At 42.7% G+C, this 144,179-nt stretch overlaps 2 protein-coding genes across 3 annotated transcripts; one reads left to right on the top strand and one right to left on the bottom strand.

The window, feature by feature from the left end:
* Positions 1–57,435: 57,435 nt before the first annotated feature.
* On the bottom strand, positions 57,436–94,540 carry snx33 (sorting nexin 33). Its single transcript, XM_029668736.2, has 2 exons — positions 91,853–94,540; positions 57,436–62,064 (listed from the first exon to the last, which is right to left on the bottom strand). The coding sequence occupies exons 1-2, from the start codon at positions 93,273–93,275 to the stop codon at positions 61,811–61,813; spliced, it is 1,677 nt and encodes a 558-aa protein (XP_029524596.1). The 5' UTR covers positions 93,276–94,540; the 3' UTR covers positions 57,436–61,810.
* A 20,579-nt stretch (positions 94,541–115,119) lies between these two features.
* snupn (snurportin 1) lies at positions 115,120–143,321 on the top strand. 2 transcript variants are annotated; one of them, XM_029668735.1, is made up of 9 exons: positions 115,120–115,225; positions 125,414–125,584; positions 134,137–134,320; positions 134,627–134,731; positions 140,645–140,741; positions 141,145–141,242; positions 141,415–141,492; positions 141,806–141,886; positions 142,278–143,321. In XM_029668735.1, the coding sequence occupies exons 2-9, from the start codon at positions 125,427–125,429 to the stop codon at positions 142,620–142,622; spliced, it is 1,146 nt and encodes a 381-aa protein (XP_029524595.1). In that variant the 5' UTR covers positions 115,120–115,225; positions 125,414–125,426; the 3' UTR covers positions 142,623–143,321. The 2 variants fall into 2 exon arrangements, with proteins under 2 accessions (XP_029524595.1, XP_064878795.1); XM_065022723.1 differs by lacking the exon at positions 115,120–115,225 and adding an exon at positions 124,322–124,345.
* Positions 143,322–144,179: the final 858 nt, after the last annotated feature.

Below are 144,179 nucleotides of genomic sequence, written 5' to 3'. Positions count from 1 at the left end.
TGACAGTGATGGCCTATTGAGAAATTAGGAGCCTGTGCCTAACTTTGTGTTTGAGGATATTAAAAATATAAAATGTTCCTGAGATAATATGTGTGGGTATAGGCAGACGTTGCAATTTGGAGGATGTTTTTTTATGCATATTCTATAATGATAGGCTATTCAATTGGCTACACCTGTCGGTCGAAACTGAGGAAATTATGTAATTTAAATATTTGTTTTGGTGCTTCCTCGGCTAAACAAAAAGCACTACACCACTGTGCAGCGCTAATGGGAAGATTTAAGACCCACAAAATCAGGTCTTAACGCTAACAAAGTTGATAAGGACATGGATTATGAGAGTTACCTAGCCATGATGCACAGTGCCCATGGAAGGACAGATGTGCCCTTTGAGCCAGTTAATTTCATATTTAGAAACATTAAAAAATGATTGGTTTCCCCCATTTAGTTTAATTTGATCAAAAACCAAGCATAGCCTTATCTCCCCGGAGATTTAGCTAATTAGCAACTTTCAACAACTTACTACTTTTTAGCTACATTGCAACTACTTAATATGTTAGCTAACCCTTCCCCAACACTAACCCTAAACTTAACCCTTTTAGCTGACCCTTCCCTTAACCCTTTAAACTAACTCCTAACCTTAAACCTAACCCCTAGACCTGCTAACATTAGCCAGCTAGCCAACGTTAGCATTAGCTACCTAGCCACCTAGCTAACGTTAGCCACAGCAAATTGGAATTTGTAACGTATCATACTTTTCATATGAATTGTAACATATCATACATAGCATTCAACAATGTATACATACAATACGAAACATAACATATCATACTAAATGGAGTGTATTTACGTACAAAATAATGAGAAATGCTATGAGACCAGGTTGATCCACCGTATCCACCAATGTCGGACTTCCGCATCTGCCGTGGAAGTTGGCAGAGCAGCAGTGTTTTTCAAACCAGGAAACATCTTGAAAATCTCACAATAATGTATATAGCATGCGAACGGTTTGGGCTACAAACTTATATGACCCTTATATGGAAAGATGAGACTCACAAACTCAATGGTGTTCTTCGTTTGAAGTCAGACGCACGATGTGCCAACTTCTGTCTGTAGTGTCTGAACAGTTTGGTTTAAAAAAACAAATAATGGAATATAAATATAAATATATTATATATATATAATATAAATAACCCACCAGGTGTCTCCCATTACCTCGTGTATTTATACCTTTGTTTTCTGTTTGTCTGTTGCCAGTTCGTCTTGTCCCGTCAAGTCCTACCAGCGTGTTCCCTGTGCGCTAGTTTTTGCTTATTCCAGTCTTCCCAGTTCTGAGCTTTCTGCCTGTCCTGACCCTGATCCTGCCTGCCTTTGATTTGGATTACGATTCTTTGACTACCTTGACCTACATATTGCCTGCCCCTTGTAGTGTAATAAACTGTGAGATTCATACTATCCGCCTCCTGTTTCTGCATCTGGGTCCTAGCCTGAGCTGAGATAGTATGACCTGGCCATGACTGATCCAACAGGCTCGGACCAGCTCCGCAACGATGTCTCCTTCCAAGGAGACACCATTGGAAGACACAAGGAGTTACTGCAAAGCCTTATGGAGGGACTCCATACTCTGGCAGAACGCCATGACCATGCGTTCAGTACATTGCTGGAGCAATTCCACAGATTCACAACTAGGCAGCAAGCCTCAATAGTAATCCCCCAGACTCTCAGCAACCCTGCCACCAACAGCGCTTATTCCCAGAGAACCTTGCTTACCTCCTCCAGAGTGCTACGTAGGAGATTCTGGAAACTGTCGGGCGTTTCTCTCCCTTGTGCTTCCTCATCTTCGAACTGTAACCTTCTTCGTTCCCCTCGAACCGCTCGAAGATAGCGTATTTGATAACGCTGATGTCCGGGAGGGCCCTCGTCTGGGCTATGGTGGTGTTGGAGTAACATCCCACCGTTTTCCTCAGTCTAGAGGAGTTTGTGGCAGAGGTACGTAAGGTGTTCGATTCTCCGTTGTCCGGGAGAGAGCCTTAAACATGGATAGTGCCTGGTCCTGTCAGTTCGTGGTGGAGGTTGATGCCTCAGACATCGGAGTGGTGGCTGTCCTGTCCAAGCGTTCTGCCCAAGACCAGAAGCTGCATCCCTCCGTTTCCTTTCCAATCATCTGAACCCTGCTGAGAGGAACTGTGACATGGGAAATCTAGAATTACTCACAGTTAAGATGTTGTTGGAGGAGTGGAGGCACTGGTTGGAAGAGGGTTGGAACCTCTCCCTGACCGAGTCTGTAATACCTACAGTTTCAAGCAGACCACCATAGTTCCTGTTCCCAAGGAAGCGAAGGTAACCTGCCTAAATGATTACCGCCCCGTCGGTAGCCATGAAGTGCTTTGAGAGTCTGGTCATGGCTCACATCAACAGCATCCTCCCGAACACCCTAGACCCACTCCAATTCGCTTACCGCCCCAAACAGGTGAACAGATGACCCAATCTCAATCGCACTCCACACTGCCCTTTTCCACCTGGACAAAAGGGACACCTATGTGAGAATGCTGTTCATTGACTACAGTTCAGCGTTCAACACCATAGTGCCCACAAGGCTCATCACTAAGCTAAGGACCCTGGGACTAAACACCTCCCTCTGCAACTGGATCCTTGACTTCCTGACGGGCAGCCACCAGGTGGCAAGATTAGGCAACAACACATCTGCCACGCTGATCCTCAACACTGGGGCCCCTCAGAGGGGTGTGTACTTAGTCCCCTCCTGTACTCCGTTCACCCACGACTGCGTGGCCAAACACGACTCCAACACCATCATTAAGTTTGCTGACGACTCATCACTGGTAGGCATGATTATCGACAACGATGAGTCGGCATATACGGAGGTCAGAGACAGGACAACAACCTCTCCGTCAACGTGATCAAGACAAAAGAGTTGATCATGGATTACAAGAAAAAGCAGGCCAAACAGGCCCACATTAACATTGACGGGGCTGTAGTGGAGCTGGTCGACGATGAACCAGACTTGTGGAGGTCTACAATTTGGTCTTGGCTGATTTGGCTGATTTGATTTTCCCATGATGTCAAGTAAAGAGGCACTGAGTTTGAAGGTAGGCCTTGAAATACATCCAAAGGTACACATCCAATTGACTCAAATTATGTCAATTAGCCTTCCAGAAGCTTTTAAAGCCATGACATCACTTTCTGGAATTGTCCAAGCTGTTTAAAGGCACAGTTAACTTAGTGTATGTAAACTTCTGACCCACTGGAATTGTGATACATTGAATTGTAAGTGAAATAATCTGTCTGTAAAGAATTTTTGGAAAAATGACTTGTGTCATGCACAAAGTAGATGTCCTAACCGACTTGCCAAAACTATAGTTTGTTAACAAGAGATTTGTGGAGTGGTTGAAAAACAAGTTTTAATGACTCCAACCTAAGTGTATGTAAACTTCTGACTTCAACTGTATGTTGTTGTTTTGTTTTTATAAAAAATCTTTTTAGTCCTAATCAATAGCATAGTGAATTTAATTTTGCTTTTTGACTACGTTGTGTATGCCCATTTCCAGATAGCAATTTACAGTAAGCCTATACCCTATTTTAGCGTGAGTGCTATAGTCTATGTTTTAACAATGTATTTCCATGTTTAAGCAATGTAATTAGAACACTGGGGACGACAAATATTTTCAACATATTTAGCAAATATGGGGCAGGCTATTTAACAAACTAGGCTATAATGGACTAAGATTCGAATTGGAGTTGAGGACAACACAATACATAAAATGCCATAAATACCGAACTTGAAGCAACCACGTATTTATCCATGGAGGACATTCTGATTGGCCAGTTGTGAAAATATCTCAAATATTTCTGACACACCCCCAAACCTAGAACGCTACCACCAGAGCTAAGATGTATCTTTTTGGTAGGTTTATGTTGGAGAACTGACCATTAAGATATTTTTTCACAGTTGCCAAGATGAAGCATGTGATGTACTGTACATAGGACAAAGAGTTACAAGCCTGCATGGAGAGGTCATTTTTTTGTTTTGTTATTATGAAAGTGCAACTCACAAAACAGAGGTTGCGCCATCTGTCGAGACTTTGAGGCTAATTGTTTTCAATAACAAGATGCAAACAGATTGCATCAGATTTCACCAAACCACGGACCACTGGGCAAAGTTTGCAGACTCTAGTTCCAATTAACAACCCCAGTACTGCATCCGCACTTCAGTCCGCAGGTAGTATAACTTTTCATTACATTTCATTACATTTCATTATAGTACAACGGTTTGATTTGTCTAATCTTAGCAATTTCTTCTTAGCTAGCTACATAGCCGTCATTGTATCAAAGATAATTGCGTAATTATCGTATTTCGTCGTCCTAACGTAGTCTACACTGCTATCTGCCCAGCAGCTAGCCAGCTAGCAAACGTCCACCGTCTACCGAATAGCAGCACTGTAGAAACTATCACACTCAACTGAACGACTTGATTAGTGTAGTGTTAGCTAGCTACATAGTTGTCTTTGCTGTCTTCGTATCCAAGATAATTGTGTAGTTTAGAGTGTGTAGTTTTAGAGTGATTATCTTAATTTACCGAGGTTAGCTAGCCAGCTATTTGTCGTCCTTAACGTAGGAGACACTGCTAGCTAGCCAACAGCTAGCCAACGTCAACCGAATAGAACTTCCACACTCAACAACCCGGTCGCATTCCACTTCGCTCAACAGGTAGTATCAGATTTTCATTTCATTTCATTACAGTACGTCCTAACGTATCTGCCCAGCAGCTAGCCAGCTAGCTAACAGCTAGCTAACGCCCACCGTCTACATAGCTAGCTACATAGCCGTCTTTGTATCAAAGATAATTGTGTAGTCTAGAGCGATTTTCTAGGTTAGCTAGCCAGCTATTGTCGTTCTTTTAACGCAACGTAACGTAATCAACACTGCTAGCTAGCCAGCTAGCCCCCGAATAGCAGCACTGTAGAAACTATCACACTCAACGGAACGACTTGATTAGTGTAGTGTCAACAACGCAGCCACTGCCAGCTAGCCTACAAAGTCAACAACGCAGCCACTGCCAGCTAGCCTACTTCAGCAGTACTGTATCATTTTAATCATTTTAGTCAATAAGATTCTTGCTACGTAAGCTTAACTTTCTGAACATTCGAGACGTGTAGTCCACTTGTCATTCCAATCTCCTTTGCATTAGCGTAGCCTCTTCTGTAGCCTGTCAACTATGTGTCTGTCTATCCCTGTTCTCTCCTCTCTGCACAGACCATACAAACGCTCCACACCGCGTGGCCGCGGCCACTCTAATCTGGTGGTCCCAGCGCGCACGACCCACGTGGAGTTCCAGGTCTCCGGTAGCCTCTGGAACTGCCGATCTGCGGCCAACAAGGCAGAGTTCATCTCAGCCTATGCCTCCCTCCAGTCCCTCGACTTCTTGGCACTGACGGAAACATGGATCACCACAGATAACACTGCTACTCCTACTGCTCTCTCTTCGTCCGCCCACGTGTTCTCGCACACCCCGAGAGCTTCTGGTCAGCGGGGTGGTGGCACCGGGATCCTCATCTCTCCCAAGTGGTCATTCTCTCTTTCTCCCCTTACCCATCTGTCTATCGCCTCCTTTGAATTCCATGCTGTCACAGTTACCAGCCCTTTCAAGCTTAACATCCTTATCATTTATCGCCCTCCAGGTTCCCTCGGAGAGTTCATCAATGAGCTTGATGCCTTGATAAGCTCCTTTCCTGAGGACGGCTCACCTCTCACAGTTCTGGGCGACTTTAACCTCCTCACGTCTACCTTTGACTCATTCCTCTCTGCCTCCTTCTTTCCACTCCTCTCCTCTTTTGACCTCACCCTCTCACCTTCCCCCTACTCACAAGGCAGGCAATACGCTCAACCTCATCTTTACTAGATGCTGTTCTTCCACTAACCTCATTGCAACTCCCCTCCAAGTCTCCGACCACTACCTTGTATCCTTTTCCCTCTCGCTCTCATCCAACACTTCCCACACTGCCCCTACTCGGATGGTATCGCGCCGTCCCAACCTTCGCTCTCTCTCCCCCGCTACTCTCTCCTCTTCCATCCTATCATCTCTTCCCTCTGCTCAAACCTTCTCCAACCTATCTCCTGATTCTGCCTCCTCAACCCTCCTCTCCTCCCTTTCTGCATCCCTTGATTCTCTATGTCCCCTATCCTGCCCGCTTGACCCTATCCCCTCCTCTCTTCTCCAGACCATTTCCGGAGACCTTCTCCCTTACCTCACCTCGCTCATCAACTCATCCCTGACCGCTGGCTACGTCCCTTCCGTCTTCAAGAGAGCGAGATTTGCACCCCTTCTGAAAAAACCTACACTCGATCCCTCCGATGTCAACAACTACAGACCAGTATCCCTTCTTTCTTTTCTCTCCAAAACTCTTGAACGTGCCGTCCTTGGCCAGCTCTCCCGCTATCTCTCTCAGAATGACCTTCTTGATCCAAATCAGTCAGGTTTCAAGACTAGTCATTCAACTGAGACTGCTCTTCTCTGTATCACGGAGGCGCTCCGCACTGCTAAAGCTAACTCTCTCTCCTCTGCTCTCATCCTTCTAGACCTATCGGCTGCCTTCGATACTGTGAACCATCAGATCCTCCTCTCCACCCTCTCCGAGTTGGGCATCTCCGGCGCGGCCCACGCTTGGATTGCGTCCTACCTGACAGGTCGCTCCTACCAGGTGGCGTGGCGAGAATCTGTCTCCTCACCACGTGCTCTCACCACTGGTGTCCCCCAGGGCTCTGTTCTAGGCCCTCTCTTATTCTCGCTATACACCAAGTCACTTGGCTCTGTCATAACCTCACATGGTCTCTCCTATCATTGCTATGCAGACGACACACAATTAATCTTCTCCTTTCCCCCTTCTGACGACCAGGTGGCGAATCGCATCTCTGCATGTCTGGCAGACATATCAGTGTGGATGACGGATCACCACCTCAAGCTGAACCTCGGCAAGACGGAGCTGCTCTTCCTCCCGGGAAGGACTGCCCGTTCCATGATCTCGCCATCACGGTTGACAACTCCATTGTGTCCTCCTCCCAGAGCGCTAAGAACCTTGGCGTGATCCTGGACAACACCCTGTCGTTCTCAAATAACATCAAGGCGGTGGCCCGTTCCTGTAGGTTCATGCTCTACAACATCCGCAGAGTACGACCCTGCCTCACACAGGAAGCGGCGCAGGTCCTAATCCAGGCACTTGTCATCTCACGTCTGGATTACTGCAACTCGCTGTTGGCTGGGCTCCCTGCCTGTGCCATTAAACCCCTACAGCTCATCCAGAACGCCGCAGCCCGTCTGGTGTTCAACCTTCCCAAGTTCTCTCACGTCACCCCGCTCCTCCGCTCTCTCCACTGGCTTCCAGTTGAAGCTCGCATCCGCTACAAGACCATGGTGCTTGCCTACGGAGCTGTGAGGGGAACGGCACCTCAGTACCTCCAGGCTCTGATCAGGCCCTACACCCAAACAAGGGCACTGCGTTCATCCACCTCTGGCCTGCTCGCCTCCCTACCACTGAGGAAGTACAGTTCCCGCTCAGCCCAGTCAAAACTGTTCGCTGCTCTGGCCCCCCAATGGTGGAACAAACTCCCTCACGACGCCAGGACAGCGGAGTCAATCACCACCTTCCGGAGACACCTGAAACCCCACCTCTTTAAGGAATACCTAGGATAGGATAAAGTAATCCTTCTCACCCCCCTTAAAAGATTTAGATGCACTATTGTAAAGTGGCTGTTCCACTGGATGTCATAAGGTGAATGCACCAATTTGTAAGTCGCTCTGGATAAGAGCGTCTGCTAAATGACTTAAATGTAATGTAAATGTGATTTCAAGTTGGTTCAGGACCATTGATTTGAGTCATTAACCTCTCATATCATTGAAAGCCAAATGTTGTTCACCTGGTTTTTTCACAGAGTATGCTTCTCAGACATCTTCTCAGACATTGGACTCTGTAACCACTCCCAAAGCCCAGTCAGTCTTCCTCTCCACCTGCACCTCATAGGATAATCTCCCTGAGGAGAAGTCCCCCAGCTAGCACATAACGCTCTGAGAACCATATGTTTCTTGGAGCTTGGTGAGAGCGTGGATGTCCTTTGGTTATATTGCTTACAACCTTCCCACAACTTTCTGGGAATGGTGCATGATAGTTGCTTGACATTGGAACATTCTCAACACATTTAAAGGGGAACTGCACCTGCTGATTTGGCTTCGTGTTTTGGCTTGCTCCTCAAGAAATGCTGGCGGCCATGACAGAAGCCAAATTTGAGTTGGCTTGGGGGTGTGGTTTGATGTGAGTGTTTCTTGGGTGTGCCCTTGCACCCACCAAGACACTCCCATCTGTCAGAACTTTGCCCGCAGCCATTTCCCCCATCTCAATGACAACAAATAAACCTCCTGCAGGTTGAGCTCAATAACTACAGGTATATGTACGGTGAGATGCTCGAGGGAGCTTTGAATAGGTAAATAGCCCACAGAGTAATATGAGAAGAATGCAATTTCTGAAATTATGTAGATATTCTAAACTAAGTGTTTTGATAACTTTCAAATGTATTACAGGTCCATGCAAATAGTCCCATAGAAGCAGTGCTCTGCTAATATAACAATGTGCACCTTTCATTCCCAGCCGATACAGATAATGTGCCTATTTGCATTTTGTCTGGTGATAATGGCAAACATGTCAGAGTGCTCATCGGTTCCTGTGTGGTGTCCCCGATACAACAGGAGTTCCCAAAATGCACAGGGTTTCTCCCGCTCCATATTGACTGATACCATTTGATTCAATAAAAAAAGATAATACAAGTAAAAGTTGTGTCCAGGAAAATTGTAATGCCGAGTGCCAGGTCTCACTCAATTCAGAGACATCACTATCAAGCCAGTCTGGACATCATCTTGCAAGTCTCTATGTGCTGGCTCCATACATGTTTCTGGGAACACTCATAGTCACTGTTTTATTACCAATGGTAGTTAGTATAGGTAATGTCTGACACACGAACAGGTACTATGTTGACATTTTAATAGGTCAGATACAATCTACCCAATTTTGTTCTCCCCATCAAATGACAGAGGCTGCCGTCTGGTAAAAGTATCTTCAGTCCATCTGTAGAAATAGGCAGATGTTGTGACTTTGACAATGAATATTCAAGGTCATTTACTGATTAATTACTGGAATAATTCATTAATTTAATTTTGTTATCCTATCCAAATGAACCTAAGTGGGGCACCATTAAGGGTTTTTATATGGAGAGACCCCTTGAATTAACTATATCAGTACTTATCATTAACTCAATATCAACAATAGTCTTAATCAACAGTCATTTGACCATATTCTCATTCTGAATGGTTGTTGAGCTCGGAATCTTCAAGAACCCAATCGCTTGGTAATGGATTAAAAGTCACAAATAACTCATGTAAGGTTTTATTTAATAGACTAAGTTGGAACATTAGGTAGATACAATAGTAAGGCAGGGTATAGGCTAACGGAATACAACACTTCCGTACTCAAGGTAGCGCATACAACAGTACATACATTCACCAGACAGAGACCGTATTAATCATATGTAATTAAGACTATCAGTCTTATAATAATCAGTTAGTGCAACCACTTTTACACAGACACAGAGTCACACAAAGGGAAGGTCATCTGGTTCAGCTGGGTTTCCGTTATGACGGAGCGGTAAACAGAGAAAAAGGTCAGTGGTCCTGGTGTTGGAGCTTTCGGTCTACAGTAGCATCTTCCCTCGTCAGGGCACACACACACAGGAGCTCTTCGTTTTCTCTCAGTTCAGTTCTCAGTTTGTTCAGTCCAAAGAGATAAAGTTTGTTACGGTGCTAGGGTTCAATCCAATGTTTGGGCTCCTTTTGGGAGAGAGAACACTCAGCGGTGTGTTGTTCTGCAAAGTTTCTCTGATTCTTCTGTCTGAGCTGGATAAAGCTTCCTTGATCTGTATTTTGGTTCCACAGAGATACGATCATTCAACCCACCTGCTTGGCTGCGCCTTGTGGTATTTGAACTTATTTCTAGTGAGTAAGTCCTTTTATTTATAGGAAGAATCACAGAAGGCGGGCTCTACTGGCCGGTCTGTGTCGTTTGGACCTCCCCATGGTAGCGGGGCAGCAGGGTAGCCTAGTGGTTAGAGTGTTGGACTAGTAGCCGGAAGGTTGCAAGTTCAAACCCCCGAGCTGACAAGGTACAACTCTGTCGTTCTGCCCCTGAACAGGCAGTTAACCCACTGTTCCTAGGGTGTCATTGAAAATAACAATTTGTTCTTAACTGACTTGCCTGGTTAAATTAAAGGTAAAATAAAAAAAATAAGGATGTTCATATGGTATAAACCTGAGACTTACTCATAAGTGTTCACAGCATGTTTTTCTTCTCCGGAAGACAGTTTCACAGTCTTTAACTAGAATACAGAGCCTGTGAACACATACACTGTTCGATTGCCAATAGCAGTTAGGGATAGGAGATATCCCATATACTATGTTGAAGAATGAACAGGTCAGACTAAACCTACCTAATTCTGTTTTATCCCTAACTACCATTGGCAATCGAACAGTGACTGTGTTCACAGATGCATGAAATGATCCCTAGACGACACTGGGCAAATAGTGTGCCACCTCAGGGGTCTCCCAGTCAGCTGTGACCCAGCCTGGGATCGAACCCAGGTTTGTAGAGACACCAGTAGCACTGCGAAGCAATGTATTCGATCGCTGCGCCACTCGGTAGGCCCCAATCTTTTCACATTTCACTTAACACACATTACCTGTCGTTGTTGATGAAACTGTCTGTGTCATCAGGGCAGTAAACAAAGCTTGAGAAATAACATAATCTTGGAAGATACAGTACCAGTCGAAAGTTTGGACACACCTACTCTACACACCTACTCCTGAGTTTTTCTTTATTTTTACTATTTTCTACATTGTAGAATAATAGTGAAGAAATCAAAACTATGAAATAACACATCTGGAATCATGTAGTAACCAAAAAAGTGTGAAACAAATATATTTTATATTTAATATTCTTCAAAGTAGCCACCCTTTGCCTTGATGACAGCTTTATTAACCAATTTCTGTGTTCATGCAAGTGGTTGACTGTACAAATCCTCACAATCAGTAGCTGTAATTTGGCAATACGCCCAGACCTTGTTTTGAGGACGAACGAAAGATATCTCAGATTCAAGTTTTTAGCTTAGAGAGAAGAAGCCTAGTGAGATATTGGTCTGTCATATGTTATGAACCAGTATTGGTCTGTCACATGAATGAAACGGTAATGATTAATGAATTCTACTAAATCATGCAAATATAACTTGTCTCTGTATAGCCGTATATAAGAAAACTTCTGGGACTGTCCAGGCAGAGCTCCTGATTAGCATGTGTACTATGGTGCATTGAGTTAGTTGGAACCTCTCCAGCGACAAATAAATAATGATTTATTTAAGATTGACTTAGAGAGTCCCTGTCAATGACATTTCCAATATTTATTCGTGCCCTAGACATGGGTTGTACCTCAGAGGCTAATGTGACTGTTTCGTCTAAATTACAGTAATTTAGAGTGGCATGGAAATACGATGACTTTGCTAAAGTGGGCAAATAATTAGTAAGAAACAACTTTGCCATATATTGATGTCGTCAAATTTGCTGTAGAGCAAAAGCTAATTTTGCCATTACTTTCCTAGCAAAGTTTGTCGGAAATAACTAGCAATGCTAATGTTAGCTAGCTAAAATACGGTGGTCTCCTCAATTTTAGTTAGCTGACTAAAGTTCTACTGCATCTAAAGTCAATCTGACAACACAATGATGACAAAAGTTTTTCCTACTAATTATTTGTGTCACGCCCTGACCATAGAGAGCCCTCGGGGTTCGGAGAGATATATAATATCAACATAATATTTTTGTCCAAATATTATGCAGAAAAACTAAACCATGCTTTTGTCAGCTAATCCAAGTTTTTGCAGACTTGGTCACAACCTTTAAGTCTTTACTGAATACTAATTTCTTCAGTAGGTCCTATTATTGAGTGTAGTCTGGCCCAGGCGTGCGAAGGTGAATGGCAAGGCACTGGAATGAGGAATCACCCTTGCTGTCTCTGCCTGGCCAGCTCCCCTCTCTCCAATGGGATTTTCTGGCTCTGACCCTATTATGGGGGCTGAGTCACTGGTTTACTGGTGTCTCTCATGCCGTCCCTAGGAGGGGTGCATCACCTTGTGCCAGGCTTTATTTGTTATACTTGACATGAGTGGGTTGAGTCACTGACGTGATCTTCCTGTCCGGTTTTGCGCTTCCTCAGGCTCGTGCGAAGGGGGAGATCTTTGTGGGCCTTATCTCAGGGTAGTACATGGGTGGTCTGTTGATTTCCCTCTAGTGGTGTGGGGGCTGTGCTTTGGCAAAGTTGTTGGGGTTAAATCCTGCCTGCCTGGCCCAGTTCTGGGGTATCGTCGTAAGGAGCCATGGCGTCCTGAGACAGGATTGTGTAGAGGGACAGATCTGGGGATGGGTACCAAAAGCTTTCTGCAGCATTGAAGGTCTCCGATAGCACTGTGGTCTCCATCATTCTTAAATGGAAGAAGTTTGGAACCACCAAGACTCTTCCTAGTGCTGACCCCCCGGCCATACAGAGCAATCGGGAGAGAAGGGCCTTGGTCATTCTGACAGAGCTCCAGAGTTCCTCTGTGGAGATGGGAGAACCTTCCAGAAGGACAACCATCTCTGTAGCACTCCACCAATCAGGCCTTTATGGTAGAGTAGCCAGACTAAATCCACTCCTCAGAAAAAGGCACATGACAGCCCGCTTGGAGTTTGACAAAATGCACCTAAAGACTCTCAGGACATGAGAAACAAGATTCTCTGGTCTGATGAAACAAAGATGGAACACTTTGGCCTGAATGACAAATGTCACGTCTGGAGGAAACCTGGCACCATCTCTACGGTGAAGCATAATGGTGGAACCATCATGCTGTGGAGACTGGGAGACTAGGTAGGATCGACAGAAAGATGAACGGAGCAAAGTACAGAGAGATCCTTGATGAGATCATGCTCCAGAGCGCTAAAGACCTCAGAGTGGGGCGAAGGTTCACCTTCCAACAGGACAACAACCCTAAGCACACAGCCAAGACAACATAGGAGTGACTTTGGGACAAGTCTCTGAATGTCCTTGAGTGGCCCAGCCAGAGCCCGGACTTGAACCCGATCGAACATCTCTGGAGAGACCTGAATGTAGCTGTGCAGCGACGCTCCCCATCCAACCTGACAGATCTTGAGAGGATCTGCAGAGAAGAATGGGAGAAACTCCCCAAATACACTTGTGCCAAACTTGTAGAGTCATAACCAAGAAGAGTCGAGGCTGTAATCGCTGCTAAAGGTGCTTCAACAAAGTACTGAGTAATGGGTCTGAATATTTATATAAATGTAATATTTCAGTTTTTTATTTTTGCCAAATTTCTAAAATCTGTTTTTTTCTTTGTCATTATGGGGTAATGTGTGTAAATTGACGAGGGGAAAAAACTTGAATCCATTTTAGAATAAGGCTGAATAAGAATAACAAAATGTGGCAAAAGTCAAGGGGTCTGAATTCTTTCCAAATGCACTGTAGTCTTATAACCCACCCCCCGGAGCCTGGTTCCTCTCTATGTTTCTTCTTAGGTTCACTGCCTTTCTAGGGTGTTTTTCCTAGCCACATGCTTCTACATCTGCATTGCTTGCTCTTTGGGGTTTTAGGCTGGGTTCTATATAAGCATTTTGTGACAGCTGCAAATGTATAATACATTTGACTTGAGGAATGAACATTTTCACATATCTGTGACCAATGGTTCTCCATAATGTTTTCCTTTAGATCTGTTTCCCATTTCTTCCATGTCGGTCATTTTTCAACCCTTGATATAACTTGGCAATCAACGTCTTTAGCGTAGCAGGTTATTTCACTATGTTTAAATTCATCTAGATTCTGCCACTCACAAAACTGGTTTGACCATCCACATCTGTCGAGACTTTGAGGCAAATTTATCTCAGGAACAAGAAGTAAACAGATTGCATCAGATTTCATTAACCATGGACCACTGGCAAAAGTTTGCAGACTCAGCAGGTTCCAGCGTCCTAGTATCGTTTCCAACCTGTGTGAGATCAAGCTGGTTCAGGACTATTGAGTCCTATCATTAACCTCTAATATCATTGAAAGCCCAGTGTTGTTGACTCTGGGGTTCTTCACTGAAGTCTTTCTCAGACAGCTTAAGTACTAAGGATGTGACTGTTTACTTTTATTAGAAGTGTGCTGACAGCATCTAAAACACAATTGTTTCTTAAGTACATGGCTTATGTATACATAGTACAATAACCTTGATAATTAAGGTTATCCAGGTTTGTGTGTGTGTGAGTGCATGCGTGTTTTACTGACTGAAGGATAACATGCCTCTGTCTACTTTTCATTCATGTAGTCATTTATTTCCCCCTCTTTTTCAGGAAATGTTCACAGACAGATCATTGAATAGCTGGAAACGTGTGTATGAGACACAAAAACATGGTTCAACTACTTCAGATGAGAAAATTACCAAAATAAAACTTGAGAAAGATATTGACCCTTTCAATGTGTCAACAAAAGTTTGAGTCTGTTTTACTGACAGGAGTGATGATCAATGAGGCTGGGTTTATACCGTTCTCATAAGTGTCTGGACAGAAGAATAGAGTTTCTCGGTGAAGGTGTAGCCATTGATAGAGTTGATATGAAACCTGGCCTCCACATCATAGAAAGAGACCTGACTCATCTCATAATCCACAAACACCCTCACCTTCTGGGGCTTCTGATTAATAGAGGACAGAGGTGTAAACAAGACGTCCATACTTACACTGAGTATACAATACATTAAGAACACCAACTCTTTCCATGACATAGACTGACCAGGTGAATCCAGGTGAAAGCTATAATCCTTTGATGTCACTTGTTAAATCAGTGTAGTTGAAGTGGAGGAGTCAGGTTAAAGAAGGATTTTTAAGCCTTGAGGCAATTGAGACATGGATTGTGTATGTGTGCCATTCACAGGGTGAATAGACAAGACAAAAAATGTAAGTGCCTTTGAATGGGGCATGGTAGTAGTTGCCAGGCACACTGGTTTGTGTCAAGAACTGCAACGCCGCTGGGTTTTTGACTCTCAACAGTTTCCTGTATGTAAAAAGAATTGTCCACCACAGAAAGGACATCCAGACAACTACATAAAACTCTGGGAAGCATTAGAGTCAACATGGGCTAGCATCCCTGTGGAATGCTTTTGGGGGGTTGTCATGGAGACTCTGTTTTGTATCTCCAAGTGTCAATTGTTTTCCATCTTCAGACAGGATGAGATAAGGCTGTTCTGTATTAGTGTCTAGAATCACATCCACTGCATACTGCTGCATCCCCCACAGTTCAACACTATATAATGTGAACACATCAGTGAACACATCCAGACAGATACAGCATAGGAACTGCTCTTCAGACAGGAGACTTCTGGGTGCAGTCATAGCTAGGAAGAACAAATACACTATTTTATATAGTTGCAATCCCCTCTAGATTCCAATAGAGTCTTAATCTGGAAGGCAAGACGATTTCGAGATCTACAGTACTTGGGTTTTTAACAAAGTGTTCTTGGCATGCATTGCTTTAATCATTGTACATTTAACAGTATTGACTGCTTGCGTTGATGCATCAATAGATCATTATTTTCAAAAATGTGTAGGGGTTTCAACGAACAAGAATGTTGTCAACAGAAATATAAAATAAAAAAGCTACAACTAAAATGGTTTAATTTGAAGTTCCTTTTTTAAATCTACTGTGTGGATTAGTAACACTCTCCCTCCTCTCTTCCTCTCTACACTCTCTCTCCACCTTCCTTTCTCTCTATTTACCTGTGTGTATAATCTGTTATTTCACATCAGTTGGATGTCCACAGGAACAGAATAGTCAGTGGAGTTATGTGAAGTGAGTTGAGTTGAAGAGCGGGTATGACTTACGCAACTTCCAAAGGTAACAATGGCAAAGATCGTTCTTGCAAACGGCCAAATGCAGCCTTGTACATTGTTTGAAAACAGGATCTGACACATTGTTCTATGTATGAACTTTCTCATACAGTGCCTTCAGAAGGTATATAACCCCCTTGTTTCCACATTAAAATTGTCACTAATCTACACACATTATCCCATAAGGTCAAAGTGAACTTGTGTTTTTCGAAACGTTTACAAATTTATAAAAAATGAAAAGCTGAAATGTCTTGAGTCAATAGCCTACTCATACTATCAACTATTTTACATAAGCTGACCAGTCTATTTACTGTGTTGGCAGGATGTTTTAATCTTTAGCAGTCTGCTATGCTGTTTCTGTAAAATGCCAACTTTTGTGGGAAAATTGGAACATGCACATTTTGGGGTATATTTTGTACTTACATGAGGCCCCAGGATTGCAAAGCACTTAGTGATTTACCCCAAAAGTCTCACAGCTATAGTTGCTACCAAAGGTGTTTCTAACATGTACTGAAAAATGTTAGACTTTATCTTCCACTCTGACATTACAGAGTATTTTGTGTAGATCGTTGACAAAAAAATGACAATTAAATCCATTTTAATTCCACTTTGTAATGCAAGAAAATGTGGAAAAAGTCAAAGGGGGTGAAAACTTTCTGAAAGTTTGGACAAATCACAATTCACTTACACCAGATTTTCAGAAGGGGACGGGGCATTTCGCCCATAGACTGAGAGTTGCCCCTTGCTATTGTTCCGTACACAACTCCAATATGAGCAAGGTCACAATATAAACCCTCTTGAAAACTTGATATAAAGTAAATAAATATAGAGTATATAGAAAAATATAAATATTGATTATTCAGAAGCAAGAGGAGTCACATAAAGTCCATTAATTCATATGTACCCACGGGATAAGCACATTACAGTTCACCACTGTAGATGAAAATACACTCTCATGCCCTTGATATATCTGCACACTATCACAACAGTCCAGAGTCATTACATTTTTCAGGAGTCCACTGTAACTTGACTTACAGTGCCTTCAGAAAGTATTCATTCCTCTCGACTTATTACCACATTTTGTTGTGTTAGTCTGAATTCAAAATGTCATTAAATATATATTTTCTCTCAACCAGCTACACACAAAACCCCATAATGCCATGTTTTTATTATTTTTTTTCCAAATGTACTGAAAGGATAAATAGAAAGGATTAATAGTGTCAGTTGCTCTGTGATCCACTGTACACAAACAGTCTGTGGATGCATGTGTGCGTGTGAACCCCAAACAGCTGTTCCTGACTCACTGTAAGCAAGCCTGTACGGACGTGTGTTTTTGAACCATGCAATTACCTTTTACGCAACCTCAGCTTCCTGACCGGGAGACAGTGTAATTTACTGGTGCTTGGTGGTGACAGAAGAAGTGCAGCATTAGAAGGGTCACAAAACTTTAAAATGGTTTCTTTTCATCCTCTTATTTACTTTCAATATTAGTCCTAATCAGTGCGGGTCCCTATTGCTTAATGAAACTTCTGAGGCATCGGTCTCTGTGTTTCACTGTGAGAAACTGTGTGTTTATGTGGTGACCCCACTTACACCCACCTCAAAACAATCTAAATCAATAAAATAAAATAAAAATGTATTTGTCACAAACAGTGAAATGTTTACCTCTGGGTCCTTTTCCAACAATCCAGAGTTAAAGATATAAAATAAAACATAGAAATCGTGACACAGTGAATAAACAAATATCGTTAACGAGTAAAAAATAACATGGCTACAATTGAAGTCGGAAGTTTACATACACTTAGGTTGGAGTGATTAAAACTCGTTTTTCAACCACTAACAAACTAAAGTTTTGGCAAGTTGGTTAGGACATCTACTTTGTGCATGACACAAGTAATTTTTTCCAACAGTTCTTTACAGACAGATTATTTCACTTATAATTCACTGTATCAAAATTCAAGTCGGTCAGAAGTTTACATACACTAAGTTGACTGTGCCTTTAAACAGCTTGGAAAATTCCAGAAAATGATGTCATGGCTTTAGAAGCTACTGACAGGCTAATTGACATCATTTGAGTCAATTGGAGGTGTGCCTGTGGATGTATTTCAAGGTCTACGTTCAACCTCAGTGCCTCTTTGCTTGACATCATTGGAAAATCAAAAGAAATCAGCCAAGACCTCCACAAGTCTGGTTCATCCAATTTGCAAATGCCTGAAGGTACCACGTTCATCTGTACAAACAATAGTACACAAGTATAAACACCATTGTACCACGCAGCCGTCATACCGCTCAGAAAGGAGACGTGTTCTGTTTCCTAGAGATGAACGTACTTTGATGCAAAAAGTGCAAATCAACCCCAGAACAAATGCAAAAGACTTTGTGAAGATGCTGGAGGAAACAGCTACCAAAGTATCTATATCCATAGTGAAACGAGTCCTATATCGACATACCCTGAAAGGCCGCTCAGCAAGGAAGAAGTCACTGCTCCAAAACCGCCATAAAAAAAGCCAGACTATGGTTTTCAACTGCACATGGCGACAAAGATCGTACTTTTTGGAGAAATGTCCTCTGGTCTGATGAAACAAAAATAGATCTGTTTGGCCATAATGACCATTGTTATGTTTGGAGGAAAATGGGGAGGCTTGCAGGCCGAAGAACACCATCCTAACCGTGAAGCATGGGGGTAGCAGCATCATGTTGTACAACATTGCACCAAATGTACAATGACCCCAAACATACCTCTAAAGTTGTGGCAAAATGGCTTAATAAGGACAACAAAGTCAAGGTATTGGAGTGGCCATCACAAAGCCCTGACCTCAATCCTATAGAAAATGTGTGGGCAGAACTGAAAAAGCGTGTGCGAGCAAGGAGGCCTACAAACCTGACTCAGTTACACTAGCTCTGTCAGAGAGATCTCCACTAAATCAATTCACTGTTGCTATTGAGGGCATTCCAAAGGGTAAGTGTAACAGAGCAAATTAAATGTGACCATACTTAATCACTTATTTATCATCGATGATGCTATTTAGGCTTGTATTGCATTTGCAAAGTCATCAACAGCTATTGTTTCAATTCAACCCAGAATGTAACTAAGAATACACAATAATCGAGATGGAGACGTAAATCCAAAATATAAATGATTCATTTGTAGATAAACTGGAATTAAAGCCAGACAAAGTCAGTGGTACCGATGGAACTATCCAAGCAGTACTCTCCTCTATTCAATCTGTATTGCTGAAGCTTTACAGATTGCGTGATAGAAATGTAAAGATCATTTCCGATTGAGTCGACATGCAGTATGTAGCATTTACTGTGAATGCAGTCTCCACTAACCCGGGAACATTGCCTTTCAATCACGATGTAACGCTGACCTTCTGCAATATGGATTGAATAGAGGCATAAATGTTCGTATTTCGTTCGGTTGTCAACCAAATATAATTTAATGTTACTTTTGTAATACCATATATAGCCTAAATTTAAGGCTATTTTACAAACTAATGTATGAAATGAGTAACACATCCATGGCCACTGGATCGGACCAAGGCGCAGCGTGGTATGCGTACATTCTTATTTATTAAAAGAATGAAACACTGAACAAACTAACAAAATAACTAAATGAAACGTGAAGCTATACAAACGAGTGCTGACAGGCACATAGACAAGATCCCACACCAGAAAGTGGGAAACAGGGCTGCCTAAATATGATCCCCAATCAGAGACAACGATAAACAGCTGTCTCTGATTGGGAACCATATCAGGCCAACATAGAAATACAAAAACCCCTAGACCTACAACAACCCTAGACATACAAAACCCTAGACATACAAAACCCTAGACATACAACACTAGAGTACCCACCCTAATCACACCCTGACCAGACGAAAATATATAGAAAACAGAGATATCTAAGGTCAGGGCGTGACAGTACTCTGGACTGTGGAGGCAAACTGGAGGCCTGGTGCGTGGGACTGGTACAGGTGGCACCGGGCTGATGACACGCACCTCAGGGCGAGTGCGGAGAGGAGGCACAGGACGTACTGGACTGTGGATGCGCACTGGAGACCTGATGCGTGGGACCGGTACAGGTGGCACCGGGCTGATGACACGCACCTCAGGGCGAGTGCGGGAAGGAGGCACAGGACATACTGGACTGGGGAGGCGCACTGGAGGTCTGGAGCGTAGAGCTGGCAAAACCCGTCCTGGCTGGGTGTTTATTTTCGCCCTGCAAAATGCGGGGCGCTGGCACAGGACGCACTGGGCTGTGCAGGCGCACAGGAGACACAGTGCACAGAACCGGCGCAGGATATCCTGGTCCAAGGGTATCGATCCAGCCTGCGTCCAGGGTCCTGCTCCTTCCAGAATCTCCTCCCAGGTCCATTCCTCCTGAACACGCTGCTTGGTCCATTTTTGGTGGGATCTTCTGTCACGTTTCATTTGTTATTTTGTTAGTTCAGTGTTCAGTGTTCATTATTTAAATAAATAAGAATGTACACATACCACGCTGCGCCTTGGTCCGATCCTTATAATGAACGTGATAGCTGCAGGTTACTGTAACTATACATTTCTTCTTATGTAGTCACATAAAGCGTGCATGTTCAACATAGCATGCATAGGTCGTCACAGGTCAGTGCTCTTCACAATTGTTGTAATAGTCGAATGGCATTGATCACTTACAACGTGTACTTTTAACGTAATCTCAACTGCAATCCAAGTAATTTCGTTCTGCTATTCGATGGAGCACAGTAATAAGAGTCATTTGTATAACTGAACAAAATAACTGACATTGTATTCCCATTTTAACTTTACTGTGCTTTTAAATGATTGAAAACACAGTGATAGACACTGAAAAACTAAAATCATTGTTTTTCAATTGGAATTTGGTCAGGCTAAAAGCCTGGTTGAAAGCAAAGTGAAATTCAACTGAGTTTTGGCTTTCTTTTTGAGAAGGTGAATGAATATACGTTGTAATTTCATTGATCATCATCTCAACCAAAAATTACCCAATTATCCACATTGACGGATGTAGTGTGCCCAGTGGTTATGGAGTCAAATACGATTCAAAAGTTGAAAGGGCGCGAGATCAAATCAAACTTTATTTAAATCTCCTGAGGGAGTAAAGGTGTTGTCGTGCCCTCTTTTTTTTGTATTACTTTATTTAACTAGGCAAGTCAGTTAAAAACTAATTCTTATTTTCAATGACGGCCTAGGAACAGTGGGTTAACTGCCTGTTCAGGGGCAGAACGGCAGATTTGTACCTTGTCAGCTCGGGTGTTTGAACTTGCAACCTTCCGGTTACTAGCCCAACGCTCTAACCACTAGGCTACCCCGACGCTCTTCAAGACTGTCTTGGTGTGTTTGTATCATGATAGTTCATTGGTGATGTGGACACCAAGGAACTTGAAACTCTCGACAAGCTCGGCGTAATGGGGAACTGTTCGGCCCGCCTTTTCCTGTAGTCCACGATCAGATCCTTTGTCTTGCTCACATTGAGGGAGAGGTTGTTGTCCTGGCACCACACTGCCAGGTCTCTGACCTCCTCCCTATAGGCTGGCTCATCGTAGTCGTTGATCAGGCCTACCACTGTTGTGTCGTCAGCAAACTTAATGATGGTGTTGGAGTCGTGTTTGGCCATGCAGTCGTGGATGAACAGAGAGTACAAGAGGGGACTAAGTACACACCCCTGAGGGGCCCCAGTGTTGAGGGTCAGTGTGGTAGACGTGTTGTTGCCTAACCTTACCACCTGGGGGCAGCCCATCAGGAAGTCCAGGATTCAGATGCAGAGGGAGGTGTTTAGTCCCCGTGTCCTTAGATTAGTGATGAACTACATGAGCACTATGGTGTTGAACGTTGAGCTGTAGTCAATGTACAGCATTCTCACGTAGGTGTTCCTTTTGTCCAGGAGGGAAAGGATCAGTGTGGAGTGCAATTGAGATTGCGTCATCTGTGGATCTGTTGAGGCGTTATGCAAATTGGTGTGGGTCTAGGGTATCCGGGAGGATGCTGTTGATGTGAGCCATGATCAGCCTTTCAAAGCACTTTGTGGCTACCGACGTGAGTGCTTATGGGGTGGTAATCATTGAGGTATAATGATCAGGCAGGCGGGCTCAGTGTCAAGGCAGGCAAGGTTCAAAACCGGGAGGACTAGCAAAAACAGAGATAAGACAAAGCAGGAGCACGGGAAACCACGCTGGTTGACTTGACAAACAACGAACTGGCAACAGACAAACAGGGAATGCAGGAATAAGTACCCAGGGACCAATGGGGAGAACAGGTGGCACCTGGAGGTGGGTGGAGACAATCACAAAGACAGGTGAAACAGATCATGGCGTCACAGTGTGTGGAGTAAAGGTTGTCTAGAGTTTTTTCCTCTGGTTGCACTTGACATGCTGGTAGAAATTAGGTAAAACGGCTTAATGTTTGCCTGCATTAAAGTCCCCGGCCACTAGGAGCACCAATTCTGGATGAGCATTTTTTTGTTTACTTTTGAGGGCGGTCTTACTGCCAGCATCGGTTTGTGGTGGTAAATAGATGGCTACGAATAATATAGATGAGTTCAACAGCTTATCATAACGTAATCTACCTCAGGTGAGCAATACCTCGAGACTTCTTTAATATTAGACATCGCGCACCAGCTATTTTTGACAAATAGACACACACCACCACCCCTCGTCTTACCCTCCAGCTCTATATTATCCGTGTTGTCGTTCAGCCACGACTCGGTGAAACATAAGATATTACAGTTTTTAATGTCCCATTGGTAGGATAATCTTGATCGTAGGTCGTCGATTTTATTTTTCAATGATTGCACGTTGGCCAATAGAACGGAGGAAAATGGGAGTTTACTTGCTCGCCTACAAATTCTGAGAAGGCAGCCCGACCTCTGCCCCTTTTTTCTCTGTCTTTTCTTCACGCAAATGACAGGGATTTGGGACTGTTGCTGAGAAAGCAGTATATACTTCTCGTCAGACTAAAAAGCTTCTACCAGTTTGAGGTGAGTAATCGCTGTTCTGATGTCCAGAAGATATTTTCGGTCAGAAGAGACGGTAGCAGCAACATTATGTACAAAATAAGTTACAAGCAACGCAAAAAAACGAACAAAATAGTACAGTTGGTTAGGAGCATGTCAAATGTCAGCCATCCTCTCAGGCACCATTTTACACTGGCGTGCTTGCTCACGCACACCTCAGACACTCCCACACATGCATGTACGCATGCACGAGATGGTGTGCATGAGCAAGATGAAACATCATTGCGCGAGCAAATACTGAGTCGAAAGAGAGGAAATATGGTCGAGCAAGCAGAGGACTGGACCCGCCATTGCACAGGCCAGTCAAGAGCGCAAATTAATCTTGCAAGTGTGACTTTGAGAGAGCAGAACATCATTGTTACAGATCAAAAGAAAAATGTCTGTAAGCAAAAACACGCCCAATTTTTTTGTTTTTGATTTGTTAAAAAAGTTTGAAATATCCAATAAATGTCGTTCCACTTCATGATTGTGTCCCACTTGTTGTTGATTCTTCACAAAAAAATACAGTTTTATATCTTTATGTTTGAAGCCTGAAATGTGGCAAAAGGTCGCAAAGTTCAAGGGGGCCGAATACTTTCGCAAGGCACTGTATATAATGTATCTCATTATTAAAGTAGCTAAACCTATTATTAATCAAGGAACTGTAACGGCGTTCTTCGTTTGTCGAAAGAGAGGACCGAAATGCAGCGTGGTGGTTACTCATGTCTTTAATGAAGAAATTACGATACATGAAATAACTATTGAACACAAAACAACAAACGGAACGTGAAGCCTATCTGGTGAACACTACACAGAGACAGGAACAATCACCCACGAAATACAAAGTGAAACTCAGGCTATCTAAATACGGTTCCCAATCCGAGACAACGAGAATCACCTGACTCTGATTGAGAACCGCCTCAGGCAGCCAAGCCTATACTAGACACACCCCTAATCAACCACAATCCCAATGCCTACAAAAACCCCAATAAGACAATACAATAACCCCATGTCACACCCTGGCCTGAACAAATAATTAAAGAAAACACAAAATACTAAGACCAAGGCGTGACAGAACCCCCCTAAGGTGCGGACTCCCGGACGCACCTCAAAACCATAGGGAGGGTCCGGGTGGGCGTCTGTCCTTGGTGGCTGCTCCGGCTCGGGACGTGGACCCCACTTCATTAATGTCCTAGTTCCTCCCCTTCGCGTCCTGGGATAATCCACCCTCGCCGCCGACCATGGCCTAATAGTCCTCACCCAGAACCCCACAGAACTGAGGAGCAGCTCGTGACTGAGGGGCAGCTCGGGACAGAGGGGCAGCTCGGGACAGAGGGGCAGCTCGGGACAGAGGGGCAGCTCGGGACAGAGGGGCAGCTTGGGACAGAGGGGCATCTCGAGACAGAGGGGCAGCTCGGGACTGAGGGGAAGCTCGGGACTGAGGGGTAGCTCGGGACTGAGGGGCAGCTCGGGACTGAGGGGCAGCTCGGGACTGAGGGGCAGCTCGAGACTGAGGGGCAGCTCGAGACTGAGGGGCAGCCCGGAACTGAGGGGAAGCCCAGTACTGAGAGGAAGCCCAGTACTGAGAGGAAGCCCAGTACTGAGAGGAAGCCCAGTACTGAGATGAAGCTCAGGTAGGTAGTAGGCTCCGGTAGATCCTGGCTGGCTGGCGGATCTGGAAGTTTCAGGTTGACTAGCAGATCTGGAAGATTCTGGTTGACTGGCAGATCTAGAAGATCATGGCTGACTGGCGGATCTAGCTACTCTATGCAGACTGACATCTCTGGCTGCTCCATGCAGGCTGACAGCTCCTTGCAGACTGACAGCTCCTTGCAGACTGGCAGCTCTTTGCAGACTGACAGCTCTGGCTGCTTCATGCAGACTGACAGCTCTGACTGCTCCATGCAGGCTGACAGCTCCCTGCAGACTGACAGCTCCTTGCAGACTGGCAGCTCTTTGCAGACTGACAGCTCTGGCTGCTTCATGCAGACAGACAGGTCTGGCTGCTTCATGCAGACTGACAGCACCTTGCAGACTGGCAGCTCCTTGCAGACTAGCAGCTCCTTGCAGACTGGCAGCTCTGGCTGCTTCATGCAGACTGACAGCTCAGGCTGCTCCGAACAGGCAGGAGGCTCCGGCAGCGCTGTAGAGGAGGAAGGCTCTGGAAGCGGTGAACAGGCGGGAGACTCCGGCAGCGCAGGAGAGGAGACAGGCTCTGGCTGCGCTGAACAGGCGGGAGGCTCCGGCAGCGCTGTAGAGGAGGAAGGCTCTGTCTGCGCTGAACAGGCGGGAGACTCCGGTAGCACAGGAGAGGAGAAAGGCTCCGACAGCGCTGGAGAGGCGGGAGAATCCGACAGCGCAGGAGAGGCGAGGCGCACTGTAGGCCTGATGCGTGGTGCTGGCACTGGTGGTACTGGGCCGAGGACACGCACAGGAAGCCTGGTGCGGGAAGCTGCCACCGGAGGACTGGAGTGTGGAGGTGGCACAGGATGGGCTAGACCGTGAAGGCGTACTGGAGATCTTGAGAGCAGTGTTGGCACAGGATGTGCAAGGCTAGGGATGTGCACAGGAGGCCTGGTGCGTGAGGCTGGCACCAACTTCACCAGCCGACTAACACGCACCTCAGGACGAGTATGGAGCGCTAACTCAGGTGCCATCAAATCCCCGACACGATCCGTCGGACGAATATCGTATCTATAGCACCAAGCTAGCAACTCCCTCATTACTCTCCACTCCACTTTCCCCATTAACTCCTTCACAGTCTCTGCTTCGCTCACCTCTAACACCGGCTCTGGTTCTGGTCTCCTCCTTGGCTCCTCACGATAAACAAGGAGAGTTGGCTCAGGTCTATCTCCTGACTCAGCCACTCTCCCTCTGAGCCCCCCCCCCCCAATACATTTTTTGGGGTGACTTTCGGTTTTCGCTCTGCGCCGCCGTGTCTTTCTTTTCGACTCCATTCGTCTATAGCCCTCTTCGCACTGTTCAAGCGAATCCCAGGCGGGCTCAGGCACTCTCTCTGGGTCGGCCGCCCACCTGTCTATTTCTTCCCACGTCTTATACTCCAAGCCTCTGCTATCCATAACGTCCTCCCTTCGCTGCTCCTGCTGCCTGTTACCACGCCACTCGGTCCGTGTGTGGTGGGAGATTCTGTAACGGCGTTCTTCGTTTGTCGAAAGAGAGGACCGAAATGCAGCGTGGTGGTTACTCATGTCTTTAATGAAGAAATGACGATACATGAAATAACTATTGAAGACAAAACAACAAACGGAACGTGAAACCTATTTCAGCCTATCTGGTGAACACTACACAGAGACAGGAACAATCACCCACGAAATACAAAGTGAAACTCAGGCTACCTAAATACGGTTCCCAATCCGAGACAACGAGAATCACCTGACTCTGATTGAGAACCGCCTCAGGCAGCCAAGCCTATACTAGACACACCCCTAATCAACCACAATCCCAATGCCTACAAAAACCCCAATAAGACAATACAATAACCCCATGTCACACCCTGGCCTGAACAAATAATTAAAGAAAACACAAAATACTAAGACCAAGGCGTGACAGGAACAAACATAACAGGTTGGGAAATGGTGTGTGTGTGTGTGTGTGTGTGAGGCCCTGCAGTGGATTGTGTCAGACTACAAAGCCAGATACAGCCAAGGAAAACACAGCTCTCAGTCTAGCACAACCCCGTCCCCAGACCATGGAGGAGGCCAGAGGCTGGGGCGATGATGGGAAATTGCCAGGGTGGACGCCCTGATGGGAAACAGGGCTTGATTTGGCTTTTGATCTGGGCCATGTAGTCACCATATGCCAGCCAATGGGATGGGGGTGGTGGTCTTCCAACAAGTGAAGAGTGGAGGGGTGGAGGGAAAGGGGGGCAAAATAACTGGTATGCAGCCCGGCTGTGCAGTCATTTTAAGAGAGAACCTCTGGAAATACACTTAAGGCTGTCTACACAGCCACTTTAGAGGGACAGCCCAGCTAAGGACAAAGATAAGTCAAACTTTGGGATGTTGTTAGAAACGACAAACACCCCAGTAGTAATTTCTGGAACCACCAAATAAAGTTACAACAGTGTTGGTTGAACAGACATTATTCGTCATAGATATATGTACTTGTGAATAGAGAGATTTACAATGATATTTCCAATAGCACCAAATGGATCATTTCGCAACCTAAACTCAATGGCAAAACTTAAGGATTCTTCTTAGTTCTAAATACAAAGTTGAGATATTTCTAAACTTACAGTGTGAAAACACTGCTCTTTAATATCTGCTTCCAGCTTAGTGTCCTCCTTATCCTGGAATGTTTATAACCACAGATGGAGAGAAAGAACAAAATATCCCTGGAATAGCATACTGGAAGGCGAGACATGTTGGCACACCTCCACAGAGTTAGAACAAAGCCAGGCATTTCTCTTCCTTATCATTTCCACTTTGCTCTGCATTAAAGGGATAGTACAGGCAAATTTGAAATTGACATATTGGTTTCCTTACCCTGTAAGCATTCTATGGACAAGGCATGACACCAATCCATCCTTTGGTTTAGTTTCCCTGGCACCGTTTCCACATTCTACATGATGCAACTATCGGTCCCATGACTTGAATGAGATGGTAAAAATGTTAAAACGTTAGCATGTGGAAACAGTGCTAGGAAAACTAAACCAAAGCATGGATTGCCGTCATACCTTGTGCATAGACTGCTTACAGGGTAAGCAATTTGTCCTGCATTCAATGACCAAAAGCACCCTCTGTGGCCCCATGGGTAGAATGTTATTAATAACTTCATTATAAATTCTGTCAATTCAATTACATTCAGAGACGGAAATCCAGTGTTTCTATGTCAAACAGTTCTGCTAAATTTCAGTCTTCTGTGATGCATATAAAGTGTAATATTGGAATGTAACTCAAAATTGAATACATTTCAACTCTATAGCTGACATATTAGGTAGTCTGACATGATAGGTAGCCTGACTTGGGGCGGCAGGTAGCCTAGTGGTTAGAGCGTTGGACTAGTAACCGGAATGTTGCAAGATTGAATCCCCGAGCTGACAAGGTGAAAATCATTCTGTCCCTGAACAAGGCAGTTAACCCACTGTTCCTAGGCTGTCATTGAAAAAAAGTTTGTTCTTAAGTGACTTGCCTAGTTAAATAAAGGTAAAATATATTTTTTAAATGGTAAAGGTGTATTTTTTTAAGCCCATAACCATGTCTGTGAGCTGTATACTTTTGTTTCAAAGTAGATTTGTTTAAGACTACCAAGAATCACTCTGTGTGACCATGATATAGCCCACTACAGTAAAAGGTTAAGCTCCTAACATTTACACAGTGCTTGATACCATCAAATCATACCACCAGATATGCAGTATTAGCCAATAAGCTGTTTATTCTACAGCAGGCTAATTTATGTTCTGTATGATAGGGATTTAGGGGTTTTCCTCTTTGTAAAATGTTTCACCTTGGAAGTGTTGATATAGTTTGCGTGCATGCTCAGGCTTTTTAATTTAATGTATGTAGAGATTGTGTGCTGAAAAAAACACCTGAGATTTCCTGTCTCCATTGACCAAATTACCATTTGTTATTTATTCAATGCTGACACTAGGTCAACTCTCCACACTGTAAACCTAAGGCATTTTTACCTTAAATACTTCCATAGTAGTAAGTTGAACTCAAAGTCAATAAAAAGTCTGTATTACTTAAAACATTTGTGGTACTGACTTAAAACCAGGCCGTATCACAACCGGCCCTGATTGGATGTCCCATAGGGCGGCATACAATTGGCCCAGCATCGTCCAGGTTTGGCTGGTACAGACCTTCATTGTAAAGAATAATTTATTCTTATTATCTGACTTGCCTAGTTAAATAAAGGTTATATAAAAATACAAAATACATTTTTTTTTAAATAAATAAGAAGTCACATCAACTATGTTTTTTAAAGTTATGATAACAAATGCTAACTTCTTAGTAAGTGTAACTTTATCACAGCAAGTTTAAACAACTTGATTGTAAAATGTTCACTTAAACTATTTATTGAGCATTCACTTTATAAGTAGTTCTAACTCAAAAGCTGTCAGGACAACAAAATCGCCTGTCCCTGTAATCTTAGACGGTTATTTAACATCATCTATGAACTTGATGGATAAAAAATAAAGAGGTTGTAATATCATTAGACGCCGAAAAGGCATTAGATCAAGTAGAGTGGGATTACCTATTTGCAACATTAGGAAAATTTGGACTTGGCTGCAATTCAATTTCCTGGATAAAAGTATTGTATGCTTTACCATGTGCTTCACTAAGAACCAATGGCCACAAATCACAACATTTCTCACTAAAACGTGGAACTAGGCAAGGGTGTCCACTCTCGGGGCTCCTATTTGCCTTTGCGATAGTTGAAGTTTAAACAACTTGATTGTAAAATGTTCACATAACAAACTGTTTATTGAGCATTCACTTTATAAGTAGTTCTAACTCAAAAGCTGTCAGGACAACTAGGTACTAAAATATTTGAAGTTCTCAGCATTTGATCGGTTTTGAGTTCAAGCAACTAATGTTTTTGAGGGTAATTTCACGTAAAAATTATAATTAGTTTAAGCAGAGGTTAGTTAAGTAATTGTTGACATTAATTTAATAAGTACAACTAATACATTTTTATTTTAAATTATTAAACATTCATGATGTTTTTTAAGTAAGTGATGTAAACAATAATTGTTTGTTCAGTCAGAGTTAGTCTTGTTTGGGGGCAGAACTTATTAGAATAATACCCAGCTCATTATAATAATACCCAGCATGCTTTGTAACTGTTCGTATTTACATTTTGGTCTTTTAGCAGACGCTTTTATCCAGAGTGACTTCAGTCAGTGCATTCAACTAAGGTAGATAATCAACCACGTGTAAAAAGTCAAATGTTTCAGTAACCATTACAGCGAATGTTACAGCTTAAATATATTCATTAGGATATGTTTATGTAACAAAATGTCTGTATACTAAGTTCAATCAACTTAACAACAACAGTTTCTTAATACATCTGTTACGTTTAGCATTTAATTAACAATGATCTTAAAGTTTTTTTACTCAATTCTTCTCCACAATGGGTAGTTACGAACTTGTCTCATTGATGCAACTATCCAACAGACTCAGGAGAGGCAAAGGTCGAGACATGGGTCCTCCGAAACATGACCCACCAAGCCGCACTGCTTTTTAATAGACTGCTTGCATAACCCAGAAGCCAGCTGCACCAATGTGTCGGAGGAATGTTGGGAATGTTTCCTCCAAAAAATCAGACATGCCTTTTTTTCTCTTTTTTTATTTACATTTACATTTAAGTAATTTAGCAGACGCTCTTATCCAGAGCGACTTACAAATTGGTGCATTCACCTTATGACATCCAGTGGAGCAGCCACTTTACAACAGTGCATCTAAATCTTTTAAGGGGGGTGAGAAGGATTACTTTATCCTATCCTAGGTATTCCTTAAAGAGGTGGGGTTTCAGGTGTCTCCGGAAGGTGGTGATTGACTCCGCTGTCCTGGCGTCGTGAGGGAGTTTGTTCCACCATTGGGGGGCCAGAGCAGCGAACAGTTTTGACTGGGCTGAGCGGCAACTGTACTTCCTCAGTGGTAGGGAGGCGAGCAGGCCAGAGGTGGATGAACGCAGTGCCCTTGTTTGGGTGTAGGGCCTGATCAGAGCCTGGAGGTACTGAGGTGCCGTTCCCCTCACAGCTCCGTAGGCAAGCACCATGGTCTTGTAGCGGATGCGAGCTTCAACTGGAAGCCAGTGGAGAGAGCGGAGGAGCAGGGTGACGTGAGAGAACTTGGGAAGGTTGAACACCAGACGGGCTGCGGCGTTCTGGATGAGTTGTAGGGGTTTAATGGCACAGGCAGGGAGCCCAGCCAACAGCGAGTTGCAGTAATCCAGACGGGAGATGACAAGTGCCTGGATTAGGACCTGCGCCGCTTCCTGTGTGAGGCAGGGTCGTACTCTGCGGATGTTGTAGAGCATGAACCTACAGGAACGGGCCACCGCCTTGATGTTAGTTGAGAACGACAGGGTGTTGTCCAGGATCACGCCAATGTTCTTAGCGCTCTGGGAGGAGGACACAGTGGAGTTGTCAACCGTGATGGCGAGATCATGGAACGGGCAGTCCTTCCCCGGGAGGAAGAGCAGCTCCGTCTTGCCGAGGTTCAGCTTGAGGTGGTGATCCGTCATCCACACTGATATGTCTGCCAGACATGCAGAGATGCGATTCGCCACCTGGTCATCAGAAGGGGAAAGGAGAAGATTAATTGTGTGTCGTCTGCATAGCAATGATAGGAGAGACCATGTGAGGTTATGACAGAGCCAAGTGACTTGGTGTATAGCGAGAATAGGAGAGGGCCTAGAACAGAGCCCTGGGGACACCAGTGGTGAGAGCACGTGGTGAGGAGACGGATTCTCGCCACGCCACCTGGTAGGAGCGACCTGTCAGGTAGGACGCAATCCAAGCGTGGGCCGCGCGGGAGATGCCCAACTCGGAGAGGGTGGAGAGGAGGATCTGATGGTTCACAGTATCGAAGGCAGCCGATAGGTCTAGAAGGATGAGAGCAGAGGAGAGAGAGTTAGCTTTAGCAGTGCGGAGCGCCTCCGTGATACAGAGAAGAGCAGTCTCAGTTGAATGACTAGTCTTGAAACCTGACTGATTTGGATCAAGAAGGTCATTCTGAGAGAGATAGCGGGAGAGCTGGCCAAGGACGGCACGTTCAAGGGTTTTGGAGAGAAAAAAAGAAGGGATACTGGTCTGTAGTTGTTGACATCGGAGGGATCGAGTGTAGGTTTTTTCAGAAGGGGTGCAACTCTCGTTCTCTTGAAGACGGAAGGGACGTAGCCAGCGGTCAGGGATGAGTTGATGAGCGAGGTGAGGTAAGGGAGAAGGTCTCCGGAAATGGTCTGGAGAAGAGAGGAGGGGATAGGGTCAAGCGGGCAGGTTGTTGGGCGGCCGGCCGTCACAAGACGCGAGATTTCATCTGGAGAGAGAGGGGAGAAAGAGGTCAGAGCACAGGGTAGGGCAGTGTGAGCAGAACCAGCGGTGTCGTTTGACTTAGCAAACGAGGATCGGATGTCGTCGACCTTCTTTTCAAAATGGTTGACGAAGTCATCTGCAGAGAGGGAGGGGGGGGGGGGAGGAGGATTCAGGAGGGAGGAGAAGGTGGCAAAGAGCTTCCTAGGGTTAGAGGCAGATGCTTGGAATTTAGAGTGGTAGAAAGTGGCTTTAGCAGCAGAGACAGAAGAGGAAAATGTAGAGAGGAGGGAGTGAAAGGATGCCAGGTCCGCAGGGAGGCGAGTTTTCCTCCATTTCCGCTCGGCTGCCCGGAGCCCTGTTCTGTGAGCTCGCAATGAGTCGTCGAGCCACGGAGCGGGAGGGGAGGACCGAGCCGGCCTGGAGGATAGGGGACATAGAGAGTCAAAGGATGCAGAAAGGGAGGAGAGGAGGGTTGAGGAGGCAGAATCAGGAGATAGGTTGGAGAAGGTTTGAGCAGAGGGAAGAGATGATAGGATGGAAGAGGAGAGAGTAGCGGGGGAGAGAGAGCGAAGGTTGGGACGGCGCGATACCATCCGAGTAGGGGCAGTGTGGGAAGTGTTGGATGAGAGCGAGAGGGAAAAGGATACAAGGTAGTGGTCGGAGACTTGGAGGGGAGTTGCAATGAGGTTAGTGGAAGAACAGCATCTAGTAAAGATGAGGTTGAGCGTATTGCCTGCCTTGTGAGTAGGGGGGGAAGGTGAGAGGGTGAGGTCAAAAGAGGAGAGGAGTGGAAAGAAGAAGGCAGAGAGGAATGAGTCAAAGGTAGACGTGGGGAGGTTAAAGTCGCCCAGAACTGTGAGAGGTGAGCCGTCCTCGGGAAAGGAGCTTATCAAGGCATCAAGCTCATTGATGAACTCTCCGAGGGAACCTGGAGGGCGATAAATGATAAGGATGTTAAGCTTGAAAGGGCTGGTAACTGTGACAGCATGGAATTCAAAGGAGGCGATAGACAGATGGGTAAGGGGAGAAAGAGAGAATGACCACTTGGGAGAGATGAGGATCCCGGGGGCCACCACCCCGCTGACCAGAAGCTCTCGGGGTGTGCGAAACACGTGGGCGGACGAAGAGAGAGCAGTAGGAGTAGCAGTGTTATCTGTGGTGATCCATGTTTCCGTCAGTGCCAAGAAGTCGAGGGACTGGAGGGAGGCATAGGCTGAGATGAACTCTGCCTTGTTGGCCGCAGATCGGCAGTTCCAGAGGCTACCGGAGACCTGGAACTCCACGTGGGTCGTGCGCTGGGACCACCAGATTAGGGTGGCACGCGGCCACGCGGTGTGGAGCGTTTGTATGGTCTGTGCAGAGAGGAGAGAACAGGGATAGACAGACACATAGTTGACAGGCTACAGAAGAGGCTACGCTAATGCAAAGGAGATTGGAATGACAAGTGGACTACACGTCTCGAATGTTCAGAAAGTTGAGCTTACGTAGCAAGAATCTTATTGACTAAAATGATTAAAAATGATACAGTACTGCTGAAGTAGGCTAGCTGGCAGTGGCTGCGTTGTTGATTCGGGGGCTAGCTGGCTAGCTAGCAGTGTTGATTACGTTACGTTGCGTTAAAAGAACGACAATAGCTGGCTAGGTAACCTAGAAAATCGCTCTAGACTACACAATTATCTTTGATACAAAGACGGCTATGTAGCTAGCTATGTAGCTAGCTACGATCAAACAAATCAAACCGTTGTACTGTAATGAAATGAAATGAAAATGTGATACTACCTGTGGAGCGAGGCGGAATGCGACCGGGTTGTTGAGTTCTAATCGGTAGACGTTGGCTAGCTGTTGGCTAGCTAGCAGTGTCTCCTACGTTAAGGACGACAAATAGCTGGCTAGCTAACCTCGGTAAATTAAGATAATCACTCTAAAAACTACACACTCTAAACTACACAATTATCTTGGATACGAAGACAGCAAAGACAACTATGTAGCTAGCTAACACTACACTAATCAAGTCGTTCAGTTGAGGGTAATAGTTTCTACAGTGCTGCTATTCTTATTGACTAAAATGATTAAAAATTATACAGTACTGCTGAAGTAGGCTAGCTGGCAGTGGCTGCGTTGTTGACTTTGTAGGCTAGCTGGCAGTGGCTGCGTTGTTGATTCAGGGGCTAGCTGGCTAGCTAGCAGTGTTGATTACGTTACGTTGCGTTAAAAGAACGACAATAGCTGGCTAGGTAACCTAGAAAATCGCTCTAGACTACACAATTATCTACACAATTATCTTTGATACAGAGACGGCTATGTAGCTAGCTATGTAGACGGTGGGCGTTAGCTAGCTGTTAGCTAGCTGGCTAGCTGCTGGGCAGATACGTTAGGACGACGAAATACGATAATACGAAATCTCTCTTCCTTCGTCTTTTGGTAACCTTCTTTTTTAATTTATATAAAACAGAATCCATTGGAAACACTCTCCTAACGCACCCTGAATTATTATTTTTAACAACTTCCCATTACCCACTCTTGATTCTAGAGATACATTTTTTTTAATCAATTAAATCAAAGCAAACTAATCACCTGGACCTTCTGAAAACAAATTACTTCCTCAATCAATGAACCAAGCATGCAACTCATTACTGTTTAAACCCAATAATGTGGATGCAAAGATTTTAGCTGAAGTCCTATCCCAATGGTTGGAGACAATTAACAGATAACATCATTGGACCAAACCAGATTTATACAAAATCGCCTGTCCCCTGTAATCTTAGACGGTTATTTAACTTCATCTATGAACTTGACGGATAAAAAATAAAGAGGTTGTAATATCATTAGACGCCGAAAAGGCATTAGATCAAGTAGAGTGGGATTACCTATTTGCAACGTTAGGAAAATTTGGACTTGGCTGCAATTCAAATTCCTGGGTAAAACTATTGTATGCTTTACCATGTGCTTCACTAAGAACCAATGGCCACAAATCACAATATTTCTCACTAAAACGTGGAACTAGGCAAGGGTGTCCACTCCCGGGGCTCCTATTTGCCATTGCGATAGAACCCCTGGGCCAATTCAAATATTCAAATATAACCCAGCAAACTGGATGCAGTCTATAACAGTGCCATCCGTTTTGTCACCAAAGCCCCATATACCACCCACCACTGCGACTTGTATGCTCTCGTCGGCTGGCCCTCGCTACATATTTGTCGCCAGACCCACTGGCTCCAGGTCATCTATAAGTCTATGCTAGGAAAAGCACAACCTTATAACAGCTCACGCACTCCAGCAGGTATATCTCACTGGTCATCCCCAAAGCCAACATCCCCTTTGGCCACCTTTCCTTCCAGTTCTCTGCTGCCAATGGCTGGAACGAATTGCAAAAATCGCTGAAGTTGGAGACTTACAGTAGGGCAAAAAAGTATTTAGTCAGCCACCAATTGTGCAAGTTCTCCCACTTAAAAAGATGAGAGAGGCCTGTAATTTTTATCATAGGTACACTTCATCTATGACAGACAAAATGAGAAGAAAAAATGGTGGAAAATAAGTATTTGGTCAATAACAAAAGTTTATCTCAATACGTTTTCTGTAAGTCTTCACAAGGTCTTCACACACTGTTGCTGGTATTTTGGCCCATTCCTCCACGCAGATCTCCTCTAGAGCACTGATGTTTTGGGGCTGTTGCTGGGCAACACGGACTTTTAACTCCCTCCAAAGATTTTCTATGGGGTTGAGATCTGGAGACTGGCTAGGCCACTCCAGGACCTTGAAATGCTTCTTACGAAGCCACTCCTTCGTTGCCCGGGCATTGTGTTTGGGATCATTGTCATGCTGAAAGACCCAGCCATGTTTCATATTCAATGCCCTTGCTTATGGAAGGAGGTTTTCACTCAAAATCTCATGATACATGGCCCCAGTCGTTTTTTCCTTTACACGGATCAGTCGTCCTGGTCCCTTTGCAGAAAAACAGCCCCAAAGCATGATGTTTCCACCCCCATGCTTCACAGTAGGTATGGTGTTCTTTGGATGCAACTCAGCATTCTTTGTCCTCCAAACACGACGAGTTGAGTTTTTACCAAAAAGTTCTATTTTGGTTTCATTTGACCATATGACATTCTCCCAATCTTCTTCTGGATCATCCAAATGCTCTCTAGCAAACTTCAGACGGGCCTGGACATGTACTGGCTTAAGCAGAGGGACACGTCTGGCACTGCAGGATTTGAGTCCCTGGCGGCGTAGTGTGTTACTGATGGTAGGCTTTGTTACTTTGGTCCCAGCTCTCTGCAGGTCATTCACTAGGTCCCCCCGTGTGGTTCTGGGATTTTTGCTCACCGTACTTGTGATCATTTTGACTCCACGGGGTGAGATCTTGCGTGGAGCCCCAGATCGAGGGAGATTATCAGTGATCTTGTATGTCTTCCATTTCCTAATAATTGCTCCCACAGTTGATTTCTTCAAAGCAAGCTGCTTACCTATTGCAGATTCAGTCTTCCCAGCCTGGTGCAGGTCTACAATTTTTTTCCTGGTGTCCTTTAACATTTAACATTTAAGTCATTTAGCAGACGCTCTTATCCAGAGCGACTTACAAATTGGTGCATTCACCTTATGACATCCAGTGGAACAGTAGTGCATCTACATCTTTTAAGGGGGGGGGAGAGGGATTACTTTATCCTATCCTAGGTATTCCTTAAAGAGGTGGGGTTTCAGGTGTCTCCGGAAGGTGGTGATTGACTCCGCTGTCCTGGCGTCGTGAGGGAGTTTGTTCCACCATTGGGGGCCAGAGCAGCGAACAGTTTTGACTGGGCTGAGCGGGAACTGTACTTCCTCAGTGGTAGGGAGGCGAGCAGGCCAGAGGTGGATGAACGCAGTGCCCTTGTTTGGGTGTAGGGCTTGATCAGAGCCTGGAGGTACTGAGGTGCCGTTCCCCTCACAGCTCCGTAGGCAAGCACCATGGTCTTGTAGCGGATGCGAGCTTCAACTGGAAGCCAGTGGAGAGAGCGGAGGAGCGGGGTGACGTGAGAGAACTTGGGAAGGTTGAACACCAGACGGGCTGCGGCGTTCTGGATGAGTTGTAGGGGTTTAATGGCACAGGCAGGGAGCCCAGCCAACAGCGAGTTGCAGTAATCCAGACGGGAGATGACGAGTGCCTGGATTAGGACCTGCGCCGCTTCCTGTGTGAGGCAGGGTCGTACTCTGCGGATGTTGTAGAGCATGAACCTACAGGAACGGGCCACCGCCTGATGTTAGTTGAGAACGACAGGGTGTTGTCCAGGATCACGCCAAGGTTCTTAGCGCTCTGGGAGGAGGACACAATGGAGTTGTCAACCGTGATGGCGAGATCATGGAACGGGCAGTCCTTCCCCGGGAGGAAGAGCAGCTCCGTCTTGCCGAGGTTCAGCTTGAGGTGGTGATCCGTCATCCACACTGATATGTCTGCCAGACATGCATAGATGCGATTCGCCACCTGATCATCAGAAGGGGAAAGGAGAAGATTAATTGTGTGTCGTCTGCATAGCAATGATAGGAGAGACCATGTGAGGTTATGACAGAGCCAAGTGACTTGGTGTATAGCGAGAATAGGAGAGGGCCTAGAACAGAGCCCTGGGGGACACCAGTGGTGAGAGCACGTGGTGTGGAGACGGATTCTCGCCACGCCACCTGGTAGGAGCGACCTGTCAGGTAGGACGCAATCCAAGCGTGGGCCGCGCCGGAGATGCCCAACTCGGAGAGGGTGGAGAGGAGGATCTGATGGTTCACAGTATCGAAGGCAGCCGATAGGTCTAGAAGGATGAGAGCAGAGGAGAGAGAGTTAGCTTTAGCAGTGCGGAGCGCCTCCGTGATACAGAGAAGAGCAGTCTCAGTTGAATGACTAGTCTTGAAACCTGACTGATTTGGATCAAGGTCATTCTGAGAGAGATAGCGGGAGAGCTGGCCAAGGACGGCACGTTCAAGAGTTTTGGAGAGAAAAGAAAGAAGGGATACTGGTCTGTAGTTGTTGACATCGGAGGGATCGAGTGTAGGTTTTTTCAGAAGGGGTGCAACTCTCGTTCTCTTGAAGACGGAAGGGACGTAGCCAGCGGTCAGGGATGAGTTGATGAGCGAGGTGAGGTAAGGGAGAAGGTCTCCGGAAATGGTCTGGAGAAGAGAGGAGGGGATAGGGTCAAGCGGGCAGGTTGTTGGGCGGCCGGCCGTCACAAGACGCGAGATTTCATCTGGAGAGAGAGGGGAGAAAGAGGTCAGAGCACAGGGTAGGGCAGTGTGAGCAGAACCAGCGGTGTCGTTTGACTTCGCAAACGAGGATCGGATGTCGTCGACCTTCTTTTCAAAATGGTTGACGAAGTCATCTGCAGAGAGGGAGGAGGGGGAGAGGATTCAGGAGGGAGGAGAAGGTTGCAAAGAGCTTCCTAGGGTTAGAGGCAGATGCTTGGAATTTAGAGTGGTAGAAAGTGGCTTTAGCAGCAGAGAGAGAAGAGGAAAATGTAGAGAGGAGGGAGTGAAAGGATGTCAGGTCCGCAGGGAGGCGAGTTTTCCTCCATTTCCGCTCGGCTGCCCGGAGCCCTGTTCTGTGAGCTCGCAATGAGTCGTTGAGCCACGGAGCGGGAGGGGAGGACCGAGCCGGCCTGGAGGATAGGGGACATAGAGAGTCAAAGGATGCAGAAAGGGAGGAGAGGAGGGTTGAGGAGGCAGAATCAGGAGATAGGTTGGAGAAGGTTTGAGCAGAGGGAAGAGATGATGGGATGGAAGAGGAGAGAGTAGCGGGGGAGAGAGAGCGAAGGTTGGGACGGCGCGATACCATCCGAGTAGGGGCAGTGTGGGAAGTGTTGGATGAGAGCGAGAGGGAGAAGGATACAAGGTAGTGGTCGGAGACTTGGAGGGGAGTTGCAATGAGGTTAGTGGAAGAACAGCATCTAGTAAAGATGAGGTCGAGCGTATTTCCTGCCTTGTGAGTAGGGGAGGAAGGTGAGAGGGTGTGGTCAAAAGAGGAGAGGAGTGGAAAGAAGGAGGCAGAGAGGAATGAGTCAAAGGTAGACGTGGGGAGGTTAAAGTCGCCCAGAACTGTGAGAGGTGAGCCGTCCTCAGGAAAGGAGCTTATCAAGGCATCAAGCTCATTGATGAACTCTCCGAGGGAACCTGGAGGGCGATAAATGATAAGGATGTTAAGCTTGAAAGGGCTGGTAACTGTGACAGCATGGAATTCAAAGGAGGCGATAGACAGATGGGTAAGGGGAGAAAGAGAGAATGACCACTTGGGAGAGATGAGGATCCCGGTGCCACCACCCCGCTGACCAGAAGCTCTCGGGGTGTGCGAGAACACGTGGGCAGACGAAGAGAGAGCAGTAGGAGTAGCAGTGTTGTCTGTGGTGATCCATGTTTCCGTCAGTGCCAAGAAGTCGAGGGACTGGAGGGAGGCATAGGCTGAGATGAACTCTGCCTTGTTGGCCGCAGATCGGCAGTTCCAGAGGCTACCGGAGACCTGGAACTCCACGTGGGTCGTGCGCGCTGGGACCACCAGATTAGGGTGGCCGCGGCCACGCGGTGTGGAGCGTTTGTATGGTCTGTGCAGAGAGGAGAGAACAGGGATAGACAGACACATAGTTGACAGGCTACACAAGAGGCTACGCTAATGCAAAGGAGATTGGAATGACAAGTGGACTACACGTCTCGAGTGTTCAGAAAGTTAAGCTTACGTAGCAAGAATCTTATTGACTAAAATGATTAAAATGATACAGTACTGCTGAAGTAGGCTAGCTGGCAGAGGCTGCGTTGTTGACTATGTAGGCTAGCTGGCAGTGTCTGCGTCGTTGACACTACACTAATCAAGTCGTTCTGTTGAGTTTAATGGTTTCTACTGTGCTGCTATTCGGGGCTAGCTGGCTAGCTAGCAGTGTTGATTTACGTTACGTTGCGTTAAAAGAACGACAATAGCTGGCTAGCTAACCTAGGAAATCGCTCAAGACTACACAATTATCTTTGATACAAAGACGGCTATGTAGCTAGCTATGTAGCTAGCTATGATCAAACAAATCAAGCCGTTGTACTGTAATGAAATGAAAAATGTGATACTACCTGTGGAGCGAAGCGAAATGCGACCGGATTGTTGAGTGCGGAAGTTCTGTTACGTTAAGGACGACAAATAGCTGGCTAGCTAACCTCGGTAAATTAAGATAATCACTCTAAAACTACACACTCTAAACTACACAATTATCTTGGATACGAAGACAGCAAAGACAACTATGTAGCTAGCTAACACTACACTAATCAAGTCGTTCAGTTGAGTGTAAGTTGTGCTGCTAATCGGTAGACGGTGGACTAGCTAACGGTAAACGTTAGCTAGCTAGCTAGCTGCAGGGCGGTGTAGACTGCGTTAGGACGACGAAATACGATAATTACGCAATTATCTATGATACAAAGACGGCTATGTAGCTAGCTAAGAAGAAAAATTGCTAAGATTAGACAAATCAAACCGTTGTACTATAATGAAATGTAATGAAATGTAATACTACCTGCGGACCGAGTGCAGATGCGACCGCTCGCTCCAACCCGGAAGTTATTGACAGCTCTTTGGTCTTGGCCATTGTGGAGTTTGGAGTGTCACTGTTTGAGGTTGTGGACAGGTGTCTTTTATACTGATAACAAGTTCAAACAGGTGTCATTAATACAGGTAACGAGTGGAGGACAGAGGAACCTCTTAAAGAAGAAGTTACAGGTCTGTGAGAGACAGAAATCTTGCTTGTTTGTAGGTGACCAAATACTTATTTTCCACCATAATTTGCAAATAAATTCATTAAAAATCCTACAATGTGATTTTCTGGATTTTCTTTTTAATTTTGTCTGTCATAGTTGAAGTGTACCTATGATGAAAATTACAGGCCTCTCTCATCTTTTTAATTGGGAGAACTTGCACAATTGGTGGCTGACTAAATACTTTTTTGCCCCACTGTACTAAATAATATGTGTAAAATTTGTTTTGATTTAGACTGTTCCATTATCATGCACCTGTCTCAAAACAGGAGCGGGGGAAAAAATACATGTCATCTGTGCACTGAAATAGCGAATGGAGGATGCTTTTCCCGTGGTTCAGTTTCATGCCAACCAGGTAGGCTATACTCCTGTTGTAAAGATAAGCAATGTGCTTAATATTAGGAGAGTTTAGAAATAAATATAGTAGGCCTAGCCTGTAGAAAGCTGATGGGAGTGCTGAGTACCAGGCAGTTAGCAAGTTCGGTTCACAGATGGATGTTCTTCTTCAGTATGTATGATGTAAAACTGTAAAAATGATGGCAGCCCTTACCATGTTAGTTTATGGAGAACTTACAGTACATTGACTCTGAGAGACTGAGGATGTGATGACAAAGAGGGAGGGAGACTTGAGTAATGACAGTGAGATAATGGTTTTCTGTGGCCATTGCTGCACTGTGGCTTTTCCCAATGCTGGAATGTTGTTTACAGGGGTCAGGCAGCATCCCAGGAATGCGGACTCAGTGTTCTGAGGAAATGGCTGTTGTCTCAAGAAGGAACTCTTGACTGGCTCCTGACCCACGGCTAAGTGTGAGTGGGACGGACTTGAATCCCGTGGCGAAGAGTCGTGAATGATGACCCATGTCTTGCGTGGTTATTAACAAGAGGTGTGCTATTGAAAGGAGGGGCCATTGTACGGTAACAAATCTCCTCCCTCAGTGATTGATTGGTATAAGGTTTTGGTAACACCTTATAGCTTCAATTGCCCGGGTTAGTGGTCCATAGTGGAGCCGTTCGCCCACCCATTTTACATATTATTAAACTGTAATGTTATATCCGGTAGTGCTTTTGTAAACACTCCACTTGTAGGATTTTAAGTGGAAGCAGAGATGTTTTCACTTAACCAAACTTTATACTACCTACCAGACATTGTGACGAAGACACAGCATCCACAACAGCTCAGGCACACTAAAACAATATGGTTTAAAAACAACCCAATTCGGATCATTTGGTAATCCAGCGCTGGGAACATATTGGAGAGAACACATGCTGGGTTATTTTGACCAAGACAGTTGGGTTGCTTGAGTAACCCAACATGTTGAGTTGTTGGGATTACCCAAACATGGGTTAATTTAACCATCAGTTGGGTTCTTATTAGGGCTGTCCCCGACTAAAAAAAATATTGGTAGACCGAGAGTCATCTTCTCTTTTTTTGAAAATGTACATTTTTCCATATATAGAGACATCCTATGTGTTTTAATCGAATCAACTGTACCCACTGAGCTTGTCTGATGCTTTAAGCTCACTGATTGATGAAATAACACAAATGATTAGAAGGAGTACGACCGCAGTTGATTTGATTGTGCAGGGCCAGGCTCAGATTTGCTGCGATGTGCCATCCCCACGGCCTCCACAATGGATTAGTCCACTCAGACAGGCGTAAATCAGACAGGTGCACCATTTGCTACTGCTCGACTAAAGAAATCTTGGTCGACCAACAGCGTATCGACCAAACAAACGACCAGTCGACGAAATGGGGTCAGCCCTAGTTTTTATTCACCTTCATGCTGGGTTGATATATATACTTTCTTTTCATGAATATTACCAACAACAACAGAATAAATTAATTTTGTCCAAGGGATCCATGGAATAAGTTTAGAGGGTGTAACACAATACAATGTAATATTATTAATCTACAACTTATGTTCTTAGTCATGGGCAATATGGGCCTGAGAGGCTCACAGTGATATTGGTATCCACAGTTCTCCACCAGTTATACATTTTTTAACTCAATAATTATTGTGCTATCCCATTTAATTGTATAGTTTGTTTACATAAATGCACTGTAATTCAAGTTTTAAATATGCAACGTTTTCTTTCTGCTTCACATATATATATTTTTTATATAATTGCAGGATACTAGGTTTAAAGCTGCAACAACAAAAAATCTCTCTGCCTCATAACAAAATCTGTAGAATTGCAGGAAATTTGTTTGCCAAAAGGCGGGCCTTTCAGATGTTCCTTCCTATGGCCTGAAACTTGGTTCGTCTGGCCATGCACTGCCAAAGTCATAGTATCACTCTTTGTATGCTATGTTGAGCTTACTCGATTTGTGATCTGATTATGATGGTGTCCATGATGAATTTGTCACAAAAGGATACTCCGGCCCAAAAAAGTTTGAGAACACCTGTCTTAAGGGACTCATACACGTGTGCAAGCCTCATTAAAGCTACAAAGCTGTCTGTGTCCAACCTTGACATATGATAACAATACAACAGAACAGAACAACCAGATTGACATTTGCTCTCACAGGTGGATAAAAATAACTATATGAAAGCCATGCCCCTCCTAAGCCACACCTCTAGACTTCAGATCTGACCTACTGGGTCATATCCCAATAACCCAGCATCAATAACTCAGCATCAACTCAGCATCAACAACAACCCAACTAAGTGACCCCAATAGGTAGCCCAACGGCTAAGGAGTTGGACCTGTGGCCGAATGGTGGCTGGTTGGAATCCTGAGCCGAGTGCGGGAAAAACGGGAGGAATTGTCCTGGCAACTGGAGGGCTGCTGGGTTCACATCCTCAAGACATTCCCATTGGGCCCTTGAGCATGGTCCTTAACCCCACAACATGCTCTCCATCCATGGGTGCTGCACTGCAGCTTGACCATGTGCTTGTTTCAATTGTATATGTGGTGGAGTTGAGAATGGAGCAGAAGACACATTTCTATTGTTCTATGTAACTAATGGGCAATAAAGTTGTATTGTATACTGTAAGACATTACATTATTACTAATACATGCTTATAACAAGCTAAATAGCGTTATAATGGAAGGCTTTACATAAAGTGTCACTAAGGAATCTTGTGAGGAGCATTTTCATTGTCAGAAATCTCACAGAAATAAGCCTCCAACATTCTTCTCTTCCTCACATCGAGGAGGACTGTGGCGTTATATCACATTCGGTATGACTATATTTGTGAATCAGGAACATTGAAAGAAACGCACCACTTCATCCAAATGAGGCTGTTGCACAAGATTAAAGGGCATGCTCGAGATGTGAACAACAAATTTCATGCTTCAGCAGAAGTATTTGGCCCTCCTTGTAGTTTATAGGCCTTTTGATTTGCTATGTCCCCCAGCTGGGCTGTTTTTTATCAGGCAAGCCTACATTTCCCAGAATGTTAGCTACAGTATCGGGCTACCCTCCAACACCAATATCTTCTCAATCTCAGTTGTGCAGTTGTAAGAGCTACATATCAGAGTCACAGAGTAGACAGTGCATTCAGATTTACATGCCCGAAAACAGAGTTGCTCAATCCATTCCTGGGGGACTCCAAGTGTCAACATTGTGTCAGTACCTCCAAGTGTCAACATTGTGTCAGTACCTAGTGAGTATCTCTAAACAACTTATGTAGTAGACATCGGCTTGTTGCAGCTAACATCGAATCACTGTAGGATTTGTACTGCACATGCTACAGTAGTGCCATATAGCTCAAATCCCACACCTGATGCCTGTCTGTGACTAAAGTCGCTGCAGAGAGGGAGGTCAAAATAGAGGTAGTTGTAATGGAGGTCAGGTCAGGTCAGCTAGACCTAGCTAGCTTGGTGACACAAAAACAGAAATATACAAACACACAAGGAAATGTGAATCAAATTTATTACAGCCCAAAATAATGATTGTTTCAGCTGATTTCTTTTTTTAAGAATCCCCAAGCTTGTCTCGACAAAATACTGCACCTATTACACTTTTTCCTTGTGATATGAATCACTCCAAGTCTGCAATGGCAAGATACCATTGAAATGTACAGTTCAGGATATTCTTGTAAAAGCAGAGAAAAGTTGTCTGCCTACAGTTTTCTAATGAAAAGGAAGGTGCTAACTTTCCTATTCCATCTATGGTTCTTTCTTGGCTTTCCTTGATTCCCCACATCATCTCTCCTTTCCTGCTTACCTGCTTCTCAAAACGCACTGGAGAAGATACAAGGTCCCTCCCCTTTGACCTTCAAGGAAAGAGGATGGACAGAAAGACACATTGGGAAACAGCTTTTCTCTTGAAACAACCAAGAACAACAACTGTGTCAGTACAGATCTGTGTGTGAGCATGTGTGTTTCTTTGCAACAGGACAGCAGAGGGTCTCTGCAGTTTCTTTAAACAACATCCTTTTATTAATGTATTGTCCTGTCCTTACCGGACACCAGTGATGTCATCAGCGAGGGATGAGGATGAGGCCCTCAGGAGATGATTAACATGTCAGGATTTTGTCTTGAGAAACACCATACGAAGCAGACGTAGCCTATAACTGGGACTTTCCATAAGAATGTTGAAGCTCCAAGAGTCAAACCCACTGGAATTTCACTCTGTTGTATCCAGGCAGAGGAAAGCAGCTTGGCGTTGGGCTGGGATTGAGCGATTGGCCTTGATGCCTGGTTATGATGGGTGGAGAAGTGCCACACCTAACTGGGCAAAAGCCCCTCACAACCACCCCCAGAACGTCAATGTGTTCCCCTGGAAGGTCTGGATGCATCTGGAGTAGCAGCCACCCCTCCCCCCAAAATGCAAGACATGGGTCAGTTATAGCCTTTCTGTACTATAGAGAGGGACTGAGTGGCTGCTGGGGGACTGGAGCTATTTCCACAGCTCTAAAAAGCTGCTAACCACAGCAATGCTGAGGAGGCATGCATCACTTTAACACATTGCTGTCCCCATGCAGAGAAATACAGCAGAGCATCACAGTAGAAGTAGAAGCCTTGGGCAATGATTACTATAGAAATACAAAGACATCATGGAGTTTAAAGGACAAGGACAAGTAATTGTTTTTTGTTAACATTGTGTTTTATCTGTTATGAAAACATTGAGAGTAAAAAGTGTACTTGATACCCCCTATGTGCTTTTTCCAATGTCCAGTTTGAGATGCAAAATAATTGGTAACATTCCGTGAACCACCTGTGTGTAATGTGTTGCAAATGGTTGCTATAAGGAGCCAAGATTAGATATTTGCCCAATCCCAAACCAACCCCTAATCCCTACCCCCTATGTTCAGTGAGGGAAAAAAGTATTTGATCCCCTGCTGATTTTGTATGTTTGCCCACTGACAAAGAAATGATCAGTCTATCATTTTAATGGTAAGTTTATTTGAACAGTGAGAGACAGAATAACAACAAAGAAATCCAGAGAAATGCATGTCAAAAATGTTATAAATTGATTAGCATTTTAATGAGGGAAATAAGTATTTGACCCCTCTGCAAAACATGACTTAGTACTTGGTGGCAAAACCCTTGTTGGCAATCACAGAGGTCAGACGTTTCTTGTAGTTTGCCACCAGGTTTGCACACATCTCAGGAGGGATTTTGTCCCACTCCTCTTTGCAGATCTTCTCCAAGTCATTAAGGTTTCAAGGCTGACTTTTGGCAACTCGAACCTTCAGCTCCTTCCACAGATTTTCTATGAGATTAAGGTCTGGAGACTGGCTAGGCAACTCCAGGACCTTAATGTGCTTCTTCTTCAGCCACTCCTTTGTTGCCTTGGCCGTGTGTTTTGGGTCATTGTCATGCTGGAATACCCATCCACGACCCATTTTCAATGCCCTGGCTGAGGGAAGGAGTTTCTCACCCAAGATTTGACTGGACATGGCCCGTCCATCGTACCTTTGATGCGGTGAAGTTGTCCTGTCCCCTTAGCAGAAAAACACCCCCAAAGCATAATGTTTCCACCTCCATGTTTGACGGTGGGGATGGTGTTCTTGGGGTCATAGGCAGCATTCCTCCTCCTCCAAACACGGCGAGTTGAGTTGATGCCAAAGAGCTCCATTTTGGTCTCATCTGACCACAACACTCACCCAGTTGTCCTCTGAATCATTCAGATGTTCATTGGCAAACTTCAGACGGGCATGTATATGTGCTTTCTTGAGCAGGGGGACCTTGCGGGCGCTGCAGGATTTCAGTCCTTCACGGTGTAGTGTGTTACCAATTGTTTTCTTGGTGACTATGGTCCCCGCTGCCTTGAGATCATTGACAAGATCCTCCCATGTAGTTCTGTGCTGATTCCTCAACGTTCTCATGATCATTGCAACTCCACGAGGTGAGATCTTGCATGGAGCCCCAGGCCGAGGGAGATTGATAGTTCTTTTGTGTTTCTTCCATTTGCGAATAATTGCACCAACTGTTTTCACCTTCTCACCAAGCTGCTTGGCGATGGTCTTGTAGCCCATTCCAGCCTTGTGTAGGTCTACAATCTTGTCCCTGACATCCTTGGAGAGCTCTTTGGTCTTGACCATGGTGGAGAGTTTGGAATCTGATTGATTGATTGCTTCTGTGGACAGGTGTCTTATATACAGGTAACAAGCTGAGAGTAGGAGCACTCCCTTTAAGAGTGTGCTCCTAATCTCAGCTCGTTACCTGTATAAAAGACACCTGGGAGCCAGAAATCTTTTTGATTGAGAGGGGGTCAAATACTTATTTCCCTCATTAAAATGCAAATCAATTTATAACATTTGGATTTTTTTGTTGTTATTCTGTCTCTCACTGTTCAAATAAACCTACCATTAGCTTTGTCAGTGGGCAAACGCACAAAATCAGCAGGGGATCAAATAATTTTTTCCCTCACTGTACTTGTGGAAATCTGAGGCTTTGATAAATGTAAGCAATATGGTAAAAATTCCATAGAGTTTGATTTAGGATTGAATGCTTAGTTCGGGTCATGTCAGGAAATTCTCCAGGGCCTTTGGAAAAGCTTTCCATGTATTACAGGATGATAGCTGACAGGTAGTCCATATAAAGTATTACCAAATAGTTTATACAGTTGAAAAATATTTGTTTTACTTCAGTTTATTTATTCTCTAAATTGGTCAAGGCCTTGTGTTTTGCAAAAGCGATGATAAACAAATCTTTTTTTTTAAGAACAAGTGCTTGAGATTCTTTATGCCTCTATTCCATTTTTCAATGAAGTTGCTCTATTTGGAACTGTCTATCCATGCAGATACACTCAGTAAAAAACAAACAAATGCCACACACACTTCTTCCATACCCACGTAATAAGATGAACTTGCTTTCCAGCTATGTTTCAAAGACATGTTTCAAAGACAAATTACTTAAAAGTAACTTAATAAGCTAATTTAAAATGTTTCTTCAGGGAATCATATCCAAAGGAGGAGCACATAATGAAGTGATTTGGGAAATTCAGAAAATAAATGTGCTCCCAGATTCCCAGTCAGTAACTATTTCCTGGAAACATAAATAATTGTGCATTTATTGGTCCAAAACATGCTAGCATCAGACTCGAGTTCCTGATACACTACCGTTCAAAAGTTTGAGGTCACTTAGAAATGTCCTTGTTTTTGAAAGAGAAGCAAGTTTTTTGACCATTAAAATTAACATCAAATTGATCAGAAATACAGAGTAGACATTGTTAATGTTGTAAATGACTATTGTAGCTGGAAATGGCTGATTTTTACATAGGCGTACAGAGGCCATTATCATAAACCATTATTCCTGTGTTCCAATGGCACGTTGTATTAGCTAATCCAAGTGTATCATTTTTAAAAGGCTAATTGATCATTAGAAAACCCTTTTGCAATTATGTTAGCACAGCTGAAAACTGTAGTGCTAATTAAAGAAGCAATAAAACTTGCCTTCTTAAGACTAGTTGAGTATCTGGAGCATCAGCACTTGTGGGATCGATTACAGACTCAAAATTGCCATAAACAAAGAAGTTTCTTCTGAAACTTTTCAGTCTATTCTTGTTCTGAAAAATGGAGGCTATTCCATGCGAGAAATTGCCAAGAAACGGAAGATCTCGTACAGCGCCTTGTACTACTCCCTTCACAGAACAGTGCAAACCGTCTCTAACCAGAATAGAAAGAGGAGTCAGAGGCCCCGGTGTACAACTGAGCAAGTGGACAAGTACATTAGAGTGTCTAGTTTAAGAAACAGATGCCTCACAAGTCCTCAACTGGCAGCTTCATTAAATAGTACTCGTAAAACACCAGTCTCAGCGTCAACAGTGAAGAGGCGACTCCGGGATGCTGGCCTTCTAGGCAGAGTTCCTCTGTCCAGTGTCTTAGGAGATTCCTTAAAGCTAGAATCCTTAGTTGTCTGTATGCTGTTGTTTGTATGTGTATACCCATTGATAATTCAAGAATGTAATTTATAAATGCCTCATGAGCTAAGTTCAACTGTCATACCCCATCAGAACCCCAAATATAATCTTGTTTTACTCCAATATTTGTAAACAATGCAAATTTAAACAAACACAGTATAGCCTCAAAACATGGTTAAAACTTTTATTTGGTATCATGGATGGTCAGTCCTTGCATCCATAGCTCTGTCAAGGTAATAGTCAAACTGCATTTCACAGCATGCCCTGATTTCTCACTGAGTTTGGGACAAATGAGAATACTCAATGGGTTCACAGTGTCCTCGAAGGTATTCTGTAACAGGGCTAAAATAATGCTGTCTCTTCCAGACATGAACTGCTGGTTTCTCTCTCCTCTTCTCAGCATGCTGTTCTTTTAATGGACATCTGCTGGCACTTTGGCCTGTAACGGGTTTGCCATGTGCCCCTCCAGAAGCACACACGCAGGAGGAGCTGGAGGAAATATGCCCCTCTCCTGAGGGGGGACTAGACCTATCATTCTCCAGCACTTTGGAAACAAGATGACGACAGATAGGGTATATACAGTATATATATATATATATATATATATATATATATATATATACATATACTAATATATACAGACAAGCTCATGGTCTGCGTCCCAAATGGTACCCTATTCCCTTTATATAGTAGTGTATTACTTTTGGGCTCTGGTAAAAAGTAGGGCACTATATAGGGAACACAGACTATGAGTTCCTTTGTATAAATTAGTTCAGTGTTTGAGCTTAGGGACCATATTGGACTAGTTTCAAGAACTGTTCCCTTGACTTGTGAAAACAGGTAGTTACCTCATTCAACCCTCAGCTATGTCCTATGGAAAAAGCTCAAAGGAGATGAGGTTGACTTGTTTTCATCTCTCCACTTCCTCACTTTCTTGAATCGAGGCACTTTGGGAGAAGTGCACAGTTAGCATTACTTTGGCAAGTGGTTCAAGGTGTTGGACCTTTTTCCAAAGTGTTGGCCATGGGTGGATTGGCCATCAGGCAGTTCTGGCAAATTAAAATTAAAAAAGGACACCATTGGCAGCCCATGGGCCTGTACATTTAAAAAAAATATTTTTGCACCTTTTCTCTCTTGTCATAATAATATATTTGAGCATTTGCCTCTTAGGTCTGCCGCTGCAGAAAACAGTGCAGTCAAGGTAGGGAGAAAACAGAAAAAGTGAGTGCTATTTATACTTTATAAACACTGTGTACATTTTTTGAGTGACCAGTGTAACCTGGTGAAAACATATGCACACCGCACAGGATGTTTAAGGAAATATATATACCTGTGTGAATAACGTATTAACATTTACAAATGTGGGAGTAATGAGTAATAAATGGTGAGCAAACAGTTTGTAAACACCTTATAAATGGTTTACTATGGACCCTTTAAATAAAGTGTTACCCTAGGAGGTTGTTGGGCCAAGCAGCTACCTCAGCTGCTGCTGCTGCAGTCAAGTGCAGTGGAGGTAGGAAGAAAACAGAGAGAGAGAGAGAGAGAGAGAGAGAGACTGACACAGACACAGATTTACTGCCAGTTTTCATATTTTGGCCCTATATTATATATGTAATAGTAATTAACCCTTAGGATGGGGGAGACATGTATGAAAGACATATTTGCCATATAAGTAGTGTTACGAAGGTATAAAGAACCAAATTCTGTTTTCTCCATTTTGTTTTTCCAGGTTTCCTTTATCCCACTTTTTGTTCATGTTTTTCGCTCTCAACATCACTCTTTTATAATAGAAAAACAACCAAATTGGATGTTCTTAGTCCACAACAACGCTTAAACAACATCAGGAGATGGCTTTTGAGGTCTGGGAAAAATCTACCAAATGTTTGGGTGTAGTTACCCTTTAGTGTGGTGGAGCTAAAATTCCAGAGCTGAATTTTGGTCCCAGACCACCCCTTGTGTGGGCTAATTCAATTTTTAATTCAGATTCTGTTATTGAGGCTTACTTCAAGCTATTCTTTGCCTGTGGGAGAGTTTGACTAAGGATTCTGAGCTTATGCTTTCGAAGAGCCCCTGATGATCTTCAATGCTCAAATGCTTCACATGTAGAGAGATACAGTATTCTATTTTTGAGGTCTTGTGTTTGCATATGGTAGCCCTTAATACTCGGACCCTGATAAATGCCTAAATTGGAACGCAGTGGCTGTACAGTAATATGCTATACATCACATCATTGCCCTGGCTCTGTGCTTCACATCACTGTATAGGTATTGACTGACAAGATATTCTGAACTTGACCACGTCGTGTGTCAAGCAGTTTCCCCCATCCCTCCTGCTAATTGGGCAACTTTTGCAAATGTTTTGTTGCCTGAGTGAGAGAAATGCTGTAAATTAAGAGGACTGTATTTTGAAAGATTAGACGTTGAGTACAAATATGCGCTTCACATTTCCATATCATAAAACTCATGTCATATACAGGGTCAAGATTGCGATTTATAATAGACCGTTTTGGGATTGCGTAAACAGCAACAGTAATTGTGTGATGGCGGGGATGCAGGGTTGTGTTCCAAACAAAACAACAAGTGTTTAGTTCCTCAATGGCACAGCTAGGAGAGCTAAAAAAAATTACTTATAGTTGACTCTTCTTTGAGTCAAGTGTATTGAAATGACTTAGGACCTGTGCACTTTGGAGAAGTGTATGGCCACTTGAAGACACCAGTTAGTCCTCTCACTCAAACCCTTGTAATTTGTTTGTCTTATGTTGCACCTATCCCCCTTTTCCAGGGATATTTTTGTCATGTTACTGAATGTATACAGAGTATTTTCAGATTTCATTATGAACAAAAGCTGTGAAAAGTACAGTAAACTCCACATACAAATCTACAGCGTAAAGTTTAGATTCAGACACGTCAGGTGAACTGTTGTGCCCTAACATTTGGTCTAATAATTTTATCATAATCTCCAAACTTTTCCCTTTCAATTTGTACCATGGTTATGCATATGCTTTTCATATTTCTTATGTAAGAAACATTTCAATTTAGCACTATCCAATTACACCAATTCCCACAAATGTAAAAATAGCTCTTAGAACCCACATATTGATACTTTTGGCTTTACCCTAATTAGCACCTAGAATCATTCTAGATGAACACTGCTTTTCTGTCCATCTCAATGTTGTATAATCAAATTCAATTCCCTTTATTTCTGGCACGTCATGAGACTGACATCACCAGCACACATGAGTTGCATTCCAAAAACTCAAACCTGAGAGGGCCTGGACCATTGCCATCGATTCAAGGCTTTGGTTCAAAATGAGAAAATCTGTTCACGTCACAAAAATGCATCATAATGAAATGATCAAATAAAGGTGGCGAATGACACATACAGTTGAAGTCGGACGTTTACATACACCTCAGCCAAATACATTTCAACTCCGTTTTTCACAATTCCTGACATTTAATCCAAGTAAAAAATTCCCTGTCTTAGGTCAGTTATGATCACCACCTTATTTTAAGAATGTGACATGTCAGAATAATAGTAGAGAGAATTATTTCTTTTAGCTTTTATTTCTTTCATCACATCCCCAGTGGGTCAGAAGTTTACATACCCTCAATTAGTATTTGGTAGCACTGCCTTTAAATTGTTTAACATGGGTCCAACGTTTCAGGTAGACTTCCACAAGCTTCCCACAATAAGTTGGGTGAATTTTGGCCCATTCCTGCCACGTTCGTCATAATGAGTAGACCAAGGCAGAGCGTGAATAGAGTAACACATATTTTTAATAAACTGACACTCACCAAAACAAAACAATTGTTCCGGAACTTTAATACACGTTTAAGGACGAGTACAGGGAGCTGACTCAGGTGGCACCAAACTGACAACATGTTCCTTTATTCCAAATCCGTGTGCCCTCCACCAACTCAACAATTCCCCCATTTCTCTCCTCCGAATTCTCCTTCTCCCAGACTGGCTCTGGTTCACTCCTCGGCTCCGCCGACTGCTCCATGTGCCCCCCCAAAAAACATTATTGGGGTTTCTGTGGCCGACCTCCCCGACTTCGTCGCTGTCCCTCCTTCGCTGCTTCCACCTGCCTCCATGGCAGTCTCTTCTCTCCTACTATAATGTCGTCCCAAGTCCAGGATGTTCTCTCCCCCTAATCTCCTCTATCGACCAGGATGCCATTATCTCCTGTGCACGCTGCTTTGTCCGTTGTTGGTGGGATCTTCTGTCACGTTCGTCGTAATGAGTAGACCAAGGCGCAGCGTGAATTGAGTTCCACATATTTTTAATAAACTGAAACTCACCAAAACAATAAAGCATAAACAAAAAGTGAAGGTACTGGTGTGCACTCAGGCAACTCAATGTAGACAAGATCCCACAAATAACCATGGGGAAATGGCTACCTAAATAATCATATTTATATCAGAGGCAGCTGTATATCGTTGTCTCTGATTGGGGATGACCCCAATCAGAGACAACGATAAACAGCTGCCTCTGATTGGGAACCATGTCAGGCCACCATAGAAATACAAAACACCTAGATGGCCCACCCAAGTCACTATCATGCCCCAACCAACCTGAGTCAGGTTTGTAGGCCTCCTTGCTCGAACACGCTTGTTCAGTTCTGCCCACAAAGTTTCTGTAGGATTGAGGTCAGGGCTTTGTGATGGCCACTCCAATACCTTGACTTTGTTGTCCTTATTAAGATTTTTTCCACAACTTTGGAAGTATGCTTGGGGTCAATGTCCATTTGGAAGACCCATTTGCGACCAAACTTTAACTTCCTGCTGTCTTGAGATGTTGCTTCAATATATCCACATAATTTTCCTGCCTCCTGATGTCATCTATTTTTTGATGTGCACCAGTCCCTCCTGCAGCAAAGCACCCCCACAACATGATGCTGCCACCCCCATGCTTCACGGTTGGAATGGTGATCTTTGGCTTGCAAGCCTCCCCCTTTCTCCTCCAAACATAATGATGGTCATTATGGCCAAACAGTTCTACTTTTGTTTCATTTCTCGAAAAAGTACGATCTTTGTCCCCATGTACAGTTGCAAACCGTAGTCTGGCTTTTTTATGGCGATTTTGGAGCAGTGGCTTCTTCCTTGCTGAGCGGCCTTTCAGGTTATGTCGAAATAGGACTCGTTTTACTGTGGATATAGATACTTTTGTACCTGTTTCCTCCAGCATATTCACAAGGTCCTTTGCTGTTATTCTGGGCCAATAGATCATCCGGTCACGAACAGCAGACGGGACGAACAGACACCCAGCGGGACACTGGACGGGAGCGGGCTCTGCACGTAACGCCTGGTCAATGTCCGCGTCCAGCTCCCACACTACCGGAGCCACCAGGCAGGGGGCGGGGAGTATGGCAGTGGGCTCCATGGGCCGCTCCTCATACAGCCAGGACAATGGGTCTGCCTTCACGTTCTGGGAGCCTGGTCTGTAGGAAAGGGTGAACAAAAAACGGGTGAAAAACATGGCCCACATTGCCTGGCGAGGATTCAGTCTCCTCGCTGCCCGGATGTACTCCAGATTGCGGTGGTCAGTCCAGATGAGAAAAGGGTGTCCAGCCCCCTCAAGCCAATGTCTCCATGCCTTCAAGGCCTTGACAACAGCCAACAGCTCCCGGTCCCCCATGTCATAGTTTCACTCCACCAGGCTGAGCTTATTCGAGAAGAAGGCACAGCTCGAGAGAGAGAGAGAGAGAGAGAGAGAGAGAGCACAGCTCCTATCCCAGCCTCGGACGCCTCCACCTCCACTATGACCACCAAAGAGGGATCCCGATGGGCCAGCACGGGAGCTGAGGTAAACAGAGCCCTCAGGTGGCTAAAAGCCCTGTCCGCCTCAGCTGACCACTGCAAACGTACCGGGCCCCCCTTCAGCAGTGAGGTAATGGGAGCCGCTACCTGACCAAAATCCCGGATAAACCTCCGGTAGTAATTGGCAAAAGTAATTGGTGGGAGTCGGCCAATCAAGCACGGCTGAATTGCGGTCACTCTCCATCTCCACCCCTGAGGTGGAAATGCTATACCCTAGGAAGGAGATGGACTGTTGGAAGAACAGGCATTTCTCAGCCTTGACGTACAGGTCATGCTCCAACAGGCAACCAAGCACACTGCGCACCAGGGACACATGCTCGGCGCATGTAGCGGAGTATATCAGAATGTCATCAATATACACCACTACACCCTGCCTGTGCAGGTCCCTGAAAATCTCATCTACAAAGGCTTGGAAGACTGATGGCACATTCATCAACCCGTACGGCATGACGAGGTACTCATAGTGCCCTGAGGTGGTACTGAAAGCCGTCTTCCACTCGTCTCCCTCCTGGATACGCACCAGGTTGTAAACGCTCCTGAGATCTAGTTTGGTGAAGAAGCACGCCCTGTGCATTGACTCAATCGTTGTGGCTATGAGCAGTAGTGGGTAACTATATATCACCGTGGTCTGATTCAGACCCCGATAGTCAATACACGGGCGCAGACCTCCCTCCTTCTTCTTCACAAAAAATTAACTCGAGGAGCCGGATGAAGTGGAGGACCGAATGTACCTCTGACGCAGGGATTCGGAAACATATGTTTCCATAGCCTCCGTCTCCGCCTGTGAGAGGGGATACACGTGACTCCTGGGAAGAGCAGCGTCTTCCAGGAGATTTATCGCACAATCGCCCCATCGATGGGTTGGTAATTGAGTCGCCTTCTTTTTGGAGAAGGCGAGAGCCAAATCGGCATATTCAGGGGGAATGTGCATGGTGGAGACCTGGTCTGGACATTCCACTGTAGTAGCACCAACGGAAACCCCTATAAACACCTCCCCGAGCACTCTTGCGACCACCCCGTGAGAGCCCTCTGTGGCCAAGAAACAGTGGGGTCATGACAAGCTAACCAGGGTAGGCCTAGCACCACGGGAAACTCAATAATAAGGAAGAGACTAATTCCCTCTTTGTGACCCCCCTGCGTCACCATGACCAGAGGAGCAGTGGCCTCCCTAATCAACCCTGACCCTAATGGTAAACTATCTAAGGCGTGAACGGGGAAGGGCACAGCCACGGGAACAATAGGGATCCCTAAACTATGGGTGAACGATCTATAACATTTCCAGCCGCGCCTGAATCGACGAGCGCCTTATGCTGGGAATGCAGGGAAAACTCAGGAAATGTGACATACACTCCCGGAAGCGCTCCTCCACCCCTATACCTGCTCCTGCTGACTCCATAAGTTAGGTCCGGAATTCTGTAGGGGGTGCGTACTGGCGGCAGAGAAGTCAAAAAACTGATTTACAACGGCACAGTTTAATAAACAGAACCACCGTAAACAGAACAATAAATCAATGGGTAAACAAAACCCGTTACACATCAGCATGACGTGCACAAGCACTACAATAACCAATTCCAGACAAGGACATGGGGGGAACAGAGGGTTAAATACACAACATGTAATGATGGAATTGAAACCAGGTGTGTGGGAAGACAAGACAAAACAAATGGAAAATGAAAGGTGGATCGGCGATGGCTAGAAGACCGGTGACGTCGACCGCCGATTTGCCGCCCGAACAAGGAGAGAGACCGATTTCAGTCGTGACAGACCCAAGTTAAACAATTTAAAGGCAAAGCTACAAAATACTAATTGAGTGTTTGTAAACTTCTGATGCACTGGGAATGTGATGAAAGAAGCTGAAATAAATCAATTCTCTTTACTATTATTCTGACATTTCACACTCTTAAAATAAAGTGGTGATCCTAACTGACCTAAGACAGGAAATTTTTACTTGGATTAAATGACAGGAATTGTGAAAAAAACTGAGTTTAAATGTATTTGGCTGATAACAGTTCTGACATAAATGGACGTTATGGTGGCATCCTGCTTTTTTTCAGGTGTAGGATCTTAATTTGATCACTCTTTTGTTGATGAGAATTTTGGGCCAAGGCAAGGTACATTTGTGACATTTCTGCAGTGACAACCATTCTTACCGAGCAATGCATACGCCATAGGAATTCTGAGAATACTTGCTGACATAAAATGTATTTTTTTTCCAGCTTTGACGGGGAAACTACTGCAACAAATCAAACTTCCTCTATACAAACTCGTAAAAAAAAACATATTTTTCTTTTACAAGTTTGCGTAGAGGGAGTTTGATTCGTTGCAGTAGTTTCCCAGTTAGCTGCAAAAATATCCATATTATGTGATGTCAAATATCATTGTGTTAATAGCATACGTACCTTTTTGTGTCTTTTACCCAGCAATTTATTAATACAATTTGTATAGTGTGTATTCATACCATATATTCTGAAGGCTCCAGAAAGCACCCCCCATCTTTCCCCAAGGCAACATTAACTCACTGCTCCACGTACAAAGATAGATAAACGACATTCAAAATCAGAATCAGCATGATCGCTTTTATTAAGACTTTCAGAGCCTCCCTTAGTGACATCGTTCCTTGTGCCAAAATCCTAAGACAGTGTGTATTTCAATATAGGAAAATATAACAGAACCATAGGTCTCATCATGCCCGTCCCAGTCTCATTCTCACACATACTCGTGAAGCCAGAATCATCCATGTGAGACTCAGTGTCCTTCCACCAGCCATACAGTTCGTCAACATGTCCTTACATTACCGTTCGCACAGCCAGTCAGAGTCGGTGAGTAACAGTTCACATGGAATCATTTCCAGTCCTTTTCCCCTGAATATTCCTTCTCCCTTTGCCCTGTTAGTCTCTTTCCACAGAGGTTGTCTGACCCATCTCCTCAAAATGTGACCGTATGAATAAGAAAACTATTGAAGACAGCCAACACTCCACCACCTCCTATGTGTGGTCAGCTATTTATTGGAGAGACCCTTTCATTTCATACTGAGTGCTAAATAGTGATACTTTGGTCTTTGTGCAATAAAAAAAATTAAAAAACAGGCGAGAAGATGAGGACATTTCAAAAGAAGTGTTGTGAAACACCTGGTTTTAACATCTACCCATACCCTGGAATGTACGTTGGAAGTGGACCAGCCATTGAGACAACACTCAGTACTGAGTCATAGACAGAGTCAGACTTTTGTGGTTTACTTAGAAGGTAATGGCAGGGCAGTCTTTGTTTATTTACTGAAACTATGGTCTCAAGCATTACTGGAAAAAAAGAGCATCATCCAATAACTTATAGTATTGTTTTTTTGGTGATTGGTTTTTGTCCTGTCAAATTGAAGTGAATGGAAATACATGTCAGGAGATCTCTTTGGGGTCTGTGCTAGACATTTATACTTCAATATTCCATAATCAGAATGAAAACCCTGAGTAGAGTACTGTATTATTTAATGGTACTTGGGGAAAGCCAATTAAAGCATGTGAATGGACCGTTAACTCAAGTAACTATTCAAAGCAACGCATTAATTGTGAACAAGTTAGTGCTCTGTATTTAATCATTTACTTGACTGTTCTTGAGGCAATGCGTTCACTGAGAAGCAGTGTCTCCGTCTTAACCTCTTAGATTCATAATAGTTCTACAGATAGCTCAAACAAACCACAGATCTCTATAAAGTCTCACAAGGTGGCTCCTATTAAAATACATGTGTTATATGACTAGAACAACTTCAATTATTTGGTAATCAACACTGAAATATGTGCGGTAATGATTCAGCTCAGAGAAGAACACTATGTTCAAAGTCAACATTGTTTCTCAAATAAGAGGGGTGATTACTCCTTGTTTACACTTACTGTAACATTAAGTACTTCCAACTTCAAGACTGCTGGCCAAACGTTTGTTGCAACAGAAAGAACAAGGAGTCTATCAATAACCCAACAATTTACAATCGCATGCACGCACACACACCATGATCGACGGGTGCAAAGCTCCTGTGCAAACTCAACTGGAGCACAACTGATTCCAAAGGCCTGTTCCTCCTCAAATGGAAGCAGGTGAAGACATTTGTTTAGAAAATCACACTAAAATGCCTCTGCTCCTTCAAGGCACTTACAGGGACCACGGGGGAAAAGTAACATTCATTCCATGATGTTAATTCTCTTAAGCTATGTAGTGCACCTGCTGCCTCTTGGAACTCTAAAAGCCGCCGACGGGCACAGTCATGGCTTGTATGGAGAGCTATCTCAAGAAGATACATTCAGGTACCACGTTTGCAGTGAACACCTGAGCATTCAAGCCCTTACTCTGAGAAAGAACGGGAGGAGATGGCATGGACTCGGTCATGGTTTTCATACAGTACACGAAAGGGGTTCAGCTTCTACCGTCTACTTAAGGCTACACATGCCTATCTTTGACCCTCTGCAGAGAATTCTTAAATGCCACCTATCAATTGACGTATTAAGATTTGTTGCAAACACCTTAAATAGATGGTATTGTATACAACAACAACAAAAATGTTGGTCATAACATAGCAAAATTGGTGGATTTATGAAGAAGACAATGGTGTAAGTCCCTTGAAACAAAGAATTTAGACTTCGAATTTCAGCCTGGAAAGTGACTATTACGTGAAGTGCACAAACTGGCTTCCCCAGCCTCTTCAAGAACATGCCCTCTTTCTGGCCGAGTCTATGAACCACTTGGCCCATATTCAAGTCACAATAAGCAGAAAGTAATCTTTATAAGGCAGCAACCTCAGTAACCCCTCTCTTCTTTCAAGCCAGGGTTTGTGTGACTATCATGGTCCACCATGAAGAAAGAAAATAAACAGATAAACTTTTCCAGCTTACAGCCGGGCACACACTGGTTAAATCAACATTGTTTCAATACCATTTGTCAACGTATTGTGACGTGGAATCAATGTGGAAAATACAAAAAGTAATCAAACAGTACTGATTTCATCTCATTTCAACCAGCGTTGTAAGCATTGAAATGAGGGTAAAACTTCAACTTCAATACAATGACTTGACCTGAATAACAGATTGATATATCAATCTAATTTCAACATAATCATCAGAACTATGTATACGTTGAAAATGCATTGGAAATTCCACATATAAACATAATATATATATAATCCTATGTTCATCCAGGTTAAGTGTGCAAAACATTAGGAATACCTACCTAATATTGAGCTATATCGCCCCCTCCTTTTTACCCTAAATTCTTGACACAAACCAGTGCGCCTGGCACCTACTACCATACCCCTTTCAAAGGCACTTAAATCTTTTGTCTTGCCCATTCACTCTTGGAATGGCACACAAACACAATCCATGTCTCAATTGTCTCAAGGTTTAAAAAATCATTTTTTAACCTGTCTCCTCCCCTTCATTTACACTGATTGAAGTGGAGTGAACAAGTGATCATAGCTTTCACCTGGTCAGTCTGTGTAATGGAAAGACCAGGTGTTCTTAATGTTTTGTACACTAAGTGTATGAAACTGGTTGACATTTTGTGTTGGGGAGTAGCGAACTACATGAAGTTCAACTAGTAATTTAACTACATTTGAAGAAGCTAGGTGGTAGTTGAACTAGTCAAAAAAAAATATATATATATATATATGGGTGAAGTAGGAAATATTTTGGGGGGGTTTCGGCATCAGACCTGCCAAATTCTCACTTGAAACTTACATATTCTATTCAAATGACATATTCCATTAATGTATGACCCCAAAGTGAACTGTTCTTGCAATTTGTAGTCTATGACATTTCAAATTTACATACAATAATTTTTCTGAATTATGTACTTCGGATATATTGAACTACTTTTTCAAAGTAACCTTAGTTAAGTAAACTATATTTTTCTTAAGGGTAGCTTTCTTAAGGGTAGAATTTTATATTTGATTAGACATATTTAGTTTAACCTAGTCAAATTGTATGTTTGAATCAACGTCAGTTTCAACTTCATGTCATCATGAAGAGGTCAATTCAGCATCCTAATTATAAAGCTAATGGTAACTACTTCTATACTTCTAAAGATCCAATCAGCCATAGTTGAATGACAGTATACCTAGCGTTGAAATGATGGTAGTCTTTGGGAAAATTAGATGTCAATGTAGCTTACATAATAAACCCAACCTCACTCCAAACTTACTTTCACATGCAGCTAGTGTAAGAAAAGTTAGAGGAGTTACTTTCAACTATTCAAAAGTGTATGGAAGCTGACCAATGTCTAACTGTGTTGACATGATAGGGCAGCTGAATTGAACACTGCTTGTTTCTCAAGCTAGGCAGGGTACATAGAGGAAGGCATCTATCTGTATGGTAGACTTGTTTCACTGAAGTGCATTACCTCTCCGTAGGTGTCAATTTTCAGGCAGGAATCGTTGGACTGTGGCTTACCATTTTATTTCAACATACATCTATTTAGGTTGATGGCATGACGTTGAAACAATGATGTTGATTCAAACATACAATTTTACTATCAGCATTGACACAAGTTCAAATAACATATGTCTAATCAAATATGAAATTCAACTTCATTTCAACCACCCAAAGTTGAAGATTTTTTACATTTCTACGTGGACTTTTCAACGCAATTTCCACGTATTTAATTGTTATGATGATTATGTTGAAATTAGATTGATGTAACAACCTGTTAATCAGGTTAAGTCTCTGTAGTTAAGTTGAAGTTTTACCCTAATTTCAATGATGAAAACTTTGTTCAAATCCAATGTATTTTCCACGTCACAATAAATTGACAAATTACATTTAAACAACCAGTGTGTGTCCAGTGGGATGTCTCGGTTTCCAATAGGATTTTTGACAACCCCTGAAGAGGCCCCGTTGAACTTGGCGGTCATTTCGGATCAAAAGGATAACGTCAGGGCTGATGACAAGCCCAGCCTCTACAGGTTGTCGTACATGTGCAGGGTACGCTCCAGCTGTTGGCCCACGCGCTGGTAGAAGGCGATCTGCTGTTTGATGTAGGCCTGCATCATCTCCTTGAAGTCCACCTCGCGGCGCTGGTGGAAGTGGTTCATCTCAGCCTGTAGAGCAAATCCCACTGTCCGGCAGCGTTTACGCACTCCGTCTGCCTCTTCCTGGTCCATTTTCCCTTCGTCGCTCATCCGCTGACTCTCTTTGACCTTGGCAAACGCACCTGAGGAAAGAGAGAGCAGTTGGCGGTTAGCTAGCTACTGATAAATGAGTGTTACTACCTGTGGAGGGAGAAGTTTGCGGTTAGCTAGCTACCGATACAATAGAAATACTATGACCTGTGGAGAGAGCAGTTAGCAAGCTACCGATACAATGAATATGCTATGACTTGTGGGCTAGCTAGCTACCGATACAATGAATATGGTATGACTTGTGGGCTAGCTAGCTACCGATACAAGGGAAATGCTACTACTACCAGTGCATGCGTGTGGACCTAGCATGACCTGTATAGGACAATGACATCTTGAAAATCATATTCAGGTTAGACATTTGAATGGCGTTCGAATTTGAGGGCTATGATCAGTAATTGTAAAAACTTGTACGACTTGTTCATATGCTTTTTTTTTATTTTTTAAGTTATATTTCTTGTTTTTCAATCAACCAACAAAACACATTCCACATTCATAGATGTGACAGACTTTAAAAAAATAGAAATAAAGAATAATAATAATAATATATTGCAGCAGCACTATCAAGGTTCTTATTAGCTATTTCCAGCCTTAGCTGAGACGACGCGCAAATAATTAGTTTTTAGATTTTACAGCACCTTACACAACATGTATCTGCTCATTTCCCTAATCACCCCATTCACTCTGTCCAATTTGAAATATAGTTGAGTAGTGGAGACCAGAATCTATCTAACTTGGGCTGTCTCTTGCGGAGGTCATAAGTGAGCTTTTCAAGAGGGAGAAAGTCAACAATCTGGTCAATCCACATTTTAAATGTCGGAGGGGTATTAGAGGTCCACAATAGAAGAATACATTTCTTAGCAAAGTATGTAATAGTCATAAGCAAAGTTCATATGTTTTTGAGACATTTTGGAAAACATGACAGCCTTGTGAGACTTTAGCTTCCTCATAGTCTCGTAAAACCTGTCCTTTGCTGAGCTGGAATATTACAGGCGACAAGAGATTGGCAAGATAAGGCACCCTCCAACCTTTAACTTCTTTGGGATAGGGGGCAGCATTTTCACTTTTGGATGAATAGTGTGCCCAGAGTAAACTGCCTCCTACTTAGTCCCAGATGTGTGACGACCCTCCCAACTCCGCCCACCGGCATCCTAATAAGGAAACAACAAAGAGAGAATACGGCCGTATTCTCTCTTTGTTGTTTCCTTATTAGGATGCCGGTGGGCGGAGTTGGGAGGGTCGTCACAGATGCTAATATATGCATTATTAGTAGTATTGGATAGAAAACAATCTGAAGTTTCTAAAACTGTTTGAATGATGTCTGTGAGTATAACATAACTCATAAGGCAGGCAAAAACCTGAGAAAACATCTAAACAGGAAGTCGGAAATCTGAGGTTTGTAGTTTTTGAACTCCCTATCGAATACACAGTGGTATATGGGTCACCTTGCACTTCCTAAGGCTTCCACTCAATGTCAACCGTCTTTAGAGCGTTGTTTCAGGCTTCTACTGTGAAGGGGGGACGGATGAGAGATGTTTGACCAAAGGGTCTGGCAGCAGCCTCGTTCTTACTCACGCGCATTTCACATGATAGGTAGCTCTCGTTCCATTGCTCAATGGAATTCTCCGATTGGAACATTATTGAACATTTATGATAAAAACATCCTAAAGATTTATTCTATACTTAGTTTGACAAGTTTCTACGACCTCTAATATAACTTTTTGAACTTTTCGTCCGACGTTCGTCTGGACCTGAACGTGCGTTTGGATTTGTTTACCAAACAACCTAACAAAAGAAGCTATTTGGACATAAATTATGGACATTATCGAACAAATCAAACATTTTTTGTGGAACTGGGATTCCTGGGAGTGTATTCTGATGAAGATCATCAAAGGTAAGTGAATATTTATAATGCTATTTCTGACTAATGTTGACTGCGCAACATGGCGGATATTTCTTTTGGATGGTTTGTGCTTTGAGTGCCGTACTCAGATTATGCTTTTTCCGGAAAGTATTTTTGAAATCTGACACAGTGGTTGCATTAAAGAGAAGTATATCTAAAGTTCCATGCATAACACTTTAATTTTCATCAACATTTTAGAATTAGTATTTCTGTGAACAGATGTGGCTCTCTGCAAAATCACAGCATGTTTTTGAACTACTGAACATAACACACCAATGTAAAATTAGATTTTTGGATATAAATATGCACTTTATCGAACAAAACATACATGTATTGTGTAACATGAAGTCCTATGAGTGTCATCTAATGAAGATCATCAACGGTTAGTGATTAATTTTATCTCTATTTGTGGTTTTTGTGACTCCTCTCTTTGGCTGGAAAAATGGCTGGGTTTTTTTGGTGGTGACCTAACATAATCGTTTGTGGAGCTTTCGCTGTAAAGCATTTTTGAAATCAGAATCTGTGGGTGGATTAACGAGAATTGTATCTTTAAAATGGTGCCTAATACTTGTATGTTTGAGAAATTTGATTTATGAGATTTCTGTTGATTTGTATTTGGCGCCCTGCAATTTCATTGGCAGAATCTGCTTTAGACCAAATAGAGCATATTACGCCATAGACTTAACTGCAGCAGTAACAGTACACAAATCATGTTACTGTAAGAAACAACAGCTAACACAACTCACTGAATTCAAAACAGATGTAGCAATTAAATGTTGCTTCCTTCATCAAGCTTTCAAGTGTTCACAATCTTACTACATTACACATGTAGGCTAGGCTTCTCATCGACGGGGCTGTAGTGGAGCAGGTTGAGAGCTTCAAGTTCCTTGGTGTCCACATCAACAACAAACTAGAATGGTCCAAACACACCAAGACTGTTGTGAAGAGGGCACGACAAAGCCTATTCCCCCTCAGGAAACTTTAAAAAATTGGCATGGGTCCTGAGATCCTCAAAAGGTTCTGCAGCTGCAACATCGAGAGCATGGTTGCATCACTGGCTGGTACGGCAATTGCTCGGCCTCTGACCGCAAGGCACTACAGAGGGTAGTGCGTACGGCTCAGTACATCACTGGGGCTAAGCTGCCTGCCATCCAGGACCTCGACACCAGGCGGTGTCAGAGGAAGGCCCTAAAAATTGTCAAAGACCCCAGCCACCCCAGTCATAGACTGTTCTCTCTACTACAGCAAGGCAAACGATACCGAAGTGCCAAGTCTAGGACAAAAAGGCTTCTCAACAGTTTTTACCCCCAAGCCATAAGACTCCTGAACAAGTAATGAAATGGCTACCCGGACTACTTACATATTGTGCCCTCCCACCCCTCTTTTTTACGCTGCTGCTACTCTCTGTTTATCATATATACATAGTCACTTTAACTATACATTCATGCACATACTACCTCAATTGGGTTGACCAACCAGTGCTCCCGCACATTGGCTAACCGGGCTATCTGCATTGTGTCCCGCCACCCACCACCCGTCAATCTCTCTTTTACTCCACTGCTACTCTCTGTCCATCATATATGCATAGTCACTTTAACCATATCTACCTGCACATACTACCTCAATCAGCCTGACTAACCGGTGTCTGTATGTAGCCTCGCTACTTCTATAGCCTCGCTACTGTATATAGTCTTTTTACTGTTGTTTTATTTCTTTACCTACCTATTGTGTCGCTGAGTCATCATAATGCTTTAGCAAATGTACCTAATTTATATCCCTCTAACTGCCCTGAATACCTCTGCTGATCCTATAGCTATTGCATGCAGCAATCATATGCTTTTGAACCAGATTTATGATGTTAGCACTTAGACGGTGTGCCCTATTAGGAAGTACATTATGTGCAGCTCACCCTGCACTAACATAAATAAAATGAGAATATCTACTCTGCTAATCTTTCCAGTAAAGCAATGAAAACAATCAAGCATCCCAGAAAAGTTATCAAAATAGCCCACGTTAACATATGTAGCTTAAGAAACAAGGTTCATTAACATAATAACTTGCTACCGACTGATATTGCCAACTAATTTAATTATTTTTTCATTGGCAAGATTAGCAAATTTAGGCATGACATGCCAGCAACAAATGCTGACACAACACATCCAAGTATATCTGACCAAATTATGAAAGACAAGAATTGTAATTTTGAATTCCGTAAAGAGAATGTGGAAGAGGCACATTTTTTTGACAACAATGACAAGCCACAGGGGTCTGACAAAATGGAACATTTTGGAAGATGACTGCTGATAATAGTGTACGATATTGCCACTCCTATTTGCCATATCTTCAATTTAAGCCTACTAGAAAGTGTGTGCCCTCAGGCCTGAAGGGAAGCAAAAGTCATTCCGCTACCTAAGAATAGTAAAGCCCCCTTTACTGGCTCAAATAGCCGACCAATCAGCCTGTTTACAAACCCTTAGATACGTTTTGGACCAGATACAATGCTATTTTACAGTAAACAAATTGACAACAGACTTTCAGCACGCTTATAGGTAAGGACATTCAACAACCCAGCCAAATAGCATTGCACTTCGGTTGTCATCTGATGAAAATGAAGTTATTTTCTGCAGAATGTGTTGCACAAATGTGTATATATATCTATATATACTGTGAAGGAAACTATAGATGCACATCCCAGATCACTCTATTGAAGCAAAAAAAAAACACTGTTGACTTTCAATATAAAACGTGACCCCTGTCAATACACAGCTAAACTCATATGCTCCAGCTTTCTCCCGTTGTGCTATTTACAAACAAACACATGACTGGTTCAACTGTTCTGGGGAACGATGGTAAGCTTCATAATGTGACAGGTGAAATTAAAGAAACCGATCTGCTTTATCTCCTAATGCATTGCACAAGTTGACTACAGGCATTTACTTAAAAAGTAGCTACAAATATAAAAATATATTGAAAAACTTCTAAGAAATAGTTTCAACGGTATTGAGGGTATTGAAAAACCATGCAATGGCTATTTCCAAATTCCTATGTATAGGGTATATACGGTATACCGCCCAAACCTATTCTATAACAGCATTTCCTTAAATGCAACATCAAAACATTATTTAATTAACTATTTAACTCTATAATTTGTTTACAAGCACGATAGCTGTATTTTTAGTTTATGAGTAGAGCTGAGCAAGTATTGCTTTTTGAAGTTGGTTTGGTTTCGGTAAAAAAAAATCAATTTTGGTTTTGATACATTTTTTTCTAAACATGAAATGCACTATGCATTATGTGGGTTGAATGCTGTAACAACACAGAATAAAACAATTTTTAAAAGTCCCATGATGTTAGTGACTGCCCATTACTGCTTATCACTTATTAACCATAATTTACTCACTTTATTACTTTATTTTAATACAATATTTCAGCTGTTGTGTATTTTACATTTGTTTTTTTGATGACTTTATTATTTCATTCAAGTCATCATCTCATCTCTATAGAGCTGCTGCCTGTGCTGCTTGACAAAATCACTATTTTTGTCACGATGTGCGCAACTGATTGAAGGTAAGTCAGGTGCAGGAGAGCAGAGATGGGTGATAACAGGTGCACTTTATTCATGCCCATGGAAAACAGCGATAACGCCCAAAGTACACAAACGGTACAATAAACAAAACACACGGGTCAAACACATACCCGGCGCAAACCAGCCTGATGTGAACCACACGTAACAAACAAACAATTCCACACACAGACATGGGGGGAACAGAGAGTAATATACATTAGTCGCTCAGCGGTAGCCAATCGTCTTTTTCAATGAGTTCAAATCACATGAATGCATCCAACTGGCATTTATGATTTCACAACTTGTAAATTCCCACCTCCCACATGGTTACAAATGCAGCATCAAAGTAGAAACTTGAGAGGCCCAACATAACAATCCTGTCACAACAAACAATGCCAGGAACATTGTGAATGCTGAACATTGTGAATGGCATCTCATTGTCCTGCTGTACCAAACCCAACCGTGACCCTAAAACCGCAATATGTGCACAATGTGTTTGGTGAATTTTTACAACCCTACCGTCAATACTTTATTTTATTTTATTAAGCTTACCGGTAGTCCCCAGTTACATGTTATTTACAAGCACACAATAAGAGACCAGAGCTTTGTTGTGCAGCACACACCAGGTGATCTAGTTACAGTATGAAATTCACAACTAAATGTTTGCCAGCTAGATATCTTATAACCTAACTATTAAGTTAACGGTCTAAAATGTGCTAAATGTTCTGCAGTTGTGAATTTGGTTGCTAACTTAGTAGCTAGTTATCTTTCTAAGTGGTTAGCTTCTTGCAATCAAGCTCCTCTTGGCAACAGCAGACTCTCCTGGTTTGAGAGCCTTTATGTCTAATATTTGTTTTGTGCATGTAGCAAACTGTGAGTAGCATTGTAGTTACTTGTATAACTTTATGAACTGACATGTCTGTAGTGCAAATAGTTTATGTCAGAGGAGATCGTATAATAACTGCATATTCGCTATGGAACTTTACATGTACACTACCAGTCAAAAGTTTTAGAACACCTGCTCATTCAAGGGTTTTTCTTTATTTTTACTATTTTCTAAATTGTACAATAATAGTGAAGACATCAAAACTATTAAATAACACATATGGAATCATGTAGTAACCAAAAAAGTGTTAAACATATCAAAATGTATTTTATATTTGAGATTCTTCAAATAGCCACCCTTTGCCTTGATGACAGCTTTGCACACTCTTGGCATTCTCCCAACCAACTTCACCTGGAATGCTTTTCCAACAGCTTTAAAGGAGTTCCAACATACGCTTCGCACTTGTTGGCTGCTTTTCCTTCATTCTGCGGTCCGACTCATCCCAAACAATCTCAATTTGATTGATGTTGGGGGATTGTGGAGGCCAGGTCATCTGATGCAACACTCCATCACTCTCCTTCTTGGTAAAATAGCCCTTACACAGCATGGAGGTGTGTTGGGTCATTGTCCTGTTGAAAAACAAATTATAGTCCCACTAAGCCCAAACCAGATGGGATGGCGTGCTGTATCTCTGTAGAATGCTGTGGTAGGTGGAATGAGTAGGTGATCTAAAACTTTTGACCTGATCTCTCTTTTGAAGAACATATCAAGACTGTTTCAAGGACAGCTTTTTTCCATCTACGCAACATTGCAAAAATCAGAAACTTTCTGTCCAAAGATGATGCAGAAAAATGTATCCATGCTTTTGTCACTTCTAGGTTAGACTACTGCAATGCTCTACTTTCCGGCTACCCGGATAAAGCACTAAATAAACTTCAGTTAGTGCTAAATACGGCTGCTAGAATCCTGACTAGAACCCAAAAAATTGCTCATATTACTCCAGTGCTAGCCTCCCTACACTGACTTCCTGTCAAGGCAAGGGCTGATTTCAAGTTTTTACTGCTAAACTACAAAGCATTACATGGGCTTGCTCCTACTTATCCCTCTGATTTGGTCCTGCCGTACATACCTACACGTACGCTACGGTCACAAGACGCCTCCTAATTGTCCCTAGAATTTCTAAGCAAACAGCTGGAGGCAGGGCTTTCTCCTATAGAGCTCCATTTTTATGGAATGGTCTGCCTACCCATGTGAGAGACGCAGACTCGGTCAAGTCTTTACTGAAGACTCAGGGGGTCATATGATTGAGTGTAGTCTGGCCCAGGAGTGTGAAGGTGAACGGAAAGGCTCTGGAGCAACGAACCGCCCTTGCTGTTTCTGCCTGGCCGGTTCCCCTCTTTCCACTGGGATTCTCTGCCTCTAACCCTATTACAGGGGCTGAGTCACTGGCTTACTAGGGCTCTTTCATACCGTCCCTAGGAGGGGTGCATCACTTGAGTGGGTTGAGTCACTGATGTGATCTTCCTGTCTGGGTTGGCGCCCCCCCTTGGGTTGTGCCGTGGCGGAGATCTTTGTGGGCTATACTCGGCCTTGTCTCAGGATGGTAAGTTGGTGGTTGAAGATATCCCTCTAGTGGTGTGGGGGCTGTGCTTTGGCAAAGTGGGTGGGGTTATATCCTTCCTGTTTGGCCCTGTCCGGGGGTGTCATCGGATGGGGCCACAGTGTCTCCTGACCCCTCCTGTCTCAGCCTCCAGTATTTATGCTGCAGTAGTTTATGTGTCGGGGGGCTAGGGTCAGTTTGTTATATCTGGACTACTTCTCCTGTCCTATCCGGTGTCCTGTGTGAATTTAAGTATGCTCTCTCTAATTCTCTCTTTCTTTCTTTCTCTCTCTCGGAGGACCTGAGCCCTAGGACCATGCCTCAGGACTACCTGACATGATGACTTCTTGCTGTCCCCAGTCCACCTGGCCGTGCTGCTGCTCCAGTTTCAACTGTTCTGCCTTGGATTATTATTATTTGACCATGCTGGTCATTTATGAACATTTGAACATCTTGGCCATGTTCTGTTATAATCTCCACCCGGCACAGCCAGAAGAGGACTGGCCACCCCACATAGCCTGGTTCCTCTCTAGGTTTCTTCCTAGGTTTTGGCCTTTCTAGGGAGTTTTTCCTAGCCACCGTGCTTCTACACCTGCATTGCTTGCTGTTTGGGGTTTTAGGCTGGGTTCCTGTACAGCACTTTGAGATATCAGCTGATGTACGAAGGGCTATATAAATACATTTGATTTGATTTCGTGCACTTTTTAGCATTGCTAGCCTTCGTATTGAAAATAGCGCCACTTGTGTTCAGTGTCGGTATGAAGGTATGACAATCTGGATACCGCCCAACCCTAGTTTCTATCGAAATCCAGGCTGCAGTCTGAGTAAGCATGTAGGTTTCCCTGTGTATATGTTATAACGTACATAACATATGAAAATATTGTATCTGTCCATTACGTACATGGGGCATTTCAGAACCTACACTGTGATTGATGTGCTAAATAAATACAATTAGTAATAGTGGTAGTCATCATAGTAGTAATGGTAGTTGTAGAAAATTGGTATCTCTTTACTCATGTCAATCCACTGGAATAAATGCTTACTAATAAATGTCCCAATGGCCTAGAAAGTGACCACTAGATTTGTTTATTTAGTCCAACCAGATGGCTTTCCTTAGCTACTGTACCACCACTTGTGACCATTCTAAGTTGTGGAGAGAATTGAGCTATATTATAAGTCACAGTGAGAGTGAAACTGGTATGCTAACCATGCTATGCAATTGAGGAAGAGTGACAGAAAGAGAGAAGGGGGAATAGAGAGGAAGAGGAGAGAGGGCGAGAGGGGTGGGGGGCAGAAGAGATTAATTGTGAACACAACCACTCTGGTGAATTAAACACAGGAATCTCCAGTACAATTTTGTGCATTCCCCTTTCCCACACAGGCCTCCAGACTGCTACCATTTAGGGACAGTTCAATATTTATTTGGGGGTAGTCCAAATAGGGGAGGATTGTTAAAAATAAATTGCTTTCGGGAGGGTTGTTGGACCCTTTGACTTGGCTGTGCGAGTAAAACATTTTGTTGGTCGCATCGGTGTGAGCTGCACATTCTACATGGTCACCTCACTCAAAGCATCTAATTGTCTAAAAACAAGATTTGGTCATACAGTAAAGTGCATTCTCCTATAATGTCTGCCCTGCTGCTGTGCCTGTTTCGCAGGGGCCTGGATGCTGTGATGAGTGAGCCACTCTCAATGGCTCTCCCACTGTGCTCCGGGAGAAAAAAATGCTTCCTGATTGTATAACGTTTCAAAATCAAGAAGAAAAACCCCAGCTATCCTGTGTAATACTTGTTGTAAGAGTTGAAGAGAGGGGGTTCTCAGCTTTCTGTAGGTATACGTTTTATGTTTCAACTCAATTTTGAGCTCTATTGCAACTCTTTTTGCAACCAACATCTTTTATATGGCTTTGAGATACAGAGCGCACCAAATGCGCATTGGCCATTGCGAGTGCATGGGCCTCATTGGGTAGTAGGCTAAGACTGCTACGTTTTTTTAGGACATTACATTTACAGTTATATTAATACATGGCTACTACCAGTGGGTATTATATTTAGAATAACGATATAGCTAATGTGTTTTGAGTTTCCACTTACTCAGGTTGTGAATTAAATCTGCCTATGATATTCATTCACATAAAGATGTAGGCAAATTCATGTTTATTGAACTAAAACATATCTATTAGGGCTGTCCCCGATTGAAAAAGATCTTGGTCGACCGAGTCGTCCTAGTCTTTCGAATAATTGATTGGTCTAAATGTTTCAACTGATTTTTCCCATATATAGACAGACACACCCTATGTGTTTGAATAATAAAATCAACTACATATGCACTGAGCTTGTCTGATGCTTTATGCACACACAAATGACTCAAGAAAGAGCCTGATGATCACACTGTGTTAAAAAAAAATCCAGCGCATGCCTGTGTGACTGAAGCACGTTGTCTCACTCTCCTCCCTACTGCAGCGAAACGGCACCAAAGCACAGCAAGTGTTTATTGAACTGTCTGTGCTGAAGCTGCAAAATAATTTCAGTCATTTATTATTCTCTTTTTCTGACTGAAAAGTTATGTTACCGAAATCCCTAATTTGTTTACGATTTATTCCCTCAACCCTGCTCTCTTTACGTGGATCAAGTAAGCGTCGCAGGCGACCAATAGGGCCTCGCCTATCATAATCACATCAATAAATTGGTTACAAAAAACTCAGAACACAGTAATGACGAAAGCAAAAAGGATGAGGAGGACATGAAAAAGAAACTCGAAACGGGCAAATGTTTACTGGTTGCTCAGGAGGGAAAGGGGAAGTCAGATCTGTGGAAGACATTTGACGTAGTTGTGGAAACTAGGGATGCACTATATATTGGTGAACATATTGGAATTAGCCAATATTAGCTAAAAATGCCAACATCGGTATCAGCCAGATGTCTAGTTTAAAGGCCATGTTAACTTTTTTAGGATAGAGGGCAGCATTCGGAATTTTGGATGAAAAGCGTGCCCGAAGTAAACTGCCTGCTACTCAGGCCCAGATATGTATATAATTGGTAGATTTGGATAGAAAACACTCTAAAGTTTCCAAAACTGTTAGAATAATGTCTGTGAGTATAACAGAACTGATTTGGCAGGTGAAAACCCGAGGAAAATCCATCCAGGAAGTGCCATTATTTTGAAATGGCTGTTTATCCAATGAAAGCCTATCCACCATTTAACTTAATTGGGATAGGGGGCAGTATTGTCACGTCCGGATGAAAAGCGTGTCCGAAGATATGCATATTATTAGAAGATTTGGATAGAAAACACTCTGAAGTTTCTAAAACAGTTCGAATGATGTCTTTGAGTATAACAGAACTTATTTGGCAGGCGAAACATTTACATTTAAGTCATTTAGCAGACGCTCTTATCCAGAGCGACTTACAAATTGGTGCGTTCACCTTAAGACATCCAGTGGAACAGCCACTTTACAATAGTGCATCTAAATCTTTTAAGGGGGGGGGTGAGAAGGATTACTTTATCCTATCCTAGGTATTCCTGAAAGAGGTGGGGTTTCAGGTGTCTCCGGAAGGTGGTGATTGACTCCGCTTTCCTGGCGAAACCCCGAGGACAAACCATTCAGACATTTTTTTGAGGTCACTCTCTTTTCAATGAGTTTTCATTGGGAATACAGATTTCTAAGGGACTTGCTTGCAGTTCCTATCGCTTCCACTGGATGTGGAGGTTTTTCCTTTGAGAAATGAAGAAGTAGCACTGTTCAGAACGAGGGTAGAGAGAAGTGTACTCTTTGTTAGAGGCATGTGACCTGAAAGCTTGCTACACTTTGTTTTCCTCCGGTATTGAACACAATTCATCCCGTCTTAAATCTGATCGATTATTTATGTAAAAAAATACCTAAAGTTGTATTAGGAAAGTTGTTTGAAATGTTTGGACAAAGATTACAGATAACAGGGCCTCCCGGGTGGCGCAGTGGTTAACGCCGCTGTACTGCAGCGCCAGCTGTGCCAACAGAGACCCTGGGTTCGTCGTCCGTGTTAGGGAGGGTTTGGCCGTGACTAATCTACTTGGCTGCTGACTGTTTGTAATGTTTTGTTTGCTGAGCGCTGTCCTCAGATAATCGCATGGTTAGCTTTCGCCGTAAAGCCTTTTTGAAATCTGACACGACGGCTGGATTAACAACAAGTTAAGCTTTATTTTGATGTGTTGCACTTGTGATTTCATGAAAGTTAAATATTTATAGAAATTTAATTTGAATTTGGCGCACTGCAATTTCACCAGAATTTGTCGAGATGGGACGCTAGCGTCTCACTGACCCATATGAAGTTAAAAACCGATGTCAAAGCTGCCGTGCATACCTATATGATGTTATTATGCCATGTAAAATGTTGCGCTATACGTGCAACACAGCATTACTAACCTAGCCCACACAATGTCTGCTGTGTGGATCGAGCAGTCAACAAGTCGAGCAGTCATTTGAAAGAGTAAGAAAATTTAAGCGAAACAACTCCAAGTCAAAATCCATTAAAGCCAAGATAATGGAATTCATTGCCCTTGACAATCAACTGTTCTCTGTCGTGGGTGATGTTGGCTTTCGCCGATCGGTCAAGTACCGGTACACACTACTAACTGCGCTATTTTTCAGATGTTGCCCTACCGGAGTTACACAGCGTCACAACTATTAGCTTCATGACATACATACTATGGAACGCTTTGCGTGTCAATACAGTAGCACTGTCAAAGCTGTACAAAAAAAGTCTACAAACAATCAAACACTGGCCACGAACGATGTGTTTACAATACCGTGTTGGGAATAAAGCATAATTTGTTCGACCGCAACTTCTGGGGTAGCTAGCTTTCGCTTGGTACCTAGCTAGCACCAATACAACCAGCCTGAAAACAATGACCAGCAGAAACTGCAGTCATTTTCATTATTCTTAGCAATTCATTCCAGTTCTCTGCTGCCAATGACTGGAACGAACTGCAAAAATCACTGAAGCTGGAGACTCATATCTCCCTCACTAGCTTTAAGCACCAGCTGTCAGAGCAGCTCACAGATCAATGCACCTGTACATAGCCCATCTGTAAATAGCCCATTCAACTACCTCATCCCCATACTGTTATTTATTTTGCTCCTTTGCACCCCAGTATCTACTTGCACACTCATATTCTGTACATCTATCACTGCAGTGTTTAATTGCTATATTGTAATTATTTCACCACTATGGCTTATTTATTGCCTTACCTCCCCTTTCCTACCTCATTTGCACACACTTTTTCTATTGTATTATTGACTGTATGTTTGTTTATTCCATGTGTAACTCTGTGTTGTTGTTTGTGTCGCACTGCTTTGCTTTATCTTGGCCAGGTCGCAGTTGTAAATGAAAACTTGTTCACAACTAGCCTACCTGGTTAAATAAAGGTGAAATAAAATAAATGTTAAAATATTATGTATGTATGTATGTATGTATGTAAGTATATATATATATATATATATATATATATATATATATATATAGCCAGCTAACTAACTAAACAAAAAAAGAAACGTCCTCTCACTGTGAACTGCGTTGATTTTCAGCTTAACATGTATAAATTTGTATGAACATAACAAGATTCAACAACTGAGACATAAACTAAACAAGTTCCACAGATATTTGACTAACGGAAATGGAATAATGTGTCCCTGAACAAAAGGGGGGGCGGAATCAAAATCAAAAGTAACAGTCAGTATCTGGTGTGGCCACCAGCTGCATTAAGTACTGCAGTGCATCTCCTCCTCATGGACTGCACCAGATTTGCCAGTATTTGCTGTGAGATGTTACCCCATTCTTCCACCAAAGCACCTGCAAGTTCCTGGACATTTCTGGGGGGAATGGCCCTAGCCCTCAACCTCCGATCCAACAGGTCCCAGACATGCTCAGTGGGATTGAGATCCGGGCTCTTCACTGGCCATGGCAGAACACTGACATTCCTGTATTGCAGGAAATCAAGCACAGAACAAGCAGTATGGTTGGTGGCATTGTCATGCTGGATGAGCCTGCGGGAAGGGTATCACATGAGGGAGGAGGATGTCTTCCCTGTAACGCACAGCGTTGAGATTTCCTGCAATGACAACAAGCTCAGTCCGATGATGCTGTGACACACCGCCCCAGACCATGACGGACCCTCCACCTCCAAATCGATCCTTCTCCAGAGTACAGGCCTCGGTGTAACGCTCATTCCTTCGACGATAAACGCAAATCCGACCCTCGCCCTAGGTGAGACAAAACCGCGACTCGTCAGTGAAGAGCACTTTTTGCCAGTCCTGTCTGGTCCAGCGACAGTGGGGTTGTGCCCATAGGCAACGTTGTTGCCGGTGATGTCTGGTGAGGACCTGCCTTACAACAGGCCTACAAGCCCTCAGTCCTGCCTCACAGTCTATTGCGGATAGTCTGAGCACTGATGGAGGGATTGTGTGTTCCTGGTGTAACTCCGGAAGTTGTTTTTGCCATCCTGTACATGTCCCGCAGGTGTGCTGGTCGGATGTACCGATCCTGTGTAGATGTTGTTACACGTGGTCTGCCACTGCGAGGACAATCAACTGTCTGTCCTGTCTCCCTGTAGCGCTGTCTTAGGCGTCTCACAGTACGTTCATTGCAATTTATTGTCCTGGCTACATCTGCAGTCCTCATGCCTCCTTGCAGCATGCATAAGGCACATTCACACAGATGAGCAGAGACCCTGGGCATCTTTCTTTTGGTGTTTTTCAGAGTCAGTAGAAAAGGCCTCTTTAGTGTCCTACGTTTTCATAACTCACCTTAATTACCTACCGTCTGTAAGATGTTAGTGTCTTAATGACTGTTCCACAGGTGCATGTTCATTAATTGTTTATGGTTCATTGAACAAGCATGGGAAACAGTGTTTAAACGCTTTACAATGAAGATCTGTGAAGTTACTTGGATTTTTACGAATTATCTTTGAAAGACAGGGTCCTGAAAAAGGGACGTTTCTTTTTTGCTGAGTTTATATAGATACTGAAACAGATGTCGTTTTGCTGTTTTTGGGGAAGAACATTGACCAGCACTGTAGGTGCGTGAGACAACTTTACCAGCATCATAGCATACGTATCGATGAATCTTTGTGACATATGAAATAAGAGTGATAGTTTAATCAATGTGTAATAACTACGTAAACATTTTTGAACGTGTTAAATAATTATGTGACGTGCAGTCATATTTTGGTCCTGATTGGTCAACAAGCTTTTTCAACACGTCAAACAGTGTTATTTGACACATCAAACAGTGTTATTTGACGTGTATCTTTTTTGACATGCAAAGACCCAAACGGCGTTCCATAGAAGTCCTGGTTGAGAATGAAAGGACTGAACAAATGAAGAACCAAACAGCACAGCAAATAAGTGAAAGAAGTAGGTTTTGATTATGTTTTACCGGTAATGGGGACAATTGGTCAGTGTGGTGTGTGTGTGTAACCTATTTAACTAGGCAAGTCAGTTAAGAACAAATTCTTATTTACAATGACGGCCTACCCCGACCAAACACGAACGACGCTGTGCCAATTGTGCGCCACCCTATGGGACTCCCAATCACGGCGGATGTGATACCGCCTGGATTCGAACCAGGGACTGTAGTGACACCTCTTGCACAGATGCAGTGCCTTAGAACGCTGTGTCCCTGTGTGTGTTAAATATTTAATCGTACTAGAATACTAAAAAAGCCGCTAAAATTTTAAGTATCGGTATCAGGTTTTTTGGCAAGAAAAATATTGGATATCGGTATCGGCCAAAATGTCATATCGGTGCATCACTAGTGGAAACTACTGGAGATCAAGAAAAATGAGGGTATGGAACAAGAGTTGCGGGAGTATTAGGTTTGCCAAACAGTTACCGTTTGGCAAACATAATATTACATATTTTTTCTGACCATTTGAAACAGTGTAAAAAACACTAAGTGTACCAGAGAGTCTGTCCTAACTGATTAAAAAAAATATATAAAATCTTTATTACAGCAGACCATAAATCATTGCATGCATTCGTGAATTGAGGTTTATTTATTGTTTAGGCTAATTATTCAAAGCTCCCTTTGTTATTTAATTTTAAAACTGAAATGCTTAAATGCATTTCAAAGCATGCATGTGATGGCATGAACAAATTATTGAATGATTGGATTGATACATAGATACAGTAGCGTATATATTGAAATATAGGCCTAGGTACGTTCCGGCATTAAGACTAAACAGGATGCGCTCTTAGGCCGACAGCTTGATGGAAGTTATACAAAGCCTACTCATGATAAGGGCATTACTTGTTATTATAATGATGATCATAATAATAATAATTGTAATAATAACAATAAGAAGGAGATCAAGAAAAAGGAGGGTAGAGGAGTGAGAGCTTTATGCATATGTGTGACAAACAAGTGCTGTTAGATGACAATATTATTTTTGCCTGTTTGGAACAGTGTAAACAACCCTAAATAAATTATAAGTAATACCAGTCTGTTCTAACGCCTTTATTACAGCATAGCAAAGATTAAAAACAGCCGAATCTGTGAAATTGCATTATCCAACATTTTGCCATTGCATGAGAGTTGGTGCTCATGGAATCAGTAGGCTATTAAACAAACACTCTAACAGGCAACAGAAGCAAGATCTGTCCTATTTCTGTAGATATATATGGATGATTTATAAAGCCAGGCACATTTAATAGTTAGGCTATTGATTATACACTTAATTAAATTGGGGTTTCCTCTCTCCTCAATTTTCTTAACACAATTAGGCTAAGGCAAGGGCTGTTTCCTTGTCTTTGCTGCTGCTGCCTCTGCCGCATTGTTCTTAATCCCAAAATGCTACATAACTTTGCTATTATGCACATAGCAACATAGGGAAAGGTGCCAAATCTACGGCGCACTGAAGATTATGTTTTAGAAACGCAGACAGCGGCCGTATCCAATGCAGGAGAAACCTAATTTGTTATAAAATAATATTAGATTTATTAGTGCTATTATTTTTACATAATCTAACCATATACAATTTCAGTATTACATGTCTTAGAGTGATGGACTGTGCCTTCCCCGTGGCATCCGCAAAGGATTCGTCCACTGAGACAGGCGCAATCAGACAGGTAACTAAAGGAACCTCAGTCGACCAACAGCCTATCGACTAAAAATCGAACTGTCGTCCAAATGGGGTCAGCCCTAATATATACACTACAGTTCAAAAGTTTGGGGTCACTTAGAAATGTCCTTGTTTTTGAAAGAAAAGCAAATTTTTTGTCCATTCAAATAACATCAAATTGACCAGAAATACAGTGTAGAGATTGTGATTCCTGCTTACAAACAAAAATGAAAGCAGGAAGAACCAGTGACTCAGTCAATAAAAAAGTGGTCAGATGAAGCAGATGCTGAGCTACAGGACTGTTTTACTAGCACAGACTAGAATAAGTTCCAGGACTCTTCTGATGGCATTGAGGAGTACACCACATCAGTTACTGGCTTAATCAATAAGTGCATCGATGACGTCGTCCCCACTGATTGTACCTACATACCCCAACCAGAAGCCATGAATTACAGGCAACATCCGCACTGAGCTAAAGGCTAGAGCTGCCGCTTTCAAGGAGCGGGACTCTAACCCAGAAGCTTATAAGAAATCCTGCTATGCCCTCCAACAAACCATCAAACAGGCAAAGCGTCAATACAGGACTAAGATCGAATTGTACTACACTGGCTCTGACGCTCGTCGGATGTGGCAGGGCTTGCAAACTATGACAGACTAGAAAGGGAAGCACAGCCGAGAGCTGCCCAGGGACACAAGCCTACCAGACAAGCTAAATTATTTCTTGGCTCGCTTCGAGGCAAGAGAGCATCAGCTGTTCCAGACGACTGTGTGATTGCGCTCACCGTAGCCGATGTGAGTAAGACCTTTAAACAAGTCAAGTGGAAATGTGTCTTCACTGACATTTTCAACGTCTCCCTGTCTGAGTATGTAATACCAACATGTTTCAAGCAGACCACCATAGCCCATGTGCCCAAGAACACTAAGGTAACCTGCCTAAATGACTACCGACCCGTAGCATTCATGTCTGTAGCCATGAAGTGCTCTGAAAGGCTGGTCATGGCTCACATCAACACCATTATCCCATAAACCCTAGACCCACCCCAATTTGCATACCGTCCCAACAGATCCACAGATGATGCAATCGCTATTGCACTCACACTGCCCTTTCACACCTGGACAAAAGGAACACCTATGTGAGAATGCTATTCATTGACTGCAGCTCAGCGTTCAACACCATAGTGCACTCAAAGCTCATCACTAAGTTAAGGACCCTGGGACTAAACACCTCCCTCTGCAACCGAATCCTGGACTTCCTGACGGGCCGCCCCAGGTGGTAAGGGTAGGTAACAACACATCCACCACGCTGATCCTCAACACTGAGGCCCCTCAGGGGTGCGTGCTCAGTCCCCTCCTGTACTCCCTGTTCACGCATGACTGTACGGCCAGGCACGACTCCAACACCATCATTAAGTTTGCCGATGACACAACAGTGGTAGGCAACAACGACGAGAAAGCATATAGGGAGGAGGACAGAGACACCTCTTCCTTCTCTGGAAGCTGAAAAGATTTGGCATGGGTCCTTAGATCCTCAAAAGATTGACTAGCTGCATTACCTCTTGGTATGGCAATTGCCTGGCATGCAACCGCAAGGCACTACAGAGGGTAGTGCGAACGGCCCAGTATATCACTGGGGCCAAGCTTCCTGCCATCCAGGATCTCTATACCAGGCGGTGTCAGAGGAAGGCCCTAAAAATTGTCAAAGACTCCAGCCACCCTAGTCATAGACTGTTCTCTCTGCTACCGCACGGCAAGCGGTACCCAGAGTGCCAAGTCTAGGTCCAAGAGGCTTCTAAACAGCTTCTACTCCCAAGCCAAAAGACTACTGAACATCTAATCAAATGGCTACCCAGACTATTTGAATTGCCCCCCCCCCCTTTTTTTACACCGCTGCTACTCTCTGTTATCTATGCATAGTCACTTTAACAACTCTACCTACATGTACAGTATATATTACCTCAATTACCTCGACTAACTGGTGCCCCCACACATTGACTCTGTACCCACCTGTATATAGGGGGGGGGGGGGGTATTTTATTAACTGTATTGTTGGTTAAGGACTTGTAAGTAGCATTTCACTGTTGTATTCGGCCAATGCGACAAATTGTATTTGATTTAGATATTTGGGGGAGGGGGTTCTTTTTTTATACTTGGGGAAACACTGGGGAAGTGCTTGGGCTCTAGTCTAAGAGAGAAGTTCAGTAATGCCTCAAACACAATTCAACAGTGAAATGGGCTACTTCTTTGTGAATTAATGAGGTGGAACACACCTAAATTCAAACTGTTAGAAAATAAAACTTGTTCCAAAATCATTTGAAATTGACAAGTTGAAACAGCCTATACTGTAGATAATTAGCAGTCAGCATGCCTTGGTTTAAGGGCAGCGTGGGTTAACTGTCCTGTTGCGCAACAATCACATTTTGGAACAGTGAGTGCATTGTGACATGACGCGCTGTGGCGACCATTAGAGATATTTTGAACTCACAAGTGAAAAGGTTCATGATACCTCAGCATGTAAATTGTGTTGGTCATGGTATCACTCCCTGACAAAGGCTAGACAAGACACGCCAAAACGTTTTTGAGTTTTAAAGATTTTGTTCAATTGAACATTCCACTGCAATGAAGGCATTTTAATTGCATGAAGAGTGCCTTGGTCCTCCACATTTTTGATGTGTTTGGTCATGTGTTGTTCCATGATTGCAAACAAATGTGGAACATAGAGGGGCAAGTGTTCAACAGATCCAACTGGTCTAACCATATTCACACTGAGAGTATTGTTCAACAGATGTCTTGTTGGAGGTCTGATGAACTGTGTTATAACACTGTAACACCGTCATGTTCCGATGGATAGCGTGATAAATTGACATTGAGGCAATGTCTCTTACAGTCTCTTACAGTGTTGTTGATTAAGAGTGATTGCCATTGGCAACACGACCCTTCGTTCCCCCCTGATTTTACGTGCCTTTTTTAAGTAGACCCATACTACGAACTAGTGATTCATCAGATCAAAAGCACAGCTCTCATAACACAACAAGCAATTAGGGTTTAGGACTAGCCACTTTACTAGTCACAAGGCCAAGCAGAGGGTACATATTAGAAGATTACAATTTGAAAGAAAAGAGCAGCTGCTTCTCCCTTTTGACCAATTGAACAATAGATTAATATCTCAATGGGACTTAACTGGTCAAAATAAAACTTTAAACAAAATAAAAAGATGAGCGAGCGACATGGCTAACCCCTTTTCATATGCATAATATTTTGTGCTGCCTATTTCTACCTGACCTGACACACACACACACACACACACACACACACACACACACACACACACACACACACACGTGTCTGCACATAGACCGTGCAGCCAGTACAACTCAGCACAGCACCAGATTAATGGCTAACGTCTCCATGCCAACCATTGTCAGCTTTATCAGGCCAGCAGACATAGAGCGCAGATGCCAAGAGTCTTAAAGAGCAGACAGTTATAGCTCCATTTGATGTCCTGCAATCAAGGGTGAGAGGAAGGGGAGTGGAAGTGTGGGGGTTGGAAGAGGTAGGAGGGCCAAGAATTTAAGCCCAAGCAGAAGCCTGTGAATTTTCTCTGCAACAAATAGGTCCTTTTTGGAACACCATAAAAGCCTTTAGAAAATACAAACACTCTGCCAAATGGAACTACTTTACCAACATGGTAACATTAATTCATCATTAAATACATATTACTACATTCATGGCACAAATTGAAAGATGCAACATACAGTATGTTTCTTAAAGCAGTTAATGAATTCTAATCTTCTAAGACATCTGTATTATATAACATCACCATTGTGGAACAGCAGTGTGCTAGCCAGGAATGCAAAGACATTTGGATAGACAGTGTGTGAAAACACAGTCCTACCATTTGTCAATATTTATGTGTGAGCAAGCATTCACATGGAGACCAGACAAAGCAAGGGGACTCCTGTTGAACAAAAAGCACTTTACCAGGTTAACAGAAGGCGCCATTACTGGACAACTTAAAATGTGTTGTAGTCTTTATCTTCCTGTTGATCACACTTGGTCTGAATTGATGTGTACAGTTTGTGCTCATGCTATTGTGTAGTGTGACACATTTTTGCCTAACCAATGTGCTATTTAGGATAGGATGGACACATTGTGCTCTAGGGCATAATCAATGGGGGCCTGTCTGACTTAGACAGGGTCATACTGTAGTATGCTGTAATATCAATTATTCATCTCTGGATCAGAGCACACACACATGCACTCTCTCTCACACACAACCAGACAGCATTTACATCTTCACTCACACCTCGCATTCCTGGTAATGCATCTAGGGCCATGTGCCTCTCCAGGTCCTGCTCTCTGGTCCCCATAGGTACAGGAACAGATGGAAAGGTCATTTGGCCCACATTTCCACGAAATTGGGCACACACATCTTTATTTTTCTTTACTTTATAAGAGAAACCCTGATAGATGGATGTGATGTGTTCTGCCACATACACTGGAGGACAAAGTGGGCCTCTTATTCACGTCAAAGCTTCGATGGCCGTCCAAGGGTAAGTATACTGGGGAAGAGATCCCTAATTCTCAGAGTAGACTATGTCTGAGAGGGCTGATTGGCAGCCTGGGGTGAGAGGGCTGACTGTCATGATGTGACGCCATCTTGCACTAGGAACTGAACTAAACAAATGTGAATGAAAATAATTAGTAGTACAATATTTACATATTGAATGTGTATTCAAACAACTTTAGAGCTGTTTTTCTGCCCATAATCTTTGGGCAGGTGTTACCAGATCTAGGCTACCATGCATGGGAAACTCACATTTCATATTATGCAACGTGTGGACAGCAGCTCTGTTCGATACTGACACCACTGGCGCCAGTCAGTTTCACTCCATTGTGTTCCCTCGCCTCTTTGTTCAAGATTTCAGCAGGTGGTTTTCTCCTTGGAAGTGACAGCTAATCCAGCTACACTGCAGTGCTCATTGAAAAACACGAAAGATAATGATACTCCGCCCACTCAACTGCACACTTGCTCATTGGTAAGCTATAATGTCATGTGGGTGGGACATGTACTGTGTCATATACATCAGTCTTCCATTGCAGTGCGCTAACTGATAATGAAAATGTAGTGCTCCTTCAGACAGTGAGTCACATGGCCGTGGCAGGCAGACGGACATCAAGACATTCGATTGAATGTTGAAATGGGCAAAATGAGTGACTTAAGCGACTTTGAGCGTGGTATGATCGTCAGTGCCAGGCGTGCCGGATTCAATATCTCAGAAACGGCCACCCTCCTGGGCTTTTCGCGCTTGACAGTGTCTAGGGTATACCGAGAATGGAGCGACAAACAAAGAAAAATCCAGTCAGGGGCAGTCCTGTGATTGAAAACAGCTCGTTGATGAGAGGTCTAAGGAGAATGGCAAGAATTGTATAAGCTAACAGACAGGCCACAAACAGACAAATAACGGCACAGTACAACAGTGGTGTGCAGAACAGCCTCTCGGAATGCACAACTCGTTGATCCTTGTCACGGATGGGCTATTGCAGCAGTCGACCACACCGGGAGACACTCCTATCAGCTAAAAACTAGACGAAGCGGCTTCAGTGAGCACGCATGCGATCACCAACACTGGATAGTTGAGGAGTGGAAAAACATTACCTGTCTGACGAATCCCAGTTCCTGTTGCATCATTCTGATGGCAGTCAGGATTTGGCATAAGCAGCATGAGTCCATAAACCCATCTCTCTGGTGTCAATGGTACAGGCTGCTGGTGATGGCATACCACCGTTCAATCTGCAGCAACTGGGCCAACATCCCGGTGGAACGTTTCCGGCTTCTAGAATCCATTCTCCAAAGAATTCAGGCTGTCTTGGAGGCAAAGGGGGGTCCGACCCGGGACTAGATGGGTGTACTTAAACGAACTAGCCGGTGAGTGTATATTCATATTCAAGTCTTTCAATACAGGTCTACCTATTGGATGAGTATTGGATTAATGTTGGCAAATGCTCAAAGCACCTCTGTGGGACCACACTGGATTAACTCCTGTTTAATTGAAACCATCCAGACCGACTGTCTAGAGAGACCTAGATATCTGAGTGAGCTGGTTGGTATTCATCAAAGAGAAAGGGAAAGAGAGAGACAGAGAGAAATAGATAGAAAGGAAGAGAGAGAGAGAGAAGGGGAGGGGAGAGAAGGGGGAGAGAAAGAAAGAGGAGAGAAAGGTAGAGATAGATAGAAAGACAGACTGAGAGGTCAAAGGAATTGTCTGTAGAGAGAGACAGGATTGTGTTGAGGTACAGATCTGGGGTAGGGTACCAAAAAATGTCTGCAGCATTGAAGGTCCCCAAGAACACAGTGACCTCCGTCATTCTTAAATGGAAGAAGTTTGGAACCACCAAGACTCTTCCTAGAGCTGGCCGCCCGGCCAAACTGAGCAATCAGGGGAGAAGGGCCTTGGTCAGGGAGGTGACCAAGAACCTGATGGTCACTTTGACAGAGCTCAAGATTTCCTCTGTGGATTTAGGAGAACCTTCCAGAAGGACAACTATCTCTGCAGCACTCCACCAATCAGGCCTTTATGGTAGAGTGGCCAGACAGAAGCCACTTCTCAGTAAAAGGCACATGACAGCCCACTTGGAGTTTGCCAACGGGCACCTAAAAGACCATGAGAAACAAGATTCTCTGGTCTGATGAAACCAATATTGAACTCTTTGGCCTGAATGCCAAGCGTCACGTCTGAAGGAAACCTGGCACCATCCCTACGGTGAAGCATGGGTGGTGGCAGCATCATGCTGGGACTGGGAGACTAGTCAGGATCGAGAGAAAGAGGAACGGAGAAAGGTAGTGAGAGATCCTTGATGGAAACCTGCTCCAGAGCACTCAGAAACCTCAGACTGGAGCAAAGGTTCACCTTGAACCCGATCAAACATCTCTGGTGAGACCTAAAAATAGCTGTGCAGCGAAACTCCCCATCCAACCTGACAGAGCTTGAAAGGATCTGCAGAGAAGAATGGGAGAAACTCCCCAAATACAGGTGTGCCAAGCATACCCAAGAAGACTTGAGGCTGTAATCGCTGCCTAAGGTTCTTCAACAAAGTACTGAGTAAAGGGTCTGAATACTTATGTAAATGTGATGTTTAATTTTTTAAATAAATTTCCAAAAACCTGTTTTTGCTTTGTCATTATGGGGTATTGTGTGTAGATTGACGAGAGATAAAAAAAAAAAACTATTTAATGCATTTTAGATTAAGGTTGTAAAGTAACAAAATGTCGAAAAAGGGAAAGGGTCTGAATACTTTCCAAATGCACTATAGAGAAACAAAGATAAATCTGGCAAACACCTTGAAAAACAGCTAGCTGTTTGATTTATACCTAGACCTTCTCTAGCCTTTCCTACCCAGCCATGCGTTATCAATGCCATATGTAGCTCACACCACACCCGACTGAGTATGCAGTGATATTTCATGAGTTCACACATTTAGTCATCCACCAATATCACAGTTCTAACAGTGTTCATTACTCTATGTTAGGGAGTGGGCAGGAGAGAGCTGTGATGAGAGGATAGGATGTGAACTTTGTAGGAAGAGTTGAACCCAGGTTTTGTGTGTGTTTGGTATGTTGTCACAGCTGGATCCAGTTCAGAGGAACACAAGTGACTTTGAGGAAAGCTCTCGAGCTCAGCTGGGATGCTTCAACTGACCGTCAAGTCTGCAACAGTAAACTCAACACTCCATGTCAGTAAAAAAAATACGGCTATAGTTATTGATTCAAAATGTGACGTAACCCTCAAATATATTTTGGGAATATATATTCTTAGACATCTAATAAAATAAAATGTTATTGGTCACATTTGCCAAATACAAGAGGTGTAGTAGACCTTACAGTGAAATGCTTACTTACAAACCCCTAACCAACAGTGCAGTTTAAAGAAAAAAATTGGGAAAAAATACAAATAACAATAAGAAATAAAAGTAACAAGTAATTAAAGAGCAGCAGTAAAATAACATTACATTTTCAATGGCTTTCAATTTGCTGAATCCTATTATTAGGCTACGAATTACCTCTTTGCACTTGTTTGCTTGATATTGCAACGCCCTTATTTACCTTGCACAACTAAGAGAAACGTGGCTTCCTGTGCTGGAGGTCCCTCCCCCTTCCATCACCTGATGTGGGTTGTTTGAGAACTGAAGTATGGCCTTGGTATGCTGGTCGTTTGACTGTCTTGCTCAAATACTGCACCACCCTTATGACAGATACAGACACGTCGAAGTTGTAGGCCATAGCAAATGCATCAGCTGTGCCTAAGCATGTTCTAGGCGTATCAACCCTTTCAGTGTATCCAAAGAAGATGAATGATCCTTCGCATTGTATGGGGCAGGGCATATTGAATATCACCTTTTGCATTAACACTAAAAGCTGTATTTCTTACAACTCACTGTATCATTAAGGGACACACCATAGCAGGGCTGGCTCTAGCCTTTTGGGGGCCCTAAGCAAGATTTGGTTGGGAGCCCTAAGCGAGAAGACCTTCTGTATTCTGCTATTCTAAATCTCAACAGTAAATTGAGACCCTGACTGAGTTACTAAAAATAATATAATAATATTTGGGGGGGGGTTGAGGGTCCCTTAGCGGCCTTGGGCCCCAAGCGACCGCGGGCCCCAAGTGACCGCTTTTGTCACTTATGCCTGGAGTCATTTCATAGATAATATATATTACTCCTTTACTTACTTTTGTCTTTGAAATGTAGTCTAAAGCTAGTAGCATCCCTTTAACTGCTATGAGACCAGGCAGAGACTCTAGCAACCAGGAGCTGTGATGACTAAGCAGATTCACAGTCATCACAGCTCATGACTGCTAGACTCTCTGCCTGGATATTACATTCCTTTGCCTTGACTTACAGAGCTAGGCTGCTAGCAATGTCTATTAAATCCATGCAATACAGCTAGCTAGCTGGAGCTTGAACTATATAAGCAACCAGATTTCAACCCAATTGGACACTAACACCAAGCCCAAACCAATTTTATTAATTTGAGGACAGGTCAAAAGCATTAAACCTTTATGTTAATTTAGCTAGCTAGCTTGCAGTTGCTAGCTAATTTGTCCTATTTCGCTAGCTTGCTGTTGCTAGCTAATTTGTCCTGGGATATAAACGTTGAGTTGTTATTTTACCTGAAATGCACAAATACTCTGACAATTAATTCACACATAAAACGGTCAACCAAATCGTTTCTAGTCATCTCTCCTTCTTCCAGGGTTTTTCTTCTTTGGACTTTATATGGCGATTGGCATGTGACGCGAGCAGTATGGTCAGCATGATATGGGAGATTCTGGAGCGGCACCCAGGACTGCGTTTTTCACGACCATCAACAAAACACCAAATTGTGGAATAATGTTGTCGCATCCCTCTTGATTTTCAGACACTTGTACTATGCCAAGGCACATTGAAGATGTTCTCGTGTCTCGTGGTGTCCCAACGCCCTATTAAGACACTTTATGTTGGTGTTTCCTTAATTTTGGCAGTTAGGGGGTAGAGGCACGTACGGTTAGACTAAGTTCTACATAACCAACGATACTCCATTAAAAAAAACACACTGCAGAAAAGTAGTACTTGAAAGTAAATAAAATAAACAAATTAAGACAAAACATAGTTTATACAAATAAACATTAAATCCCATTACTATTGTAAAATGTCAGTCTAAAACATTTAGTTAGGCTTTTAGACATGCAAAGCCGCTCAAACATTGGCAAACTCCTGACAAAACATATATATAGGGCTTGTATATAGGGTTTTATATATATATAGGGCTTGGCAGTATACCTGAGCAATAACATTTTGTTAAGACATGTAGCTAGATAGCTAGGTGAACAATTAACCATAAACCCAACTCATGACATTACTACTTGGCATGAATCTGCAGGTAGCTAACCAACCAAGTTCAATGTTAGCTGGCTAACATCAGGCTATAGCTAGCCAAGCAAATGGCTCTGAGATACGAATAATAAGATAATACCAGCTAGCAAGCCAGCCAGCTAGTGTTAGCTAGCTAGCTAGGTAAACAATGAACCATAATCCCAACTCATGACATTACTGCCCTGCATGAATCTGCAGGTAGCTAGCTAACCAACTAGGTTAAATGTTAGCTAGCTAACATTAGGCTATAGCTAACCAAGGTGTTTTCTAGATCTCCTTAGCAATCACACTAAAATTTCACTGATTTCAAAACTTGGTCCTCCAGAAAGTGGAGTTTACGCAGTTTCATTACACAATACATTTTTTTTTAAAGCTGCGTTAGACAAGATTATCTAGACATACAATGGCTTGCGAAAGTATTCACATTTACATTTAAGTCATTTAGCAGACGCTCTTATCCAGAGCGATTCACCCCCTTGGCATTTTTCCTGGATGCAGTCTATCACAGTTCCATCCGTTTTGTTACCAAATCACCTTATACCACCCACCACTGCGACCTGCGATCTAGTCAGCTGGCCCTCGCTACATATTCGTCACCAGACCCAGTGGCTCCAGGTCATCTATAAGTCTATGCTAGGTAAAGCTCTGCCTTATCTCAGTTCACTGGTCACGATAACAACACCCACCCGTAGCACACGTTCCAGCAGGTGTATCTCACTGATCATCCCCAAAGCCAACACCCCATTTGACCGCCTTTCCTTCCAGTTCTCTGCTGCCAGTGACTGGAACGAATTGCAAAAATCGCTGAAGTTGGAGACTTTTATTTCCCTCACCAACTTTAAACATCAACTATCTGAGCAGCTAACCAATCGCTGCAACTGTACATAGAGTGGGTGGGCTATTTACAGATGGACTATCTACCTCATCCCCATACTTTTTAAATGTTTTATTTACTTTTCTGCTCTTTTGCACACCAGTATCTCTACTTGCACATCATCATCTGCTCATTTATCACTCCAGTGTTAATCTGCTAAATTGTAACTATTCGCTCCTATAGCGTATTTATTGCCTACCTCCTCATGCCTTTTGCACACACTGTATATAGACTTTCTTTTTTCTACTGTGTCATTGATTTGTTTATTGTGTTATTGGCTTGTTTATTGTTTACTCCATGTGTAACTCTGTGTTGTTGTCTGTCACACTGCTTTGCTTTATCTTGGCCAGGTCGCAGTTGCAAATGAGAACTTGCTCTCAACTAGCCTACCTGGTTAAATAAAGGTGAAATAAAATAAAAAAATAAACTGTGTTTGTGCAAAATGTCTGCCCCCCTGTAAACAACCTTTTTCATATCTGGCCCCCATAGGGATATAGTTGAATATCCCTGATTTACTGAGAGAAAACATAGCTAGCTAATATAGCCTGATACCAATGCTGGCCTAAATCAGCATGTTGTTTGTGCAACAGTATCTTCTAAATCAGAGATGAATGTTATCTACATGAAAAACATTTAATGTAGCCAAAGAATATAAGGTCCCACTCCCCTGGGTAACACTGACCAACACTTTGGTTCCTTCCCTGTCACAATAAAGGCTGCATAGAGATCCTATTAGTACTGCAATTCCTAATGCTTTGAATGCTTCCCTGGCTTTTTCATTTGTCAAACAACACCGTATTTAAGTGACACTTTTACATTGTAACTATAGAATTGAAATAATCATTATATTTCCATGATTCCAACAAATGTCACCCAAGTGTTTTGATCTAAATCGTAAGTCAAATTGAAATTGCAATATTTGGTTAACAATAAGGCCACGATTTTTGCCCATATTGTGCAGCCCTACGTGGCAGTGTGGAAATTATCTAATGACATAAGTTTGATTGAACAGTATAAAACAATCCGAATGGAGAACTACCCATTGAAATCACTTAGAATGTATGGGTTGCCACCCTACGGTCACGCACAAATCATAAAGCAAATTTAGAACTTTTCTTATTCAAAAACATAAAATACCCTCAAATATCATCGTACCGACAAACATTTGAAAATATTGCCCAGCCCTGCATTGCAAGGAACTTCAAAGCAGTTTTATCTTTAAAAAAATTGTGTATCTGGTGGTAGTGGATGTGTACTATCAAAGATGGAATGTTTACAAGATAGCTGTTCCTCTGCTGATGTGATGGAAATTTATACCATCCTTCCCCGTACTGGTATTTTTAATGAGAGGAAGTAGCGGATGTTACACAATTATTTGAAAACCCATTGGACTTTAAAATGTACAGTGTGATTGAGTACTTTAGTACCACTGTACACAGTGTTGACAGTTCCTCTACATGCAGCTAAGGAATGGCTTGGGGGTACTTCAATTATCTTTCCATTTACCATAGTGAGAGAGTAGTAGAACTGGACGGAATTTAAGAGCGACCGTTTGAGTAGAGCTCAAAGACATGTTTGATAGAACTGTCAGCGTCCATCAATCAAGGAACCCTTGATTTATGAGTAAGAAGATGGCTGAATGTCATCCAGTAATGAACCACTGTACGTTTGGAATCAAATCTTAACGATGAACGTTGACTGATTCTAACAGCGGTGTCACATTTTTTCCACTTTTCCATTTTTCCTCCTGTCAATGTGATTAACAACAGATGGCCACAGGAAATAATTAGTTTATAGGATTCTGGACCGCTATCCGTCAGTGCTTTGTAAGAGTTGCCAGCTGTAATTGATTTGCCAGCTGTTGTGGTAATGCATTATCACTTATAACATATAAATATGGGCCAAACTTAGTTATAACAGTTATCACAAGAGTGATACTGAGGCTTTGTTTCCATGTGACGCAATGCAATGAGTTGAAGATTCATCTCTAGGACAAGCTATTAGACTCTAGGTCTAACACTAATGAGCACATGATAAGGAGAGTACATTACCTTTCTGTAGATGAATAATGTCTGGGAAGTTGGCGAGTAGGCCCTGGTAGAGTGACAGTTTGTCCAGCATGTGGAAGAGGTCATACTTAGGTTGCTCCGCAAACATTTCCCCAATGTTTTCGTAAGTACGTCCCGTGTGGGAGATGGCGGTGTTGAGGCCGTCCGAGCAGTGGGGAGGGTCCAGCATGAAAGCCTGACTGACGTTCTGGAAGGCATTCCCCAGCCGCTGAAATTCCTTCCGGAAGCCTCCGAGGTGCTTCCGCACCAGTTCTGAGGCCACATGTGTAAGCTGCATGACGCTGTCATCCATTTTCTTGGCGAAGGACTTGAAGGAGTCCACACGTTCCTCCACGTCCTGCAGGTCCTGGTGCTCATTTGGGATCTGGAAGGTGAGCATAAAGTTGGCGCCCATCATCTCGTCCTTCTCTGCCCGCCTTTTGCCCAGCTTCCACTGCTTGTCGTCGGCGCACATGAGGAAGTGCTCGAAGCCCTCGTACTGCGACAGGACCGGGTGGCTAGTCATGTGGTCCATCCAGAGGATCAGCCGCCTCTTGCGCTTCTCGATGAAGTCCTCTTCGAAGCGCCCTGTTGCCTGTTTCTCGGGAAGGTGGGGCACGGAGATGACGGTGAACTTGTGCAGTAGACGGTTGTACAACCAGTCGAAGTGCTTGTAACGCCGGTACACAGGCCTCGCATTGTGGCTTGGGGTCACTCTGTACGATATGTAGGTCTTGATGCCTTTGAACTTGGTCTGCTTGGTAGGGTCCTCGATGGAGCAAGAGAAAGGTGTGGGGCTTTCTTTCCATTGAGGCCCTTTGGGGCCCATCTCAATGGTGTACGACTCCGCTATCTTAGCGTTCATGGGCACATCGCCCAACACAAAAGCTTCCACCCCTGAGCGGACAAAGCTGGAGAATCGGTTCAAGTTCCTGCCCACCATACTGCCCTTCCGCGAGCTGGAGATGCTGTCCTGCCTCTCCATGTAAGGTTTAGCTCGATAGTGGACATTGGGGTTGTTGGAGTGGGGGCTCTGATGGGAATGTCCATTTGCGCCACTGCGGCCATCATCGTCCACCACTGTGGAACTGTCATCCCAATCATCCCAGTCATCATCATCGTCGTCATAGTAACCTTGTTGCATGTGAAAGGGCGTGTTTGGGGCGGAGGGGAAATATGAGGAGTCATTGCCTGGAGAACCCACCGGGCTTATGGAGCAGTCTGTCAGGTTGGAGTTGGAACGAGGGCGGATTACTTCCACGTAAGAGGCCGGGAAGAGACCTTTCTGTCCTTTACTGTTCTCCCCTTGTAACCAGCCATCTACAGAGTTATCGTCAAAGATAACCAGTTCCTCATTCTCCTGTATGCTGATCTCCTCTTTGTTTTCACTTTGGAAAGTGTAGAGTGCCTTGCCTTTCATCGACATTTTGACTCTCTGATGAAAATCATATGCACACGCTGCCTAAAATCATTGTGATGCTGCTACCCTTGAGCACATTTTAACACACAAATAGGTGATGTCTAGATTGTTGAACTATAGCCCTACTATTTCAGCTAATTTCAACTGTAGTCACCAACACTTGTTTGAATCAATAAGAGATGTGTGAAAGAGTTATGTAAATCTAATGGTATTGTGCTGGAACGCCACAACAACTGTCAAATGGCATAAACACTGATCTGTGCTCATGCACTATAACACGATAATAACCTTAGTGCTATAACTGGTTTAACTCCCTAAAAAAACAGCTAGTGCAGTATCAAGCTGGGTATATCTACGACTCGATTACACAAGTGCTGGGGTTGTTTTCTATACTGTGCCAAGAATCTTGTCAATCTTTTTAGTAGGCCTGTGGACTGCATACAAAACCAGTAACATCGAATTGCAAATGGTTTTCAGTGGTTGTGAGAATCCATTCCTGTACACATACAATTATTAACAAGGAATATGGGCTATTTACTTTGGTATTTTTACTGCAAATATCAATTGCAAACTGGATAAATTGCTTAATACCACATGCCATGCACCAACTGCCTACTACATCAATACCATATTCCTATCGATAGCCTTATGTCCCGTTAGCCTAAACGTTTTCTTTGTTTCTATTGAGGATATCCAAGCTTTACCTTCGATACTTGAAACTGCAATTAAACTTGTGGGCTATCGCAACTTGTAACTCCTCAGTCCATGCATCACCCCAGCAATGACATACCGGTTCACCCGAAAACTCGTTTTCACCAAGAAGCAATTGCAAACATTCGTCTATTCGTTGTAATCCTGAAGAATAGTTTGATTGTTATCCTTGCGTGTGATAAAGTCCTCGAACACAGACTTGCTGTACATCCCACCGACCTGGTCAAACATGATCAAAATATTTTGTTTCCAGCACAAAGACAAAGTGCCCCGGGTGGAAGAAACCATTCAGCGCCGAGTGAGATGAGTAATGATATCTCAGACTAGTGCATTCTGGTCTTGATCGACATTCCTTGGACTTGCTCCACTTCCCCGCTAAACAGGTTCTTGTCTATCTTGATCTGTTTCCTTTAATACAAAAAAAGATTAAGCATTATTAGCAAATTATTAGGGTCTGCGATTAAAGCAAAGCATAGACTACTTCTTGGAGGTTATTCCTATACGTTCTGTAACAAAGTAACTATTTCCATGACGCTAGACATGGACAATAAAACATATGTGACGCTAACCACAATAACGATTAGCCACAAGTGGAATTTACGGTTTGCCTGCAAAAAAATAAAAGTCCGAAATTGAAAGTGAAGCAAACAAATACAAATAGTGGAATCATGCAATATTTGGACTGGATAATGCCAGTAACAAGGTTAGAATGTTATTATATAAATTCGACAAAAGACAATAATTAGTTCATTTGACATTCAAAAATCTGTTGAAATCTCACTGATGTATTAAACTTCAATTGCATTGGGGGCATACTTAATACAGTGAGCTACAAAAGTATTTGGACAGTGACACATGTTTTGTTGTTTTGGCACTCTACTCCAGCACTTTGGATTTTAAATGATACAATCACGCAGAGGTTAAAGTGTAGACTGTCAGCTTTAATTTGAGGGTATCTTCATCCATATCGGGTGAACCATTTAACAATTATAGCACTTTTTGTACACAGTCTCTCCATTTTATGGGACCCAAAGTATTGGGACAAAATTCACTTATATGTGTATTCAAGTATTAAAAAGTAAAGAATTTGGTTTCAAAATGGATGAAAATATCCTCAAATTAATGCTGATAGTCTGCGCTTTAACCTCATAGTTATTGTATCATTTCAAATCCAAAGTGCTGGAGTGCAAAGCCAAAACAGAGAAAAATGTGTCACCGTCCCAACACTTTTGGAACTCAATGTATTTCACACCTATGGATTGGGTATCCATGAAATGGGGTATTAGTCGACACAGCGACACCCACAGAACAAAATTGTGATGAGTTTACACAAATATTAGCGTCGTAGCTCTTATTGTGGGACTTTGACTGTGGGGAATCACCTCCCTATCCAGCCTATTGTGTGTATTAACCTTCATATTGCACTATACAGCCTTATCTATGGATTGTGGAATAAATGGGATATGAGTCAACTCAGTGTTACCCACAGAACACAATTATTCACATTCCAAGACTGTTTCGGGTAATCTAGTCCAAATATGGCATGGTTTCACAATTTGTATCCGTTTGCATGACTTTCATTGAGGGACCTTTATTATGAAGGAGAACCGCAAACGCAACTATTGTGGATAATCGTTATTGTGGCTAGCTTCACACAGGTGACAAAAGACGACGTTTTTTTTCTTCATTGAGGTCTTTTATCCATTCTCTGAAATGCAAGAAATCAGCTCTATACTGCCCCCAGCATGAGAAACATAACAACATGAAGAAATGAATATGCTTTTCTCATAAATCAATTATTTTCATTTACATATAAGCTATTTTTTAAATTTTGTATTTATTTGACATTTATTTAACAAGGCAAGTCAGTTCAGAACAAATTGTTATTTACAATGATGGCCAACCAAAAGGCAAAAGGCCTCCTGCGGGGATGGGGGCTGGGATTAAAAATTGTAAATTTAATATATATATATATAAATATAAGACAAAACATACATCACAACAAGAGAGACAACACAACACTACATAAGAGAGACCTAAAAACAACAACATAGCAAGGCAGCAACACATGACAACACAGCATGGTAACAACACAACAATACAACAACATGGTAGCAGCACAAAACATGGTACAAACATTATTGAGCACAGACAACAGCACAAAGGGCAAGAAGGTAGAGACAACAATACATCACACAAAGCAGCCACAACTGTCAGTAAGAGTGCCCATGATTGAGTCTTTGAATGAAGAGATTGAGATAAAACTGTCAGAGTTTGAGTATTTGTTGCAGCTCGTGACTACCTCAAACTCTAAACCCTCAGAGGTAGTAATCACACCTGTGGGCAGAAAGGCATTCATCTTACCAAACCACATGACCTTTGTTTTGGAGGTGTTCAGAACTAGGTTAAGGGTAGAGAAAGCTTGTTGGACACTAAGAAAGCTTTGTAGTAGAGCATTTAACACAAAATCCGGGGAGGGGCCAACTGAGTATAAGACTGTATCATCTGTATATAAATGGATGAGAGAACTTCCTACTGCTTGAGCTATGTTGTTGATGTAAATTGAGAAGAGATTTGGGCCTAGGATTGAGCCTTGGGGTACTCCCTTGGTGACAGGCAGTGGCTGAGACAGCAGATTTTCTGACTTTATACACTGCACTCTTTGAGAGAGGTAGTTAGCAAACCAGCCCAAAAACCCCTCAGAGACACCAATACTCCTTGTCCGACCCACAAGAATGGAATGGTCTACCGTATCAAAACCTTTGGTCAAGCCAATAAAAATGGCAGTGATATTGATGATTGATGATGATGTTGATGTGATTGTGGAGTAGCCTATAGGCTATGAAGATTATGAGAAAGATACTGCCATTTGCAATATTTGAGATTGAAACACTAAAATGTCAATCAATATTCGTTTCCTACTCCTCTACATGACCTTTGCTTGTGTAAGTTGTTGACAGAAATGTCAGCATTTAATGTGAGGATGGATGAAAATCCTAACGAATTTTTTTTTTGCACCGTACTGTAGAGCTATTGACATTTAATGCCTGTGTACACTATATACGGCTCCTGTACACTAGCACGCGTGCGTCTTAGGCCACCCAGAGTGGCTCACTTGTGGGCATGTTGGCAGCATATGGTATCATTTGTGCATCAATAATTCAGCATAGCAAGTTGTATGAAGGTCTGGTTATTAAATGGGTAAATAGTTTAATCCATTCTCCATTTCATGAATTTGTTCTCAGGTAAATAGTAATATGCTCTAAAATTCTCTGGTGACTAACAAACTTTGCTCCCCTGTTTCCAATCATCCAAAAGGCTAGGAGAACCGATTCAAGTAAGTAAATACATTTAGAAAAAAAATTAAAAACCGATGTATTATTAGCTAACTAGCTACAGTGCAGGCTAATTCAAATGAGCTGCTAACGTAGCTAGCTAGCCATCTAGTCAACTTCACATACTGTATAGGTAGCTGGCAAAGTTAATTAAATATCACCAGCTACCTAACTTCATATTAGCTAGCTATCTTGATGTATTATTCACTGTGGTTCTCAGTCCTGGTCCTGGAGAATCAAAGGGGTGCACATTTTTGTTTTTGCCTTAGCACTACACAGCTGATTCAAATGATCAAATCATCATCAAGCTTTAAGTTGTATTTATGTATTCATTTGTGATGCTATCCTTGACATAATCCTGCTATTGTCACACGCACATGCATTTATCTATCCAATGTTATCATGATTTGTTATCAGGGATATTATACTTTAGTAATCCACAATAACCTGGTGATGTAAAAGTCTAATAATTACATTATTCCTACATATACCTTGTAACTGTAGATTCCTTTAAAATTATTGCCTACAGTTACCATGTAGGGCACCATGTAGGACACTGCAAGGTTGAATGACCAGGGCCATCTGGGACTGCATCCTGGAGGAATTCAGGCATGTGAAGGCTACCTGTGTCCTGCATAACTTCAGGAGGGGACCTGCAGCTTACCGCCATGTACTAGGGGAGATGTCTGCTGCTCGGCAGGATGTTTCAAGGATGGGGACCAACAACGCAGCAAGAAAGGCAATCTGTGTAAGGGAGATCTTCACCTCCTACTTCTTCAAAGAGGGTGCTGTTCCCTGGCAACACCATAGACTACACTATGCACAACCAAAGGCTCTTTTAAGAGCCATCCACATTGCAATAAGAGTATTCTTCCATTTACTTAGAAATGTCAACTGCAGTTATTCAATTCCCAGTTGATCTCCACTTGATTTCTACTTCTCAGGTGAGTAGTGTCCACTGCATGTATACTTCGTATTTTGGCAAATTTAGTACGACATCCGGGAACTTTTGGCATACTAACTATATCCGTACTATGGCCAATAAGCATTATACATACTCAATTCACGTCACAAATAATAAAGTTAGTGCGGTTAGTATGAGTATTCGAACACAGCTAGTGACAGTACCAAGAGAGTTAACTCCATGCGATGTCCTGACAACACACCATGGCAGTTAGAATGGTACAGCATTGCTTTGGGTATATCTGGTGTACGTGCGTGTGACTTCCTTTTTAGTTACATTTTGGGGGGGGGGGTATTAATATTCATTTTTTATATTGCAGAAAAAACAGCATACAAACAAGAAGTATACAAACAGACAATAATAACATATGCTAGGGGTACAACAAATGGCAGATTATACAAAGACCTTATAAGATGCACACATATTGATTGTTTTAACAGCTTTCTTATTAGAAGAATGTAGAATAGTCTTAATGTACTGTATGAATTCCTTATAGAAAACACGAAAGAGTGTTTTTTTATTACAGAATTTACCTTTATGAATATGACATTTTCCATTAGCACAATTAGATTTGAGGTAAAATAGTTTTCTTTATCATTTTTATAGTTAAGCCATAAAGAATATTAACAATTACAAACTATCAATATCTTTCCATAATTCTTTACGTGTAGAAAATGATAAAATAAATGCAAAAAACTATTTCTGGATGCTCAACACAAAAAGTACAGCTAATGTTAATGTATTTTTTGAGTTTCTTCAGGTAATGATTCGCAGGGTAATACTTATGGATCATTCTGAAAGAGACTTCTTTGACCTGGTTAACAAGCAGGTATTTGTGTGGTAATAACCAGACTTTTTCCCAACAGATATTATTGACAAATGTATTCGAGTAAATTGTGACATAAGGAATGGATAGAATATCCCTTTGAAATAAAGCACGTATAGATCTGTTGTTCTGAGGGAACAAGGAGAAACACATTTTTCCTATTGGAGAGTCAACTGGATTAAGCAAGGGTAGGTCAAGAAATTGAGGTCTGTTGATAATGTGTGTGACTTCCATGTCCACTCCTGCTCTGGCCGGTCTACTAACTTCCGGTCCTGGCAACACATCTTTACGCACACCTGCGTCTCATCATCAGTCACAACTGGACTTCATTACTCACGCTTTATATAGCACTCTTTTGTTATCAGTCATCAGGTAGTATGGTTTATGTTTCTATGTCAGACCCTTCGCTTGTTTTGTATCGCGCCATGGTCATTATTATTAAACTCACTAATTAGGACCACATTAATTTACCACTTCATTGTAGGCAAGGCTAATTTCCCCCCGAATTTAAGTGATAGCATCTACATGATCCACATACTTGAACCCCGTTTCCCCAGCCACAAAATATTAAAAAATTATTATTTTTGAAACGAATAAAGATAAATTGGAAAAAACAATTTTACATTGTAGAATATTTATTCATATAAAACAGTTTTCTATTATTAAATTTAAAGGAGTGGATCAGAAAATTGAGTACTTGAGAGACTGAAATGAATAAAATATTATTCAAATTAAATGAGTTTATTAGATCATTAGACTGATAAGTGTTGCACGGACCAAAAACACTCGAAGATCTCGCTAAACATACTATCAACCCAGATAACTTGGGAATGAAGTTGCCTGCAAATACAAAGTTGCCAATGTCTTTGCAAATTATTATTTGTTTACTTTAACTAGGCAAATCAGTTAACCTCTCTGCGCACCGAACCCGTTAGCGGGATTAAATTCGACAACATACGGTGATCTCTACATAAATAGTCATATTAAACATTCATGAAAATACAAGTGTCTCACATGGGTCGAAAGCCTAGAATCTTGCTAATCCAACTGCGTTGTCAGATTTAAAAAAGGGTTTACTGCGAAAGAATACGATGCGATTATCTGAGAACAAAGCCCCATAAAAAAAATAACTATTTCAACCAGCACAGGCGTAACAACATCACAAACTGCATTAAAATAAATGGTTTACCTTTGACGATCTTCCTCTGTTTGCAATCCCCATGCTCATTGTTACACAATGAATGGTCTTTTGTTTGATAAAATCAATTTTTATAGCCTAACACAAAACATTTTGTGAACCGCTTGTGTTGTGAATTCCGTCTCATTCCATTTTCGACACACATTCGATGTAAACTTTTCCAGTCAAGTTTGGTTTCATTTGCAATCAACTGGTTTCTTTGTAACACAACCAAATGTGATGGGTCATTTCGCGGGACGTTTTGACTGAAAGAAACCGATTTGAAGACAACAAGTAATGACATCATTGTGCACCAATGATATGACTGCTGTTTCGTTGATTGACTGTATTTTAACCCAATGACCACTGATCGTCTTGAAATCTAGCTGAGTAGATAGCCAATGAGCTGAGGTAAACGGCAATACAGTGGGGCAAAAAAGTATTAAGTATTTAGTGGAAAATAAGTATTTGGTCAATAACAAAAGTTTATCCCAATACTTTGTTATATACCCTTTGTTGGCAATGACAGAGGTCAAAGGTCTTCACAAGGTTTTTACACACTGTTGCTGGTATTTTGGCCCATTCCTCCATGCAGATCTCCTCTAGAGCAGTGATGTTTTGGGGCTGTTGCTGGGCAAAACGGACTTTCAACTCCCTCCAAAGATGTTCTATGGGGTTGAGATCTGGAGACTGGCTAGGCCACTCCAGGACCTTGAAATGCTTCTTACGAAGCCACTTCTTCGTTGCCCGGGTGGTGTGTTTGGGATCATTGTCATGCTGAAAGACCCAGCCACAGTTAATCTTCAATGCCCTTGCTGATGGAAGGAGGTTTTCACTCAAAATCTCACGATACATGGCCCCATTCATTCTTTCCTTTACACGGATCAGTCGTCCTGGTCCCTTTGCAGAAAAACAGCCCCAAAGCTTCACAGTAGGTATGGTGTTCTTTGGATGCAACTCAGCATTCTTTGTCCTCCAAACACGACGAGTTGAGTTTTTACCAAAAAGTTATATTTTGGTTTCATCTGACCATATGACATTCTCCCAATCTTCTTCTGGATCATCCAAATGCTCTCTAGCAAACTTCAGACGGGCCTGGACATGTACTGGCTTAAGCAGGGGGACACGTCTGGCACTGCAGGATTTGAGTCCCTGGCGGCATAGTGTGTTACTGATGGTAGGCTTTGTTACTTTGGTCCCAGCTCTCTGCAGGTCATTCACTAGGTCCCCCTGTGTGGTTCTGGGATTTTTGCTCACCGTTCTTGTGATCATTTTGACCCCACGGGGTGAGATCTTGCGTGGAGCTCCAGATCGAGGGAGATTATCAGTGGTCTTGTATGTCTTCCATTTCCTAATAATTGCTCCCACAGTTGATTTGATTTCTTCAAACCAAGCTGCTTACCTATTGCAGATTCAGTCTTCCCAGCCTGGTGCAGGTCTACAATTTTGTTTCTGGTGTCCTTTGACAGCTCTTTGGTCTTGGCCATAGTGGAGTTTGGTGTGTGACTGTTTGAGGTTGTGGACAGGTGTCTTTTATACTGATAACAAGTTCAAACAGGTGCCATTAATACAGGTAATGAGTGGAGGACAGAGGAGCCTCTTAAAGAAGTTACAGGTCTGTGAGAGCCAGAAATCTTGCTTGTTTGTAGGTGACCAAATACTTATTTTCCACCATAATTTGAAAATAAATTGATTTGATTTTCTGGATTTTTTCTTCTCGTTTTGTCTGCCATAGTTGAAGTGTACCTATGATGAAAATTACAGGCCTCTCTCATCTTTTTAAGTGGGAGAACTTGCACAATTGGTGGCTGACTAAATACTTTTTTGCCCCACTGTATTTCATGTGTAACAACATGTGTGTAATGATGTGCCAAATAAGTCTGTGATTGAGTGCATTATTATAGGGTAAGCATTAGAATAACCCGACCTAATATTTCTAGCTATTAGGTGAAAATATATCTTGCGTCAGCTTTCTCCATTCAAACCTTACCTTGACATTAGAATTATTACACAATACTGGCCATGGACCAGCTCCTATAGACCTATTACCCACTGGGGACAGACGTCAATTCAACGTCTATTCCATGTTGGTTCAATGTGATTTGACTAAATTACGTGGAAACAACTTGATTCAAGCATTGTGTGCCCAGTGGGTATCACCTATGGTTGCAATTATTGAGGCTGTTTATTTTAATGCGTATCCTATAATAATGCACTAAATCAAGAATTGCATGTTAGGCTACACATCATGAAATTTATGGAGGCAAAAATGACAGACAATAGCCAAATAGCAAAATAAAACGCAATTGATTGAACATGAATAGTATTTCAATATCATTGAAATACAGTGCCTTGCGAAAGTATTCAGCCCCCTTGAACTTTGCGACCTTTTGCCACATTTCAGGCTTCAAACATAAAGATATAAAATTGTATTTTTTTGTGAAGAATCAACAACAAGTGGGACACAATCATGAAGTGGAACGACATTTATTGGATATTTCAAACTTTTTTAACAAATCAAAAACTGAAAAATTGGGCGTGCAAAATTATTCAGCCCCCTTAAGTTAATACTTTGTAGCGCCACCTTTTGCTGCGATTACAGCTGTAAGTCGCTTGGGGTATGTCTCTATCAGTTTTGCACATTGAGAGACTGAAATGTTTTCCCATTCCTCCTTGCAAAACAGCTCGAGCTCAGTGAGGTTGGATGGAGAGCATTTGTGAACAGCATTTTTCAGTTCTTTCCACAGATTCTCGATTGGATTCAGGTCTGGACTTTGACTTGGCCATTCTAACACCTGGATATGTTTATTTTTGAACCATTCCATTGTAGATTTTGCTTTATGTTTTGGATCATTGTCTTGTTGGAAGACAAATCTCCGTCCCAGTCTCAGGTCTTTTGCAGACTCCATCAGGTTTTCTTCCAGAATGGTCCTGTATTTGGCTCCATCCATCTTCCCATCAATTTGAACCATCTTCCTGTCCCTGCTGAAGAAAAGCAGGCCCAAACCATGATGCTGCCACCACCATGTTTGACAGTGGGGATGGTGTGTTCAGGGTGATGAGCTGTGTTGCTTTTACGCCAAACATAACGTTTTGCATTGTTGCCAAAAAGTTCAATTTTGGTTTCATCTGACCAGAGCACCTTCTTCCACATGTTTGGTGTGTCTCCCAGGTGGCTTGTGGCAAACTTTAAACAACACTTTTTATGGATATCTTTAAGAAATGGCTTTCTTCTTGCCACTCTTCCATAAAGGCCAGATTTGTGCAATATACGACTGATTGTTGTCCTATGGACAGAGTCTCCCACCTCAGCTGTAGATCTCTGCAGTTCATCCAGAGTGATCATGGGCCTCTTGGCTGCTTCTCTGATCAGTCTTCTCCTTGTATGAGCTGAAAGTTTAGAGGGATGGCCAGGTCTTGGTAGATTTGCAGTGGTCTGATACTCCTTCCATTTCAATATTATCGCTTGCACAGTGCTCCTTGGGATGTTTAAAGCTTGGGAAATCTTTTTGTATCCAAATCCGGCTTTAAACTTCTTCACAATAGTATCTCGGACCTGCCTGGTGTGTTCCTTGTTCTTCATGATGCTCTCTGCGCTTTTAACGGACCTCTGAGACTATCACAGTGCAGGTGCATTTATACGGAGACTTGATTACACACAGGTGGATTGTATTTATCATCATTAGTCATTTAGGTCAACATTGGATCATTCAGAGATCCTCACTGAACTTCTGGAGAGAGTTTGCTGCACTGAAAGTAAAGGGGCTGAATAATTTTGCACGCCCAATTTTTCAGTTTTTGATTTGTTAAAAAAGTTTGAAATATCCAATAAATGTCGTTCCACTTCATGGTTGTGTCCCACTTGTTGTTGATTCTTCACAAAAAATACAGTTTTATATCTTTATGTTTGTAGCCTGAAATGTGGCAAAAGGTCGCAAAGTTCAAGGGGGGCGAATACTTTCGCAAGGCACTGTATATAGAGTGGGCCTATGTACTATGTAGCCTGTACTGTAGGTAGGCTATATAAGAATATTTAGAAGATAAATACACAACGCAGAGACAGAGTACGAGAGGTCAAGAAGATGAGAAGTCAATAGAATTAACGATCAATGGAAATAGTGTTTTTCTGTAATAGGGAGTTATTTGTCAATGGGTCAGAGACATGGGAGGAATTTGTCTATACATTGAGCCTGAAATAGGATACTTGTTATTTGGCCATTGGCCCAGTTGTACTGCAAGGACTTCTAATTGGTCAACCACACGCTAGGGCTGGGTTATAATCTAGATCCTGTCCCTTTGTTCTGTGGAGATAATCACAGGAGAGACATTGGCAACTTTGAATTTGTAGTCAACTTCCTTGTTAAGTTTTATTCGGAGCATGTGACAAATAACATTCGATTTGATTTTGATTTTTTTATTAGGATATAAACGTGTGGTTGACAGTAGCATGCCGGATCAAACAAGACGGAAGTGGGTGAAGGGAGTTATTACAGGAGTTCCAGAAATGGTTAACATGCAAGAAATAAAGGACCACTTGATGGGAGGCTCACTTATTGAGGTAAAGTGCCTCCAGATGACACAAGATGGGAAGAAGGTGGATAGTTTGTCAGTGCTACTACACTTTGAATATCCGGTACTGCCAGAAAATTTAGGATTGGGTTTATAAGTTACTATGTGCAAGCATATGTTTCCGAAATCATTGTGTTGCTATAAATGTCAAAGGTTTGGGCATGTGGTGACGGTGTGTAAAGGCAAAAGGAGATGTGCGAAGTGTGGGGGGAAACATGCATATGTGGAATGTGGAGATGGGATCCAGTTAAAGTGCTGTAACTGTGGGGGCGCACATAGTGTAGTGTATGGGGGCTGTTCAGTGATGAAAAGATAGATGGAAGTGCAGCAGGTGAGGAGTGAGCGTAGCATCTCGTATGCAGAAGCAGTGAAGGTAGTTCACGCAGAAACAAGCGGGGCACCTGGAAGAGCTGGTATACCAGGGCAGATTGAGATGCAGGCTAGGCATGATGGAGGGAACAGAATGGGGGAGAACACAAGAATGCTAGGAGACATGAGGAAGGTTGTTACATTTGTGACAGCAGAAATCAATTGCACAGAAAAATTACAATTGAGAACTTAGAAGCTGAAGATCATAGTGGAGCAGGCAGTAAAGTATCTTGGGATCACAGGACTGACATAGGAAAATGTCAGACTTCAGGCAACACTCGAAGTCCCCACCCCACCCACGGAGCAAGACACGGTAATCATTTGTCCCAACATCATAGGTTGCTCCCTATGCACCTGCCAATGTTAACCTATTGAACGAAATTAGTAACCAGACAGGAAACAGTGCTAATGTTTTTCCCATTGATAACCTGAATGACAATGAACCTGATTCTCACCCTCAGGACATGACAAGGGAAAGTACATATTTTAAGAGGAAAAGCACATTTTTACCACCCCAAAAAAATCCCTCTCTTGAAACATATTGCCGCCTAGTTGAGAAAGATGTACATAATCTCCTGGCTAAGAAAAAATAATACAAGGTATTCCACAATATGTCCAAAGCAGAGAAAGAATCTCTTATGGAACTGAAAAATGACTCCAGTATCATTATAAAACCTGCCGACAAAGGAGGTGCAATAGTGATACTAAATGCAGCAGACTATGAAAAATAAATTCTGAGACAACTTGGTGATGAGGAATTTTACAAAAGACTCCCAAATCACCCTACTGATCAATTCAAGTCTCTGATCCATGATGAATTGTAAAAATGTTTTACAAAGACAAAATATGACTTTATGAAAGTTGATTGCCCAACCACATCTGTCATCTACGCTCTACCCAAAATTCACAAGAGCATGACACCGCCTCTACCAGGCAGGCCCATTGTTAGTAGTAATGGATCTCTGACAGAGAATATCTCTACCTTTGTTCATCATTTTGTGAGACCCTGTGCGATCTCCCTCCCCACGTATACTAGAGACTCTATTGATTTTGAAATCTGTGGACCTGATCGGGGATGGTAGTATATAGACTGGTAACATCAAAAGTACACAGAATATATACTAACATCCCCCATCTGGGTGGCCTAGAGGCCCTCAAGTTCTACCTCAATGAATATCCTCCTAATGCTCTTCCCAGCACCAATTGTATTGTGGACTTGGCTGAACTGGTACTAACCTCCAACTATTTTCTCTTCAGAGGAGACTTTTTCCTCCAGACCAAAGGGACAGCGATGGGGAGCACTATGGGTCCTAATTATGCTAACCTATATCTAGGAATGTTTCAAAATCAAGTGGTGCTGAACATTTTCGTGATCTATAAAGGCACCCAGGAAGAACTTTTGGAATTCCATGCTTCCCACTAGGCTACCTGGGGCGGCAGGTAGCCTAGTGGTTAGAGCATTGGGCCTGTAACTGAAAGGTTGCTGGATTGAATCCCCGAGCTGACAAGGTCAAAATCTGTTGTTCTGCCCCTGAACAAGGCAGTTAACTGATTGTTCCCCGGTAGGCTGTTATTGTAAATAATCATTTGTTCTTAACTGACTTGCCTAGTTAAATAAAGGTTAAAAATCTAAACTCTATGAACACCTTCACTATGACAAATCAGTTTTCTTTGATGTGATGGTTATTAAGGACAAAACCTCCCTCTCTACAGATCTCTATAGGAAACCTAGGGACAGGAATACCCTCCATAGAGGTGACAGCTTTCATCCACGTCCACTTATTAAAAGTCTCCCTATAAGTCAATTCAGTCATATCAGAAGAATATGCAGATCTGATGCTTCTTATCAGAAACAGACCACGGGCCTCACACAAAGATTTAAGGAAAGGGGGTAAAAAGACAATTTGGTAAAACATGCCAATGATCGTTTTGAAGGACTAACACAGTTGGAAAGCCTTCAACCAAAATTCCAAGAAAAAGCAGAACATATCCCATTATGCTTTACCCACTACTCACCATTGGGAAAGGCATTTAAGGACATTATCAGGAAGCACTGGTACATTATTGATACTGACCCACAATTGAAACCCATTTTTAAATATCCCCCGCATATGATTTTTAAAAGACCCCCAAACGTGTGTGATATTGTGGTTAAATCTGATTACCCACCAGAGAAAAGGGAAACTTTTTGGGACAAGGTTCTGGAGGGTAATTACAAATGTGGCCAATGTGCTCAATGCAGCTTTACGTACAAATGCAACTAATTTACCCAACCCCGTACATGACAAAGATTTAAGATCAAGGGCCTGATTACCTGCATGTCCACCAATGTTATTTACATGTTAAAATGTCCTTGTGGTCTGTCTTACATAGGGAAAACCCGTAGAAGCCTTATGACATGGATCAGTGAGCACCGCAGCAATATATGGACAGGTGAGGCAAAAAATCTAGTTGCTGCTCATTTTGTACAAGCTGGACATCCTATTAATTCTCAGAGATACATTGGAATAGAAATGGTCAAGAGGTCATGCAGGGGAGGGGACATTGAGATGAAACTTCTTCAAAGGGAATCTTTCTAGATCCACAGTGTAAAGTCTGCTTCCAGCTCACACTCTCAAACACGTAGATCCCCTGAACGCAGCTCACTTTCCAGCCCACACTCTCAAACACATAGATCCCCTGAATGCAGCTCACTCTCCAGATCCCAATCACCTGAATTCTGTTCACCTGTTCACACACCTGTACGTCCATATCACACACTATTTAGTTCAGTTCTTTGCACCCATCATTATGAGGTATTTTGTTTGTGTGACATACTTCTATTCAGCGCGCTGGGTTTCCCTGCAATTTACACCTCCTGTGTATGAAAGTTTTTTTCTGCCTCACTAATGATGCATTTTGCCTATTCCTTGACTGTACTTTAGCCTATCGGATTTCCTGTTGTCAACCTATTGCCTGATCTCCCGGATGACGTTACTAGCCTTTTCCCTGCCTGTATTGTTGCCTTTTTGGACCCCCTGTGTATGACCTTCTGCCTGCCCCTGGACCCAGCTACCTGCCTCCTCCTGTTGTCCTTTACAATAAACACCTGCCGCTCCCTGCGCTTGAAAACAGCTCTCTGTCTCCCATTGTGTTCATTACACACACGCTCAACACACTTTCTCCTCTTGGCCTTAAATGAGGAGTTTGGCTGGAAACTCCTAAATGTCTAAATTGTGTTTTCTTTTCATCCTAATTGAATATTGTATGTGTATGTATATTACTGTAAATATTGATCACATTCCCTGTGTATAATCATGTATTTTGATACATTGAATGTTAATATTGGGAAACAATGTTATACATTTTTACCTCCTGTTTCAGGAAGTGATGTCACTGAGTACTGCCCCTATATATAGGACCTTCCACCCCCACCTTGGATATGGATGCCTGATGAAGACCTAAGGGTTGAAACGCTGTTGTAAATAAATATCGCCTGGGAGCATGAGCAGCTGTGTGCAGCGGTTTCCTTTCTGTTTTCCTTGAGTTTGCCTACAACTCTAGCACCTGTGGAAAGTACCTGGATGTGCATATGTTCTTCAGCTTTTGAAAATGTACAGGATGATAATCATTCCAGCCAGGAATCATGTATTGGTTAATTTTGATTATGGTGTTAATCCTACACTGGAATGCCATAAGTTTGATGGCTAATGGGCAAGAGCTCAAACAGTTTATTGAGGAGGTACCTCAATAAACCTGATGTTTTATGTCTCCAGGAGACATGGCTATAACCTAATCTAGATTTTGTATTACAAGGTTATGTTGCAGTCCGTAGAGATAGGGTGGAAGGGGGAGGAGGATAGCGTGCTACCTTTTATAAAGTGGGGGATCCCATATAGGTGTGTGGGAGAGGGAGTGGAACAGGAGTATGTAGTGGTAGAGGTGTGGTTGGGAGGGAGGGGGGAATATGGTATTAGTGAACTTTTACAACCCGTGTAAAAGACTGGAGTAGCTGACCCTTGGGAATGTAGAAGATCAAGATAGGAGACGGGTAATGTGGTGTGGGGATTTTAATGCTCATAGTGACCTCAGGGGAGGGTTACGGACTGATGTAAACGGACAAGCGTTGGAGAAACTATTGGATGAGAAAGGATTTGCTCTGGATCTTACTTTGATTTCAAATTCAATGGCAGGCAGATGTAGTTGGGATGTTTTGGAATAATCTACAGTGGGTAGTGATCACTATCATGTCCTGTGTACTATAGGATTGAGGGAGGAAGAAGAATCAGTAGGAAATGGAATGAGCAGATGGATATTTGGGAAAGCGGAGTGGGTCAGTTTCAGGAGTTGAGTGAACAGGAGCTGTCTCAGGTAGATCTTAATTCAGATTTAGAAACAGTCAATGAGGAAATAAGAGGAGCAATATTAGGGACTACAAGGCAGATAATTCCCATGGGTACAGGTGTGAGAAAGAGTAACGCAGTCCCCAGGTGGAGTGAAGAGTAGAGAAGCAGTGAAGAGTAGGAAAAGCGCTTTCAGAATGTTGAAAAAGTCCCATAATTACCAGCACCTGATTCAGTATAAACAAGCACAAGCAGTAGTAAGAAGGATCATTAGGATAGCTAAGAGAGAGTATTGGCGCCGGTTTTGTGAAAACATCAGCAGGACCACTCCTGTGGGAGGTGTATGGGGGATGATTAAGAGGATGAGTGGGGTCAGAAGAGATTGGGATCTCCCTGTGCTGATAAGTGGGGAGATTGCTGCGGTGAGAGATATGGAGAAGGCAGAGATGTTAGCCCAGGCATTTGTGAAGGTGCACAGCTCCAATAATCTGACAGAAGAGGGGCAGCGTTGGAGAGTGAGGGTCAGAGGAGAACATCCGGGGGTTTCTGGATCAGAGAGAGATGTTGGGGGATACAATGAATGGCCCTTTTACTTGGGCTGAGATGAAGAGAGCATTAGCTAAAGCTGGGGTAACATCTCCTGGGAAGGTATTTTGCTAATACACAGATCTCAGTGACACTGCAATGGGGAAAGTATTGGGCTTTTACAATAAGGTGTGGTAGGAAGGGAAACTGCTTGGAACCTGGAAGCAGGCGGTAATGGGGCCAATAAGGACACCTGGGAAAGACCCAACAAGTCCTTCAAGCTATAGGCCGATAGCGTTGGCATCTCATGTACCTAAACTTATGGAAAGGATGATAACGGAAAGGCTGACTTACTTTCTGGAGATTAAGGACTAATGTAACCAGATCAAAGTTCAGGAAAGGCAGGGGAACGACGGATCCTGTACTGTGCCTTGAGTCATTCATACGGAAGGGACAGGCAAATAAGGAGGTGATGGTAGCCGTTTTCTTTGATGTAGAGAAGGCTTACGATATGATGTGGAAGGAAGGAAGGCCTACTTATCAAGCTGGATAACATGGGGGTTGGATGAGGGGTTTTTAACTGGATAAAGGATTTTATTTTTGGGCAATCAATACAAGTGAGGGTGGGGAGCTCTATGTCAGAAAGCTATGAGGTGGATAATGGTACCCCCCAGGAAAGTGTCATTAGTTCTTTGTCGTTCTCCATTATGATTTGATGATGTATTCTCTAAGGTAAGACCTGATATTGGGAGGTTACTGTTTTCGGATGATGGAGCGCTATGGAAGAGAGGGAGAAATACTACCCATACAACCAGAAGAGTTCAAGAAGAGATTAGTGAAGTAGAGCAGTGGTCCCTGAGGTGGGGCTTCAAGTTTTCAGTTGAGAAAACACAGACTGAGTTTTTATATAGAAAGAAGGATAGGGAGGAAATATACTTGAAGTTGGATGGAAGGAATCTGGAGAGGGTGGGAAGGTTTAGGTTCCTGGGGGTCTAGTTTAACACTCAAATGACATGGGTAGAGCATATTAACAGAGTAGTTGTCAAAGGAAAGAAAATATTGAACGTGATGCGTTGCTTTTCAGGCATTGAGTGGGGGGCAGATAGAATGATGTTGAAAATTATATAGATAAAATTGAAGACAGAAGTTTACATACACTTAGGTTGGAGTCATTAAAACTAGTTTTTCAACAACTCCACAAATTTATTGTTAAGAAACTATAGTTTTGGCAAGTTGGATAGGACATCAACTTTGTGCATGACACAAGAAGTCATTTGTCAAACAATTGTTTACAGATAGATTATTTCACTGATCACAATTCCAGTGGGTCAGAAGTTTACATACGTTATGTTGACTGTGCCTTTAAACAGCTTGGAAAATTCCATAAAATTATGTCATGGCTTTAGAAGCTTCTGATAGGCTAATTGACATAATTTGAGACAAATGGAGGTGTACCTGTGAATGTATTTCAAGGTCTACCTTCAAACTCAGTGCCTCTTTGCTTGACACCACGGGAAAATAAATAGAAATCAGCCAAGACCTCAGAAAAAATATGTAGACCTCAACAAGTCTAGTTCATCCTTGGGAGCAATTTCCAAACACCTGAATGTACCATGTTCATCTGTACAAACAATAGTATGCAAGTTAAATACCACAGGACCACGCAGCCGTCATACCGCTCAGGAAGGAGACGCGTTCTGTCTCCTACAGATCAAATCAAATTTATTTATATAGCCCTCCGTACATCAGCTGATATCTCAAAGTGCTGTACAGAAACCCAGCCTAAAACCCCAAACAGCAAGCAATGCAGGTGTAGAAGCACGGTGGCTAGGAAAAACTCCCTAGAAAGGCCAAAACCTAGGAAGAAACCTAGAGAGGAACCAGGCTATGTGGGGTGTCCAGTCCTCTTCTGGCTGCGTCGGGTGGAGATTATAACAGAACATGGCCAAGATGTTCAAATGTTCATAAATGACCAGCATGGTCAAATAATAATCATCACAGGCAGAACAGTTGAAACTGGAGCAGCAGCACGGCCAGGTGGACTGGGGACAGCAAGAAGTCATCATGTCAGGTAGTCCTGAGGCATGGTCCTAGGGCTCAGGTCCTCAGAGAGAGAGAGAGAGAAAGAAAGAAAGAAAGAAAGAAAGAAAGAAAGAAAGAAAGAAAGAAAGAAAGAAAGAAAGAAAGAAAGAAAGAAAGAGAGAATTAGAGAGAGCATACTTAAATTCACACAGGACACCGGATAGGACAGGAGAAGTACTCCAGATATAACAAACTGACCCTAGCCCCCCGACACACAAACTACTGCAGCATAAATACTGGAGGCTGAGACAGGAGGGGTCAGAAGACACTGTGGCCCCATCCGGTGGCACCCCCGGACAGGGCCAAACAGGAAGTATATAACCCCACCCACTTTGCCAAAGCACAGCCCCCAAACCACTAGACTCTAGTGACTAGAGGGATATCTTCAACCACCAACTTATCATCCTGAGACAAGGCCGAGTATAGCCCACAAAGATCTCCGCCACGGCACAACCCAAGGGGGGGCGCCAACCCAGATGAACGTACTTTGGTGGGAAAAGGAAAAATCAATCCCAGAACAACAGCAAATTACCTTGTGAAGATGCTGGAGGAAACAGGTACAAAATTATCTATATCCACAGTAAAACGAGTCCTATATCGACATAACCTGAAAGGTCGCTTAGCAAGGAAGAAGCCACTGCTCCAAAACCACCATAAGCCAGACTACGGTTTGCAACTGCACATGGGGACAAAGATCGTACTTTTTGGAGAAATGTCCTCTGGTCTGATGAAACATAAATAGAACTGTTTGGCCATAATGACCATCGTTATGTTTGGAGGAAAAAGGGGGAGGCTTGCAAGCCAAAGAATACCATCCCAACCGTGAAGCACGGGGGTGGCAGCATCATGTTGTGGGGGTGCTTTACTGCTGGAGGGACTGGTGCACTTCACAAAATAGATAGCTTCATGAGTTAGGAAAATTATGTGGATATATTGAAGCAAACTCTCTAGACATCAGTCAGGAAGTTAAAGCTTGGTCGCAAATGGGCCTTCCAAATGGACAATGACCCAAAGCATACTTCCAAAGTTGTGGCAAAATTGCTTAATAAGGACAACAAAGTCAAGGTATAGGAGTGGCCATCACAAAGCCCTGACCTCAATCCTATAGAAAATTTGTTGGCAGAACTGAAAAAGCGTGTGTGAGCAAGGAGGCCTACAAACCTGACTCAGTTACACCAGCTCTGTCAGGAGGAATGGGCCAAAATTCTCCCAACTTATTGTGGGAAGCTTGTGGAAGGCTACCTGAAACGTTTGACCCAAGCTAAACTATTTAAAGGCAATGCTACCAAATACTAATTGAGTGTATGTAAACTTCTGACCCACTGGGAATGTGATGAAAGAAATAAAAGCTGAAATAAATCGTTCTCTCTACTATTATTCTGACATTTCACATTCTTAAAATAACATAGTGATCCTAACTGGCCTAAAACAGGGAATTTTTACTAGGATTAAATGTCAGGAATTGTGAAAGATTTAGTTTAAATGTATATGGCTAACGTGCATGTAATCTTCTGACTTCAACTGTATATTTATAGAGCTGTTAAGGTCATCAATGGATTATGGAAGTATAGCATATGGATCAGCAGCTCAGACATATTTAAAAAAGTTAGATGTAATCCAGGCCAAAACCCTAAGAATATGTCGTGGAGCACTCAGGACCTCCGTGGTGGCAGCGATGCAGGTAGAGTTGAGAGAGATGCCGCTAAATTTAAGAAGACAACAGCTATTCATGACATATTGGGTAAATCTACAAGGACATAAGTTTACACATCCTATAAAAATGGGAACATGAACAAAATCTGAGTTACAAGCTTTGGGTGGATAGACAATTGCATGGTGAGAGAGACGGGGTTGTTTGGGAGGGAGTTTATCCCCTCTGTGGTTCTTCCTGATATCCCACCTTGGTGTCTTCCTCAACTAGTGTTAGATCTAGGGTTGCTTGAGAGGTTAAGAGATGTTGAGGAAGTAGTTGATTCAGTTGTAAGTTAACATTTAAGGACACAATACTATGCTTTCTTGAATATATTCACAGATTGATCTAAGGACCCTAAAACTGGGAGGACAGGAGCAGCTTTTAGTGTTCCTGAGTTTAGGGTGGCAGTGGCGAAATGAGCAACGGATCATTTATCTGTTCACACAATGGAGTTGTTGGTCATACTATTGGCTCCAGAGTGGGTGGAGGAGGCCAGACAGAGTAGTCATCTGCTCGGACTCCTATGCAGCACTGATGAGCTTAAATTCATGTGTGTCTCAGAGCAGACAGGATGTTTTGTACGAGGTTTTGCAGTGTTTGTATATGGTGAAACAGATGGAGAATGTGTGATGTTCCCTCTGCATACCAGCTCATGTGGGAGTAGAGGGGAATGAGGAAATGGATATTACCAAGCAGGCTCTTAAACATCCTTATGTTGAGATGGATTTGTCGATCAGTAAAGCATAAACCAAGGGATTAATAAGAACAGTGGTTAAAAATAAGTGGCAAGAGTTGTGGAACAGGGAGCGTAAGGGAAGACACCTGTATAACGTCCAGGAAAAGGTGGGGGCAGGAAGGGCCTCAGGCCGAGAGAGACGGGAGGAAAGTGGAGTCACAAGGCTGAGACTGGGACACACAAGGCTAAATAGTACATTGAAAGTGGTGGCGAAACATCCGACTGGGAGTTGTAATCATTGTCAGGAGAAGTTGGAGGCAATGTTCTATTTCAGTGCCAGAAATATGTGAGAGAAGGGGAGCGATTGTTATTAGATTTGAGGAGTAATGGGGTTGAAGAGACAGGATTAAGTGAACTGCTGTGGAAATCTTCAGGGGATGTAGCATTTAATTATGTATTTCGTTTCCTTAAGGAGACAAGATTATTGGGTAGGATTTAGACCTTCACTGTCACTGGTCTACACTCCAGTCCAGTTGGTGGCGGTAATACACCTTAAAGTTGGTTGCCAACCGCTATATAAATCTCCCAGAAGAAGAAAGGACCTGGAACAATACCCGACTCCGGGAAGTATTTTGCTTGGCCAACAAAAAAATCTGCTGGTAGGAGAAACGTGACATCTCAGCCCGCCTGCCTCGTTCTTCGTCAAGGTAGTTTACAATCTGGCTAGCTAGCTAACCACTTAGCTAGTCGGTTTATTTATTTTAACAACAGATTGCACAAATGTGAAGAGTTTAAATGCAAGGCAACCAGCCAGCTAAAACTATTTGAATGAATGCTGCGGTGGATGTAGCTAGCTACAACAGCTAGCTAACGTTAGCTGCTAATGCGTATCCATTTGGTCCAGCTCGCTGTTTCTTGTCAAGTTTATACAATGTGACACTGACTGACACCCTCTCAGTTGTTACATTTTACATCACCCAGTCGGCGCGCACTAAATTGTGACATGCAGTGAGCAACGTTACAGAACATAGAAGTAACGTTGGAAACAAACGTATCCAGGACATAAATTATTCCCATGGCAGCCCCAGGTCTGCAACCCGGGTCCTACGTCTAGTTATTTTATTTATTTATTTTTTATTTCACCTTTATTTAAAACCAGGTAGGCTAGTTGAGAACAAGTTCCCATTTGCAACTGCGACCTGGCCAAGATAAAGCATAGCAGTGTGAACAGACCACACAGAGTTGAGCTAGCTCAGCCACAGTCAAAATTGGCTATATCGTAATGGAAACAAATTACTTTTGGGCCTTTAATGAAAGTTTAGTGTTAGTCATAAAGTTAACGTTGTGGTTTGGTTTAACAGATTTTAAGATAAATTGTAGCAATAGGCAGGGTTTATTAATGGTTGAGCGCAGTGGCGTCAGTTCCGCTAAACCAAGAGAGCTAAGGCCCCTTTACATGTCACCTTGTCAAACCTGTTTTACGGGTAGTCAAATTCTCAAAGAAAAACCTCCATGCAGAGCAATGTGTGTTCTTAGCTTATTTTTACATTTGCTTGTCTGCGTTATTCTCCAGGGAAGGAACAGTGGTTAAAAATAAGTGTCAAGAGTTGTGGAACAGGGAGAGTAAGGGAAGACATCTGTATAACATCCAGGAAAAGGTGGGGGCAGGAAGGTCCTCAGGCCGAGAGAGACGGGAGGAAAGTATAGTCACACAAGGCTAAATAGTACATTGGAAGTGGTGGGGAAACGTCCGATTGGGCTCCAGAGTTGCACAGCGGTCTAAGGCACTGCATCTCAGTGCAAGAGCGTCACTAGTACCTGGTTCAAATCCTTGCTGTATCACATCTGGCTGTGATTGGGAGTTCCATAGGGTGGCGCACAATTGTCCCAGCGTTGTCAGGGTTTAGCCGGAGTAGGCCGTCATTGTAAATTAGAATTAGTTCTTAACTGACTTGCCTTGTAAAATAAAGGTTAAATGTATAAAAAGAGAAACATGCAAATATTGAAACATTGTATCAAGGAAACAAACAACAATAGTATCAATCAACAATATCATCGATACTCTTTTATCCTTCTTTCCATATACCATAAGGGTCAGGCAACATGCACTGACCACTCCTGGGACTTTTGTAAAAAGGGACTCGTCATCTAGCGACACTCCAGATATAACTCCTTTGGCAGGGTCCTGCTCCGAAGATGAATACACGTTTCTTCCGTCATGGGCAATTTTGCTAGATCCAGTGCATGCTTCTATTCTTCATCTCCATAATTAACTAAAACAAGACCACTTCTAGTCACTTTGATTGAATCCACCTTTCCCACTGCTCTCTTCACGGTCCTCGATAGTACAAATGTACCTCCCAAATGAATCTTCTTGTCCAAAAAACGCAGTCCAACTGAAAAGGCTTTATTGGAACCATCTTTGTCTTCCACTATAACTTTTGCTAATTTCGTCCCATTCTTCGATTTCTCCATTTTCCTTTCATTGTCACACACTTCACTTGCCGCACTTTCAGATTCAAGCAACATTTCCATGGATGCTGCCATTTTTGAACCTTCATCCATCCTCTCCTCAATCAGGCCACTGAGGTATATTAAGAACAGCAGTTCAAATCTTCTTCTTTGGGATTGGGTCAGGGGATCGCATTCAACTTAAAGGTGCATACACCGCCACCTATTGTACTAAAGTGAGGCCAGTCATGGCCTACCTATCTTCATTATTCCTGTTCCTAAAATTGTACCTACACCTATATACCACTATTTCATAAACTTATAAATTACCACCCCATTAACTCTTCAACAGTAAAATCTCATGCACCCAGGTACTTCTCTGCAGTTTCCACCTAAACTCATTAACAACCCACTACTAACAGCCTGGGAGGTCAGCACACCACCCTTCAACACATCCTGTAATTCATTTGAAGTCAAATCTTGTGTACCCAAATACTTACCTGCAGCTGCCACCATAACATCTATTTCCTGTGATTTAGTTTCCACTTCTGCAGTACAGTTGATAACCATTGCAATGAACGCTAAGAAGCCAACCTTACTGAAGCATAACTCACTCTGTACCCTATCCCTCAAAACTGGCACAAATCTACAACTCACTGGGATCCTCTCAGGATCCCTCACCCTTGACCCATCCTCCTGCAGTTTCTTCACTGCCTCAGGATATGACACCCTCTGCGCTACTCTGACCTTTGCAATTTCAACCTGCTTCAATTGCACCGGACATTTCTGATCTCCAGCAACATGAGCACCCCTAAAATTGACAACTTTATCCACCGAAACTTCACAATCCTCTGTCCCATGCCCTCCTGCACACTTCCCACATCTTTGAATTTCCCTCTTCACACTGCTGCAGCATGACCATAAACATTGCATCTGAAACAGCGCGGTGGATTCTCCACAAAAGCTTTAACAGGAGAACGGATGTATCCTAACATTACATGATTTTGTCTGGTAGAGACTGACTCAAAACTCAAAAGAACTGACAATGACTCCTCTGGTTCAGCACGCTCCCCACTGGGTCTGTCGAACCAAACGGCGGGCATCGCAAACACCCAGATTTTTCAACTTCAATTGCTCCACCTCTGCACTTAACGCTACCCCAGAAATCACTCCTTTCAATGGTGCCCTATTCCTAAGAGCAAAGCAAGAAACAGATCTTGACCCAAGTTGCTTGACACAAAGTGCCTTCTCCCGCTGGTCAGAAGTAACACAAACAAATATCACAATTCCACTACAGGTTACCTTCACTGATTCAACTACACCCAACTCCTTTCTTACCCACCCTGAAACCACAAATGGATCCAAATAAAGGCAAGGCTCCACTTTCTGCAAAAATGTACTGCTACTGGTCCAGATTCCTCTTTATCATGTCTTACGCCATTTTTCCTCAACACACATCTTCCCACTTCACTTGGCTGTTCTTCCTCACTGTCCATAACGATGTCTATCCATTCACCACGCTCTTTCTGCGCCTTCATCCGCCGCATTGCTTGCAAAGCACTCAATGATACCATTTCTCCAAAACCCAACTTCTGTTCCTTAGCCTACTGGCTACCTCTCCATGCTTCCTCAGTCTCTTTCCGAGCACCTACACGTATGCTATCCGGTTCAAATATTACAATCAGAAACAACATTTATAGGAGACACGTGAGCAGAGTCCAGGTGCTTCTAATCAGTGTAATTGGTCCTCTGCATATCAGGGATGGCCTCTAGTCTACCTGTATGTATTAAAATCACAAGGAGAAGGAAATATAGATTTTATTATTTCACCTTTATTTAACCAGGTAGGCTAGTTGAGAACAAATTCTCATTTGCAACTGCAACCTGGCCAAGATGAAGCATAGCAGTGTGAACAGACAACACAGTTACACATGGAGTAAACAATAAACAAGTCAATAACATAGTAGGGGGGAAAAAAATAATCTATATACATTGTGTGAAAAAGGCATGAGGAGGTAGGCCATAGGAGTGAATAATTACAATTTAGCAGATTAACACGAGTGATACATGATCAGATGAACATGTGCAGGTACAGATACTGGTGTGCAAAGAGCAGAAAAGTAAATAAATAAATAACCGTATGGGGATGAGGTAGGTGAAAATGGGTGGGCTATTTACCAATAGACTATGTACAGCTGCAGCGATCGGTTAGCTGCTCAGATAGCAGATGTTTAAAGTTGGTGAGGGAGATAAGTCTCCAACTTCAGCAATTTTTGCAATTCGTTCCAGTCGCAGGCAGCAGAGAACTGGAAGGAAAGGCGGCCAAATGAGGTGTTGGCTTTAGGGATGATCAGTGAGATACACCTGCTGGAGCGCGTGCTACGGGTGGGTGTTGCCATCGTGACCAGTGAACTGAGATAAGGCGGAGCTTTACCTAGCATAGACTTGTAGATGACCTGGAGCCAGTGGGTCTGGCGACGAATATGTAGCGAGGGCCAGCTGACTAGAGCATACAGGTCGCAGTGGTGGGTGGTATAAGGTGCTTTAGTTACAAAAAGGATGGCACTGTGATAAACTGCATCCAGTTTGCTGAGTAGAGTGTTGGAAGCTATTTTGTAGATGACATCTCCGAAGTCGATCGGTAGGATAGTCAGTTTTACTAGGGTAAGTTTTGCGGCGTGAGTGAGCTTTGTTGTTAAATAGAAAGCCGACTCTAGATTTGATTTTAGATTGGAGATGTTTGATATGAGTCTGGAAGGAGAGTTTACAGTCTAGCCAAGCACCTAGGTACTTATAGATGTCCACATATTCTAGGTCGGAACCATCCAGGGTGGTGATGCTAGTCGGGCGTGCGGGTTCAGGCTGCGAACGGTTGAAAAGCATGCATTTGGTTTTACTAGCATTTAAGAGCAGTTGGAGGCCACGGAAGGAGTGTTGTATGGCATTGAAGCTCGTTTGGAGGTTAGATAGCACAGTGTCCAAGGAAGGGCCAGAAGTATACAGAATGGTGTCGTCTGCATAGAGTTGGATCAGGGAATCGCCCGCAGCAAGAGCAACATCATTGATATATACAGAGAAAAGAGTCGTCCTGAGAATTTAAGGGGGGGGGGGCAGGCATGGCCAGCTGTTGAGAAATGCTTGTTGAAGTTTTCGATTATCATGGATTTATCGGTGGTGATCGTGTTACCTAGCCTCAGTGTAGTGGGCAGCTGGGAGGAGGTGCTCTTGTTCTCCATGGACTTTAGTGTCCCAGAACTTTTTGGAGTTAGAGCTACAGGATGCAAATTTCTGCTTGAAAAAGCTAGTCTTTGCGCTCCTGACTGACTGCGTGTATTGGTTCCTGACTTCCCTGAACAGTTGCATATCGCGGGGACTATTCGATGCTATTGCAGTCCGCCACAGGATGTTTTTGTGCTGGTCGAGGGCGGTCAGGTCTGGAGTGAACCAAGGGCTATATCTGTTCTTAGTTCTGCATTTTTTTGAACGGAGCATGCTTGTCTAAGATGGTGGGAAGTTACTTTTAAAGAATGACCAGGCATCCTCAACTTACGGGATGAGGTCAATATCCTTCCAGGATACCCGGGCCAGGACGATTAGAAAGGCCTGCTCGCAGAAGTGTTTTAGGGAGCGTTTGACAGTGATGAGGTGTGGTCGTTTGACCGCGGACCCGTAGCGGATACAGGCAATGAGGCAGTGATCGCTGAGATCCTGACTGAAGACAGCAGAGGTGTATTTGGAGGGCAAGTTGGTCAGGATAATGTCAATTAGGGTGCCCATGTTTACGGATTTAGGGTTGTACCTGGTGGGTTCCTTGATGATTTGTGTGAGATTGAGGGCATCTAGCTTAGATTGTAGGACTGCTGGGGTGTTAAGCATATCCCAGTTTAGGTCACCTAACAGAACAAACTCTGAAGCTAGATGGGGGGCGATCAATTCACAGATGGTGTCCAGGGCACAGCTTGGAGCTGAGGGGGGTCGGTAGCAGGCGTCAACAGTGAGAGTCATTTTTAAAATTGGAAGTTTGAACTGTTTGGGCATAGACCTGGAAAGTATAACAGAACTTTGCAGGCTATCTCTGCAGTAGATTGCAACTCCTCCCCCTTTGGCAGGTCTATCTTGGCGGAAAGTGTTATAGTTGGGTATGGAAATCTCAGAATATTTGGTGGCCTTCCTAAACCAGGATTCAGACACGGCAAGGACATCATGGTTGGCAGAGTGTGCTAAAGCAGTGAGTAAAACATGTGCTCTGGTTAGAGTCACGTTGTTCGAACTGGTGAGAGCTATTCGAGCTGAAGGTTAGCTGATGACCGCTGGCAATGGTTTGCTGACTGATAGCTGGTAGTTAGCTGGCTAGCTTAAGTTGAGGGATTCCAGATCCGAATTAAATACTTTAGAAAAAGAAGAAAGCAGATCCACGCTACATTGGATGAGGCGGGTTGCAGGAGAGTATTTAGATGTTGAGTTTTAGCAAAATATTTTAAAAGATATGCGAAGAAAAATATGTTAAAAAATATATATATATACAAGGGACACGACAGGACAAAGACGTCTGACTGCTACGCCATCTTGGATCACATAGAGCATAGTATAAGGGCAATTGGGAGTAATATCAGGCGTGAACGTTCATGAGTCAATTGCCTTGTGTCGACTCACTTGGGTACATAATATCAACAGGGCGGTTCAGGAATATTGATATTGGAACTAGTGATGCACCGATATGATATTTTTGGCCGATATCCGATATTTTCCTTGCCAAAAGAAACGATACCGATAACCGATATAAAACAAATTGCGTCCGTTTTAAGCATTCTAGCACAGTTAAATAGTTAACACACACGGATGCAGCGGTCTAAGGCACTGCATCTCGGTGCAAGAGGTGTCACTACGGTCCCTGTTTCAGATCCAGGCTGTATCACATCCGGCCGTGATTGGGAGTCCCATAGGGCGGCGCACAATTGTCCCAGTGTCGTCCGGGGTAGGCCGTCATTGTAAATAATTTGTTCTTAACTGACTTGCCAAGTTAAATGAAGGTTAAACACACACACCACACTGACCAAGAGGTTATTTTGTTGGCAAAACGACATCTGTTTCAGTAGCTATATAGTTAGCTAGCTAACTATAAAGCTAGGTGTCATCTAAAATAACCCTAATTTATAAGAGAGTTCTTATTTGATTAATGGTGGTTGGACACATCTGTGAAGCTAGCCACAATAAGGACTAGCCACAATAGTGGACTTCGTGGTTAGCCTTCAAAATAAAAGTATGGCATAATTCTACTATTTGCATCACTGTCAATGACATACTTTTATTTTGAAGGAAAACTGCAAATTCCACTATTGTTCCTAATCCTTATTGTGGCAAGCTTCACAACACACAACCCGGTCCTGTCAGCCTCACTAGCCAGATTAAGCTAGCTGGCTGCTTATAACGTTAGCTTTGGGCAACAGGGTTAAGTAGCTGGTTAGTTATTTATTTTCATGAACTTAAGTTCAATTTCAATAGGCGAACAACAAGTGGCAACCTAGCTAATACTTACAAGTGTTCCTAAATCATTGCTAAGAGTAATGAAAATGACTGCAGTTTTTACTGGTCATTGTTTTCAGTGTATTATCTTTGCATAGTCATTTTAACTCTACCTACATGTACATATTACCTGAATTAATTAACCGTTGCCCCTGTACATTGACTCTGTACTGGTACCCCCTGTATATAGTCCCGCTATTGTTATTTTACTGCTTCTGTATTATTTACTTTTATTTTCTATTTGGTTTCTATTTTTTACTTAACCAACAATGCAGTTTTAGAATAAAGAAGTGTTAAGGGCTTGTAAGTAAGCATTTCACTCTAAGGTTCTATACAACACCTGTTGTATTCGACGCATGTGGCAAATAACGTTTGATTTGATAAAAAAGGCACAGCACACCAACATCAACCTCATTCCAACTGTAAAGAATTGTGTAGGGAGCCTCATGGTTTGGGGCTGCTTTGCTGCTGGGACAGCTTTCTATCAGATGGAAAAATGAAATCCCAAGTTTAACAAGACAATAGCCTTACATTCTCCGGCAATCTGTCTGCCAATTGAAGCCGAACAGAAGTTGGGTGATGCAACAGCACAATGACCCAAAACACAGTAAATCAACAACAGACTGACTTCGACAGAATAAAAAACGAGATCTGGAGTGGTCCAGTCAGAGTCCTGACCTCAATCCGATTGAGACGCTGTGGCATGACCTCGAGGGATTCACACCAGACATCCCAAGAATATTGCTGAACTGAAACTGTTTTGCAAAGAGGAATAGTAAAAAATTCCTTCTGACAGTTGTGCAGGTCTGATCCGCAACCACAGAAAACATTTGGTTGAGGTTATTGCTGCCAAAGGAGGGTCAGCCAGTTATTAAATACAAGGGTTCACATACTTTTCCCACCCTGCACTGTAAATGTTTACCTTGTGTGTTCAATAAAGACATACATTGTTTTAGTTTAAGCAGACCTTTTGTCTATTGTGACTTCTTTGCAGAAATCCAGGTAATTCCAAAGGGTTCACATACTTTTTCTTGCCACTAACTGTTCACCCAATTCTTAACCCTGTCCCTGCATCCAGCGACTTGAGGGAGGTCTGTCAAATGCTTAGTCTGCTATGCTTGAATCTGTTCGCCCAACGACCTTGGTAAAGATTCAGCATGCTCAACCAATAACTGCTGATGACACTATGCCGATTAGCTTGGATATTCTCTCTGACTTTAAATCTCATATGGGGCTTGGGCTGTTGCACTTAACTATGTGGAGTATTTAAACTCCTTTATGATAGACATTTAGGTATGAGATACTAACCCTGAAATGTGGTTAAATTCATTTATTTCAGATTATGCCATTTAACTAAATGGTTAGAACATCTTTAGGTGCGACAGGTAAAGAAAGGTGGTGGAGTGGCCATTCATGTTACTTTTTAATTTTGTGGTGGCTCAATCTCTTAAAGCTGAAATATGTAACTTTTTGGTCGAATCAACCAAATTCACGTAGAAATGTTATAAATCTGTCATTCTCATTGAAAGCGAGTTTAAGAAGCGCTAGAGCTGTTCTGTGTGCACCATTTCTATGCTTACCGTTCTTAAGTTTTGTGTTTGCGTCTTTTACTTTCAGTTTTGTACGCCAGCTTCAACCAGCTGAAAATACAATATTTTGGTTATGGGAAAATATATTTCAGAGGTTTAATGGTACAATGATACTCTACACCTCTTAAACTCAACTCTGGACCTTTTAAGCCAGTTCCACTGCATTGTTCCCCTCTAATCAGGGACTGCTTTAAAACTGGGACACCAGGTGTGTGCAATTAATTATTAGGTAGAACAGAAAACCAGCAGGCCCAGGACCGTGGGGTAAGAGATGAGTACCGCTGCTCTACACTATAGTTGCTTGTTTTGTCACAAACTGAGATTAGGTAAACTTAGAATTTTAGCAACCAGGAAATGGCGGAGAGATTTCTGCATAGTGCATATTTTTGATATTTCTGTTGCAAAGCAATTTGAGCATTTGTTTACTAAAAGTACATTTATTTGTAGAGTGGGTCTATCTCCCTCCTGCCATGGTGGATGAAGTTTAGAACTTTATCTGATTTACTAGCCCCTTCAATGGTTCCTTAACTGGTCATTCTGTGTGATTTAAAATATTGATTAGTAATCCTCAGCCTCAGATCATTTTAAAGAGTATCTTTATCGATTTCAACTTAAAAGGATACTTCAGGATTTTGGCAATTAAGCACTTTGTCTACTACCCTAGAGTCAGGTGAACTTGTGGATACTATTTGCAAATCAAATCAAAGTTTATTTGTCACGTGCGCTGAATACAGTAGTATATCGTTAAAGTGACTTTGCATATATGATGAACAGAGTAGCAGAAGTGTAAAAAGAGGGGTTGGCGGGTGGTGATTTTCCTAAAATGGCCATACATATGGTCTCTCATTTCTGCATAATCAAATGTTGCACTGGCAAAAGAGAAGGCTCGGTGCGCATGAATTGCTCGTTTGGTGCAGCATACTGCAGGGGTGTAGTGTTGCCAGGGCATCCTATCAGCCACGGTGTGTTTCATTGACCTCTTTACTGCATCTATCCTTGTAAGGTTCCAAACGTTGCACCCCCACTGACTTCATATAGCATATAATTGATTGACTTCCACAGAGAGCTTGTATTAGATGTGCAAATAGCTTGTGATGGGAAGAGGTACATGACACATGCCAAATTGCCTGGGGTGGTGACACTATATGCACTATAGCAAATTAGCTAACGATTTTGGCATATTGATCATTCAACTTGCACTAACATCCTGTTTGAGTTGTGTAGCTCTGTCAGCTCCATATTGTGCTCTAGTAGAAGTGGCTCCTTGATTTATCAAGGGTCAGCTGAGCTCACCATACACCTCCTAGCTCATGCCTTTGTGTGTATTTCCAGGCTCACCATCACCATGGATGACCTAACCCAAGCTCTCTCGGCCAGCTTCGCCGTCTCGAAGGAGGCCAACAGCACAGCGGCCCCCCACCCACGGATGGCCCAGTACAAGACCAAGTTCAGCGTTTTGGAGCAAAGCGAACGACGACGGCGCTTTCTAGATCTGCAGAAAACGTTAGTTCCCTAACCAATTACAGCCCAAGTCCATACACAACTTGGCCTATTAGCCCCTAGGAACTTCATATGGATGTGGGCAGCTTCATCCTGCCCTCTAATAGGCTATGTGGTTTTCAACAGATGGCTTATTGCTAGCTGCTAATGAATATATCTGACTGAAGCGCTGTAGCTGTTAACAACTTCGTGACAGGGGGCAGTATTGTCACGTCCGGATGAAATGCATGCCCAAATTCAACTGCCTGCTACTCATCCCCAGAAGATAAGATGCATATTATTAGTATTTGGATTTGGATAGAAAACACTCAGAACTTTCTAAAACTGTTTAAATCATGTTTGTGAATATACCAGAACTTATTTCGCAGGCGAAACCCATTCAGATTTTTTTTTTTTGAGGTCACTCTCTTTTCAATGGGTTTATTTGGAATCCAGATTTCTAAGGGACCTTCTCGCTTCCACTGGATGTCAACAGTCTTTAGAAATCGGTTGAGGTTATTCCTTTGTGTAATGAAGAAGTACGGCCATCTTGAACGAGGGTCACTTGAAGTGTACTGTTAAAGGCGCATGACCAGAAAGCATGTTTCAGTTTGTTTTCTTCCTGTATTGAACACAGATCATCCAGTCTTCAATTTTATCGATCATTTACGTAAAAAAAATACCTAAAGTTGTATTACAAACATAGTTTTGGCAAAGTTTACAGGTAACTTTTGAGATATTTTGTAGTCTCGTTGCTCAAGTTGGGACCAGTGTTTATCTGGATCAAACGCGCCAAATGGACATTTTGGATATATATATCGATGGAATTAATCGAACAAAAGGGCCATTTGTGATGTTTATGGGACATATTGGAGTGCCAAAAAAAGAAGCTTGTCAAGCTTTCGCCGAAAATTATTTTTGAAATCTGACATGTTGGCTGGATTCACAAGTGTAGCTTTAATTTGCTATCTTGCATGTGTGATTTAATGAACGTTTGATTTTTATAGTAATTTATTTGAATTTGGCGCTTTGCATTTTCCCTGGCTTTTGGCCAGGTGGGACGCGTCCCACATATCCCAGAGAGGTTAAGCCTGTAGCCATATCAGACTCATTACAAAAGGTCAGACAATTTAACGGTAATTTATATCTGGATGAGTCGGAAAAGGTAGCCCTTACCTGGAAACTGATAAGCTTCTAAATTGGAATGCAGTGGCTGTACAGTAACATGCTATACATGACATCAGAGCTCAGAGTCGCCACTTCACAAATATGTATATGTTTTGACTGACAGCCGTTCTGAATTTGAGCACCACACGACAAGAAGTTGCCCCCATCCCTCCAGCTAATTGGGCTTTTGCAAATGTTTTGTTTAGGGATGCACCGATATGATATTTTTGGTTGATACTGAGATCTGATATTTTCTTTGCCAAATAAAACGATACCGATAATCGATTCTTTTTCAAATGTTTTTTTTAAGCATTCTAGTACAGTTAAATAGTTGAAAAACACACATTGACCAAAAAGTTGTGTTGTTGGCATTTACTTATGTCCCCATTAGCAGTAAAACATAATCAAAACCTATTTCGTTCACTTACTTGCTGTGCTGTTTCGTTTGATCAGTCTCAACCAGGATTTCATCATACATATCAAGAGGTGAAGTTTCAGCTCTGTCTGTCCGTGGCCTCTTCCTCGGTGCACACTGTCACTGTGTCCATTTCCATCTTGTCCAGCTATGTGTAACATTCAACATAAACCCTGTTTCTTGTCTGCATCGAAGTAGCAGTCTTTGTACCTAGCATCGAGCATGATGGTGAGGCTCAGAGAGAGTACCACAAATCGCTTGTTCACAGCCTCTAGTAGAGTACTTTACCAAGTTAACCCCACGGTCTGTCGGCAGTTTTGTTGAGCAGGCATTTCAATGCCATGACAGAGGGTATCATGTCTGCTGCAAACACAGTTGAGCTTATTTCTCGAGTCCGTTGTTTGAATGGAGCTAGGAGTGTTCATGTTTTCAAGTTTCAAGCATGTTCTCAAATGCCATTGAAATGGCAGCAGTGGTATGAGAACTGGCACATTCTTGAGCATGCAATCTGGCTTTCCTCAGTACGAAATCCTCGTCGACTCACTGTGCTGTCAGACTCCTCATGCTCATGGGGCGGACATCGCAGGTCCAAATGTCAGCCGTGAAGCTAATAGCAGTGACACTCATAGAAAGAAGTACATGGATGTGAGTGTCAACAATTCTGTGTAACTCCGGTAGGGCAACATCTGAAAAATATTGCCTACTTGGTAGTGTGTACCGGTGCTCGACCAGTCGGCGAAAGCCAACATCCTCCACAACAGAGAGTGGTTGATTGTCAAGGGCAATAAATTCCATGATCTTGGCATTAATGGATTTCGCCTTTGAGTTGTCTTGCTGAAATGTCCTTACTCTTTCAAATGACTGCTCAACTTGTTGACTGCTCGATCCACACAGCAGACATTGTGGGCTAGGTTAGGAATGCTGTGTTGCACGTGTAGCGCTATGTTTTTCTTGGCATCATTACTTCATCTACCTACGTTTATATAGGTATGCACGTCAGCTTTGATATCAGTTTTACACATCGCCGTTATACTAGACATTTTTAGCTTATATAGGCCGATTCCGATAGGCTCACCGATTTTTATATCGCGCATCCCTAATTTTGCTGTCTGGGTGAGGGAAATGTTGTTTGAATGTACAGTTACAAGATGACATGGCGTTATACCCTGGCTTGTCCTGAACAGAATGGTTGTATGTTGAAGAAAATTTGTTACGGACCAAGGATCTAAATGCACTCATGACTCCATTCTATGCATACCAAAATTACGATTTATTTCTCTGAATTGCTTAGTGGAAGCCTAACACTGTAAGATCATATTTAATAATTTAGCTAGTAATGTTGGCAATAGAACAAGCGTTCAAATGATGCACACCTGACCCAAATTGACTAATTCGCATTAGTCAATTTGGGTCAGGTGTGCATCATTTGAACGCAGTCAAAAGTTTGGACACATCTACTCATTCCAGGGTTTTTCTATTTTTGACTATTTTCTACATTGTAGAATAATTGTGAAGACACAAACTGAAATGACACATGGAATCATGTAGTATCCCAAAAAGTTTAAAAAATCTAAATACATTTTATTTTTGACTAGCCACCCTTTCCCTTGACAGCTTTTGCGCATTCTCTCAACCAGCTTCATGAGGTAGTCACCTGGAATGGATTTCAATTAACAGGTGTGCCTTGTTAAAATGTAATTTCTTTCCTTAATGCGTTTGAGCAAATCAGTTGTGTTATGACAAGATAGGGCTATCTTCTGTATACCACACCTATGTGGTAAAAGTCCATATTAAAAATAAAATAAAATATTATTTCACCTTTATTTGATCAGGTAAGCCAGTTGAGAAAAAAAAACATACTGGCGTGCAAAAGAGCAGAAAGACAAACAAATATGGGGATGAGGTAGGTAGTTGGATGGGCTATTTACAGATGTGCTGTGTACAGCTGCAGCGATCCATAAGCTGCTCTGACAGCTGACGTTTAAAGTTAGTGCGGGAGATATGTCTCCCTAACTTGAGTGTTTTTTTTTCTTCTCAATTCGTCCCAGTCATTGGCAGCAGAGAACTGGAAGGAAAGGCGGCCAAAGTAGGTGTTGCCTTTGGGGATGACCAGTGAAATATACCTGCTGGAGCTACGGGTGGGTGTTGCTATGGTGACCATTGAGCTGAGATAAGGCGGAGCTTTACCTAGCAAAGACTTATAGATGACCTGGAGCCAGTGGGTTTGGTGACTAATATCTATCGAGGACCAGCCAACGAGAGCTTACAGGTCGCAGTGGTGGGTAGTATATGGGGCTTTGGTGACAAAACTGATGGCACTGTGATAGACTGCATCCGATTTGCTGAGTAGTGTTGGAGGCTATTTTGTAAATTACATCTCTGACGTCAAGGATCGGTAGGATAGTCAGTTTGACAAGGGTATGTTTGGCAGCATGAGTGCCATATTATGGCAAGAACAGCTCAAATAAGCAAAGAAAAACGACAGTCCATTACTTTAAGACATGAAGGTCAGTCAATCCGGTAAACTGCAGTCGCAAAAACCATCAAGCGCTACTATTAAACTGGACCGCCACAGGAAAGGAAGACCCAGAGTTACCTCTGCTGCAGAGGATAAATTCATTAGCGTTACCAGCATCTCAAATTGCAGCCCAAATAAATGCTTCAGAGTTCAAGTAACGGACTCATCTCAACATCAACTGTTCAGAGGAGACTGTGTGAATCAGGCTTTCATGGTTGAATTGCTGCAAAGAAACCACTACTAAAGGACACCAATAAGAAGAGACTTGCTTGGGCCAAGAAACATGTGCAATGGGCATTAGACTGGTGGAAATATGTCCTTTTGGTCTTAGTTCAAATGTAACATTTTTGGTTCCAATCACCGTGTCTTTGTGAGACACAGAGTAGGTGAACGGATGATCTTCGCATGTGTAGTTCCCCCTGTGAAGCATGGAGGAGGAGATGTGATGTTGTAGAGGTGCTTTGCTGGTGACACTTTCTGTGATTTATTTAGAATTCAAGGCACACTTAACCAGTATGGCAACAGCAGCATTCTGCAGTGATACGCCATCCCATCTGGTTTACGCTCAGAGGGACTATAATTTGTTTTTCAACAGGACAATAACCCAACATACCTCCAGGCTGTGTAAGGGCTATTTTACCAAGAAAGAGTGTGATGAAGTCCTGCATCAGATGACCTGTCCTCCACATTCCCCCGACCTCAACCCAATTGAGATGATTGTATTAGCATCTGAGGTTATTCATCAATAACACAGACCCCAAAGCAAGTCAGGGGGAGAAATGTATTTGAGCAGGACAAATCATAGGTGCTATGCTGAAAAGTAGACGTTCAGTCTTCCCTGTCCTTCAGTATTTCTCCACAGAACAAAGGTCAGGATGCCACTTATAACCCCCACCCTAGCTTGGGGTTGGCCAATCAGAAGTCTCTGCAGGACAACTTGGCCAATGGCCAAATAACAAATATCCCACTCCAGACTCAATGTACAGACCAATGAAAACGTGGCCCACGTAGCTCCGTCATGACTGACATCCCACAGATCCTTAACAGATGTTGAACTGAAAACCAACTCCTATTGATTGTTAATCCTTGTCCTCTCATCCCCTGCGTATTTATCTTCAAAATATTCTTATTTGGGGTGAGTTGGACCGCAGAGTGAAGGAAAAGCAGGTAACCAGTGCTCAGCATATGTGGGAACTCCTTCAATACTTTTGGAAAAGCATTCCAACCCTACCATATCACAACACAACTTGATTGGCTCAAACACATTAAGAAGGAAAGAAATCTCACAAATGAACTTTTAACAAGGTACACCTGTTAATTGAAATGCATTCCATGTGACTACCTCATGAAGCTGGCTGAGAGAATGCCAAGACTGCAAAGCTGTCGTCAAGGCAAAGGATTGCTACTTTGAAGACTCTCAAACACTTTTTTTGCTTACAACATGATTCAATGTGTTATTTCATAGTTTTGATGTCTTCACTATTCTACAATGTAGAAAATAGTTTTTTTTTATTTTTTATCCTTGAATGAGTAATTTTGTCAACTTTTGACTCGTACTGTATGTAACACTTCAGTTTTTTTTATTTAAACATTTCTAAAAACCTGTTTTTGCTATGTCATTATGGAGGTGTTGTGTGTAGATTTGAGGGGGTAGCAATTTAATACATTTTTGAATAAGGCTGTAATGTAACAAAATGTTAAAGTCAAGGGGTCTGAATATTTTCAGAATTCACTGTATCTGATTGACATTGCAGTTGCATAAGTGCCCGAAATTAATGGTGTCCCGCATACAAATTCGGTGACGTTCAAAACAACTCTGGGACCTTTCTGGGACGATGGTTACAAAGGTCAACACCCACTGTCAATCCCAAAATGTTAAAACATATGGGACTGATGGAAGAGATCCGAACACTTAGCTTAAAATGTTGATAAACTATTATTTCTTCACATTATAAGCACAAATGTAGCAGGAAAACACTGTTCCGATGCGCACTGCACATGCCAGTGGTTTCAAATGACAGAGAATAATTTGGAGGGTAGCTCTAAAGATGCATGGGTTGCTAATATGGCTATTATTGTGACGTTGGCTATTGAAAACGTTGACATCCTACATTATATTTGTGAAATCTGACTGGTGTTTAGACCATCTCTTATGTAATTAAAAGGAAAGTTTGGTTTCATTTTCTGCTGCCTCCCTCATGTCAGCATCGGTGTGCACATGAGGCTATAGCCAATGCACATATCACCTTTATCATGTGGGACAATTATTTAAGCACATTTAAAGCAACCTTTTTAGAGGTACATTTTTTTATTTTTTTTTATGGCTCAATTGACAGACCCATTCATCTATTTCAGTAGGCCCTGTACTCTTATTTGCCTATTAAATCACTGTTATGCACAAAACAATGAACCATCACCATTGTGTGTTCTCTCCCAGCTTCATGGTTCATGGTTTGAAAGAGGTGCGTAATTCCAGTCCATATAATAGGCCTACAGTATGCTTAGCTGAATCACTGATACAATTCCTGCCTCAAGGCTCTGCCCCTTTCTTTGTGTGCTGTCGGGAGCACCATTCGGACTGATATAAATTGCTAGTTGGACCATAGGGTGGGGGCATTACAATGAGTTGGGTCCGGGGCTGTTTGAACCGAAGCTATAAATATAAAACAGATATCTTAACAAGTCACCTAATTAATACAGTGCCTTGAAAAAATATTCAAACACCATGGATTTGTTCAAATTTTGTTACGTGGGATAAAAATGGATTTGTCATTTTTTTTAACAATATACACAAAATACTCTTAACATCGAAGTGGAAGAAATATTCTGTCCCGATACATACAGCATCTGTAACATCCCTTAGTCAAGTCAACTTACGAAGACCAGGAAGCTTTTCAAAGCCTTTTTAAAAAAGGGCCGTGATTGGCAACAATAACAAATCAGACATTGACTATCCCTCTATGCATGGTCTAGTTAAAAAATTATGCTGTGCATTGTATTATATCACCCAGATACCTCAAAGATAGTCGTTCTTCTGAACTGAGCTGCAGGACAGGAATGAAACTGCTCAGGGATATTACCATGAGGCCATTGGTGAACTCCATGTTTGTGATGGGACAGAACTGAAGATGGATCAACAACATTGTAGTGACTCCATAATAATGACCTGAATGACAGAGTGAAAAGAAGACCAATCTAAAAAATTATTCCAATACATGCATCTTGTATGCAACGGCACTAAAGTAATACTGGGGGGGGGGGGGGGGGGGGTGACATGGCAAAGGGATACATGTTTTGGCCTAAATACAAAGCCCTATGTTTGGAGCAAATCCAACACAACACATCGCTTAGTAACTGCCACCTTATTTTCAAGCTTGGTGGTGCCTGCACTAAGCTAAGGACCCTGGGACTCTGCTACTGGAGCCTGGACTTTCTAACGGGCAGCTCCGAGGTGGTAAGGGTTGGCAACACATCCACCACGCTGATCCTCAACACGGAGGCCCCTCCCATGACTGCGTGGTTAAGCAGGGCTCCAACATAAAGTTTGCTGACGACACAACACAACCTCTATGCCACTTTGTTTACTTTGTCTACATACTCATCTCATATGTATATACTGTACTCGATACCATCTACTGTATGCTGCTCTGTACCATCACTCATTCATATATCCTTATGTACATATTCCTTATCCCCTTACACTGTGTATAAGACAGTAGTTTTGGAATTGTTAGTTAGATTACTTGTTGGTTATCACTGCATTGTCGGAACTAGAAGCACAAGCATTTCGCTACACTCACATTAACATCTGCTAACCATGTGTATGTGACAAATAAAATTTGATTTGATTTGGTAGGCCTGATCACCGACAACGATAACACAGCCTATAGGGAGGAGGTCAGAGAACTGGCAGTATGGTGGCATGACAACAACCTCTCCCTCAACGTGATCAAGACAAAGGACCTGATCGTGTACTACAGGAAAAGGAGCACCGAACACATCCCCATTCACATTGACGGGGCTGTAGTGGAGTAGGTTGAGAGCTTCATGTTCCTTGGGGTCCACATCACCAACAAACTGTCATGGTCCAAACACACCAAGATGGTCACGAAGAGGAAACGACAATGCCTATTCCCCCTCAGGAGACTGGAAAGCTTTTGCTTGGGTCCTTAGATCCTCAAAGTTCTATAGCTGCAACATTTGAGATTGAGGGAGGCAGCAGATTTATGAATCTTTATTTTTGAAATGGATTTTATTACCACTTTGACATTAGTGTAGATAATTTACAAAAAAAATGACAATTCAGTCCATTTTAATCCCATTTTGTAACTCCATTCAATTGAAGAAATCCAAGGGGTCTGAATACCTTCGAATGGCACTATATGCAATTTGCCAACACCACCGGAGAGAAACAGACATCATTACTAATTACGTTTCCATTTCCCCTTGACTTCATGTGTGCTTTCTTGTCTTTAGGAAAAGGCTGAATTATGTCAACCATGCACGCCGTCTGGCTGATGGGGACTGGACAGGGACAGATAGTGATGAGGAAGCAGTGGTGGTGGACAGAAAGGAGGAGGAACAGCAGAAGGAGAAGGATGCAGAGGATGATGGGATGGAGATTGAGAGGAAGAAGTTGCCAAAGTACTATGCCAACCAGGTCAGAGCAATATTTCTGACAATGCATTATTTTACCAGAAGAGAGCACATGACTTGCCAAGGTAGCATTTTCCTTCTGCCAGTATTTATACATCTCATTTGTTTCTGAAATATACACATCCCTTTAAATGAACTGGTTAAAGCAGTTAGGCAGGACAGAAACAGTTTTATGACATAGTACTGATTTTATGATTTGAAAAGGTATTTTACAGAAAATGTAATTGTGTACTAAACTCTGTAATTCAGTCAAAATAAATCACAGGAATCCTAGTAATGTAACTGAACTGAGGTTTCTCTTCCTGTCCAGCTCATGCTGTCAGAGTGGCTAGTGGACGTCCCTCAGGAACTGGATACTGATTGGCTCATGGTGGTCTGTCCCGTGGGGAAGCGCTCTCTCATCGTCGCCTCCAAGGTAAGGACCAATCAGTGGTTCCCTTACATGTCACATTTGTATTTATTATGGATCTCCATTAGCTGCTGGCAAAAGCTCCTCTTCATGGGGTCTAGCAAAATTAAGGCAGTTATACATTTATTTATTTTCTCCCCAATTTCGATCTTGTCTCATCACTGCAACTCTCCAACCGGCTGGGGAGGTCGAAGGTCGAGTTATGTGTCCTCCAAAAACATGACCTGCCAACCCGCTCTTCATTAACGCCTGTCCCCTTAACCCGGAATCCAGCTGCACCAATGTGTCAGAGGAAACGCCTGTTAACTGACATGGTCAGCTTGCAGGACCCCGGCCCGCCACAAGGATTCGCTAGAGCGCGATTAGCCAAGTAAAGCCTGCCCCAACCCGGACGCCGCTGGGACAATTGTGTGCCGCCCTATGGGTCAGCCGATCACAGCCCGGGATCAAACCCGGGTCTGTAGTGAAGCCTCTAGCACTGCCAATCAGTGACTTAGGCCGCTGCGTCACTCGTTAAAAATACATTACAGTACATTCACAACAGATTTCACAACATATTAAGTAAGGTCCGTATTCTACTACCACATATCTACAACACAAAATGAATGTGTATAGTGCGTATGTTATTGTGTGTTTGTATGCATGTCTGTGCCTATGTTTGTGTTGCTTCACAGTCCCCGCTGTTCCATGTTTATTTAAATCTAATTTGACTGTTTGCGTGGGTTACTTGCTGTTGAATAGAGTTCAATGTAGTCATGGCTCTGTAGTACTGAGCGCCTCCATAGTCTGTTCTGGACTTGGACTGTGAAGAGACCTCTGGTTGCATGTCTTGTGGAGTTTGGATGGGTGTCCGAGCTGTGCGCCAGTAGTTCAAACAGACAGCTCGGTGCATTCAACATGTAAGTACCTCTCACAAAGTAGTCATGAAGTCAGTCTCTCCTCCACTTTGAGCCAGGTGAAATTGACATGCATATTATTGTTAGCTCTCTGTGTACATGCAAGGGCCAGCCGTGCTGCCCTGTTCTGAGCCAATTGTAATTTTCCTAAGTCCCTCTTTGTGGCACCTGACCACACAGCTAAATATTAGTCCAGGGGCCACAAAACTAGGACTTGCCTTGACAGTGCAGGGCTACTCCCTCACGACGCCAGGACAGCTGAGTCAATCACCACCTTCCGGAGACACCTGAAACCCCACCTCTTTAAGGAATACCTAGGATAGGATAAAGTAATCCTTCTCACCCTCCTCCCCTTTAAAAGATTTAGATGCACTATTGTAAAGTGGCTGCTCCACTGGATGTCATAAGGTGAATGCACCAATTTGTAAGTCGCTCTGGATAAGAGCGTCTGCTAAATTACTTAAATGTAAATGTAATGGACAGACTTCTCCCCATCCTAGCTACTGTTGTATCAATATGTTTTGACCATGACAGTTGTGCTGGGATTCATCCAATGGCATTGAGGAGTGTACCACCTCAGTCACCGGCTTTATCAATAAGTGCATCGACGACGTTGTCCCCACAGTGACTGTACATGCATATCCCAACCTGAAGCCATGGATTACAGGCAACATCCGCACCGAGCTAAAGGCTAGAGCTGCCACTTTTTAAAAGGAGCGGGACACTAATCCGGGCACTACAAAACCTCTTGTATGACCTCTTATAGACTATATTAGGCCCAGCCTTTGGAACTTTTGTTTTCCTAGATATGGCTACTATATTGTGATCACTACATTTCGATGGATTTGGATACTGCTTTCAAATACATTCCTGTAGCATTAGTAAAGATGTGATCAATATATGTTGATGATTTTATTCCTGTGCTATTTTTAACTACCCTGATTTGATAACCTGAACCCGGTTGCACACACTAGTTACAGTTTGAAGCTTTCTCTTGAGTGGGTAGCCTGATGCAAGCCAGTCAATATTTAAATCACCCCAAAAATATACCTATGTTGATATCACATACATTATCAAGCATTTCATATATGTTATCCAGGTACTGACTGTTAACACTTAGTGGTCTATAGCAGCTTTGTTTTACTTTAAAAAGTCAAAGAAAAGCATGTGTAAAGGTAAGTCGAGACTGCCTGATTTACAAATCACCTTGCATCGGAAATAAATAAAATCAGTTTGTTGGTCACAAACACAGATTTGCACGTTATTGCAGATGCATTGAAATGCTTGTGTTTCTAGTTCCCAAAAGTGCAGTAGAACCTAGCAAGAAAATAAAATAAACAATACACATATTATCCTGATGTATTTGGATATATTTTTTTATAGTTGTACGAGCAATGTCAGACCGGAATATATAGTGTGTGTACTAGAGGTCGACCGATTCTGATTTTTTTCAGCGCCGATACCGATTATTGGAGGGCCCCAAAAAAAAGCGGACACCGATTAATCGGACGATTTTAAAAACATTAATAAAAAAAATTAATTGTAATAATGACAATTACAACAATACTGAATGAACACTTATTTTAACTTAATATAAAACATCAATAAAATAAATTTAGCCTCAAATAAATGAAACATGTTCAATTTGGTTTAAATAATGCAAAAACAAAGTGTTGGAGAAGAAAGTAATATGTGCCATGTAAAAAAGCTTAACATTTAAGTTCCTTGCTCAGAACATGAGAACATATGAAAGTTGGTGGTTCCTTTTAACATGAGACTTCAATATTCCAAGGTAAGAGATTTTCGGTTGTGGTTAATATAGTATTTATAGGACTATTTCTCTCTACCATTTGTATTTCATATACCTTTGACTATTGGATGTTCTATAGGCACTATAGTATTGCCAGTGTAACAGTATAGCTTCCGTCCCCCTCCTCGCCCCTACCTGGGCTCGAACCAGGAACACATCAACAACAGCCACACTCGAAGCATCGTTACCCATCGCACCACAAAAGCCGCGGCCCTTGCAGCTCAAGGGGAATAACTACTCCAAATCTAAAAGCGAGTGCCGTTTGAAACAGTATTGGTGCACACCCAGCTAACTAGCTAGGCATTTCACATTGGTTACACCAGCCATTAGGCTGATAGGCTTGAAGTCATAAACAGTGCTGTGCTTGCGAAAAGCTGCTGGCAAAACGCAGGAAAGTGCTGTTTGAATGAATGATTACGGGCCTGCTGCTGCTCAGTCAGACTGCTCTATCAAATCAGACTGAATTATAACATAGTAACACACAGAAATACGAGCCTTTGGTCATTAATATGATCGAATCCGGAAACTATCATTTCGAAAACAAAACGTTTATTTCAGTGAAATACGGAACCGTTCTGTATTTTCTCTTAACAGGTGGCATCCCTACGACTAAATATTCTTGTTACATTGCACAACCTTCAAAGTACGTCATAATTACGTAAAATTCTGGCAAATTAGTTCGCAATGAGCCAGGCAGCCCAAACTGTTGCATATACCCTGACTCTGCGTGCAATGAATGCAAGAGAAATGGCACAATTTCACCTTGTTAATATTGCCTGCTAAACTGGATTAGTAGTTATAACTAGTGATTATGATAAGTTTAATGCTAGCTAGCAATTTACTTTGGCTTCTACTGCATTCGCGTAACAGGCAGGCTACTCGTGGAGTGCAATGGTTAGAGCGTTGGACTAGTTAACTGTGCGATTGAAACCCCTGAGCTGACAAGGTGGAAATCTGTCGTTCTGCCCCTGAACAAGGCAGTTAATCCACAGTTCCTAGGCAGTCATTGAAAATAAGAATGTGTTCTTAACTGACTTGCCTAGTTAAATAAACGGTATAAAAAAAAATAATAATAATCTGCGCCCAAAATTAACGATTTTCGATTGTTATGAAAACTTGAAATCGGCCCTGATTAATCGGCCGACCTCTAATGTGTACACATACAGTGCATTCGGGAAGTAAGTCGCTCTGGATAAGAGCGTCTGCTAAATGACTTAAATGTAAATGTAAGTATACAGACACTTTGTTCTTTTGCCCCTCTTAAATCTTTTATTGACCAGTCTGAGATGGCATTTTCTTTGCAACTTTCACTGTTGACGTTGAGACTGGTGTGTTGCGGGTACTATTTAATGAAGCTGCCAGTTGAGGACGTGTGAGGCGTCTGTTTCTCAAACTAGACACACTAATATACTTGTCCTCTTGCTCAGTTGTGCACCGTGGCCTCCCACTCCTCTTTCTATTCTGGTTAGAGAAAGTTTGTGCTGTTCCGTGAAGGGAGTAGTACAAGGCGCTGTACGAGATCTTCAGTTTCTTGTCAGTTTCTCACATGGAATGGCCTTCATTTCACAGAACAAGAATAGACTGACGAGTTTCAGAAGAAAGTTATTTGTTTCTGGCCATTTTGAGCCTGTAATCAAACCCACAAATGCTGATGCTCCAGATACTCAACTAGTCTAAAGAAGGCCAGTTTTATTTCTTCTTTAATCAGGACAACAGTTTTCAGCTGTGCTAATATAACTGCAAGAGGGTTTTCTAATGATCAATTAGCATTTTTAAAATTATAAACTTGGATTAGCTAAAAAAGTGCCATTGGAACACTGCAGTAATGGTTGCTGATAATGGGCCTCTGTACGCCTATGTAGATATTCCATAAAAAATCTGCCGTTTCCAACTACAATAGTAATTTACAAAATGTAACAGTGTAGCGTCTACACTGTATTTCTGATCAATCTGATGTTATTTTAATGGACAAAAAAAATGTGCGCTTCTCAAAAACAAGGAAATTTCTAAGTGACCCCACACTTTTGAACGGTAGTGTATGTAAGAATGCTGTTCATTGACTAGCTCAGCATTCAACACCATAGTACCCTCCAAGCTCATCATTAAGCTCGAGGCCAAAGGTCTGAACCCCGCCATGTGCGACTGGGTCCTGGACTTCCTGACGGGCCGCCCCCAGGTGGTGAAGGTAGGAAACACCTTCACTTCGCTGATCCTCAATGCTGGGGCCCCACAAGGATGCGTGCTCAGCCCCCTCCTTTACACCCTTCTCACTCATGACTGCGTGGTCACGCACGCCTCCAACACAACAGTAGTAGGCCTGATCACCAACAATGACGAGACAGCCTACAGGGAGGAGGTGAGGGCCCCCTGGGAGTGTGGTGCCAGGAAAATAACCTCACCCAACATCAACAAAACAAAGGAGCTGATCATTGACTTCAGGAAACAGCAGAGGGAGCACCCCCCCATCCACATATAGATGGGACTGCAGTGAATGTGGAAAGCTTCAAGTTCCTTGGCATACACATCACTGACGAACTGAAATGGTTCACAAACAAAGTTTGGTGAAGAATGTGCAGCAGTGCCTCTTCAAACTCAGCAGGCTGAAGAAATTTGGCTTGGTACCTAAAACCCTCACAAATGTTTAGACGCACAATTGAGAGCATCCTGTTGGGCTGTATCACTGTCTAGTACGGCAATTGCACCACCCACAACCGCAGGGCTCTCCAGAGGGTAGTTCAGTCTGCACAACGCATCACCGGGGGCGAACTACCTGCCCTCCAGGACACCTAGAGCACCCAATGTCACAGGAAGGCCAAAAAGATAATCAATGACAACCACCACCTGAGCCACTGCCTTTTCACCCGCTGTCATCCAGAAGGCGAGGTCAGTACTGTGAATCAAAGCTGGGACAGAGTGCCTGAAAAACAGCCATCTCAAGGCCATCAGACTATTAAATAGCCATCACTAGTACATTAGAGGATGCTGCTGTATATACATAGACTTAAAATCACTTGCCACTTAGTGTGTATTGTTGTGAAATTGTTAGATATTACTTGTTAGATATTACTGCACTGTTGAACCTAAAAACACAAGCATTTCGCTACACCCTCAATAAATAACATCTGCTAAACACGTGTATGTGACAAAGAAAATTTGATTTGACTGAAATAACAATGAAAAAGTTCCCACGTCTCTGTTTCCCACCATTTGAAGGGGTCCACTGCAGCATACACCAAAAGTGGCTACTGTGTGAACCGCTTCCCTTCTCTGTTGCCTGGAGGGAACAGACACAACTCAGCAATGGGAAAAGGTACGTGGGCCTGATCCCATTTCAATCTGTAGCTTCCAGTTCCTCCACCCCGTCAGGGTTCACAGATTTAACTGGACTGGGTGGGGGTTTGGTTTTGTATGTATTGGCTGGTGCAATCAAATTTTCCCTTTTGAAGATTATTAAAGTACTATCTTATCTTAGCAATATAGTGATGGCTCCAATTAGACCAATGGGCAAAGCAGAGCATCCACCATTATTACTTAACCTATCCAATACTTTCAGATCTGTGAACACCCTGAGGTTTTGGAGCTAGGAGGGGCTAGGAATCAAAATGGAACCCAAAAAAGACCCATCCCATCTTCTACCACTGTCCTTGCAAACTGCATCCATGCAAAAAATATATGACCATACATGGTAGTGCTAATGTTCGGTCTGTGTGCAGATTACACCATCCTGGACTGTATCTACAGTGAGGTGGAGCGGACCTACTTCATCCTGGATGTCATGTGTTGGAGGGGCCATCCTGTGTACGACTGTCCAGTAAGCACACAGATTGATTAGCAGAGCATTGAAGTTCCAGTGGAATTACAGTGCTGTAGTACTAGTGTCTGGGATACAGATTTGCTCTTTTTGCCATGTTGACCAATTCATCAGTCATTTGGGGATTTTAGTGACAGCTTTGTTGATGATGGTGTTTGTTTTCCATCAACAGACAGAGTTCCGGTTCTACTGGCTCCAGTCGAAAGTCCAGGAGACGGATGGCATGGCTGACATTGCCAAGAGGAACCCTGTAAGAGCAATACACAATAATAAATATATTGTGTATATAGACCTTTTCAATTTAGTCCAAATGAGGATGATTAGAGGCACACAAAAAAAGTATAAATAAAAAAAGGACCAAAGATGTCACCTCCTTTTCCATGTTTATTTTGATTTGACCATGACTGCCAACACATGCAGTTTCTTTTGGTGTATTAAACTGAAAAAAAGTGTACTCGTGAGATTGTGGAAAGATAGTCATATTGTCATTAGATGCTCAATTAACTGTGGCCCGTGTGCTGTCTGACAATATGGTTGTTGCTGTTTTTCTTTTTTCTCCATAGTTCAAGTTTGTGAGTCTTCAAAGCACTGCCTGCTCAACGGAAGCCATTCAGCAAGCACTTGCAACAGAGTACAACTTCAATGTAAGAACAACTACAACTGCATACTACCTCAAATGCAGCTATTTAGTCCTATAGTACATCTGTGATTCTACTTGTAGTCTGTAAAAGGGGCAGAACAGTCTGTGATTCTTCAGTAGAGTGAATCTCCTCTGTTTGCTTCTCGACACTCTTGGGAAAGAATGAAGTGTACTTCATAGAATGAAAACGCATTGCTAGTCTGGGTTTCCCGGTTCAATGCGCCATCTCTCAACTTATAGCTCCCAATAGAACCTCTCTCAACCTCATTGACTTGTCTAGAGTCTGTTTTGCTGCTCAGCCCACCACCATTGAGGTTAAAGGTGAGACTGCTCTCCGGGGGCATGATGAGGCAGTTGTAACAAGCCCAAACTGAGTGGATTCTGTGTGTCCTCAGGTGGACGGACTTCTGTTTTACCACCGGCAGACCCACTACACCCCCGGCAGCACCCCTCTGGTGGGCTGGCTGCGGCCCTACATGGTCGTCGATATCCTGGGCATGGAGGTCCCGTTGGGGCCCCTCACCGCCAAGCCCGAGTATGCCGGCCACCAGCTGGCCCAGATCCGGGAGCACAAGAAGACCTCCGACCATGTCCGGCCAGGAGACCTGAACGGCCGCTACGAGCTGGAGCACCTATCCACCCCCGACCAGGAAAAGGGAGATGGCGAGACCGCCACCTCGCCCCGCAGCAGACCGCTGAAGGAATCTCGCATGGAAACCTCAGAGAAGAGCACGAGTTAGCTAGCCACTGAAGGCCAACTCTGTTAGCTAGCCACTAAAGGCTAACTCAGTTGGCTAGGTGCTAAAGGCCAACTCTGTTCTGCTAACCAATAATATTGTAATGCTTTGCTGCTCGCCATGCCAGAAAGACAAATTACAAAAAACTTCAGACTACGTTGTGGGGAGGTTTTTTTGGAGTTACATTGCGAGGCATTTAATGAGCGGGAGTTCAATGAAATAGCAAGTTAGTCACTGTGCTTCAATTGGAGCGCCCTGAGTTCAGGCATCGCTTGGTTCACCAGAGCTGTATCCACATTTTCATTACACTGTGCTAGTTAGTGTAATGCAGTGGATTAGACTATGTAAAATGCAAGGGCCCTGTTAAAGAAGCCAGTTTCCCGGACCTAGATTAAACTCATTCCTAGATTAAAAAACACTTTCAATTATATTTTTCCATTGAGAGACCACTGGGGCTGGGCAACTTACTTTAGTGTTGCCGAAATGAACACTGTTCTTCTGCTCATTTTGCCAGGCCTTGTGAATGGACAACTATACGTCATTGCACTTTCAGAGGTTCAATAAATAACACAGTTGGTTACACAGGCCCTTTAGAACTAAATTGACAGCGTCTGTCATGGCCAGATGTGTAACAAATGCAAAAGTTGATTCATCTAATTCTTTTAAGTGTATGTTTATTAAATTGTTTAATTGACTTTTCAATTTTTGTTCTCAGACTTTTATTCAAGAGGTAAGAATGATTAGGCATTGACCATGGATAGATGAGATGGGAATCATTAAGCTAAATCAAAAGATGAATTCAGTTATTTTGATTGAAATCTAACAACTGCTTAAAAAGCTATAGAGCAGGGGTGTCAAACATACAGCCTGTGAATTTTTAGGGGGGACGAACTCAATATACTTTAAAATTACTAAAACCAAATCGAAACTGTAGAAATTATAATGGACCTACAGTTCCTTCAGAAAGTATTCACACCCCTTCACTTTTTCCAAATGTTGTACGCCTGAATTAAAAATGAATTTAAATTGAGATTTATTTTGTCATTGGCCTACACACAATACTCCATATTGTGTGTAGGCCAGCGTAATTATGTTTTTTGAATTTGTTTACAAATTAATTACAAATGAAAAGCTGACGTCTTGAGCCAATAAGTTTTCATCCCCGTTGTTATAGCAAGCCTAAATAAGTTCAGGAGTAAAATGTGCTTAACAAGTCACATGGACTCACTCTGTGTGCAATAATAGTGTTTAATATGATTTTGAATGGCTACCTAATTTCTGTACCACACGCATATAATTATCTGTGAGGTCCCTCAGTCGAGCAGTGAATTTCAAACACAGATTCAACCACAAAGAACATGGAGGTTTTCCAATGCCTCGCAAATAAGGGCACTTATTGGTACATGAGTAAAAATGGATGTCATAGGAGAACTAAGGGTGGATCAACAACATTGTAGTTACTCCACAAGACTAACCTAAGGAAGCATGTACAGATTAAGAATATTCCAAAACATGCCACTCGTCATATTTTCAAGCATAGTGGTGGCTGCATCATGTTAT

The sequence above is a fragment of the Oncorhynchus nerka genome, linkage group LG9a (assembly GCF_034236695.1).
Source record: "Oncorhynchus nerka isolate Pitt River linkage group LG9a, Oner_Uvic_2.0, whole genome shotgun sequence".
In the NCBI taxonomy this organism is placed as follows: Eukaryota; Metazoa; Chordata; class Actinopteri; order Salmoniformes; family Salmonidae; genus Oncorhynchus; species Oncorhynchus nerka.
Note: the sequence above shows the minus strand (reverse complement) of the source record. Positions and strands in the feature narration are given on the sequence as shown.

What these genes read in the sequence shown, in the direction of transcription:
- snupn (XM_029668735.1), top strand. Translation starts at nt 125,427, where the DNA reads ATGGATGACCTAACCCAAGCTCTCTCGGCCAGCTTCGCCGTCTCGAAG. An exon ending in CTCTCATCGTCGCCTCCAAG is followed by an intron (nt 134,732 to 140,644) that starts GTAAGGACCAAT and finishes CACCATTTGAAG; the next exon opens with GGGTCCACTGCAGCATACAC. An exon ending in ACATTGCCAAGAGGAACCCT is followed by an intron (nt 141,493 to 141,805) that starts GTAAGAGCAATA and finishes TTTTCTCCATAG; the next exon opens with TTCAAGTTTGTGAGTCTTCA.
- snx33 (XM_029668736.2), bottom strand. Translation starts at nt 93,275, where the DNA reads ATGTCGATGAAAGGCAAGGCACTCTACACTTTCCAAAGTGAAAACAAA. An exon ending in CATTATTCATCTACAGAAAG is followed by an intron (nt 62,065 to 91,852) that starts GTAATGTACTCT and finishes CTCTTTCCTCAG; the next exon opens with GTGCGTTTGCCAAGGTCAAA.